Source organism: Dermochelys coriacea, chromosome 5 (genome assembly GCF_009764565.3).
Source record: "Dermochelys coriacea isolate rDerCor1 chromosome 5, rDerCor1.pri.v4, whole genome shotgun sequence".
NCBI classification, from domain to species: domain Eukaryota; kingdom Metazoa; phylum Chordata; order Testudines; family Dermochelyidae; genus Dermochelys; species Dermochelys coriacea.
In genome coordinates, this window is record NC_050072.1 from 126,324,425 (window position 1) to 126,468,211 (window position 143,787).

The 143,787-nt window shown below is 44.9% G+C and overlaps 4 protein-coding genes and 1 long non-coding RNA gene across 10 annotated transcripts in view; 3 read left to right on the forward strand and 2 right to left on the reverse strand.

Moving 5' to 3' along the window:
* Positions 1–433: 433 nt before the first annotated feature.
* FBXO10 (F-box protein 10) lies at positions 434–68,312 on the forward strand. 5 transcript variants are annotated; one of them, XM_038401505.2, is made up of 12 exons: positions 532–698; positions 14,136–14,726; positions 17,197–18,066; positions 32,484–32,633; positions 35,133–35,269; positions 47,238–47,308; positions 48,625–48,777; positions 55,866–56,141; positions 58,528–58,838; positions 63,070–63,251; positions 64,588–64,770; positions 68,098–68,312. In XM_038401505.2, the coding sequence occupies exons 2-11, from the start codon at positions 14,142–14,144 to the stop codon at positions 64,763–64,765; spliced, it is 2,913 nt and encodes a 970-aa protein (XP_038257433.1). In that variant the 5' UTR covers positions 532–698; positions 14,136–14,141; the 3' UTR covers positions 64,766–64,770; positions 68,098–68,312. The 5 variants fall into 5 exon arrangements, with proteins under 5 accessions (XP_043370360.1, XP_038257433.1, XP_038257434.1 ...); XM_038401506.2 differs by lacking the exon at positions 68,098–68,312 and having other exon boundaries at positions 17,197–18,051; positions 64,588–65,395; XM_043514423.1 differs by lacking the exons at positions 532–698; positions 68,098–68,312 and adding an exon at positions 13,581–13,691 and having other exon boundaries at positions 17,197–18,051; positions 64,588–65,395.
* A 5,667-nt stretch (positions 68,313–73,979) lies between these two features.
* POLR1E (RNA polymerase I subunit E) lies at positions 73,980–101,498 on the reverse strand. Its single transcript, XM_038401507.2, has 12 exons — positions 101,366–101,498; positions 99,283–99,386; positions 95,723–95,799; positions 92,196–92,281; positions 91,317–91,372; positions 88,641–88,785; positions 87,235–87,342; positions 86,486–86,582; positions 84,621–84,754; positions 80,904–80,985; positions 78,210–78,341; positions 73,980–74,374 (listed from the first exon to the last, which is right to left on the reverse strand). The coding sequence occupies exons 1-12, from the start codon at positions 101,418–101,420 to the stop codon at positions 74,215–74,217; spliced, it is 1,236 nt and encodes a 411-aa protein (XP_038257435.1). The 5' UTR covers positions 101,421–101,498; the 3' UTR covers positions 73,980–74,214.
* A 3,324-nt stretch (positions 101,499–104,822) lies between these two features.
* On the forward strand, positions 104,823–120,785 carry ZBTB5 (zinc finger and BTB domain containing 5). Its single transcript, XM_038403184.2, is given in 5 exon segments — positions 104,823–105,055; positions 118,591–119,287; positions 119,289–119,495; positions 119,497–119,555; positions 119,557–120,785. Coding segments are annotated over 4 exon segments (2,025 nt in total). The 5' UTR covers positions 104,823–105,055; positions 118,591–118,594; the 3' UTR covers positions 120,623–120,785.
* Positions 120,786–130,960: 10,175 nt separating this feature from the next.
* Positions 130,961–143,787, reverse strand: part of GRHPR (glyoxylate and hydroxypyruvate reductase) — a 14,812-nt gene continuing 1,985 nt past the window's right edge. Inside the window, exons 2-9 of one of the 2 annotated variants that reach the window (XM_038403566.2) lie at positions 141,465–141,595; positions 140,072–140,144; positions 139,348–139,464; positions 138,474–138,562; positions 136,988–137,092; positions 135,797–135,932; positions 134,544–134,674; positions 130,961–131,249 (exon numbers count right to left, since the gene is read on the reverse strand). In XM_038403566.2, the coding sequence (XP_038259494.1) occupies positions 131,128–131,249; positions 134,544–134,674; positions 135,797–135,932; positions 136,988–137,092; positions 138,474–138,562; positions 139,348–139,464; positions 140,072–140,144; positions 141,465–141,595 (904 nt within the window). In that variant the 3' untranslated portion in view covers positions 130,961–131,127. Of the gene's footprint in view, positions 131,733–134,543; positions 134,675–135,796; positions 135,933–136,987; positions 137,093–138,473; positions 138,563–139,347; positions 139,465–140,071; positions 140,145–141,464; positions 141,596–143,787 lie in introns of both variants that reach the window. The other variant, XM_043514962.1, reaches the window with a different exon arrangement.
* LOC122460316 overlaps positions 133,128–143,787 on the forward strand; it is a 14,439-nt gene continuing 3,779 nt past the window's right edge. Inside the window, exon 1 of the long non-coding RNA XR_006281561.1 lies at positions 133,128–133,260. This is a non-coding gene — a long non-coding RNA (uncharacterized LOC122460316). The remainder of the gene's footprint in view (positions 133,261–143,787) is intronic.

The following is a 143,787-nucleotide window of genomic DNA, read 5'->3' on the forward strand; positions in this document are numbered from 1 at the left end:
AAGTTGTGGCACCACCCACAGGCCCTAGGGTGACCGGATATCCCAATTTTATAGGGACAGTCTCGATATTTGGGGCTTTTTCTTATATATAGGCCTATTACCACCCCGCCACCTCCTGTCCCGATTTTGCTACCCGGTCCCCCTAGTGCAAGCCACCCTCCCGTGGCTTCAGAACTTGGGTTCCAGCCCGTCCACCCTGCTGTTTCTAAAGCCCCAGGCTGGGCGGTTGGCTGCGCGATGCCGGCTTGACGCCCCCTTCGCCCGCAGCCCGCCTTATGGGCAAAGCGCCGCCAGGGGCCCCCCCTGAAAAGCGCTGGAGGAGAGCTGGGCGTTATGATGATGCATCGGCCCGAGCTGCCTGGGAGGGGGCGGTCAGTGGCTCCCCCAGCGCCCCGCTCTCCGCTTGCACGGCCCTGCACGGGGCGCCAGGGAGCCTGCTGCAGGGCCCGGCGCGCGCGGAGCGCCCAGCGCCCGGGAAATGCCCGCGCGGCCCCCCCTCCGCCGTTGCCGCCCGGCTCCCAGCACGCGCCGCGAGCCCCGGGAGAGGCTCTCTCCCTCCCTCCCTCCCGGCTCTCTATGGTCGGGGCGCGGGGCGGGGCTCCCGTTTGTTCCTCCCGGCTCGGCTGGGCGAGCATCGCCCACCCCAGCCTCCCCCGCGGCCGCGGCCGGGATGTGGCGGCTCCCCCGCAGGATCTAAGGTACGGGGCGGGGGGCGAACTCTGCCCTTCCCTCCCCCCCCCCCCCCTTGCAGGGCTGCCGACTTGCCCGGTGCATTTCCCGGGCGGGGGGGGGGGGGATTGTTTAGCCATGGGCGCCCCTGCCCTGGCTTTTCTCCGCGTGCTCAGCCCGGGCTGCAGGCGCTCCGCCGCCCGGAGTTGTGCTTGCAGCGGGTCCCCTGCTGGGCACACTCGGCGTCGCGGTGTGCAGCTGTGCCGGTGAAGGCTGCGCTGAGGCTAGTTTCATAACCCTCGCCCGCGGCTGGGAAGGCAACGGGGAGCCAAAGCTTGCCGTCCCTGTGTCGGAAGGGAAGTAATGTGCGTGTGAACGCAGCCTCGAGGGGAGGCTGCTTTAAGGAGGGGGAAACCATCTGTAACTTGTACTAATGGCCCTGAAGGAAAGCGAATGCTGTTGAAACTCGTATTCCGAAAACCAGGGGATTTACACACACTTGTGAAAAGAAAAGGAGGACTTGTGGCACCTGAGAGACTAACACATTTATTAGAGCATAAGCTTTCGTGAGCGACAGCTCACTTCATCGGTTGCATGTGGTGGAAAAAACAGAGGGGAGATTGATGTACCCACACAGAGAACATGAAACAATGGGTTTATCATACACACTGTAAGGAGAAAAGGAGGACTTGTGGCACCTGAGAGACTAACACATTTATTAGAGCATAAGCTTTCGTGAGCTACAGCTCACTTCGTCGGATGCATTCAGTGGAAAATACAATGGGGAGAACACCCATTGTTTCATGTTCTCTATGTATATAAATCTCTCCTCTGTTTTTTCCACCGAATGCATCCGATGAAGTGAGCTGTAGCTCACGAAAGCTTATGCTCAAATAAATGTGTTAGTCTCTAAGGTGCCACAAGTCCTCCTTTTCTTTTTGCGAATACAGACTAACAGGGCTGCTACTCTGAAAACTGTAAGGAGAGTGATCACTTAAGATGAGCCATCACAAGCGGGGGGGGGGGGGGGGGGGGGGGAGGAGGAAAACCTTTCATGGTGACAAGCAAGGTAGACTATTTCCAGCAGTTAACAAGAATATCTGAGGAACGGTGGGGTGGGGGGAGAAATACCATGGGGAAATAGTTTTACTTTGTGTAATGACTCATCCATTCCCAGTCTCTATTCAAGCCTAAGTTAATTGTATCCAGTTTGCAAATTAATTCCAATTCAGCAGTCTCTCGTTGGAGTCTGTTTTTGAAGCTTTTTTGTTGAAGGATAGCCACTCTTAGGTCTGTAAGGTCTCACTTGTGAGAGGACTGGAGGTATGTAATATTAGTGCTGTGTGGCTTGTGAGGCGATAAGTGCTCTTCTACTACCGTGAGGCACCCATCAAGGAGTGTGTTCACAACCATTTTAAGGCACAGCGCGGGAAAGATAACCAATTTCTTTCAATGCTCACTTACAAGTTGTGTTTTGAAATAGTTGTGTTGTGTTTTGAAATAGTTTTATAGTAGACATATTAAATGTCTCCCCTTTGTTCTTTTGTTACGTGTATTTTCTATCACATTGTACTCTTTGCTGCATTCTGCAGTTTTTCTACCATTCGTTCAGATATTTGGCCACCAGAGCTCTGCTGTTGCTTTGAATATTGTTTTGACTTAATATATAGAACATTTGTTGAAGTCAATTATTTACCGTAGGGGAATCAGTTGTCTAACATGGGGTTTTAAAGTAATTTCAGTGCTTTCTCTAGTTACTGGGGTAATATTTTTTTAATAAGGGAATTGAGCGTTAGTGGAGGTAGGATCGGTCTCTAGAATTACTTGCAAGTATGCTGAGCTACATCTCTAACCCATTTTGTGATTGGAAGGGTGGCTTAAAATGAGTGGTGGGACTTTTTGTTTTCTTTCCTCGCTTGCAGTAGGATTTTGACATGAGGTGACCTCAGAGTAGGGTGTAGTTTCAAAACAGAGTGATCCATGGCAGAATGGAGAGGAGAGGGAATCATTCAATAGTCAGAACTTGGAACAATGCAGGATCTTGGAGATCTGCCAGTCTTTTGATCAAAACTACATGAAACCCCATTAGAATACAAGCAAAAGGGAAAGGTGGTGGTACCTTTCTAACATGGGCATCCAACGTGGTTTTCTGTCCTGTGGATTACTTGTTGTAACTGGCTGCATTGTGTACACCAGATTAATATATTTCCTTACGCTAAACCTGGAGTAGATCCTTTTTTGGAATGTTACCACAGGGGAATACAAAGATCCACTTTCATGAATATATTTCAGGTTGGGCAGGAGGGAGGGTATGCTGCCTGCCCACCAAGGCATTGTGCTTCTGAAACAGGATTCCTCTGGTCCCACCCTGGGGCAGTAATGGTACATTTAGTCCTGGGTACCGTGTGATTTTGAGGCACTGTCCCTAAGGCAGGTCTGTAGGGAGAAGTTGCTGAGGGAGGCTGGAGACGGGTCCGTGGGGAGAAGTGGGCGAGGGGGATAAGTGGGCAGAAGCAGCCCAGGGAGGTTGGAGGCGGGTCAGTGGGGAGAAGCGGCCGAGGGAGGTTGGAGGCGGGTTGGTGGGGAGAAGCGGGCCAGGGAGGTTGGAGGCGGGTCGGTGGGGAGAAGCGGGCCAGGGAGGTTGGAGGCGGGTCGGTGGGGAGAAGCGGCCCAGGGAGGTTGGAGATTTCAGACAGCTTCATGGACCTAGTTGTGTTGTGAGCTGTTCCTGACCCTTTGAGGAAATGCTGCTGTTCAGAAAGATCTCTCCGCTGCCATGGGGAGTCTTTGTGTTGGTCTCCCTTCCTGCTCCCACCATTTTCAATGGTTTTTTGCCATTCAGCTGCCCTACTGAACAGTCCTCAGTGCTGCAGCCTGTATATAATGACCCCACCTGTGAAACTCCAGACACCAACTGGCTGCTTTGTCCTCCTCTGCAAAGTCACCTGGTACCAGGGGTGGGGTCTAGGGAGCTGTCTTCTTCCCCAGACCAGTTAATAAAGCATGTCTGATCTCAGGTACTTTTCTGGACCCATCACCCTGGTATCTGAGCAGCTCACAGACTTTAATGCATTTATCCTCGCGATAACCTTGTGAGGGTGGGAGGTGTCATTGTTTCCCTTGTACAGATAGGGAACTGAGGCACAAGGAAGCCTATGGTGGATCAGGAATTGAACCCAGGTCTCTCACCCAGCACCATGATCAATGAGTCATTTTTCCTCTGCTCTCATCTATCTCGGCTCCCCCGGAGATGTACATTTGTAAACGGGTGGGTTGGCAGGCTCCTAAAAGACTTTCCAGTTGTACCTATTGTTTTTGCCCTTCTCCTGTCTCTGCACTCCTCATTCAAGCTGTTTTTTTCCAGTGCTCCCTTCCACACTGGGACGCCACTGTCTGATCTCTCCTGTTAGGGGAAGGCAGTTCCTGCTGTCAGGATGAATCCATTGTGAGGCGTGTTGTTGTTCCAGCCCCAGATGTATGTGGTTCTATGTAACCCCCGTGCCTGGTGTCATAGATAGGGCCGGTTATACAGTGTTTGCTACTTTGGAAAACATGAAATGTTTCCTGAGAAGTGACTCTACTCATTTGAGAGATTCCTGCCTACTTGCTGCTGGCTCAGAGGTCTCTGGTACGAATGGGGGGACCCCAGGATAGTGAGGTGGGGATCGGGACAGCAAGGGACCTGCAGGAGAAAAAGCCTGCATCTGCACAGTCAGAGTCTATCCCCGTCACCTTATGTGGCCTGTTGCTGTTCAGGGAGCAGCCCTCCCTACCCCCCCGAGGAACCCTTTGCTGTGACCCCATCACTGTGCCTGGACAGAGGAGAGTCCTGGAGGCTGAGGGCCCCGTCACTGCAGCGGACACAGAGGCAGGTTCTAGAGATGGGGGTGAAGAACAGATTGATGGGACAGGTTTCCGTGGGACTGTTTCTGACTGGACGAAGATTCCGGAGGCCCCTGAGCTGCTGGCAATGGCTGAGGATGGAGCTGTGTGCCCTGAGGAGGAGGATAGCGTTGTGCTGGGTGGCAGGTCTGTTGTCTGGAGCTCCCAATGGCCTTGCCTTCCCCTGGCATGGGGTCCTTGAGCCCCTGATCCTGCATGCTGTGGTGATGACGCTGGATCCCGGCTTGGGGCTGCACTGCCTGCCCCTCTTGGGACAATCGGTATGCGAGCTGCTCCCACTGAATCTCCCTCCTTTGGAAATGAGGAGACTGTTCCAGTAGCTACTCAATGTCCTTCTGGGCTGGTGGAGGCTGCAGGAGAAGCAGAGGACAATGAAGATCTCTGGGACTCCTCCCCGGTTCCGGACATCCCCGCCAGTCAGCAGATAGGAAGGGTGAAGGAGATCGGTGGCAGAGATCGAATAGGGTACAGGGTGAAGGAGATCTGTGGCTTTTTGGCTGGCAGTAAAGGGAGGCGTGCACTGTCCCACTGACCTTTGGAAGAATTGCTCCTGTGCATGTGGAGGCAGATTGTGACCCCAGAAGCTTGTGTCTGATCGTGATTAGGAGAAGCCAGATTAGTGCTGTTGTCAAAAGCATTTCTCTGGTGAGAGCTGGGAGGCTCCCATTGTGCAGTGGGAAGAGACAATGCATGTGTGGTGTCTAATGCCTTATACCCCAAAGTCCAGCTCCTCTAAAAGTCACTCACATCCCCTGATGATGGTGTATGCTGAGCAGTGCAGCTCCTGTTTATTCAAGCCATATTTTCTGCTGCTGATGGATTTCCATGACCAATGTCTGTGAAATCTTTTAGAAACCTGGGCTGGTATTATCTTCTGTCTCATTTTGGTGGATTCATCCCATGAATACCTCTAATTAACAGAGCTGTGAAAAGTAAATTGACCTTTACAAACCCCCTACACCTGCATCCACTGAAAAAATGAGTTTTCTAACTGAAGATTTCACAGGCAAAAGCAGATTTGGTATAATGAAGCAGAGCTTTAAAGCTGCCAGACAGACCCCTCCCCCCAGTTCCATTCATCTCATAGACCTTAAGCCAGAAGGGACCGTCCAGCAGTGGTGAGATGCACAAGGTGGTCCTTTTTACTGCATTTAGCACTGCAGCGTATTTGTGGTGATTTTGATTAATTTAGCTACAAGGACACCATCAATTTAAAAATCACATTTCTGCCTGACTGTTATTTTTATTTATGTATTTATTTATTTGCCTACAATCAGCAGCTCAGCTGACTGTAGCTTACAGAGAGCAAAGGGGGGGAAAGTCTGCTGTTGGTTTGTTTTTTAATTTGTTTGTTCACTGTGGCTTCCACAATGCTTTGTGTACAATCAGCATCATTGTTTTCCCCTCTGTAGTAAGTGTCCCCGTTGATGTGAGTCTTTCACAAAAGCAATCGGGGAAATAGAAAACGTTGACCAATTACTGTAAACCCCCATAAATGGACCAGGGACTCAGGGCAGGGTGAATATGACTTTTAACTTCATTTTTTAAACTGAGTTGATTATAAATTGGTGGTGCCCTCTTTAGTTCAAAAAACATGGCCCCGATTCAGGAAAGCATCTCTCTTCAAGAAAGCGTGGAAGTACCTGTTTTATCACCACGCACTTAAATAGAAATGGACTTATGCCCAAGTGTACGTGCTTTCCTGAATCAGCAGTAGCTGCGTATTATGGGCTTCAGATTGGCATATGCAGTGATCTCCATGTACTCTTTGATCACTCCAAAACATTTTGGTGAGGAAATTCTGGGTTCAAATACTGACTCTGCCACTCACTGACCAGGGCTCCCTGCCTCACTTCCCCAATCTGTTGGAGGCGGAAGATAATTGTTAGCACACTTCACAAGTCTGGGTGTAAGGATCAACTCGTGCTTGTACAGTAACTGGGACATATAAAGTGCTATACAAGTGCTTATAGGTGATCTTTGTTGTTATTGTTATGTAAATAATAATACTTATTATTAATATATCCTTACCGGGCTCCATCCATAATCCCCAGTCTAAACAGGCAAGCTGGACAATACAAAGAAGTAGGGTATTTGATTTTGCCACTATTACTTTATTCTCTGAGCTATGGGAAACTACTCTGTAACTAATGGATAGTAGCTGAATAGGAGGGAGCCCAAGACTAATAAGTTTCCCATATAAAGCCCTGGGTAGAACTCTGCTCCCTTAACTATTGTACTTCTGATAGCTATTTGATTGTGACGGCCATGATTAAGACTACGGGAGACAAAAGACTGTAAGACTTTCAGGGCCACATGGCCTTCAGTCATAAGTGAGGGCCTCAAAGATTTCTTCCTGAATGACCCCGGGGAATAGATTTCAGAACCTCCTGCTGCATATAAAGAAGTAATCATTAGTTTTGGTAATGTGTTAAAGCTTATTAGGTGACTTAGACCCAGAATTTCAATTTTGTGTAAGAAATAGAAAATAAAACATGATTCTAAGCTTTTTGTAAGCAGTTTCAATGCAAATTTGTGTTTGTTTTGCAACATGCCCTAGTACAGAGGTGGGCAAACTATGGCCTGGGGGCCACATCCGACCCCCCAGTCTGTTGAATCCGGCCCTTGAGTTCTCGCTGGGGAGCGGGGTCTGGGGCTTGCTCTGCTCCCGCGCTCCAGCCGGGGAGCGGGATCAGAGGCTGCTCCGCGCGCATATGTTTAGACTCCCGTAAACAGCAGCATGCCCCCTCTCCGCTGGCTCCTCCGTTTAGGGATAGTCAGGGGCCTCCGTACACAGCCCCCATCCCAATCACCACCCCCGCAGCTCTCATTGGCCAGGAACTGTGGCTAATGGGAACTCCAGGGGAGGTGTCTGCGGATGGGGTAGTGCTCCGAGCTGCCTGGCTGCACCTCCACGTAGGCGCTGGAGTGGGGACACGGCTTCCAAGAGCTGCTTGTGGTAAGCACTGCCCGGAGCCTGCACCCCGACCCCCTCCTGTGCCCCAACCCCCTGTCCCAGCCCAGAGCCCCCTTCCAAACCCTGAACTCCTCATTTCTGGCCCAACCCCAGAGCCCACACCCCCAGCCAGAGCCCTCACCCCCTCCTGCACCCCAACTTCAATTTTGTGAGCATTCATGGCCCACCATACCATTTCCATACTCAGATGTGGCCCTCGGGCCAAAAAGTTTGCCCATACCTGCCCTAGTAGAATTTGTGACCTTATTCGAACACCAGGAAATGAAACTGACTAGAAAGAAAAGTGAAATTTATTCAGCTTGGACAAAGACAATAATCAAATTTAGGATAGGAAATAACTAGGGCTGTCGATTAATCACAGTTAACTCATGTGATTAACTAAACAAAATTAATCGTGATTAATTGCAGTTTTAATCGCACTGTTAAGCAATAGAATACCAAGTCAAATATATTAAATATTTTTGGATGTTTTTCTACATTTTCAAATATATTGATTTCAATTACAACACAGAATAGAAAGTGTACAGTGCTCTCTTTATATTATTATTTTTATTACAAATATTTGCACTTTAAAAAAGATAAAAGAAATAGTATTTTTCAATTCATCTCATACAAGTCCTGCAGTGCAATCTCTGAATTGTGAAAGTGCAACTTACAAATGTAGATTTTTTTTGTTGTTACGTAACTGCACTCAAAACCAAAACAATGTAAAACTCTAGAGCCTACAAATCCACTCAGTCCTACTTCTTGTTCAGCCAATTGAAAAGACAAACAAGTTTGTTTACATTTACAGGACATAATGCTGCCTGCCTATTATTTACAATGTCATCTGAAAGTGAGAGCAGCTGTTCACATGGGACTTTTGTAGCCGGCATTGCAAGTCATTTCCATGCTAGATATGCTAAACATTCATATGCCCCTTCATGCTTCGGCCACCATTCCAGAGGACATGCTTCCATGCTGATCACACTTGTTAAAAAATAATGCATTCATTAAATTTGTGACTGAACTCTTTGGGGGAGATTCTGCCATATATTTCATGTCATAGGAGTCTCGGATGATGACCCAGCACGTGTTGTTTGTTTTAAGAACACTTTCACTGCAGATCTGACAAAAACGCAAAGAAGTAGCCAATATGAGATTTCTAAAGATAGCTGCGACACTTGACTCAAGATTTAAAAATCTGAAGTGCCTTCCAAAATCTGAGAGGGATGAGGTATGGAGCTTGCTTTCAGAAGTCTTAAAAGAGTAACACTCTGATGTGGAAACTACAGAACCCGAACCACCAAAAAAAGAAAATCAACCTTCTGCTGGTGGCATCTGACTCAGATGATGAAAATTAACATGCGTCGATCTGTACTGCTTTGGATCGTTAATTGAACAGAACCTGTCATCAGCATGAAGGCATGTCCTCTGGAATGGTTGTTGAATCATGAAGGGACATATGAATCTTTAGAGCATTTGGCTTGTAAATATCTTGTGATGCCAGCTACAAAAGTGCCATGAGAACGCCTGTTCTCACTTTCAGGAGGCATTGTAAATAAGAAGTGGGCAGCAGTATCTCCTGCAAATGTAAATAAACTTGTTTGAGTGATTGGCTGAAGTAGCTCTGAGTGGACTTGTAGGCTCTAAAGTTTTACATTGTTTTATTTTTGAATGCAGGTTTTTTTTACATAATTCTACATTTGTAAATTCAACTTTCTTGATAAAGAGATTGCACTAAAGGACTAGTAACGGGGGAATTGAAAAGTACTATTTATTTTGTTTTTTACAGTGCAAGTATTTGTAATAAAAATAAATATAAACTGAGCACAGTACACTTTGTATTTTGTGTTGTAAGTGAAATCAATATATTTGAAAATGTAGAAAACATCCAAAAATATTTAAATAAATGGTATTCTATTATTGTTTAACGGTGCGATTAGTGGTGATTAATTTTTTTAATCTCTTGACAGCCCTATAAATAACCAGTATAAATGGTGAAATGTAAATTAGATTTCCTAAATGTTATTTTGAATAATCTAGATTCCTAGTAATAGGGAAGTAATTTGAGTTTACTTTTTTTCTGATTCATACATCATCACAAGTCATAAAAATTCTGCAGCCAATTACTTTAGTCTAACTAAAGTCACTGGGCTCAACTTAGGGGTACCTGGATGCAATCTGATATCTTGTGATCCACAGAAAGATGAGCTAGTGGTTCTTTCTGACTTTAAACTTTATGAAACATAGCTTGATTTTTCAAGTAGCAAGTTGAGCTCATGACTCAGCTCGTAAGGGGTGATACAGTCAAATGAGTAAGTAATTGGGAAAGAGTAAATACGAAACCATATGATGTTGTGTTTAGAGCCACTGACCAGAACCACCACACTGTGTTTGAGGCTGTGTGGTCTGGTAGACTGAGCACTGGACTGGGCCTCAGGACATCTGGGTTTTGTGCCTGTTCAGTCAATGGCCTTCCCCTGGACATTGTGCAAACCACTTCTGCTTTCTCACCATGCCTACCTTTTGCTTGTCTTGTCTGCTTACATGGTAAGTTCTCTGGGGGCAAGTGCTGTCTTTTACTGTGTTTGTGCAGCTCCTCGTACATTGGGGGCTTGATCTCAGCTGAGGTTTCTAGACACTTCTGTAATATACATCATTAATTCAACACCATTGCTCTGCAATAAGGAGAGCCTGGGTGGAAGATTCAGGACCCTATTTTTCATTATAGATTTATTTCCTAGTCACCAGTAATGACATTTCCAGCCTCAGAGCTCATATTAACAGGACATTCTTTTTTAGCCATTTTCATGCTTGTTGAGAATAAATATTTGTGTATGTTGAGAGCTATCGATAGTATGGTGTTATGAAAATATTGTTGTGAGGATTGTGCTTGCAAGTCTCCAGTAGGAGAGAGATGTATTGTGGCTTGCAATGTAAAGTAGAAATCCAGGGTGAAATCCTGGTCCTGTTGAAATCAATGGGAGTTTTGCCACTGACTTGAGTGGAGTTAAGATTTCAGCCAGCCAGCTAGGTCTTGTGTTCCTTTTGCACCCGGCCCTCCCATTGGAGGAATGCAGGGTTGGGCCCATGGGAGGAGGAGGAGAACAATATTTAACAAATGTAACAATGAGCTAAAATAGAGAGAAATTATCTTAAATCTCTTGTGGAGACAGATTTGACATAATTCCTGGCCCCACTAATCCTTGAACACTGATCTAAGTTTTCAACAGTTAACTACTGTCCCGGTTTCATTGTGACATTTGTGGGCTGTAAAGAGAAACTTCTGTATGTGTTGTGGGCATGATCCAAACCCCAGTGAAATCACTGGAAAGGTGACTATGGGATGGTGCAAGATGTACTGGGCACATCATTATGGAAGAAATGTAATCCTCTGGGTTTGCTTCACATAGCTGCCTCTTTATCATAACAGAGAACCGGTGAGCATAGCTCAGCTGAGAATGCATCCCAAATCACGTTCCCCAGGGTTCTTCATGGCTAATCCCTCATCTATTGATCTGGATACAAATGTTCCATCATTTAGAAGTGCCTCTTTTACAGGCTTCTTACGTTAATTAAAGTCTGTTTCAGCTTAGAAGCTGGATTTCCCTTTCTCAGATCATGGAATCCAAACCAATGAAAGAAGAACTCATTTTCTGAAATATGAAGCACAGTTTTCAATTGTTTGAAGGACTGACTCCCTCCCCAGCCCCTCCCCTGAAAAAAATACTGAGCTGATGAAATCAGGCTGCAGAGAATCTCCAAGTGTTCCTCGTTAGACCTGTGTCCCAAATGAAGAATGAGAAGCAGAGGCAAGAGCTCCAGAACTTCATCAGCCATTGCTGGCCCCACTTCTCCTGAGCTTGGCTTAGGGGTATCTATCTGTACAGAGTCAGGAAGCTGGCTATGACTGTCCTGGCTTGGGTGGATTCCAAGTAAATCCAAAAGGTCATGATGGGTTCCCCAAAGGTAAGGCCTGAAGCTGTAGTTTGAGCGGCCAGGGGATCAGGCCCCCAAAAGGGAACATCAGTCTCATAAACCATAGTTCCTCATTTAATACAGTTGCCTGTTGGGAACCCTACCTCTGGCATACGCCTTGGCAAGTTCACCTTAGTGCACAGTTCTGCTGTGTCACGTGATTGGGGTTTGTTTGCGAGGTTCCCTGTTTATTTTGTGTCCATGATGCTAGCATCTTGCAAGCATATTATATTCTGAGGTCAGGCTAGGTCCTTTTCTCTTTGCTCTTCATCTCTAGTACTAAAGGCACTTGATAAAGGCCAGATGCTACCGTTGGTCAGGCCTGTACCCACTCTTGTTTTAAAAGCGGGCCCTTACTGCAGTGGTTCTCAACTGTGGCCCGTGAGCCACTTGCAGCCCAATGAGCACACACCTGTGGCCCATGTGACCTCCTCAGGGCTATACAGGTAGTATACATGTTGTTTGGATGCAGCCCACATAACACTTAGAGATTTCAGAGTAGCAGCCGTGTTAGTCTGTATTCGCAAAAAAGAAAAGGAGTACTTGTGGCACCTTAGAGACTAACAAATTTATTTGAGCATAAGCTTTCGTGAGCCACAGCTCACTTCATTGGATGCATTCGGTGGAAAATAATAAATAAATTATAATCTCCCCACTGTATTTTCCACTGAATGCATCCTATGAAGTGAGCTGTAGCTCATGAAAGCTTATGCTCAAATAAATTTGTTAGTCTCTAAGGTGCCACAAGTACTCCTTTTCTTTTTTGCGAACACTTAGAGAGCTGCATATGCGGCCCACAGTGGTAAATAGTTTGAGAACCACTGCCTTACTGGTACCAGCGCAGCACCCAATTCACTGATTAGAACTGAGTGATCCGTTTTGTGGATAATGCACAAGCTGGACTAGAATCTGGCTCACAGACCCATAGCTGCGTTAGGACCGTCAGACCTCAAAAAAGCAGCAAAAGCTTATTTATGTCACTGGAGCCAGTATGTCTGACTCTCAGTGCACACCAGAAGATCTGTTCAGCCAGATGGTGTCGTTTTACATCACCATTTTTCAGAGTGCAGCTGCACTGCATGCAAACGGTTCAATGTTCTCCTGGTAAATACACTCTCGTCAAGCCCTGGATTTCACTCCTTCCTTCAGTTGTCTACTGTGACCTTCTGCAGACAGCAACTTCCACACAGAGATTTTCCTGCTTCACTAAACCCAAACGCCTTTCATTTCTGAGTGTGAGGTACAATGCTACCTCTTCCACTGTTTGATTTATTTTACAGCACAGGGGATTATTGTGCTGGCGGGATCTATAAAGCCAGGTAATCCTTTTTATCCCCCACTCCCCTTTCCTGGGAGTCCTGAAGCTGCAGGATAGAAATGAAAAGCAATGCTTACCACCCTGGGCATCCTAGAGAGACCAAGGTGCATCTGAAGAATTTACAGAGTGTTACAGACTACAAGCCTAAAATTCAGCCTTGTTTGTGCTGAGATTCTAAGAGCTGCCTGGATGCAACAGGACAGAGTCACTCATCTCACACAACATCTCAAGAGATGTCAAGCCACAGGGCTGAATAGCAGAGCTTCCAGAACCCCTATGGGTCTCGGAGTAGCAGGGATTTATTTTTTAAATCTTGGGAGGGCTAAATGTCCAGCTCTGTAAGGATCTTGCTGCTCACGAAAGAGGCAGCTATATTCTATAGGGGAAAATCTACTGTCTTCCCATGCCTGACAGCTGAGTGCCCAAACTATGCCCTAGAGGAGCAGTCTTCAAAGCCCCACAGTCCTAAACACCAGTCAACTTAAAAAATTCAACCTTGTCCTTTGGCTAGCTGAGCAGCCAGCAGCATGGGTAGCACATGAGGATCAGGAGGATGCAACCCATGACCACCCTGATCCTCCTTTGGACCTATAAGGGCAGGTTCAGCCTTTGATATAGCTGTCCTAATTTGTGCCGCCTCCTGCCCACAGCCTGTAGGGGATTTGCAGCAGCCCCTGGTCTGTCTCCCGAAACACCCATCTGCTGAAGACACCCTGTGCCAGTGCTGTTCGGGTTGTTATACCTGTCCCTTTGCACTGATGTAGATGGTCATAGGGCAACACCGAATCTGGCCCAGAGAACAGGCGTACTTGATTGGCTCCTTGGTCTCCAGGTCACACGCTCCAGGGGCCCATCGGCTGCTAGGTATTGTTGTTGTTTTTTACATCAGTGACTGTGAAAGACCATCATTCTGGTTGGGTGGCACCGGGCTCTGCCTTGGCACTGGTGTAGTTGCCCACATGAGATGCCAGGCAGTGCTGAATGAGGCCCCTGATGTGCATTGAAGCCTTGACTTGGATTCTGCAGGGAGTGGGTTGTTGGTGCTCTGCACAGCCATCCAGGAAGGTTGGGTTCACTTTTCAGTCCTGGCCTCTCTCTCTGGGTCAGCTGGGGCCAGGAGAAGGGCAAAGGCAGCACAGCCAGCCCTTGAGGGGCAGGGCGGGGCGGAGCTAGTGGTTGCAGAACAAACCCATTGGACATATACAGGGAATGAAGTGAGACTGAGGCCACAGGAAGGAACTGTCACAGGTCTAACCAATGCCTGCCTTTGATTGTCTAACACCTGTCTTTGTGTCCCACTGTTGCTAGGTGACTATGGAGATCAGTGGTCTCCCGGTGGAGTTGTGGCGCCTGATTTTATCCTACTTGCGTCTGCCTGACCTTGGCCGCTGCAGTCTAGTTTGCCGAGCTTGGTACGAGCTGATCCTCAGTTTGGATAACACCCGATGGCGCCAGCTGTGCCTAGGCTGCATTGAATGCAGACACCCGAACTGGCCCAACCAGCCCCATGTGGAGCCCCAGTCCTGGCGGGAAGCCTTCAAACAGCACTACGTCGCCTCAAAAACCTGGACCAAAAACACCCAGGACTTTGAGTCCTCCCACTGCTTCTACTTGTTCCGAAGGAAGAAGGACCGTCGTGTCCTCCACGTGGGGCAGGGCTGCGAGTTCGATACCCTCCGAGCCGGCTTGGCCTCGGCCGACGTCTACGACCGGATTGTGCTGCTGCCGGGGGTATACGAAGAGCAGAGTGAGATCATCCTCAAGGTGCCAGTGGAGATCATGGGGCAGGGGAAGCTAGGAGATGTGGCCCTGCTGGTCAGCATTGATCAGCACTGCCCAACCACTCGCCTGTGCAACGTGGTCTTTATGCCAGCCTGGTTCACCCCCGTTGTGTACAAGGTGGGTCGGAAACTCTCACAATGGGTGTCTTTAGGGCGTTCGAGGTGGCCCTGGCTGGAGATGGGACGTGGGAGGGGCGGGGGGGTGGGACGATGCTCTGAGGCGGCAGTGAGCATTCTCTTCTTTGGCCAGCTGGTTCTTGCTCTCGTGCTCAGAGTCTAACTGGTTGCCGTATGTGGGGTTGGGAAGGAATTTCCTGCCGGGTCGGGACCCGGAAGGGTTTTTGCCTTCCTCTGCAGCTTGGAGTGTGGGGCATCTGGGTGTATCTCAGTAAATCAGTTCCCTGTCATTGCAGGGCTTTGAGTGCTGGTGCACCTCAGTCCCTCCTGTTCTCTGCCTGTGGTTCACAGTAGTTTAGTCTCCTGAGGGCTGTAATACTTTGGTCTAATTCTGATTGTTGGATTTAGTGTGCGGGTGCTGGGGGGTCTTTGTGGCCTGTGAGATGCAGGTCAGAGTGGTCCCTATGACATGTCTTCCTGGAGGATGCACACACATGATCTCATTCATGCTCTTTTTTAGTAGTGTTACCAAGGCTTAGAGAAGTCAGGACTCCTGAATTCTCTTTTTGGCATGGTAGCTATTTGATCTTGCCCATGTCACCTTGGGGCCTGGTCCAGACATTTGTACTCCATGAAGCCAATTGGGCTACTCGAGGCGCAGCCATGAGAGTAAAAGTTTGAAAATCTGACCTCTTGCCTCTAGAGCTTTGCCTCAGTTGAGCTGTCTGTAAAATGGAAACCTACCTTACAGGAGTAGTGGAACTCTGTTATTTTTAGAAATAATTTAATTATCTACTTCATTTAACTTAATTGTTTTTAAAATGCTCAGAGGAAAAGTGCTATACAAGTATTAAAAAGAAAAACTGTCAGGGTAAAAAAAAATCATATTTAATAAACAATAGATTTCCTGCTCTGTGTTTGTTTAGATTATTGAAACACAGATTAATTTACTCTTCACTGTTGCATGCTATTTAGTGATGTTGTCCATTTCTCTCAGCCTCCACAATGAAAGTAGATACATTTCCCTTCCCCATCAGTTTTGCTTTCTGGATCATAATCAGCTCAACGCTTCAGCATTTGGGTTGCAGACAGTGAATGGAGAATGTTTCCTTCCAAATAAGCCCATTTCCCATATTTTTATTTTAAAAAGAAGATGGAGCCATGAATTGGGCTTAGATTTTGCAAAAGCTTTTACAAAATAATTTGTTTAGCCTGAAATTGACTTGATACTGTCCCTTTTAAGTAGCTTAAAAAAAAGAGGAGGGGTAAAGATGTAGGTGTTAGATGCACGATCTAGCTGATCCCTCGCTAAAATACTGCAATGTTCTTCATTTGTTTATCTTAGCGCTTTGATTTGAAAGTCTGCTCCTTTACCCTGGGAATGTGCAATGTGTGGCTGACGAAGAAAAGGTCAGGTATAAAAATTGGAGAGTTGTGCAAAATGATTCCTGTGGCTTGGGAGCTCCTGTCCCCAGTCACTGATTGTATCTTCTTATTGAAATCTCCCACACTGTTTGGGAACCACTGTACCAGATCCCTGTGGGTCATGGCTCATGTACGTTGTCAGGGCAAGGTGGGGACACTGACACTGCCTGTCTCGTACTTGTTGTGAGGATAAGCAGAGAGCTTTGTAGCACCTCCTGTAGGAGAGTCCTGTCTTTTCTCACCACAAGGTACATAAAGATTACTGAGGCTGATCTCCAAGGCTTTCTGCACACAAGCTATGCTGGTTTGTGTCACAAAGCCCCCCAAGCCATGGAAGGGACAGCTGACGACATGACAGACGTCAGCAATCCAGCGCCACGTTCACGGGACAACAGTGAAGAGTGAATGAAGTTTCCAGTGCTAAAGCAATCTCCCTGCCTAACGCTGACCCATAGATGTGTGAGAGAAACATTTAACTTTCTTGCACAATGCTTGGGACCTGGCATACAACAGATGGAGCATGTGTGATAGTATGTAGAGCAGATGCTGTATATGCTCCTGGTACATTTATAAGTATTAAGGCAAGAAGAGGCCATTAGGATGTCTAGTCCAACCTCCTCTATATCACTGGCTTTTACATTTCACCCACTTACACCTGTAGTGAGCCCAACAACTTGTATAAAAAAGGCTGACAACTAAAACTGCCAGGGGTAGGGACCAACTCATAGTAGATGGATGCTGCTCAGTTCAATGGTCCCAACAGGTCATGTTGAGTCACCTAGTTGATGGGATGTGGCACCTGGAACATGCCACGCTATCTAGCATCATAAAGGTAACTGATTGAGATTGGGGCAGTTAAATGCATGGACTCTTGGTGCAGAAGCCAATGGGTGTCGGTTACCCATGACACACGCCAGTTCCATGTGCCACTAGATGTGTGTGTTTTGGAGGGGGAATGGTTTGAGAAGTGGAATGGGACATAATGGTATCCCCAGGAATGTGAGTTATTTTTGTATTTATTTTGTCTCATGATCGTTCTTCTCCAGACAACCTCTGGCCACGTCCAGTTTGACAACTGCAACTTTGAGAATGGGCAGCTGCAGATCCACGCCCCGGGGACATGCCAGGTGAAGTTCTGCACCTTCAATCAGTCCAGCATCCATTTCCACAGCGTGGCCCTTGGGGTCCTGGAAAACTGTGAGTTCACTGGCAGCGAAAATGCCTCTGTCACCATAGAGGGCATCCCTTCCTCTGAGAGGAACTGGGCCTGCAAACACCTAACCACACTGGCCAAGTCTCACTGCGTGTTACAGGCGTCAGACCCTGCGCTTTGCAACGCGTCGAAGTGGGGCGGCTGGGGCGGTCTGCCAACAAGGAACTTAAGGACCTGTGAGATCGTGGTGGGTGGGGACCAAAATAATTTACTTCCTGATTCCAAGACTCAGCTGGTGCTTGAAAAAGCAGGTGAGAAAGAGGCTGAAGTCAATGGCAAACTTTATATAGCAAAGGAGGGGGAAGCCATGACCCTGGAGACAGACTCTAGTGACGGTGAGCTGAGCACGAGCAGCGAGAATGAGGAAGACGACCGGTCAATGTACAAACTGTCCTATCGGGCCCATGGTCTGAGCCACATGCTGGCCCACATGATCCACAGCAGGCCGCAAACCGATGGACTCACCGCCCTGCAGAGGGACCTGGAGCTCAAAACTCTGCAGCAGGAGCTGCAGAGGGACAAGGAGGCCCAGTCTCTCGCCAGCTCTCTGCAAGGATGCCTCATTCGGAAGTGCCTATTCAGGGATGGGAAAGGTGGGGTCTTTGTCTGCTCGCAAGGGCGAGCCAAGCTGGAAGGGAGCGTCTTCAGGGAGCTGACCTATGCTGTGCGGTGCATACAGAACAGCAAGGTGCTGTACAGGCTGGTAATGAAACACTCCCACATGCCTGGGGATTCAGTTGGCAGAGCCTACAGGCCACGTTGTTAACCAGCCTCATGCTTTGCACCTGCACTTAAAGTGTGGGTGCAAATGAAAGCACTTGGATGTCTCCTTGATTGTATCTTCAGATCAAGTTGTTAGACATCCAAGTGCTGTCAGTTCTGGAGGCATCTGACACTCCCTGCAAAGTTAGAGGCTCGATGGAGACCCCTTTAAAAATGTGGTGCTATCTGTCAGCATTTCCAAGTACATCTATGAACATGCTGAACGTGCCAAGGAGCCACCCAGTTAGCAATGTAGGAACACAGGAATTGCCAGACTGCATCAGAGTGTGGTCCGTCTAGCCCAGTGTCCCACCGCTGACAACAGCCAGTACCACCTGCTTCAGAGGAACGTGCAAGAAACTCTGCAGTAGGTAGCAAGGAAGTAACCTGCTCAAAGAGACAGTTCCTTCCTAACCTCTGAAAGCTGGAGGCTGAAGCATAAAGGTTTATACCTCTTTATCAGCATAGATTTGTAAAGTGGCCCTGTGCTCTATGAATGCTAAAGAGTTCAGAATGTTGAAAAATTAATATCCCTTCAGAAAGGATGTAGGAAATGAAATTCACCAAAAAACCCTGACAAACCAATTCAGACTATCAGAAAAAACTTCTTGACAGTGAGCTCTTATGGAGGGATACTGATGTAAAGGAGTGAAGGATCAGGTCTTGGTTTAGTATACGGGGAGTATAAGATTTCTGATGCGCTTAACTATTCATGTCCTTGCTCTCAAGTGCCTGGTTCTGTGCCTGTTCTCACTTAGCAACCGTAACTGGTTTTCTCAAATGAAATGCGTTTGCCATGGTACCTGTGACTAGTTTTGGGTCCTAACTGTTCCACCGAAAGCTGACCTGAAGCTAAATGGTCAAGATGATTGTAGCGCTATAGACACCATGTGGAACAGGTGCTTATCCCTACAGCAGCACACAGGAGAGGTGAATGTCTGAGAGGTAGCCCTCAGCTCTTGGCAGTTCACAATTTTGGGCAGGTCTACCACACACTGGGGTGGTGACACCCATGTTGTCTAGGCTACATGCTTGGAAACATTTGTTTCTTAGCAATAAGAATGTGGAAAGGGCACATGAACCGTACATGAACTGAACCGTAACATTAAACACTCAGAGGAGGGCTACTGCAAGCTGATTGGCTGCACTAATGAGTGAGGCACTAGGTGGGAGATTACATTCATTATATAATGATGCTTCCCAGATGAAATGCTTTGCAATGGCACCCGGCAGTGTCCTCATCCTCCCTTCCAAGTCATTAACTCCACTCATCTGCTTATAGGGAAAGAGATTTTAGTTAGTTTTTTAGGCAACAGCTAGTTCTAACACCTACCCCCTTCACCACAAACACATCGTAATCCTGGTAGATCCTAAACAAATGATCTTATAAATTAAGAATGAGAAGGATCATTTATGTCGCTTAGAGCATTCTCCAGCCAGGACAGCAGCATATGCTCTAGTGCTGTGCCCAGCCATGTATTAAACGTCTTTCACGTTATCACTTCCATTACTTGAAGTCTGATAGATTAGTATCAAAACGAGGGAGATTTGCACAAGAAACAAATCTTTGTGTGCAAATGGAGAATGTTATCAGGGCCTTATCCAAAAGCAATTACTGCCTGTGAAGACTTTACAGAGACTTGAGAGGGCTTTGGATCGGGTCCTGGTGTAGTAACTTGGGCTCTAGTGAAGCAGACACTTACACAGCACATAACTGTGCTAATGCAAGTAGCCCCACTGGGGCAGGGAATGGAAACAGGAAGGATGGAAATACCTAGGCTGGAGGTGGAAATGTTCTGGTGAAAACTGGACAGAATTTAGCATTTGGGTTAACACCCCTTGTGACACTTTCTCGCAGTGCCCAGGACTGAGGGGCAGGTTCGCTGAGTTGGAAAATGAAGAGGAGAGGCAGGCAGTAACAGAAGGGAAGAGTGGCTAGTTCAGCAAGACAAGGGGAAGAGTCAATGGAGTTCAGAGCCCCAGGAAGACAGAGGATGACTCTCAGAAGTTTGCAAGTGAGAACAGAAGACAAGAGGACTTGCAGTCAGAAAAAACAGAAGGTGGAAGGCTGGAGAATTGCACCATCACCAGGAAGAGGCAGGTCCATGTGATTGCGGATTCCCTGCTAAGAAGAACAGACAGGCCTGTCCCCAGAGCTGATGCGGAGAACAGAAGGGTGCGCTTGTAACCCACACACCTTCTGGGCATGGTGCTCTGTCCCATCTAGTGGCACTGAGACCATTTAAAGAGAGAGATAGATAAGGCTGTAGAGCAGACTCATTTTAACAGCCAGTTGGCTTTTCGCTCATGCAGTAGAAGCCCGTGCACTAAGCTCCGGAGGCCCCGGGTTCAATCCCACCTGCCGACGACCAGGAAGCTAAGATATGGGATGTGGACCTGAGGCTGAAGAGGATCCTAATGGGAGCTGGAAAGAATCCACTGATTGTCCTTCATGCAGGAACAAATGATGCTGCAGTGCTTCAAGGGAGACTCTGCCAGGCTGGGGAAGATGCTTAAGAAATGGATGCTGAGATGATCTTCAGTGGAATTCTACCTGTCCCTGGAGGAGGAGAATGAAGGCGAGACAAGATAATGAAGATCAACAGATGGCTCAGGCAATGGTGCCATAGGGAGAGCTTTGGGATGTTTGACTGTTGGGAGGCATTCACGGGCAGGGGACTGTTCTCATGGGATGGACTCCCCCTGAGTAGGGAGGGAAATAGACTTCTAGGATGGAAGGTGGCACAACTGATTAAAAGAGCTTTAAACTAGGAATTCAGGGGAGATGGTTGGGAGATACTCCTCTCATTTCCATGCCTGAGTCTAATATTGAGCAGGAAGAAAATCAAGTGAAAGAAAGTACAGCGATGGAGAAAGTAACAGAGGTAGGAGAATGGACATCAGGAGGAAAGGTAGTGCCAGTACCACTGACAGTAACAGTCAGATAGGCGATACTGGCAGTAGGATTACTCTGTCTAATTGGGTGAGGAATCTGGGCAAAGCCAAGCACAAATAACTAAGATGTGTGTACACCAATGTGAGGGGTCTGGGTAACGAAATGCAGAAACTAGAACTACTGGTGCAAGAAGTGAAAGCAAATATAGAGATAACGTAAATATGGTGGAATAGTTGTCATGACTGGAGTACAGGTATTGAAGGGTATGTGCTGTTCAGGAAAGACAAAAATAAAAATAAAGGTGGTGGAGTAGCATTGTATATTAATGATGAGGTAGTTAGAAGTGATGGAATGGATAAAACTGAATCTGTTTGGGTCAGAATCACTTTGGGGAGGAAAGGTAACAGAGGCTCCTCTGGGAGAGTGCTTGAGGTCTGCTATAGACCCCCAGGATCTGATTTGGATATGGATAGAGACCTCTTTAAAATATTTGTAATGAAATAAGCACTAATGGGAATTATGTGGTTATGGGGGACTTTAATTTCCCAGATATAGATGGGAGGACAAGTGCTACTAAGCATGGTATGGCCCAGACTTTTTCAGTTATGATCGCTGAGCGATTTCTTCACCAAATAGTTGCCAACCAACAAGAGGTGATGCCATTTTAGAGTTTGTGTTGGTAAGTAGCTAGGACCTCATAGAAGAATTGGTTGTAGGGGACAACATTGGTTCGAGTGATTGAGTTAATTCAGTTTAAACTAAATGGAAGGATCAACAAAAATAGGTCTGCAACTAGGGTCCTTCATTTCAAAGGGAAAATTTTATAAAATTAGGGGAATTAGGGAAGTGGACTGGACTGATGAACTCAAGGATCTGAATGTGGAGGAGGCTTGGAATTAGTTTCTGCAGCTTTAACTTAAAGTATCTGAAGCCTGCATCCCAAGCAAGGGGAAAAAATCAGAGGGAAGGGTTGCAGACCAAACTGGATGAACAAGCATCAAAGACAGGTGATTAAGAGAAAGCAGAGTGCCTTCAAGGAATGGAAGATGGGTTGGATCAGCAAGGGAAGCTACCTCTGGGAGGTGAGACTGCGTAGGGAAAAAGTGAAAACTGCCAAAAGCCAAGTGGAATTGGACCTTGCAAAGGGAATTAAAACCAATAGTAGAAGGTTTTATAGCCATATAAATAAAAAGAAAATAAGGAAAGAGGAAGTGGGACTATTAAACCCAAGGATCAGGTGGAGATTAAAGATAATCTAGGCAAAGCTCAACACCTAACCAAATATTTTGCCTCAGTTTTTAATAAGGATAATGAGGTGCTTGTACAGTGGCTAATGGGACCAAGGATATGGAAATAGAAATTATTACATTTGAGGTGGAAGCCAAACTCAAGCAGTTTAATGGAACCAAATCAGGGACTCCAGAAAATCTCCATCCAAGACTATTAAAAGAATGGGCATATGAAATTGCAAGCCCATAACAAGGATTTTTAATGAATCTGTACTCTGATGACTGGGAAATTGCTAATATAGTACCTATATTTAAGAAATGAGGAGGGGGGAAGTGATCTGGAAAAGTTTGACTTCAATTGTATGCAAGGTCTTAGAACAAATTTTGAAAGAGAGAATAGTTAAGGACAGAGAGGTAAATGGTAATTGGGATAAAATACAATATGGTTTTATAAAAGGTAGTCGTGTTGGACCAATCTGATCTCGGTCTTTGAGACTATCCCAGTTTTTTAGACAAAGGAAATGCAGTAGCTTTAATCTACTGGGATGTCAGGAAAACATTTGATACAATTCCACCTGGGAAATTATTTAGTTGGAGAAGATGGGGGTTAATATGCAAATTGAAAGTTGGATAAGGAATTGGTTGAAGGGGAGATAACAGTGGGTCACACTGAAAGGTGAACTTCCAGGCTAGAGGGAGGTTACTAGTGGAGATCCTCAAGGATTGGTCTAGGGACCAATTTTAATTCTCATTTTCATTCATAACCTTGGCACAAAAAGTAGGAGTGTGCTAAGAAAATCTGCGGGTGATACAAAGTTAGGACATATTGCCAATATGGATGTCAGCTCCCTAATGCCTCCAGCCTTTCAGCCACTCAAGTTCTCTTTTGAGGGCTATGCCAGCCTCAGCTCTGCTTTGCCGGCTGTACCCCAGCCCCCAAACTCCTTCAAAGCCTCCAGTAGTGTCCAGTCCCTGTCACTGGACACTCACAGCAATTACCAGGGAAGGTGTCCCCAGAGAGATAACACCCCCTCAAGCTTATTTGATTCAGCTGAATATCAGCCCCAGTGTAACACCACAGCACTGCAATCTATTGATTGTGAAAACACATCTTGCCCTTTGTTACTAAGTATGTATTTTTAAGAGACAGTGAGCAAGGATAAGAACAGGTTACAAAGAAAACAAAAGGTATAACATGCTTCTTACAGTCTGAACTTAACTTTAACAGGCTAAAATCCTTGTCTCACCTAAAACACTAGCGTCCATGACTAGGATCCTGCTCTGAAGAATGAAAACAGCGCTGTCCTTTGTGTTGCCTCAGTGAAGGATGACAAAATGTCTTTTTGCTTCTCTGTACATTTCCAAACTCTGTGTCCACTCCCTCCACCTCTCCCCCAAAAGGCAGGATGACCCTTGTGGTTCCCTTCCTGGGGTGCTGGCTCCAAGGTGTCTTCCCCTCCTCCTGCACTAATTTGCTCTTGTGAATTTCTTCTCGGCCTGGCATCTGAGACCATTCACTTCCAGTTCATTTTCTGAGCTTGATTTGAATTGATTGCCTAATCCCCATTCAGTTTGCTGTGTCCTGTCACTTCTCTTGGAGAGAATGTGCGAGGCTAGAAATTAGCCTGTCTGGCTCCAGGGGGCTGGCTATTTGAAGTGGATGAAATCTTTTAACTTTAGAACTCGGAAGCTGTACAATAAAATCCCTACCCCGTTTCCTCTTATTACAGAGCTACAATGACATGATTCTTATCTAAAACAGCTTCCCTCTTATCCCCATTGGAGCAGCTGGGCCATGTTATTTGCAGCTGAGAGCGTTATATCACAGCTCCAGCAGGCCCCAGCCATACACACACAAAGAGGTATTAGTAACAATAAGGGCCTGATTTAAGGCAGGGGAACTCAGAGTTCAGAAAAAAGAAAAGGAGTACTTGTGGCACCTTAGAGACTAACAAATTTATTAGAGCATAAGCTTTCGTGAGCTACAGCTCACTTCATCGGATGCATTTGGTGGAAAAAACAGAGGGGAGATTGATACACCCGTGTATATCAATCTCCCCTCTGTTTTTTCCACCAAATGCATCCGATGAAGTGAGCTGTAGCTCACGAAAGCTTATGCTCTAATAAATTTGTTAGTCTCTAAGGTGCCACAAGTACTCCTTTTCTTTTTGCGAATACAGACTAACACGGCTGCTACTCTGAAACCTGTCAGAGTTCAGAGTTACAGTTTGTGCTTCATTCATGCCTCTGAAGGTTGCGGGGAGGAAACTGGCTGTGTATAGGGAGGGGACAATGGGCCTCGCCCTTGGTTCTCTGTTTGATGGTGTTTGCAAACCAGGGAACATGCCCTGTGGTACTGGGAGAATCTGGCCAGATTTGCTGCTGGAGCAAGTGGGTGCAGCTCCATTGTGCTCAGTGGAGTCTTCTCCCATTTCCAGTAGCAGAGAATTTACCCAGTGGATTGAGGCCTGGGAGAGTCACCCCAGTGCAAAGGGAGATCCTGTGGTGGGACAGTCACTCCTGTGCCACTCTCCTCTCTGTCATAACAGGTGTTGCTGGAGGAAAGGGGAGGCCAGCAACACTCCCCACTATCCCAGCTGCAGTTTTGACACTACAGACTGTTAGCGGCTGATGTAAATTAGAGCATCCTCTGAGTGAGAACCAGCTGTGCATCCAGCGGCCCCCGAATCAGGGGAGCACGGCACAGTGCCAGAGGAAAGCTATGGCAGGCAAGCCTCCTGACACAGGTGCAGGCTCAGAACTAGCTGAGCTCTTCTGGGGCACCTGGCACTAGACAGGGCTCTTTCTGATGCCAGAATGGAAACTGGATTAGCAGTTCTTACTGCGGGCTGTGCTTAGCATAAATTCCCCCCTGGCTCTTATTTGAAAGCAAAGACTCTCCAAGCTAAGGCTGCCCACTCTGTTATCACTGCACTTTACAGCATCTAGTTATTATACCATGCTGCATTGTAGGCAATACCAAAGTGCTAGGGTGGGGTGAGGAGCAAAGTATCATCCGTACCTTGTCCTTGTCCTTTGTTGGATTAATGATGATTTCTCTGCTGTCCATCACTATAGCATGGATGAACCAAGGGCGTGATCCAGTGGCCACCGGTGTCTGTGGGATCAGCTCCGCTGACTCTAATGGCCGTTGGATCAGAGCCCAGCCCAGCAAAGCCCTTGAACAAGATGCGCAACTTTCAGCAGTGCCCGTGCTTAGCTCATGGGATAAGTCTCCCTGTTACCACTGCTCTGCTGAGCAGGGCTTGGCATTCCACGGTGAACTTGCCCTCCCCACCAGGGCAGTGGGAAGTGACTAGTCTTGCCTGCCTAGCTCCACGTTTAATTAACAGATTGAATTAAGCACCTTTTTGGAACAAGCAAATAAAGGAAGTATAATTTAATTATCTTCTGATCCATGCTGTTTAATGAAGTGGGAATATGTGAAAGCAATTTGTAGATTATTTCTCTCTCGTAAACAGATATGGGGCTAGGGGTTCATTTGACTGGAAAGAATTAAATACCATAACTGCAGGAGTATTTAACTACTTGTTTGCTTAAATAAAACAATGCAGCGATTAAAAGGTAATCCGCCTTAATTTTGCTGGGCTGATTCTGCATCTAGATACCAGGTGTTCTGCCTTCTGTGTCCTCTTGTTTAGTAGCTGTACTTTCACAGCATGCAAATAGTGCATTTGCTGGGCCAAATTCAGGATGGGTGTAAACAGGCACTGCTCTATTAGTGGAGGGGTGCCCGCTTCTACCAAGTCTGGATTTGGGTCTCTAACTTCAGGGTAGCTCTAAATAGCAGGGAAGTGTGCAAGCACGTTGTAAGTTCTGCTTTGTAACCTGACTTCGGAATCACCTCACTCTGGGTGAGAAGCAGCTGATGAAAGCTCAGTGAGTGACTCCGTAGTTTGCTGAGCTGTGTTTGTCTGCGTCTCATGAGATCAGTTACCATAGTGTGGCTCTGCTGTAGCTAACAATATCCAACATGTGGTTAAAGTCTATGAAATGTAATCTGGAGCATTGAGCACACGCTAGAGGAAGGGCGCTGATGAGAAATACTAGTGAAAACATAGAGCACGTTGTATTCAAGGCTAGTCATCCCTGCTCTGGTTTGGCACGATGGAGGACTCTGACCCTAATGCTTCTCCCGCTGCATCAGGACCTCTCAGCCTTGAAGACGGGAGCCCCCATGAAGCCACCAGATGAATGGAGTCATGAAGCCGTCACAGGAGAGCCAAGGTTCCAACATCATGACCTTTGTGCAGTCACCTCGCCTTGATGCACCATCTCCAGGGAGACTTTGGTCAGGATTGCTTTGTGGCTCTGCGGTTCTGTTCAGCACTCGGTCTCTCTACTCTGGGTGCGGGGAGAGGGCATTTCTCCTCTCCACCCCTTCCCTGGCTGGGTGCTGCTTCCATTTGCTTGGCATTCTCCTCACAGCCTCACTTCCAGGGTCAGAGCTGTGCTGGTCTGGGGCCAGTGGCCTCCATCAGAGATACACATGTGGCACCCCATCACGTTGCCAGGTTTTCGGGGGGGAGGGTTCCATTCCCCCACCCCGAGCCTGGTGCACGCCCCTTGAGAATGATCCATTTACACAAGCATTGCAAGAGGTGGGTGAAGAGGGGCACAGGCCGGTAGGAAAGACCTTACCAGACTCCATTTGGCGAGAAACTCAATAATCGTACCCCACAGCGACCTAGCCCCTTTTATCCACTGCTCTGGATACAGTCTCCCAGCACCCTAGGTAGGCAGGGACGTGCTCCTACCCTGTCGTACAGGGGAACAGACTGAGGGGCAGAGAGAATGGGGTGAAATCACCCAGGGTGACACAGCAAGGTCCTATCACAAGAACAGGGGGATGTTCCGCCATATTAACAGGTGGCAAATTCAACACTGATTAAAAAGCACTACCTTTCCACACAAGGCTTCGACAGTAGAACTCACCGCTAGGGGAAGTGGCTGAAGCCAAGAACTTAGCTTGGGGATTGGACTTTTGTGTGGATAAAAAGAATATCCAGAGTTATAATTAACACTAAACATTTTGGAAAGGCTGTAAAACCTCTTGCTTCACTCTCACCAATCTCTAACTATTAGCACTCCAGCTGAGAGCTAATGTGGGGCAGATTATCTCACATCTGCTACTGTGGGGTTCTTACACCTTTGTCCGAAGCTTCTGGCACTGGCCGAGACGGATGCTGAACCAGATGGACCTTGGCAATTCCTGTGTTCCTGTGCCTTGCTAAAGGTGGGAATAGCTTTCAGAGTTCCTGAATGGGTACTCTAACCACTAAACCACACATCCTGCCTTTAAAATAAAGGGAGATCATGGACAATGTAAAAAAAATCCCTCCAAATGAGATCTGACTTGACTGTTTTGCAAACAAGCCAAAATCTAGTTCTGGGTTTCTGCATGTGGCAGAATTCTCTTGGCAATGTTTGTCATTCACATCCATCCTACTTTATTTTAAACACTGTTGTTGTTCCTGCGATGACTGTTTTGTGGGTGTTTGTTTGTTAACTCGTCTCCAGAATTGTGCATTGCATCTTGAGTAGAGAGGACCAGGTTTGCTGCTAATTTGCTCTGATGGCATAAAAAGGCCTTAAAGTGTGTGGAAAAGTCCCCCCATGGATGCAGCCTGTGCAGGGATTTCCCTGGTTGGCTTAAGGGCTCTATCTCTGCCCCACCCCCAGGCCCTGGCACAAAGAAATGACCTGGGGCATGACCAGAGGGCCCTGCAGTACGGCTTTTCTATGCCTCCCGGACTGATAGAGAGCCTTGGGGAGCAGTGCACAAGTTAGAGCAGCCCTGAGGCTTTGTGTCCTGCATGGCCACAGAATGTGGGAAGCACCAAGGTGGCTTGAAACCACCAGCCAAGCACAGGAGTGGAATAACTGAGGATCAGGCCCAGGATTTTCCAAAAAGAGTCTATTAAAATATTATTAGTGTGTGTGTGTGGATATTAATAACATCCAGCTCTTCTCACCAATACTTCTCAAAGCGCTTTGCAAAGGAGGTCAGTATCATCCCCACTTTACAGGTGGGAAAATAGGCAAAGGGCAGGAAAGTGACTTGCCAAAAGTCACCAGCAGAGCTGGGAATAGAACGCAGGTTTGCTGGGTCCCACACTAGTGCTCTACCCAGTGGGCCGCATTGACCATCTGTAGCCATTATGGAGCGTCTCAGTCCTGCAGGAAACTGACTGGCAGGGACTCTTAGTCAAACCCTAATCCTGCAGCTGTGGGATTTGTCTCAATGATATTGCAGTAGCTGCTGCAGTGAAGTAGGGAGCAGTTGACAGAAACAAGAGAGACAGAGAGAAATTCACGGTCAGGATCTTAAAGTCCTGGCATGACAGGAAATGTTTAGCTCAGGAATGATAACCCATAGTAGTAAACTGGTCTCTCTGCCATCAGAGCAGATATTGAGAGCTGCCCAAAGGAATCAGGTGCCCAAAGCATAGTGAAAATGAAGGCAGTGTTGTTACCTCTTGTGATTTTATTGAGTCTCTCACTTCGGTGTTTTTTCCTTAAAGCCTCACCTCCTGGAGTCCTGTGATTATGTGAGACTTGCTTTCATTTTAAAATATGAGTCTCTAATCCATGTAGTGATGGAGGTCTTGAAAATGTGATCTCCTAAAGGCTCTAAACACAGCAGGAAAAGCAAAAGGATCCAAAACAGATCATTTTAAATAGGGTGTGATTTTTAAGTCAATCTCCTGAGTTCTGAGGACCTCATGCTTTTTGAACTCGGGGTCGGCAGTGCTCTTTGTCGGCAGGAGGCTCCCAGTCCCAATAGCCCCCTGTGCAAATCCCAGCTCGCTTCTAGGCTAGGTGATTTCTTTCAAGGGGCATCTTGCTGTGCTAATATTTAATATTTATTAATAATAAATAATAGTATTTAGATACTAAAGGGGAAGTCCTTTGTTCTCGGAAAGCAATTAATTTGAAGACGTTCTGTTGGGTCTTGAGTGTGCTCGGAAGAAAAATAACGATAAACAATGTCTTCCAAATTCCTTGATGTCACAGCCTGTTTCGGGCAATGTTTTAAACCTTCCCCACTCTCTGAATGGGGAATTGGCTCTGCTTTCACATAGTGAAACAGGGCCTGCTCCAAAGAGATTACAGATCTAGTGGCCCTCTTCTGTGTAGGCTGCCAAGCCACGTATTATCTCTTGTGGCATTGGGCAGACGTCACTGGGGAAAGTGCTGCGACGCATACGTTCAGTCTGCAGAAACCTGAGCCAGGGATCCAGTGGTGAAACTGGAAGGGATTCAAGACAAAACTCGCCCCATGCGGAAGTCAGCCTCAGCCCCAGTCCCATGCATCAGATGATCCTACTTATCTCCTGTTGGAGGGAGTAAGTACCATTTAACTTTGCATGCAGCTTCCACTGGCTGTCTGCTGGGGGAATGTCCCCCGAATGAATGTGATACCGTCCTTCCCCCACACACAGCTGCACTTCTTGTATCGGAATGTAAAACATCTGCAGCCAAGTTTGTTCCTTCTAATATCAGGGCTTAGTGAGGTATGGGAAAAGATGGCTGTGTTTTATCATACTGAATGGATGAAGACCGTAGGCCCGATCCAGAAGCCTTCTCTGGATTTAGGCCCTGATCTTGCAAAGGGGTTCTTGCAGGTTCTGCCTCTTGTACCACAGAGGGGATGTGTCACTTTGGGAACACTAACTGCCATTGGTGAGCAGTCTCTCACGAGAGTGTGCCCACTGATGTCAGTGGGGCAAGGGGTGCGATTTACTGCTCACCAATGTGAACAAGGGGCTTGCAGTCGGGCCTGCCTCCTGTGAAGCATCAAGGAAAGAAGAAGTTGGACCACTAAACCCAGAGGATGGGGTGGAGATTAAAAATAATCCAGGCATGGCCCAACACCTAAACAAATGCTTTGCCTCAGTTTTTAATCAGGGTAATGAGGAGCTCAGGGGTAGTGGCAGGGCGGCTAATGGAAATGAGGATTTGGGAGTAGAACTTACCACATCCGAGGTGGAAGTCAAACTCAAGCAGCTTAGTGGGATCAAATCAGGGCGTCTGGATATCTCCATCCAAAAATATTAAAGGAACTGGCACATGAAATGGCAAGCCCAATAGCAAGGATTTTTAATGAATCCATAAACACAGGGGTTGTACCCTATGACTGGAGAATTGCTAAAATAGTTCCTATTTTTATGAAAGGGGGGGGGGAAAGTGCTTGAGGAAACTACAGGCCTGTTAGTTTGACCTCAGCTGTATGCAAGGTCTTGGAACAAATGTTGAAAGAGACAGTATTTAAGGACATAGAGGTAAACGGTAATTGGGATAAAATACAACATGATTTTACAAAAGGTAGATTGTGCCAGCTCAATCGGATCTCCTTCTTTCAAAAAATAACTTTTTAGACAAAGGAAATGCAGAGGATCTAATCTCCCTGGATTTCAGGAAGGCATTTGATACAGTTCCACATGGGAAATTATTAGTTAAATTGGAGAAGATGGGGATGAATATGAGAATCAAAAGGTGGATAAGTAACTGGTTAAAGGGGAGACTACAATGAGTCATCTTGAAAGGAAACTCTCTGGCTGGAGGGGGAGGTTACCAGTGGAGTTCCTATGGGGTCGGACTTGAGACCAGTCTTACTTAATGTTTTCGTTCACGAACAAAAAGTGGGAATGTGCTAATGAAATTTGCAGATAGAATCATAGAATCTTAGGGTTGGAAGGGACCTCAGGAGGTCATCTAATCCAACCCCCTGCTCAAAGCAGGACCAATCCCCAATTTTTTTTGCCCTAGATCCCTAAATGGCTCCCTCAAGGACTGAACTCACAACCCTGGGTTTAGCAGGCCAATGCTCAAACCACTGAGTTATCCCTCCCCCCAGTGACCATGAAAACTGAAGTAATGGAAATGGGATGAAATTTAGCAGTGCAAAGTGCAGGGTCATGTACTTAGGGGCTAACAACAAGAATTTTTGCTATAAGCTGGGGACATATCAGTTGGAAGCAACTGAGGAGAAGAAAGACCTGAGAATATTGGATGACAATGAGCTACCAATATGATGTGGCTGTGAAAAAGGCTAATGCAATCCTAGGATGCCTCAGGCAAGGTATTTCCAGTAGAGACAGGGAAGTGTTAGTACCATTGTACAAGGCACTGGTGAGACTTCATCTGGAATAGTGTGTGCAGTTCTGGTCTCCCATGTTTAAGAAAGATGAATGCAATTGGAACAGATGCAGAGAAAGGCTATTAGGATGATCTGAGGAATGGAGAACCTACCTCATGAGAGGAGACTCAAAGAGCTTGGCTCGTTTAGCCTAACCAAAAGAAGGCTGACAGGAGGTACGATTGTTCCCTATAAATACATCAGAGGGATAAACAACGATGGGTGGGGGGAGTTATTTAAGTTAAGTGCCTTGTTGACAAGAATTTATGGATATAAACTGGCCATCCAGAAGTTTAGGCTTGAAATTAGATGAAGATTTCTAACCATCAGAGGAGTGCAGTTCTGGAACAGCCTTCCAAGGGGAACAAAGGGTGTGGGGAGAACTGACTTCAAGACTCAGCTTGAGAAGATTCTGGAGGGGATGGTATGGTGAGACTGCCCACGATGGCATGTGGCCCGTTGGTGACTGCTAGCAGCAAATATCCCCAACAGCCAGTGATGGACACTAAGTGGGGAGGGCTCTGAGTTACTACCGAGAATTCTTTCCCAGGTGTCTGCCTGGTGGGTCTCACCAACATGTTTAGGGTTCAACTGATCACCACATTTGGGGTCAGGAAGGATTTTTTCCCTGGGTCAGACTGGCAGAGACCTTGGGGGGGTTTCACCTTCCTCTGCAGCATGGGGCAGGGATCACTTGCTAGTTTAAACTAGAGTAAATGGTGGATTCTTTGTAACCTGAAGTCTTTAAATGATGATTTGAGGAATTCAATAACTCAGCCAGAGGTCAGGGGTCTGTTACAGGAGCGGGTGGGTGAGGTTCTGTGGCCTGCGATGGAGGTCAGGAGGTCAGACTAGATAATCACGATGGTCCCTTCTGGCCTTCAAGTCTGAATCTAATGAACTTTTTGGCATCATAACACAGCACATGATACTGCTAGTAGTTGAAGGCAATAGGAGTTTTCCATGCACCAGGGACTCCTGAGGTGGCAGAAGGTTAAAGCTATACTTTTCCTACGAGGTTCCTTCTTCAGACACACACTGACTAAAATTGTTTTTCCTCTGCCCTGTAGATCATCATGCTGAAGAATGACATTCACCACTGCAGAGCATCAGGGATATTTCTGCGCTTGGCAGCTGGAGGTCTGATTGCAGACAATAACATCCATTCAAACTGCGAGGCGGGGGTGGATATCCGGAAGGGAGCCAACCCTTTGATACTGGTAGGTACATGATCTCAGCTTGGATCTGTCTGTAGCTCCTCCTTTTTGGGGCCAGACAGGCACCAAACATTCCTGTCTGAACTGCCCTGGAGAGTCACCTTGGGCTTTAAGAACTAAAGGATTTTGGCTTCTTGCCCCAAGTCTAACCCTTTTCAGTTCTTCATTAGTGAATTCTGCCTCAAAATAATCTGCTTGATTCAGAGAGGGCCTCCTATTGGACAAGTGTATTTCATTTGATATTGAAATGATGGCTCAAGGCAAACAGGCTATAGGACTATTTAAATAACCCCCAAACATCACCTACCTTGCAATTGCTATGCTTAGGGAAAGAACAGTTACCTACAGGGCATCAGGGCATTCTCCTCATTCTAAATATCCTATCAAATGGATATTGAAATATAGCAATGAAGTCACCTGTGCAGTCATGTGATAAATCATGCAATCATGTGATAAATTGCACCTTGCACTTTGTATCAGCTCACCTGCCTTCTGTCCACCGTTCCATCTGCCCTGGGGTTTAATTTCAAACTTCAAATCTCTGAGCAGCAGCCACTAATGGGGGAAAAAACCCCAACCAGCCCCAGTAATGCGTCTTCTTGTGCTTCTGATGTGGAATTTCCTCCCTACATTGCTGTGAGGCGAATTCTATAGTGTTGTTATTTATTAAACATTGTTATTACAGTCGCACCCAAGGTCTAAATCATGACTGGGACCCCAGTGTGCTGGGTGCTGTACAAACACTGCTTCCAATCTGAATTACCTCCCCAAGGCTGCGCTGGCCCAAGCCCCAGGATGGGTAATATTCAGCCATGCACCAGGGTCAGGTTTAAAGTCCAATATTTTGCAACTCTGCAGCGCTTGAAACAGGATCTTCCCATTGGGAAGAGCTGAGCAGCCAACAGCTCCCATTGCTCTCAGCTGGGGAGAGGGGAATCCCCATTGTTCTCAGCTCGGAAGAGGAGAATCCCCATTGTTCTCAGCGGGAGCTGTGGGGCACGGAGCATTTTTGAAACTCTGTCCCATAGCTCTTCTGTCCTTCCTCCCCTCACCCCGTCTGCCCCGGGATCAGCTTAGATTGGGCCCTTATCCTGTCTGTCAGCACGCTGTAACCACTCCCTTGGTTACAGGGAGCACTCAGATGACATAATGAGCTGAGTTGATGCAGGACCAAAGCAGGCTGACCTGGGCTGTGTTCCAGGCTGCCAAGAAGTATAACATTCTTGTGTAGAGCCCGGAGAGATCTTTATATGACAGACACTCACCGTCCTTGCTCTAAGCTTGCTCATCAAGCTCTGTTTACCCCTCTGTTTTTGTCCCCTGAAAGAGCCGGTTGCGGTAAAAGCAGCGTGTTGCCATTTGAGTGCACCTAGCAGGACATCTGCCTGTGTCGGGATTAAGTGGTGGCCCCATGTATGTGCGAGAGAAGCATGCATGTGTATCGCTCCACTCAAAGATCATGCCCTCCATGGACAAAACAAAATCCTTTGCATTTCAACTGTACAGGATTGCTCTCTCCAGCAGCAGGGAGGGCTCCTGATTGGTTCAGGAGATGTAGAGCTTTCACTTCCGTGGTGCTGCCAACAATTCATATTAGGGCTGACCAATGTTTTTTTCCCCTCCTCCGCTGGTTGTTTAGTGATGATCGACCTCTACCTGGTAGGCACATCACAGAGAGACACTGCCCAGCATGGCACCCTAGTTGGGTGTCCGCAGGCCTGCCGGGGATTGAATGGGCATGAAGACCCTCCGGCCCCAGGCCTATCCAGGGTCAGGACCCATTAGCAGGGCAGGGTGGAGATGGTTGCAGTGCTGCTGTAGCAGCGGGGTAGACTCCAGCTGGGTAGCAGCTGGGTAGAGGGGGGGACTCCAATCGTGCCAGAGTTATAGATCCAGCATCAGTTTAATAGGCAACAGGTTTAATACAAACAAGAGGAAGTGCTTTTTCACAAAATGCACAATTAACCTGTGGAACTCATTGCCAGGGGATGTTATGAAGGCCAGAAGTATAACTGGGCTCAAAAAAGGATTAAATATGTTCCTGGAGGATAGGTCCATCGAGTGCTATTAGCCAAGATGGTCAGGGATGTAACCGCATGCTCTGGGTGTCTGTAGCCTCTGATTGCCAGAAGCAGGGAGTGGGAGATGGGGTGCATCACTCAATGATTGCCTGTTCATTCCCTCTGGGGCACCTGGCATTGGCCACTGTGAGAGGCAGGATGCTGGGCTAGATGGACCATTGGTCTGACCCAGTGTGTCAGCTTTAAAGTTATTTCAGTGAGCACTAAATTCATGCAGGAAAATTAAAAGTGGAACAGGACTTTGGTCTACTAAAGGGGTTTCTGTTTTTCTGACTGCTCCTGGCAACTGGGTCCATTGTCCACATCCCTCTCCATACAAGCTGCCCATCTCTCTCCTGCAAGCTCCTGTCGTGTACTTGTCTCAGTGATCTCTCCCTGTTTTGCCTTTATTCTCTCCGCATGTGCATAAATGAAACTGCAGTGTAATAAGATACACAGTGGCCTTCGCTCAGGCATCGTTGTCCTTGGCAACGGAAAAGGCATCATCCGTAGCAATCAGATCTACAGGAATAAAGAAGCTGGCATTTATATTCTGTATAATGGCAACCCCATTGTGAGGTATGTTATTAAGCAATGACCTCTCTTGCTCCCACCTTTCATGTTTGTCTCCCTCACTGTATGTTTTTCATGTATTAACCTCCTTCCCCAGGTAAGGAGCAGAAATATCACTGTCATGGGGCTTTTCTGTGGCTGCCTCTGTCCCCCAGCAGCTCCCATGTGCAGTTCTCTAATGCTGATTTGATTTCAAAGGGAACCGGGCTTTGCCAATGCTGCATTGTTCAGAGAAGGTGGCTGCTGGACTCAGAGTCGGGGGGAGTGAAGCAATCGATCTTCAGACAAGTAATTGCCATTCTGGTTTGTCTTCCTGCTGAAAATCCTCCTAGCACCTTATTTCTTTTGGAGTTTGCTGACTACATCCGATCCATTTGAATAGGAGTGTCGGAGCCTGGCAGGTTTCCTTCAGACTAGCAGAATTCAGCTGACTTCATTCTTTGGCTGTGGTTCTTCATGAACTCTTCCTATATGCAGTACATAGCTCCTATTGAGGAGGGGGACAGCATGTGCTGTTTTCCAGGGTTTCTCCTGGCTCCATAGAGCAGAGATTGGATCATGTGCTAATCCGTGCTGGGACTGATCCAGACTCAGTGCAAAATCCCCCCCAAACATGTCATAGACTCCCCAAGACCAGAAGGAACTGCTGTGATCATCTTGTCTGACACTGATCATGTTCTAAAGCCTCTATGTGTCCATCCCCCTCTGCCCCCTCATGCACACCCTGCCAGGCAACCCTGCTGTGAAAGCACAGCAGATGGGTAGTTTGATTAGTCATTGATGCTGGAATTGAAAAGTGAGCTCTGGCCTCCCCCACCCCCGGAGAGTAATCTTTTTAGCCTTGATCAAATGAATGGGCCGTCTCCTTTGGGTCATATCCTGCCTTAGAATTGTGCATGCAACTCTGCTAGCATGGGAAGCAGAATGTTCCCCCTGAGGGTAGGGCATGGAGCCTGCAGGGCATTGCTGCCTGGACAGGTGGTTTCCTGGCATGGGAGTGAGAGAGTGCACAGCTCCTGGTGAAGGTGACGCACATTAACCAGAGCGGCCTCCCCCTTAAACTTGACCTTGCTGCTCTCCCTGATAAGAAGCATTTCAATGTCTGGTGCAGTCCAAGGTGGGGCGGGGGATGGATCTATATTCTGCGCCTGCCAGAGTCAGTAGGCACCAGGCAGAAAAAGGGCACGGCCTAATGGTACGTGCCAGCCGCCTCCTCCTGAGGGGAAACGGAAAGCCATGCAGCTCGCCAAGTCCTCTTCTCTTCAGAGGTTTGCCCTGATCATTTTGGTCAGAAATGGCCCTGTCCCTTGCTGTTGTGATAGTTGGTTGCTGCCCTCCCACCCCAGACATGGCTGCATTTAGTATTATTATTTATATTGCAGTAGAGCCTAGAGATCATAGAATCATAGAATATCAGGGTTGGCAGGGAATTCAGGAGGTCATCTAGTCCAACCCCCTGCTCAAATCAGGACCAATCCCCAACTAAATCATCCCAGCCATTCGGTCCAGTCAGGGCTTTGTCAAGCCTGACCTTAAAAACCTCAAAGGAAGGAGATTCCACCACCTCCCTAGGTAATGCATTCCAGTGCTTCACCACCCTCCTAGTGAAAAAGTTTTTCCTAATATCCAACCTAAACCTCCCACACTGCAACTTGAGACCATCACTCCTTGTTCTGTCATTTGCTACCACTGAAAACAGTCTAGATCCATCCTCTTTGGAACCCCCTTTCAGGTAGTTGAAAGCAGCTATCAAATCCCCCCTCATTCTTCTCTTCTGCAGACTAAACAATCCCAGTTCCCTCAGCCTCTCCTCGTAAGTCTTGTGTTCCCGTCCCCTAATCATTTTTGTTGCCCTCCACTGGACGCTTTCCAATTTTTCCACATCCTTCTTGTAGTGTGAGGCCTAAAACTGGACTCAGTACTCCAGATGATGCCTCACCAATGTCTAATAGAGGGGAATGATCACATCCCTTGATCTGCTGGCAGTGCCCCTACTTTTACAGCCCCAAATGCCGTTAGCCTTCCGGGCAACAAGGGCACACTGTTGACTCATATCCAGCTTCTCGTCCACTGTAACCCCTAAGTCCTTTTCTGCAGAACTGCTGCCTAGCCATTCGGACCTTAGTCTGTAGCAGTGCATGGGATTCTTGCGTTCTAAGTGTCTGTGTTGAACCTCATCAGATTTCTTTTGGCCCTAATTTGTCTAGGTCCCTCTGTATCCTATCCCTGCCCTCCAGCGTATCTACCACTCCTCCCAGTTTAGTGTCATCTGCAAACTTGCTGAGGGTGCAGTATGTGCCATCCTCCAGATCATTAATAAAGATATTGAACAAAACCAGCCCCAGGACTGACTCTTGGGGCACTCCGCTTGATACCGACTGCCAACTAGACATGGAGCCATTGATCACTACCCGTTGAGCCCAATAATCTAACCAGCTTTCTATCCACCTTATAGTCCATTCATCCAGCCCATACTACTTTAACTTGCTGGCAAGAATACTGTGGGAGACTGTATCAAAAGCTTTGCTAAAGTCAAGGAATAACACGTCCACCGCTTTCCCCTCATCCACTGAGCCAGTTATCTCGTCACAGAAGGCAATTAGATTAGTCAAGCATGACTTGCCCTTGGTGAATCCATGCTGACTGTTCCTGATCACTTTCCTCTCCTCTAAGTGCTTCAGAATTGATTCCTTGAGGAACTGCTCCATAATTTTTCCAGGGACTGAGGTGAGGCTGACTGGCCTGTAGTTCCCAGGATCCTCCTCCTTCCCTTTTTTTAAAGATGGGCACTACATTAGCCTTTTTCCAGTCATCCGGGACCTCCCCTGATCACTATGAGTTTTCAAAGATAAAGGCCAATGGCTCTGCAATCAGATCCGCCAACTCCTTTAGCACCCTCAGATACAGTGCATCCAGCCCCTTGGACTTGTGCTTGTCCAGCTTTATTAAATAATCCCGAACCACTTCTTTCTCCACAGTGGGCTGGTCACCTCCTCCCCATGCTGTGCTGCCCAGTGCAGTAGTCTGGGAGCTGACCTTGTTCATGAAGACAGAGGCAAAAAAAGCATTGAGTACATTAGTTTTTTCCACGTCCTCTGTCACACGAAAGCTGTAGCTCACAAAAGCTTATGCTCAAATACATTTGTTAGTCTCTAAGGTGCCAGAAGTACTCCTTGTGGCACCAACACGGTTGCTACACTGAAACCTGTCACTAGGTTGCCTCCCTCATCCTAACTGAGATCAGGGCCCCATTGTGTTAGACACCATGCACATCAAATGGGAGACAGTCCCTGCCCTGCGGCGCTTAGTCCACTTAAACGAAGGAAGAATGATCTTCCCAGGTGTAGAGGTCAGGAACGGAGGCTCAGGGAAACAAGTAACTTGTCCAGCCTCTTACACACACACATGCACACGGTCTGTAGCAGGATCAGGAAGTGAATGCAGCTCACTTGCATCTGAATCTATTGCCCTAATCTTCAGGGAGCCCTTTCTCTTATTCGGTTCATACATAGAGACCAGAGCTTGTAAAGCATGTTGAGGTGAAAACTGCTGTCTTAATATACAATATTAGAACACTTAACATTGTGAAATATTTCCTTCATTTGCCTTCTCTCCCTCCCACCCCTTAATGATGCTCCTTTGTTCGACTTTTAAGTAATTTGTTTTTTGTATTTTAAATTGTAATGCACTGTGGACTTAGATAAAGTGACTTTCTCCTGAAGGAGCCCAAATTGAATTAAAAAGTCTATTTAAACCATTTCAGCCACTGTTGAAATGCAGCCCCCTCTGGGGTGGAATTTAGGATGGAATCCAGCCAGCATGTAACCGCTCACAGCAACACTACACAACAGTATAGGCAAGGAGGGAAAAAAAATATTATATGGAATTGTAATTGCAAGGGATGTGTAGTAGGCAAAATGTGATTATTCATGCTAATAATTAAGCCCAAATCTTGCAGTCCTTATTTAAGTAAAACTCCCACTAACTTCTTCTCATTAGTCCACATTCTGTGCTGAGTGCAGAGCTGAAAGTATTCTTTTGAGCTACTTGTAAAAATGCTTAAGTATCAATTGCAGAACCACTTGTTCCAGGATGGGAGCTAGGGTTGGCAAGTGCAAGACAGATTTACTGTGCTGTAAAACACCAGGGTCAAGAGGGGATCTCTTTTATAAAGGATTATGGAAGTGCTCCATCAGACAAGTAGCAATTTATAAAAAGGACCGGTCTTTTTGTGATGATGTGGCTAATAAGTCTGGAGAAAGACAGGCTGGAGAGCAAGTGATTCATTATGTGGCTTTCATTTTCTCCCTAGTCACAGTGTCACTGGCAGGTTGCCAAAGCAGGTTATAATCAAGAGCAATCAAGATCAGTTGTTGATGTGAGAGAGGAGGAAAGGGAACGAAGAGGCAGGGATAATTTACTCTCGGGTTCCAGAAGGGGAAGAAATTTTATTCTGCACAAGACAGAATTGCTAGCCCAATCATTGCCTGAGCAGGCCATGGGAATTTAAAAGAACCCTTGCATTCGCTCCGTACCAGTCACCATGCTTGATTCCCTCCGCATTTGGAAGCACTCTTGTTCCTACCGACCACATCATTCTGTGCTGCTCGCACAACGCCGTGGGACAATGAGCCTTCCTTGGCTACTGCTGAAACCGAACCTGCTGCCCCAGCTATATCCCTGTTGTAACTCTAAATATGCAGAGAATAGGGATTTCCATGCCAATAATTGACTGAGTTAGCCTGTCTTCCAAACCCGTTAGCTGTCATGTCCGGCTGCCTGTAATTCAGACAGATGACTTCCAGATGTTAGGGTTGTAGCCAAAGCTCCTAGGCACTGAACTGCCATTGACTTTGATGCCCTTAGGCCCCTTAGCACTTTTTAAAGTCCCACTAGGTACTTGTGTGCATCTTTGATGTCTAAATACCTTTAAAAATCTGGCCCTTAGTGACTTTGGAGCCTATGTTCCATTTTGCAAAGCACTTAAGTCAGGACTTAGGCTCCAAAAGGCCCAATCCTCAAAGGTATCTAGGTGCTGGCCTGTTGATTTCAGTGGGAGTTAGGCACCAAAATGCCTCTGAGAATTAGGGTCTGAAATAATCAAGGGGCTTTTGAAAATAGGGCTGATGCTCCTAAATCACGTAGGTGCTTTTGAAGTTCTTACCGCAGTGGGGTAGCTCTGTTTCCCTTCTCAGGCACTGAATCGCATGTGGGCAATAGGACATGAATGTTGCGGTCCCAGGCTGCACCTTTAAAAATACCCTTGTGTATGAGCCTTGGATTTCGGCGTAGCAGGGAAATGTGACTGTTAGACAGCCAGAGGGTTACCCCTTTGGACATCTGAACGTCATTTGGATGCATCTCCTGGGCAAGATTTTGAAAATTCTTCTCAACAGTAACAATGACTCCCATGAAACGTCAAATGCCCAGCAAATGCGGGTACCATATCTTCAGCTTTTCAGTTCTTCTTGCGTTGCTCACTGTGTTTCTGTTGTAGTCATGGAACAAGGTTGGCTTCCTCCGGCTGTCAAAACTGAGCCGTGCTGATGAGGCATTAAGTGTAATTGAGCCTGGAGCGACTGCTTTGAATTCAAGCTGTGCAGTCGTGAGCACAGGAACTTCCCTGTGCACATGCAGAAAATGGGAGGTTGGTGCCCCAGGCAGTGCTGCTGTCAGGTGCCCAAGGGCAGGGAAAGCCCTTTGTTTCTGGTTGTCCTCGGTGCTTTGTCTGCACTTGGAGAAATACTGTTCTGTGAGTGCAATCTGATGCCCGCTTTTAGAGAAAATAGCCCTGGCCCCCTTGAGCCCCTGCATTCTGCCTCTAGGCAGGGATTCCAGTCGTTAGCCTGCTCAATGATGCAGCCCAGATGGAACAAAGCACGTTAAACATCTCCCTAGAGTCCCCAGTGGGTCATTCTCTGGTGAGTTTGTGTTTGTGGCTTGGATTTCTGTACCTGGGTCCAGTGCTGATTCTCATCACTCTCTTGCTGGGTGGGCACTGAGGCAGGTCCCGTGTGAGGTTCTCTAGTCAGTAGATAGATTTTCCTTTTTGTAAACTCTAGGCTAAATTGTACAGGTTGAGCACAGCCCCTTGTAAGGGATGCTGTACCAGCACAGTGCCCCTGAGAGTAACAGAGTGCTCTGTGTTTCCCAGAGTATCCCTTCTCTGCTAAGGAGGGGAATAGGTTTACTACAGCCCCTTCAATGGTGCAACCTACTCCTCACACAGACCCGCTCTGCTGGACATGGGGGTATGCAGAGTCCAGGCTATGCCTGCCCACTCTGACCTTCCCCTCTCCCTTCCCCATGAGCTCCCACCAGAGGAAGGCCCCACTGATTGCAGAAACCATGATTCTGGGCAGCCCTTGCTCATACTGCCCAAAGGAGGGAGTGGGGGTTTAAAAGAGTTCTAAAAAAGCTGGCTGAGGAGCTCACTGACCATGAGGTCCCAGTGCAACACTGTGGCCAAAGAAGCTTATGCATCCCAGGATTGCATTAGCTGGGGAATCTCGAGCAGGAACAGAGAGATTTTTACCTCTGTTTTTGGCACTGGTGCAACCACTGCTGGAATGCTCTGTCCAGTTCTGGTGCCCACACTTTAAGAAGGCTGTTGCTAAAGTGAAGAGGGTTCAGAGAAGAGTCATGAGAATGATTAAAAGATTAGAAAACCTGCCTTGTAGTGATAGACATAAGGAACCTGGTCTATTTAGTTTAACAGAAATAACGCTAAAGGGTGACTTGATGCAAGTACCTACATGGGGAACAAATATTTAATAATGGGCTCTCCAGTCTAGCAAAGAAAGGTGTAATGTGATCCAGTGGCTGGAAGTTGAAACTAGACAAATTCAGGTTGGAAATCAGGCATAATTTTTTTTTTTAACAGTGAGAGCGATTAACCATTGGAACAACTTACCAAGGGCTGTGGTGGATTCTCCATCCCTGACAATTTTTAACTTTGGTTTGGGTGTTTTTCCTAGGAGTCCTGCTCTAGGAATTATTGTGGGGCAGTTCTCTGGCCTGTGCTATGATGAGTATGATGGTCCCTTTTGGCCTCTGAGTCTATGAGGTGCACTCTGCTGCCTCCCGGGTGGCTGCAGAGGCGCTAGCTGCAATCTCAGGGCTTGTCTTCCCTGCAGAGTTAACCTGAGTTATAACTCGAGTGTTGCCCCTAACCTGAGTCCCATCCTCCCCCGCCCCGCCCTTGCCCCACTTCACTCAAGTGCGATGGTGCTTTTCCCTCAAGTTGGCTGGTCCGTCGGATACAGCTCGAGTTAGCACAACTCGTCAGCTGCTAACACGGCCACCCTGCAGCGTGGACGCAGGCTAGCTCCACCTGAGAGTTACAAGTCCGCCAGTGCCTTACCATAATTCCTCCAGTATGCCCAGACACAACAGACAAATTCTCCCACAGTTCACTGGGAAAGAGTGCCTAGAGCTGCTCAGCAGAGTGCCGCGCAAAAACCCATGGGGTGGGCTCCCAGAAATCTCAGCAGCATACTCGAGAGAGGAGCCAGCAGCCCCAGTGTTCTCTCGCGGTCAGGCCATTCTCAGACGAGCGAGGCTAACCGGAGAGGAGTCACTCGAGTGAGTCTAACTCACGCTAACTGCGGTGAAGACAGACCCTAAGGCGCTGGAGGGGTGACTATTAATACACCACTGTAAAGCTTGTAGCTTCTCACAGTAGATCATGTCATGTTGGAGATGAAGTAACCCTTTCCCATTCCACAGCATTGCCAAAGGCCTCACATATCTTCTCTGCCTGCAAGCGGAGGCTCTTTTCTTCCTTGATGATGACCCATCACGGCTAGGAGGCTACGAGATTTTGGCCCTGGTGGGGGACCCTTAATCACACTGATGTGCAGGTGCTCCAGGATGTCATGCCGCTGACATCAGTGAAACTGCTCCTTTGAGAATGCGGGTTCTCTATGTCACAGGGCAGGTTTCCCTCCCCCAGGACACCTCGTGGCAAACAGGCCTCACGCACTCCTGCGTAGGTCCAACGCCGTGTGCGTCATTCCCAGTGTGCTACACAAGTGCTTGTTCTCCGGAGCATAAGGCTTTTATCTTCTTCCTCGGCGCAGGGGGAAGAGATCTCATCGCTCGGAGATCCGGGGCATCTCTGGCCCTTCCTCCCAGCCTTCTTTGCTTCCCTGTCTTGCGTTTAACAAGCTGAATCTCCTGAGAGCTGTTTATCATCCGGTCCGTAACTGATCGTCTCCTCAGTTTGGCCCATGTGGGGATGCTTGGGAAGTGCAGTGACAAGTCAGCCTTAGGCGACTCACAACCTACCAGCCCCTTGTTGGGACTTACTGGTACAGCACCCAGGGGCCTTGGGTTTCCCAGAACGTTTCCCCTGGCTAGAGTGAAATGATCCCCACGGGAACAATTCTTTTTGCGTCACCTGCATTCAGTCTCCCTTCCTGAGCTGAGTTTGCTCTGCGGACTCGGAGGAGAAGGGGATATTGTATGCAGACTCTCGGTGTGGTACCAAAGCAGCGGTGGTGCACGCCGATGTGTTTGCTGATCAACGATGCGATATGGCACCTGTATATTTCAAAGCGCGATCCAGTAAGTTCATAACAACCCAGCGAGGGCAGCCCAGGTGGATGAAAGCAGCCTGTTGGCGGTGCAGTGCAGTTTGACAGGTACTGGGTTCTTGGCAAATGCTGCATGCACATCACAAGCTCCGAGTGCTGCTAATGATGTTCTACCTCCAGCTGTCGCACCACGAAGCCCACGTGCTGATCCTGTGTGCAAATGAGAATGGAAGGGCTCTGCTTTTGTCTCTGCCTCCCAGCTCCACTCCCCATCCCCTCTCCAACAGGGCTGAACCACCATCCCTGCAAACAGCCAGCCAGAAGCTCTTGGCTACCCCTGGATGGGGAACCTTATGCTCAGTTTAAACCCTGTTGCCATTGAATAACCCCAATCATTAGTACCTCCTTGCAGCCGAGAGTTCTGCAGATGTCCTCTCCCTCCCCTTCTCTTTGCTTGCCTATCTGTGTGCTCTTCCTACCAGAGAGGGCATTGTCTTGAGCTTTCTGGCAAGACGCAGAGATTTCCAGCCAATGACCATGCTGTGCCTCAGTTTCCCCATCTGTAAAATAGGAGTAATAGTCACCTCTGAAAATTTCATTGCAATCCTCTGAGAGTAGGCACTGTCAGTGCAAAGGGTAAGTAGTCAAACAGGAACCAGCCATCTGTTTTTATACAAACTCCCATTAACCCCAATGACTGTTGTTGTTTATTATATCTGTATTGTGGTAGCAGCTAGAGGATTGCCCCCGCCTCCCTTGTGCTAGACACTGTACAGACATTTACCAAAGAGACAATCTTTGCCCCACGGAGTTTGTAATCTAAGTGGAAGGCCAGAGACAACAGACAGCTCTGTACATGGAACAATGGCAGGCCATGGCACGTTAGTATAAAGACCCAAGGTAGCACTGTCGAGAGATTCCGCTGCCGGATCTTTGTCCATGGAGCCTGCACAGAGAGTTCGTTAATAAGCAGCAGCAATGGTTTTAAACAATACTATCATGCTGCGGAACAAAACATTCGGGCGTTGTTCGTTTCTCCATTGCATTTTGAAGTGAGCTATACTCGTGAATGAGCTGCTATCGTTCTAAATGTTTGCATCGCCTCACAGAAGATGCATTTTTGGAAAGACAACCGAATTAAATAGTTGGGTGGATGTGTGTGTGTGTATTTGTTTGTGGGCGGAGGTGTGGTACTTTCTCCTTTTGTTGTGTGGCAGCAGCTCTCTATATAAATAGCTCTCTAAATATTGCATCTTTTGTGAGCACTGCATTGTATTTCAGGGACAGAGAGATCCTAACGCATAATGCAGTAATACTATTATTGCCGTTTTCTCAACACACGCTATAATAGAGAAAATGTGGATGCTTCTCTGTATAGTACAAATACAATTGCAAATAGGAGTAAATAAACGCATGCTCTGAGCAAACTGAGACATTCAATTCAATATATAATGGCCAAATGCCCATATGATCATTCAGTGCCTCCTGTGGTCTTAGACTGTCCGTTATAAAACACTACCCATGTAGGGTGTAGAGCAGTGGTGGGCAAACTACCGCCTGGGGGGTCACAACTGGCCCTCCAGTCGTTTTAATCTGGCCCTCGAGCTCCCGCCAGGGAGCAGGGTTGGGGTCTTGCCGCACTGTGCACAGCTCCCGGAAGGAGGGGCATGTCCTATGCATAGGGGCAGCCAGGGGGCTCTGCACACTGCCCCTGCTCCAAGCACTGCCCCGCAGCTCCCATTGGCTGGGAACCATAGCCAGTGCGAGCTGTAAGGGTGGCACCTGTGGACAGGGCAGCGCACAGAGCTGCCTAACTGCGTGTCCACATAGGAACTGGAGGGGGGGCATGCTGCTGTTTCTGGGAGCTGCTTGAGGTAAGCGCCACCTGGAGCCTGACTCCCTGAACCCCTCCTGTACCCCAACCCCGTGCCCCAGCCCTGATCCGCCTCCTGCCCTCTGAACCCCTTGGTCCCAGCCCAGAGCACCCTCCTGCACCCTGAACCCCTCATCCCCAGCCCGACTCCAAAGCCCGCACCCCCAGCCTGAGCCCTCCCACCCTCCAACTCCCAATTTCATGAGCATTCATGGCCCGCCATACATTTCCATAACCAGATGTGGCCCTGCAAACTTCTTGAGGATCTGGGCCTTTGCACTCCCCATGTTACCTGTTGCTTGAGCACAGTCCACGAACGGAGACGGTGCAATGCACAGAGACGTATCCCAAACGTCAACAACTCATTTATTTACAGTGAGAATAGGGGAGCTAAAACTTCAGCACGTTGCCTTTTATGCCCAACGTTGTGAAGATGTGAGACGTAGGGCCCTTTATTCTCGTGAGTAATCCTCGCTCGTGCAAGGGGTCCTGTTGAAATTATTGGGACAGCGTGGGTAAGTGTCTGCGGGATCAGACTGTAATTGCCTTTCCAACAAACAGCTCCGTGGTTTTTATACTTTTGCTTGCCTCACTCCTCTTTATGACACAGCAAACTGAAAACAATTAAAGTGCAACTTACTGAGCCAAAATCCACCCTTACTTACACCCACGCAACACCACGGGAGTGTAAATGACAATAAGATTTGTCCCATGGTGCTTCTGAGCCAAAATATCTGACTTTTATTTTTGCTTTGAAATAAAATGTGCACGTTATGCTTTGATGGATCAGGCCAGCTTCTTTGCCAACTAGGACTAACCCATGTGGCTTCACTTGAATTGTTGTGAATTTGCATTGGAAAGCAGAATCTGGCCTATTTTTTTCCAGTTTACTTTGCCTTCCATTGACGTGTTGATGTGCATTATGGGGGTTCTCTCTGTATTGTGCTAATGGAGGATCATCCCATTTGATGCCCTTTACTGCAGTTTGCGGGTTACATTTATGAAGATCTGTGAGTTGAGAGCATTTTCAAACCTGTTGTTTCCTAATTTTGTGGCTTCTTTATGTTTTATAACAAGTATAATAGTGGGTCTTGCAATATCATGTAAACTTCCAACAATAGCTGTCTCTAATGATAGGGTTGCTTCTGGTGCTTTGTATTTCAGTGTGTTTTCCTCCATTTGATTGTCATTAAAATTCATATTTTGAACCACATGAAAGTTATCCAAACACCTGCAGCTCGGTTGTCTTATAAGTTCTGCATGTATCTTCTCCTCCTTCTATTTTTCCCTTGTTATACATGATCATTTTATTGTCACGACATAGCTTGATGCAGTCTCATTAAAGAAGAAAAGGAAATGAATTACGGCCTAGAGCCAATCAACCAGGCAGCATTTTGAACTGAAGCGCTCTCTGCTGGGTAATGTGTAAAGGATATAAGGGCTACCGCATCAGTTCATTTAACCCAGAAAGTCTAGTTAGGGCAAATCTGTGTGTGATTAATATATAATACAAAGAGCAACAACGTTGGTAGCTAACTTTTGTTTTCCTTTCTTTCTACTCTAGTGGGAACCATATATTCCAGGGGCTTGCAGCTGGTATAGCAGTGAATGAGAATGGAAGAGGCCAAATAATAGGTATATAATTTAAAACCAGCTTTGTTATGCATGATGGACAGTGTTTCCTAATGGGCATCAGGCTTCTAAGTCATACGTAGATGCATCTTTCTTGCAAAGTTATTTTTGTTTTAGACTCAGGAGCTGGGTGCAAACTCTATTGGAATCAACCTTAGACTTAGATCATCCGTCCATACTCCAATAAGGGAGGGTACAAGAGTGTCTTTTCTATATTGTTTCACTGGAATCATTGGTCTCTCCTTGGCACTGTTTGTTCATAGAGCTGTGCTATGGAAGCATCATTCCAGATTAACTGTATATTTACTCGTCCAGTATTTGGTTTTCATGGCGAGCTTGAGTCATCAACATTATTCTACTTCAGCGGCATCTTGTAGTTGTTTCCCCTAGCAACTGCTTAACATATACGTGTGAAGGAGGGACTCTAATTATGTAGAACTGGTAATACTCCTAAGATGCTGAATACACTGCTGTCCTCCGTTTGCAGTTACGGACCGTAATTGTACTTAATTGAATCTTTTCTGTTGTTCCATAGGGCAAGATTATAATTGTTGTCCTATTTTCCATCATAAAAAAGTAAATACAGACCCACCACTATGGACTTTTCTAAAAAAGTTAATATGTTTCTACAAAAGCCTGAATTGCTCCCAAGAGACAGTGCAGGATAAATACTCACTAGAACGCAGAAGATAGTAATAATGTGGCTCACGCTAAAATTAAATCTTTTTTCTTTTGTTTCAAAAGACAGAAGCAGTAATCTGCTTCTGTTGTAATCATTTTCCTGTCTCCAGCCATTGTTGCTCTTGCATCTCCTTTTCCTTTGCTGCTCAATTGAGCTGGGATCAGGCCCCTCTGTGATTGGGTAGAGAACGATGCTTATCCAGGCCCAATCCTGTGAATCCAGTTAACTTTGCCGAGAGCAAATTCAGGCCAGTTATATAGGATGATTTGCAAACAAAAAGAGGTGAAATTTGCTAAATAAATGGTTGGTAAAATCCTGGCTTCATTCTAGTCATTTTGCTTTTGACTTCACTGGGGTCAGGATATAATTCGATGTGTTTTGTGAATTTACTCAGTTAAGCTGTATGTGCATCATTTCCGCACTTCCCCAGTTGGGTTCTTCTGCCCCTGTTACAAACACGCACTTTGCTTTTCAGCTTCTTTGCTTTTCAAGACTTCCCAGCAATGTGTGTGACTGTCCGATGTATAATTGTTTAGCAGCTATGCCCCAGGGTTGGACTGTGCATAGGAACACACCACGGCCTCCGTTCTTTCAGTGGGATTCTCTGGTGATTTTTCTCTCTCCTGCTCTGTGTTAGAAAATGTCATTCGTGAGAACCAGTGGGGAGGGGCGGACATCCGGCGTGGGGGTGACCCTGTCCTTAGGAGCAACCTGATCTGCTGTGGCTACTCGGATGGAGTGGTAGTGGGAGAGAGAGGCAAGGGGCTCATCGAAGGAAACACCATATATGGTAAGAAACTAAAAATATGGAAAATGCCTTGGGCTCCTGCCCTCAGCTCTCCACGTCCTAATGTGTTGTCCTCCACCTTTTGCTTAATCAAGGGTCCTGTGCAGCTTTAGAGTTGGATTCCAAGCTGAGTAAGGGCAGGGTAGGTGGGCAGGAAGTCAGTTATGGCTCTCTGATTCTCTGCTCCAGCACAAGTAAGAGCAGCCTGGATGCTGCTCTAACTTGTGCCAGCAGGCTGTGGTTCTCAAGGGACAATACCCTAGCTGGGGATAGCCACTCCTTCTTCCCTCTCCCTGTCCCTAACACAACCCTTGTGCCAAGGGAGGGGTCCCTGGTGATGAGGGGAGCTGGCTGTTTGTCCACCGGACTCCTTTAAACTGGGGGAATCCATGATGGGGGACTTGCAGCCAATCTCCACTCCCTTTGTCCGGCCTTGGTCTGACATTTTGGGGACTACCCAGACCGGTAAGAGGTTCTCTCACCACCTTCCCTGTACCTTCAGGAGCTTTGGTGCTCTGAAAATTCCTTTTAGAGTAGCAGCCGTGTTAGTCTCTATCCAGAAAAAGCCCACAATCACAAGGTCTCACCCCGGCTCTCACCAGCCTAGCTACTCCTGGCAGGTTGTTGCCAACAGCCCTTCCGGTCCCGTCTCCTCAAACCCCGCCTCCCCAAGTTCTTAATTACCAGATGCTCGGCCCATTCCCCTCTGGTTCTTCATCTGTGCAGCCCTCCTGTTATCAGCTTGCTTCGGCACAGATACTCCATGCACAAGTACTTCTGTTCTGTTTCCATGCAGTTTGTGCAACAAAGACCTGATTGGAGTGAAAAACAGCAACTGGAGGGGTTCTGCCATTGCTGTAAGTTAATCCACCTCCCCGAGAGGTGGAGACTAGGTTGACGGAAGAATTCTTCTGTCCATCTAGTGCTGTCTACTTCAGGGGTTAGGTTGGCGTAGCTACATTTCTCGGGGAGTGGGTTTTTAACATCCCTGAGAGACGTAGGTAGGCCAATGTACTTTTCCAGTATAGACCAGCCCTTCGTTCCCGAACACTGGCGTTTTCTTTGCAGCTTTGAGCTGTTTCTGTTTGCTTGCATGGTTCCTCATTGCTTTTTCTCCTGGGCTGGACAATGGCTAAGTGCTTGGTGCCGCCCTCGTCTGGTTTTGAGGTGCTGCCAAAGTTGCACCACGTTTACAACTACAATTTTCCACATGCATTCATAACCGTAACCATAATGACTGTTCAGTTCAGTGTATTCCAAGCTTATGTAAAGATCTTACTTGCTATACGTTCACTGTATGATAACACAGCATGCAATCAGTTGGTTTAACTGCTTATTTTGGGGGGGGGTTAAACCTTTTGTTCTCCCCTTGGGGTGTCGAGACCCTGATTGTCATGCTTGGAGTGTGCCATCAGGGAGTGGATTGGACAGGGATCTGTCCCTTTACGCAGAATGATGTATCCATAGGGATAGATGTGTACTGCAGGGGCTGCAGAACAGCCGTTAATGGCCATCTCTCACCTCACACCAGTGCTGCTGTCTTGTCTCAAGCCTTTGGAAGACTTCTCTAGGAAAAGTCCCTTGCCACCCAAAGCTGAGAGCTGTGGTCCAGTTGGGCAACAATTAGCCTGTTTTGGGCTATAGGAGGTCCAGAAACGAGTGTTATCTGGGATCCATGGTGGGAATGATAGGAGGACATACAGATTAATAGGAGAAGAGGGGAATTCAAATGAGAACAGCAGGTTTCTTTAGGTGAAAGAAAAGGGGAGAGAGAGTAAATATGCGCTGGCTTGTTAGTTGCGTTTTTAAAATTAAATGCTCAGGTTGGAGCAATAAATAAATCCCAGTTTCACAGGATCAAAATGAAATGGCGGCACATGTGAAAAGCTGTTGGAACCCCCGGCATGGGCTCCTGTGCCTTGCACCAAGTATGTACAGCCTGACCCAAAACCCTTTGAAGTTCGTGGGAGTCATTGTGTTGACTTCAGTGTGCTTTGGATTGGTCCCTTAATGAGGAGGGAGGCAAGAGGTGGAGCAGGAATGAGGGCTAAAGAGACAGGAAAGGAGGAGCAAAGACAACAAGCCTCCAACTGGGTGCAGGGTGATAGTTTCCTATTTTTAGTAGGTTTATTATTTCAGTAATGCCCCTTGTGATATATGTGCATTATTAATAACAAGCTCTTATCTAGCACTTTTCATTAGCAGGTCTCAAAGCGCTTTACAAAGAAGGTGAGTATCATTATCCCCATTTTACAGCTAAGGAAACTGAGGCACTGCGAGGGGAAGAGACTTCCCCCAGGTCACCCAGCAGGCCATGGGCAGAGCTGGGGATAGAACCCAAGAGTCTTGAGTCCTAGTCCAGTGTCAAGATCATGCTGCCTCATTGACTATGTAAACCCACAGGGAGATTATTTGGCGAGCTATGTGGTAGAGGTGATTACAGTAGAAGTAAAGGGATGTGATTAGGAAAGAGAAAAACGAGGTTGACTCCTTGGGAAAACTCACCTCTGGAGGCTGTAGTATGATCTTGCAGGGGCAGTGGTGGAAGATGCTTTCCCTGAGACTTTGAAAACCTTACTAGAAAAGGAAATATCCATTCACCAGCAGGGGAAAGGCATGAAACTTAATAGGTCTTTCCCTGTTCTGGCTTCTCGGCTGCAAGATGATGAACGGTAAAGCAGCTGTTCCCATATGTATACTTGGTGCTGATGCCATGAGCTGGAATTAGAAGCCTCTATATGCTGCGGTGGGGTCAGAAAAGCAATAAGGAGAAAGGGAGGCTAGTTATCTGGTGTAGAAGGTCCTCTGCAAGCAGAACTTGGACCCATAGGCACTGACTTTTATTTTTCCCCAGGGGTGCTCCACCCCCACTCCACCCCAAAACCCTGCCCCACTCCACCCCTCCCTTGAGGCCCCGCCCTTGCTCCACCTCTTCCTGCCCCCACTCTGCCCTCTCCTCCGAGGCCCCATGCCAGCTGCCGAACAGCTGAATGACAGCCCAGCTGAACAGCTGCAGCTGGTGGGTGTTGACCACCATACTATTTTTTCCCATGGGTGCTTGAGCGCTGAAGCACCCACCGAGTCGGTGCCTATGCCTGATTCTCTCCTCACTTGTTGCAGTGTAAATCAGGAGCAACCCCAGTGAAATCAGTGAAGTTACGCTGGTATAAAATTAATGAACCACAGGTGGCTCACCAACCTGGGAAGCACTCTAATGAGTGGCGCTGTGGTTCACCAGCAGATAGAAACCCAATCTGACAAGCCAGAGAAGACACATCAGACTGGCAATGCCAGCCGGAGTCTGAAACACATTTCTTGAGTTGAAGAGGGTACTAAGCAGAGGTGAGTCTAGCTGGCATAGCTATCCTGACAAAGGTGCTGTAGTGTAAACAAGACCTGCATTAACCATGTTTTTGGGCAGTTAATTTCCCTTGATTTTTGGGGAAGAGGTATTAGTTAGGGGGCACGATTGGAGGGCACCTGTGGGAGGGGGATGATCTGCCACTTTACCTACCAGCTCTGCCCTCCTCTTGGCTCCACCATGCCCCCAGTTGGGCGGGAAGGGCCATAGGAAGAAAGGAGGATGGTAACTGATGGGCTGTGAGGAGCACATCCATCAGCTGGAGGCAGCAAGAGGAATAGCAGGGAGCCCCAGACTTCGTATCTACTTCAGGGAGCTAGTGTAAAGGAAGGGGCTCTGCACAGCCCTCTGCAGTACAGGAGAACTGTGGATGTGTGGAATGGCCCATTCACCTCAGTGGGGTGTGCTCTGATGAATTAGGATGCTCCAAAGACACAATAGCTCTGGGTGGTGTGAAATGACCCATTCATCTGAATGGGAGTTCACCTCTACCTCAGTTTCAGCTGTGGAATACCATTGTTCAAGGTAATCTCCCTGTGCAGTCCATTTTAGAGCTACTGGAATATTAACATTTTCCTCTTCTTGGGGAGGGGACAGTATCTGAGGAACGCCTGAACCAAATTATTCCAAACTTGCACCATTGGCTCTGTTGTGGCGTACCAATATCCTAGATAATCTCAAGTATCAGGAGGTAGCTGTGTTAGTCTGTATCCACAAAAACAACAAGGAGTCCATTGGCACCTTAAAGACTAACAGATTTATTTGAGCATAAGCTTTCGTGGATAAAAAGTGAGGTTTTTACCCACGAAAGCTTATGCTCAAATAAATATGTTAGTCTTTAAGGTGCCACCGGACTCCTTGTTGTTTTCTACATGATCTCATTATGCATGTGGATTTTAGAGTACTTTGAAAATTAAAAGAAGCTCATAATGCAGGGGGAGGACATGTATTGGGAACCTCTTGGTCAAATGATCTAAATTTGCACCATAAATTCTACCCCAGTCCCTGAATAGTTTTTTAATTATTGCTTCCCCAAAAGGGAAGTGGGTGGTGGAAATTACCCACGATTGATCCCAAGAGAGTAATATCAGTATCAAAGCCATAGCTTGAGCCCAAAGTATGTGTAAAAAAAATTATAAGATTTGGATGTTACATGTTTAGTTTAGTGGGACTGTATCTCACTTAAACAACCTCAAAAATCTTGACAGGTTTCAGAGTAGCAGCCGTGTTAGTCTGTATTCGCAAAAAGAAAAGGAGTACTTGTGGCACCTTAGAGACTAACAAATTTATTAGAGCATAAGCTTTCGTGAGCTACAGCTCACTTCATCGGATGCATTTGGTGGAAAAAACAGAGGAGAGATTTATATACACACACACAGAGAACATGAAACAATGGGTTTATCATACACACTGTAAGGAGAAAAAAGAAAAGGAGTACTTGTGGCACCTTAGAGACTAACAAATTTATTAGAGCATAAGCTTTCCTGTAAGGAGAGTGATCACTTAAGATAAGCCATCACCAGCAGCAGGGGGGGGAAAGGAGGAAAACCTTTCATGGTGACAAGCAGGTAGGCTAATTCCAGCAGTTAACAAGAATATCAGAGGAACAGTGGGGGGTGGGGTGGGAGGGAGAAATACCATGGGGAAATAGTTTTACTTTGTGTAATGACTCATCCATTCCCAGTCTCTAGTCAAGCCTAAGTTAATTGTATCCAGTTTGCAAATTAATTCCAATTCAGCAGTCTCTCGTTGGAGTCTGTTTTTGAAGCTTTTTTTGTTGAAGTATAGCCACTCTTAGGTCTGTGATCGAGTGACCAGAGAGATTGAAGTGTTCTCCAACTGGTTTTTGAATGTTATAATTCTTGACGTCTGATTTGTGTCCATTCATTCTTTTACGTAGAGACTGTCCAGTTTGGCCAATGTACATGGCAGAGGGGCATTGCTGGCACATGATGGCATATATAACATTGGTAGATGCGCAGGTGAACGAGCCTCTGATAGTGTGGCTGATGTGATTAGGTCCTATGATGGTATCCCCTGAATAGATATGTGGACAGAGTTGGCAACGGGCTTTGTTGCAAGGATAGGTTCCTGGGTTAGTGGTTCTGTTGTGTGGTGTGTGGTTGCTGGTGAGTATTTGCTTCAGATTGGGGGGCTGTCTGTAAGCAAGGACTGGTCTGTCTCCCAAGATCTGTGAGAGTGATGGGTCGTCCTTCAGGATAGGTTGTAGATCCTTGATGATGCGTTGGAGAGGTTTTAGTTGAGGGCTGAAGGTGATGGCTAATGGCGTTCTGTTGTTTTCTTTGTTGGGCCTGTCCTGTAGTAGGTGACTTCTGGGTACTCTTCTGGCTCTGTCAATCTGTTTCTTCACTTCAACAGGTGGGTATTGTAGTTGTAGGAATGCATGATAGAGATCTTGTAGGTGTTTGTCTCTGTCTGAGGGGTTGGAGCAAATGCGGTTATATCATAGAGCTTGGCTGTAGACAATGGATCGTGTGGTATGATCTGGATGAAAGCTAGAGGCATGTAGGTAGGAATAGCGGTCAGTAGGTTTCCGATATAGGGTGGTATTTATGTGACCATCGCTTATTAGCACCGTAGTGTCCAGGAAGTGGATCCCTTGTGTGGACTGGTCCAGGCTGAGGTTGATGGTGGGATGGAAATTGTTGAAATCCTGGTGGAATTCCTCAAGGGCTTCTTTTCCATGGGTCCAGATGATGAAGATGTCATCAATGTAGCGCAAGTAGAGTAGGGGCATTAGGGGACGAGAGCTGAGGAAGCGTTGTTCTAAGTCAGCCATAAAAATGTTGGCATACTGTGGGGCCATGCGGGTGCCCATCGCAGTGCCGCTGATTTGAAGGTATACATTGTCACCAAATGTGAAATAGCTATGGGTCAGGACAGTGTCACAAAGTTCAGCCACCAGGTTACCTTCAAATGTGAGAGACTGTTCCTGAAGCTGCAGTGTAATAGACACGACAGACAAAGGAAGTATTGGTATCCCCATTTTAGAGATGGGAAACCGAGCACAAGGTGATGATTTGTTCAAGATCATCCTGCAGGTAAGTGGCAGATCCAGGAATTAACCTAGCTTCCCGGGTCCCAGTCCAGTGGGTCTCGGTTCCCCATCTATAAACCAAGCACAATGATACTTGCTCTCTCTGTCTGGTCCATTTACACTGTAAGCTCTATGGGGCAGGGGCTGTCTCTCAGTAGCTGTCTGTAGTACAGCTGTGTGAATAACAGATTTTTCAGTTTGCTGGCAAGGCCAGTGGGGGAGAAAAAGGTTTCAGGTTTCAAAATTTTCAGCGAGTCAAAAAGTAGAACGGAAAATCATTTCAGGTGTAATGAAGTTTTGTCTCTTCTACATGGCATTTTTTTGTCTTGTTTCAATTTTGACCATTTTCATGTGGGTTTTTTTTTTTTTAATTTTTGTAAGTAAAACAAAAGGAAATGTCAAAACGCCAAGTTCTTTCAAAGTGAAAAATGGAAATGGTTTGATTTTTTTCATAATTTATTTTTAGGGGCTTTTTTCTGACTGAAACTATTTGGTGAAACTGAGACAAATTCCTGAAATGTTTTGGTGTCATCAAAGCTGCATGGTTTGCTGAAAAAAAGTTTTGCCTGAAAAATTGCACCCAGCTCTGGTCTGCACAGGGCCTAGGCCAGTGGGGCCGGCCCGTGGTTGGAGCCTGGCTGTTACTCTTTGGTCTATCTCTGCATGTTGCAGGTAACAAGGGCTGTGGCGTATGGATAATGTCATCCAGTCTCCCTCACATCACAAACAATCGAATTTGCCACAACAGCATCTACGGGGTGGCCGTGTTTTGCCGCAAAGATGATGCCAATGACTATCTCGCCAACCAAGGCGGCAACGAGAACTTCAACGACGAGGGTGAAGCCGCCAGCTGGGAGAACGATTTGGACAGTGAGGACGAGCGCTTCACCTCCCGACGGCCCATCAGCGTGGCACTGGTGGAGTCCAACAGCATCAATCACAATGGAGGTGAACGTGGTCCCAGTTGCTTGGGCCTGCCCCAAACATGCTGTCCAGGGACTGACTCCGTCCCCCCACTGAGTCCCCGGAGAGATGTGCTCGGGGTCTCCTGGGACTGAGGAGATCACAACCACAGTAACCGTGCAGCTCTGAGTATGATGGAGCCAGGCGAATGGAGGAGCAGACTGGAGAGGAGTGATGCCTAGCAGTGGTAGCACCTGGCACTGCCTTGCAGAGGACAAATTCTGTCTCTAGACCAGGGACTGGATTTTCTCCAGTGCTGGAGCCATTTTATATAGGCTACGAAGGGGGTGGAAACAACCATTGCAGGATTTCCATCACTGGGATTTTCCTCTCTGGGCATATCCCAGTAGAACCATGTTGCACCAGGCCCTTGCAGCCCCCAGGGTTGCAGGGTGGAAAGGAGTGTGTGGCTGGAGTGCATTGTACTCTGGCTGTATATGAGCCCCGCAGAGAGTCTTCAGAGGGCCATTACACGCTGGTGAGGCTTACAGCAGCCATTGGACTATTCTGGGTTGTGCTGAAGCCAGAGAGGGCACTGGTCTCAGCAACAATTCAGGAAGCACAAAAGTAGTTTAACGCCACTTTCTTCACCCCCTGCAGAAAAGGAGCATGTACTCAGGGAGCAAGAAGGCTGCAGGGCCTCTGTGTTCACCCCTTTCGAAGGGAGATGGAGAAAAAGCTTTCGCTTAGGGAGCAGTGTTGAGGAGCTCCAAAGCGAGCCCCACCTAGAATTCCTTGGATGGAAAGTTGATTCCTGCAAGAGGTTAATTGCTGGAGCTTGTCTGTGGGGGGCAAGAAAGTAGTAGTAGCACTACTGTAGCAAGTAGCAAGACAGTAGTACGAGTAGTAGCAGAAGATCAGGAAGACGTGGGAAACCACAGCTGGGGTATGTAAAATCCCTCTCTGTACAGCCCTGAATAAAGGATCAGCTTGAGTCTCAGGAAACCAGAGATGCTGCTACATTAATGAACCCTTGGGCAGCGTCTATATTACTCCTATGCCAATCGGTAGCTCTCAGTTTCTATCATAGCTGTCATTTCTGTGCTCAGTATTGTACAGTATTGTTGCCCTCTCCCATTCCGGAGTCTGACCAGTTCAGTGCTGACACCCTGGAGTTTGTCACGAGAGCCGTGCAAAATTTCTGTAGTTGTGAACTAGCCTGGTCTTGGGGTTGTGTTACAAATGTCAAACCCACTCTGCTTTGTCCAAAGACAGCCTGTCAAGGCTAATTCCCCACTCTGGCCCTTCAAGTGCAGAAGGTGAGGGCTCGCAAAGATTCTAAAAATTAATACTGGCCACTCCAGGCTTGTATTAAACTCCCAAGGTTACAGCTTTTGTCTGACCTTGGCTTGGTAAACGCTGCCACCACCCAAGTAAAAAACTGCCTCTTGCAAATCCTGGAAAAACTCACTTTGGAAGTTTTCCCTGAGGCCCCTCGGCTTTTCCACCCCTCCGTCAGGGAAGCCAAAAAAGAAAACAAACAAAAGGGAATCCCAGCTGTTGTCACCAGCTAATTGAATAACATATGCACTGACCTTTTAAGACACAAAACCAATTAGGTTTTTTTTAAAAAAGGCAAATTTTATTAAAAACAAAAAGAAAGAAAATACATCTGGAATTTAGGCTATTGCTAGATTTTAACAGAGCAATTGGAAAAATTAGGCACCTAAACTAGCTTTCTTGGGAGTTCAACTTAAAGGTTACAAGCAACAAAAGCATCTGGGGTTAGCACAGAGGAGTCCACAAGCCTTACAGATAATAAAAGAAATAAACCTGATTGCGTCTGTCTAAACATTCCCTGTCCCAATGAATCCTTCTAGGTATGGAAGATGATTTTTCATACCTGGTTCAAACTTTACACAGCATTCCTGCTGCCCCAGTCTCTTCAGCCCAGAGAGAACAACAGAGAGACAGAGGGAAAGCTTTTTTCCCATTTTAAAAAGCTCTAGCCTTCCCACTGGCTCTTTTGGTCAGGTGCCCACTCCTTTTCTTTTACCTGTGGGCTTGTTAATGCTTTACAGGTAAAGCAAGCAGAGAACAGACACCAAGAGGGACTTTATAGCTAACTGACTGGCTGGGTGTCCATAAAAGGGAGCTCCCCCGCCCTTTCACTTATCACATGGCCTCAGAGTCGAGGCTCACTGATGCTTAGAACAAACCTGAGTGCCGGTTAGCCTGAGTTTCTCTTGGCCTTTTGGGGTTTATTCCAGTCCAGAACTCGGGGTGTTGAACGGTTAAGCACATTCAGAGTTTCCCAATCACAGGCTGGTGGAAGACTTGTTTCTCGGCTGCCCAGCAGTTCCAGTTGCTTCGCCTGCCCTGTTTTATTCCCTCAGATGAGTTCACTGACTTCTTTCCCCCTCTTTTGCAGCCGCTGGCTTGTACGTCAAGAGCAGCGAAGCACTTAACATCATAGCCAACGCCATCCATGCCAACCACGACAGCGGGGTTGCTGTGTTACAGAGCAGCCAGCTCACACGAATCGCCAACAACAGCATCTCCTGCAACAGCCTCGGGGGGGTGCTGATCGAAAGCGAGGCCAGAGTAGAGCTACGTGGCAATGGCATTTATGACAACAGCAGCCACGGCATCACCTCCAAGGGCGACGGGGTCGTCATTGAGAACGACATCATAGGCAACCGGGGATGTGGCCTCCGGTTGTTACAGACTGCGGACATGAAGGTGGGTGTTCAAACAAATCCTAGATTCCAAGACCAGAAGGGACCACTGTGAGCATCTACTCAGACCTCCCGTGTAACACAGTCCTGTTTGTTCTCTACTAGAGCACATCTTAGAGGAAAACCATCCAATCTTGATTTAAAAATAGCCCATGATGGAGAATCTACCACCACCCTTGGTAAATTGGTCCCATGGTTAATTATTCTCACTGTTTAAAAATGCGCCCTTTATTTCCAGTCTGAATTTGTCTCTCCTGAATTCATTAAGCTGGATGGATTGGTGTACTAGGAAGAAACCAGACCTGGGTTCAGTGCTGGTGTCCGTTCCAGAAGAATGGTCAAAGTCCATAGGTCGTAGTTTCTATTCTTTGGATTTGTAGTGAAAGCTGCTAGTAATCAAAGGGAAACAGGAGCAGCGAGAATTCACCCTCCCTTCACGGGAGAGCAGAGCAGCACTGCTCATGTGCAGCAACTCTATTGCTTAACAAACATGCATATCGGAGAGGCTAGGAGATTGTGAACAAGAGAATTCCCATTGATGGAATACACTTGTAATGATAGTAATAGTACTTCACTCTTCTCATCAGCAGGTTGCAAAGCTCTTTACAAAGGAGGTCAGCATCATTATCCTCATTTTACAAGGGGGGAAACTGAGGCAGAGAGAGGGAAGCGACTTGCCAGAGTCACCCAGAATAGAGTCCAGCTCTCCAAAGTCCCTGTGCAGTGCTCAAAAAAAGGATCAGACCTGTGGTCCATCTAGCCCAGTATCCTGTCTTCCCACAGTGGCCAATGCCGGGTGCTTCAGAAAAAATGTACAGATCAAGGCAATTTTGAGTGATCCATCATCTGTCATCCAGTCCCAGTTTCTGGCAATCAGAGGCTAGAGACACCTAGAGCACAGGACTGCATCCATGACCATCTTGGCTAATAGCAATTGATGGACCTATCTTCCATGAACTTCTCTAATTCTTTTCTGAGCCCAGTTATACTTTTGGACTTTACAGCATCCCCTGGCAATGAGTTCCACAGATTCTTCACACAACGCACAGTCAAATACTTCCTTTTGCTTGTTTTAAACCTGCTGCCTATTAATTTCATCAGGTGACTCTGGGTATTTGTGTTATGTGAAGAGGCAAATAACACTTCCTTAGTCACTTTCTCCACACCAGTCGTGATTTTATAGACCTCAGTCATATCCCGCCTTAGTCATCTCAGAGCTGAACAGTCCCAGTCTCTCCTCATACAGAAGGCGTTCCATACCCCTAATCATTTTTGTTACCCTTTTCTGTACCTTTTTCTATTCTAATAGATCTTTTTTGGAGATGGGGTGACCAGAATTGCATGCAGTATTCAAGGTGTGGGCGTACCATGGATTTATATAGCAGCAATATGATATTTTCTATCCTATTATCTATCCCTTTCTTAATGATTCCCAACATTCTGTTAGCTTTTTTGACGGCCCCTGCACATCGAGTGGATGTTTTCAGAGAACTATCCACAATGACTCCAAGATCGCTTTCTTGAGTGGTAACAGTTAATTTAGACCCCGTCATTTTAGATGTACAGTTGGGATTATATTTTCCAATGTGCCTTAATTTGCACTGAATTTGATCTGCCATTTTGTTGCCCAGTCACCCAGTTTCGTGAGATCCCTTTGTAACTCTTCACAGTCTGCTTTGGACTTAGCTATCTTGAGTAGTTTTGTGTCATCTGCAAATTTTGCCACCTCATTGTTCACTCCCTTTTCCAGATCATTTATTAATATGTTGAATAGGACTGGTCCCAGTACAGAACTTGGGGGACCCCACTATTTACCTCTCTCCATTTTGAAACTGACCATTTATTCTTACCCCTTTGTTTCCTATCTGTTAACCAGTTACTGATCCATGAGAGGATCTTCCCTCCGATCCCATGACTTTTTACTTTGCTTAATAGCCTTTGGTGAGGGAACTTGTCAAAGGCTTTCTGAAAGTCCAAGTACAATGTATCCCCTGGATCACCCTTGTACAGAAGTTTGTTGACTCAGTTAAAAAATGTTAATAGATTGATGAGGCATGATTTCCCTTTATAAAAACCAAGTTGATTCTTCCTCTACAAATCATGTTCATCTGTTTGCTAGGCCACACTTCTGATTAATAGCACACTATTAATAGTCACTCCAGTGTTGATTTTTATTTTACTTTTCATACACTGTTGATCTGACTTTTCCCAGCGTAGATAGCTCTGTGATTATTCCTTGTATGTGGATAGACAATTGTCTTCCATGTGGAACCTATTTGCCATGAAAGAGAGCAACTGAGACAGTCAGAGACTGTGGTAGTCCCCTTGACTACAGTGGAGTGTCACTTTGCTTGTCTTTGGCACACTCTCTCTTTCTCCTCACCCACATGCTTTATTTAGTTAGTTGCTCCACTGCCCTTGTTGTAGCCAAAATCCCTCCCAAAAGCCAAATGCAGCCCAAGGAGTTCTGCAATATGGTCAACATTTGCTTTCATGTTTAGTGTATTGGTGTGGCTAATGGGGACTACAGATCCCAGCATGCATTGCTCCATGTCAGCCTGAACGTCCAAGCTGCTTGGAGCAAGAGGAAGCATTGCATGTTGAGATCTCCAGAAACTGCAGGCTGCACCACTGCATTAAAAGCAGGAGTTGCTGCAGTTTGCGCCGATGTTTGCAAACTAGATGCAGCAATCTCACTCCTAGCAAGTTGCCAGTATTACCCTAAGGGTTAAAGTCACCTTTGTTCTAGTCTTTGATGGGGTGAAGCCACAGTAAGGTGCAATACTAGTCTGTTGCAATAATCTTCACTGAAAAGGCCCTGGCAATGAACACGCAGAGAGCTCCGAGATTAGGCTAGAGAGATGAGTGCTCTCTCCTCCGTTCTGTTCACGAACCACAAACTCCTGAAAAACATTCTGATCAGGGAGCTGTTGTTGCCTGGGCCTTAGGCAAAACTAGATCTATGGAAACCCTAATCATACTGCTCCCCAGATGCAAGTACCCCTAAAGGATTGAGGGAGAATTCAAATTGTCACGGGCCCCAGGGGACATTGATTGAAGCCCGGGCTGCGCTAGTTGCTGTTGTTGTTTCTCATGAAGACTCTAGCAAGGATCTGTTACCTGTCCCGAGAGTCATGTGAGAAGAAGTAAACAGTTTGCACTGTCCCTGGTGGCTCTGCCAAGGATAACAAGGATGATGGAGTTTGGGACTGCTGCCCATGGGAGACGTTCAGCGGTGAGGGGATCCTAGTTCTAACTCAGAGTTTCCAAGGCCAGAAGGGATCATCTAGTCTGACCTCCTGCATAACACAGGCCAGGGAACTTCCCCACAATAATTGCCACCGCGGATCTTTTAGAAAAACATACACTCTTGATTTATAAATGATCGCTGATGGAGACTCCACCACAACCTTTGGTAAAGTTCTAGCAGTGAAAGGTTTAACACAATCCAATGGCTGAAAGTAGCAGCTAGACAAATTCAGACTAGAAATAAGGCTTAAATGTTTAACAGGAAGAGTAATTAACCATTGGAACAACCAAACCTCTGGGTCCCTGGACCTCTGGGTGTTTTAAGCCTCTGGAGCCTGAATGGAGTGTGGTCACTGCCCCAGTCTTAGGGTCTCACAGCACACTTCTTTCTGAGACGTGTAACCTGCAGTCCAGCTGCCTAGCCCCACTGGGCACAGCGCTGACCTTCAGACAACACCGTATTTAAACACACCATCTCCCAGAATTCCATCCCCAGGTGTGAGCCTTCTGGGTTACAAGGACACCTTAAAAAATAGAAATAACAGCCTTCTAAACATGACTCCTTCAAACTTCTGTGACCACATGAGAAACCATCCTGGAACTCTGTAACCTCCCCATTCCATCTCTCTCTGTTCTAGTCTGGCCTAAACATTGCCCCTTTGCTTAACTGCATTGGTCCTATTTGGACATTTAGCCCCCAGTTCATCAGTGCATTTAAGCCCTAAATCTGTGTCTAGTCAGCAAAGCACTTAGGTGTGTGGTTACCGCTCAGCATGAGCTTTGCTGAATAGGGATAGGTTGCTGAAGCAGGGCCCTACACTTTAAGATCTTTGAGGTTTTGTTTTGTACTGATGACAGGTTAATAGATATACTAAAGTACCATGTACAACTGCAGCTCTTTATTTGATTAGATCACAGAAAAGGCCACGTGGCCCAATATTCTTGCCAGGTTCTGGTTGTGCCATGTTGGGATATTTCCCCTGCAGGTAACCAAGAACAGGATCCAGTCCTTTTGGGATTATGGGATTGTTATGCTTGATCAAACCAAAGGCCTGGTGCAGGAGAACCTGATTTTTCAAGGGAGGACCAAGAAGACCATTTTGCAGCAGGTGTCGAATGCAGAAGATTGTATTGTGCAGAACAACAAACTCCTCACCTTCAAGAGCAAGTAAGCCCCTCACGCTGCTCTTTAATGAGCCCCTTGGCCTAGAACAGCCCTTCTCAAAATGTGGGCAGTGACCCTTAGGAGAGGCCACGAGCTGGGGATTCAGGCCATGAGCCTGCTCCGCTTTCCTCATCCTCTTCTTCCATTGGGGCAGATTTGCTCAGCTACTCCAGGCACCGGCTCCTGCAGTGCCGAGCTCTGTGAGGACCTGTACAAAGGAGCCTTGGCTTCTGGAGACGGAGGCTGGAATCATCTCACTCCTGACCATGGGAAAACCAGGCTTCCCCTGGGGAGAAGCGAGAAGCTTGATGCACCTGTTCTAATGTCGGCCCCACGAATGCTCTTCCATTGGCTCTCTCCTAGCAGGCTTGTTCTCAGATCTGGGTGTGGCCTCCTTTTCCCTGAACAGGGCCCATTGATTTCACCTGGCCTTTGAAGACAGGTTGGAAGAGAAAGGAACAGCCTGATGTACCTGAGCACACACCCCCGTTCCCCTGGTGGCGGGCGGCCCGTGAAACACTGATAGACAGACTAGTATTCCACTCTGAGCTGCTGTTTGTTAGAAGAGCTGATCTGAGTGGATTGTGCTTCTGAATTTGTTCCTGTAAAATCACCGACAGTGCCCTCAGAGCCTGGGGCTGTAGCTTCCCATTGTTCTCAGTCAAACGAAAATCAGTACCACTTGTTGGTGAACGGGAAGGCAGGCAATTCTTGTGCGGGTTGGGTGTATGTGTATAGTTCCAGGCCTGCACCCTTAGTGCATTCCTCTCTTGAGACCCAAATCAGCCATGACTACTGAATCCCCAACAGCTTTCATTTTATCCCCAAACAAACCTGTTTTTTCACGTAACCAGTTTAGCCAGGGTTTCTTTATACAGATTCCAGAAGTAAACTTTCCCTCCGCCACTGTCTTTCCCTGACCCACCACATCCCCAAGACCTGCACTGCGCTCACAGGGAGAAGGTGGTTGAAAAACAGGGAACAAAATCACACAAATGTGTTTGGATTCTCCCCCCCTTTTTTTTTCTCATCAAAATTTGACATTTCATTGAAATTCCAAAATTTAACACACATTGTCCTGCTTGAGAGTTGGAACAGAATGAGAGAGAGTAGTGGGGGGGGGAAGACTTTCATAAATGTAATCAATTTACTTTCCCATGTTTTCTTTTTCATTGAAATGCAGAATTCTGACAAAGATTTTCTTTGACGTTTCCCAATTCCAAAAACATCAATCAGCTCTCGAGTCAGGATAATAGTCATTCCGTTGGCTGAGAAGGAAGCTCCTCCCCCTCCCTGATTGCTAATGGGTGCTTGTGGGGTATTTTTTCTGTTTCTCCAGGTCTGACGTTGCCTGGACCCTGGAGAACCCTCCAGCACGACCTCACATCGAAGGATCCACCCGAGGAAACTCCTCGGCCACAAACAGTCATAAAGTTACCACCATGTCAACCAGGATAGCTGCACAGATGGACGGAGGCTGCCACAACAATGGGAGCATCTTCTGCACTATTCTTTGACTCGTGTGAGTTTCTTCACCTTTCTCTTAGGCTTGTGCCACTGCAGAGACCAAGCTGGGAAGGGTCTCTTGTGCCCATTCGTTGCAAGAAGCTTTCAGTGCGAGCTCTTCATTTTAACTCCTCCTTCTTTTATCACTTTGGGATATTGCCACTCACGAAACATGTTACACACTAAATCAACAGTGACAGGAGCACATTGCCATCGGCTTTTCGTTTCTCCTTCTTTGAGTCATTCTACCAATCTTATAGCAATTGCCAAGCAAATCAGTCACCTTGGATAGATCACAATAATGCCAGAGTCTAGCCACTTAGTGGCCTAGAAAAGGAACTTGGAATGAATTTTACTTTCCTGCCAGGAACTGGAACTGTTTCAGCCCAAAGGAAAGGCAGAGGCAAACTGAAAGGAGCATTGCAGTTGCATGAAGCCGTAGACTGACTTCAAGCCCTTCAACTGGCAGGGCAAAAAAATAAACAGCAACAAAAACACCACTCAAAGTTCAGTTACAAGCAGGCAGACTTGTGGCACCTTAGAGACTAACAAATTTATTAGAGCATAAGCTTTTGTGAGCTACAGCCCACTTCATCGGATGCATTTGGTGGGAAAAACAGAGGGGAGATTGATATACACACACAGAGAACATGAAACAATGGGTTTATCATACACACTGTAAGGAGAGTGATCACTTAAGATAAGCCATCACCAGCAGCGGGGGGGGGAGGGGGGGAGGAAAACCTTTCATGGTGACAAGCAAGGTAGGCTATTTCCAGTAGTTAACAAGAATATCTGAGGAACAGTGGGGGGTGGGGTGGGGTGGAGAAATAACATGGGGAAATAGTTTTACTTTGTGTAATGACTCATCCATTCCCAGTCTCTAGTCAAGCCTAAGTTAATTGTATCCAGTTTGCAAATTAATTCCAATTCAGCAGTCTCTCGTTGGAGTCTGTTTTTGAAGCTTTTTTGTTGAAGGATAGCCACTCTTAGGTCTGTAATCGAGTGACCAGAGAGACTGAAGTGTTCTCCAACTGGTTTTTGAATGTTATAATTCTTGACGTCTGATTTGTGTCCATTCCTTCTTTTACGTAGAGACTGTCCAGTTTGACCAATGTACATGGCAGAGGGGCATTGCTGGCACATGATGGCATATATCACATTGGTAGATGCGCAGGTGAACAAGCCTCTGATAGTGTGGCTGATGTGATTAGGCCCTATGATGGTGTCCCCTGAATAGATATGTGGACAGTGTTGGCAACGGGCTTTGTTGCAAGGATAGGTTCCTGGGTTAGTGGTTCTGTTGTGTGGTGTGTGGTTGCTGGTGAGTATTTGCTTAAGATTGGGGGGCTGTCTGTAAGCAAGGACTGGCCTGTCTCCCAAGATCTGTGAGAGTGATGGGTTGTCCTTCAGGATAGGTTGTAGATCCTTGATGATGCGTTGGAGAGGTTTTAGTTGGGGGCTGAAGGTGATGGCTAGTGGCGTTCTGTTATTTTCTTTGTTGGGCCTGTCCTGTAGTAGGTAACTTCTGGGTACTCTTCTGGCTCTGTCAATCTGTTTCTTCACTTCAGCAGGTGGGTATTGTAGTTGTAGGAATGCATGATAGAGATCTTGTAGGTGTTTGTGTCTGTCTGAGGGGTTGGAGCAAATGCGGTTATATCGTAGAGCTTGGCTGTAGACAATGGATCGTGTGGTATGATCTGGATGAAAGCTAGAGGCATGTAGGTAGGAATAGCGGTCAGTAGGTTTCCGATATAGGGTGGTATTTATGTGACCATCGCTTATTAGCACCGTAGTGTCCAGGAAGTGGATCCCTTGTGTGGACTGGTCCAGGCTGAGGTTGATGGTGGGATGGAAATTGTTGAAATCCTGGTGGAATTCCTCAAGGGCTTCTTTTCCATGGGTCCAGATGATGAAGATGTCATCAATGTAGTGCAAGTAGAGTAGGGGCATTAGGAGACGAGAGCTGAGGAAGCGTTGTTCTAAGTCAGCCATAAAAATGTTAGCATACTGTGGGGCCATGCGGGTACCCATCGCAGTGCCGCTGATTTGAAGGTATACATTGTCCCTAAATGTGAAATAGTTATGGGTGAGGACAAAGTCACAAAGTTCAGCCACCAGGTTAGCCATGACCATTGGTGATCTTCCTAAAAATACCATCCTAGCCCCTATGGATGTAGAAGCCTCTACACCAACATTCCACACAAAGATGGACTACAAGCCGTCAGGAACAGTATCCCCGATAATGTCACGGCTAACCTGGTTGAATGTTGGTGTAGAGGGCTTCTGCTACTCTGAAAGCAGGCAGAGTGTGTTGATGGCTTCTGTTTTTTAAAGAGTGCAAAAAATACTCCATAGTGGCTTGTTGGGAGCCACCTGCACAGGGAAAAGGATGTAAAGAGGCAGGGTTTTAGAAGCCGATAATATGTCCTGTGTAATCTGGTTTATCTCCAGGAAATAACTGCTCATAGCAATTCTGGCCTGCAGTGTAAGATTTGCTGCTGCATTTGTAATGCTCAAACATCCAGGCCTCCTCTAAGTCAATGGCCCAATCTGCAGTGGAGCTAAAATGGTATTGAACAATGAGGACCAAATACTAAAGTCAGGTTTCACACAGCACCTTTTTAAATGCTAGGAGTCCATCTACCCTCGCACATTCATCCTTCCCTGACAACAGTCATCAGTGGTTGGTCTTCCTGAACCAATGCTGTGACCAGGATGAGACACAAACATTTTCACTCCTGCCACTTAGAGTTTCTTGAAACTTCTTAAGCAGTGGGTCAGTGTCTTGCGTAGACAGACCCCAAAGTGCTTTTGCAAGGATGAACTGGGTACTGGGAGTTCAGCTGCACAGGCAAGTGTGAAAGTCACAATGTGCTGCACCACGTAGTGACTATAGCATGAGAAATCGGGATAACTCCAAAATGTTTTCTGCTGCTGAATCTTGGGAGGTGAGTAAGAAATATGCAAAGAGTTCTTCTTTGCCCCGATTCCTTGTGCAGACGGGGCTCGCCTGCGTGATATACAGTTGTCCCATCTGTGCTCTTGAGATACAGCATTGTGACTCCAGGCCCAGCAAGGCACCTATCTAGGGCTGTTACAGTTTGGCAATAATGGAAGCTGAAGCTTTTTCTGCCTTCTGCAGGATGCTGGAATTACAGGGCAAAGGAGGGTGTTGCTCTTTCACATTTCAGCCTCTCTCACTTTGGGACAGAGCCTCAGTTAATCTCGTTGACTTCAGTGGATTTATATCAGCTGGGGACCTCAATCCTTCTGTTCTTTTCAGGCAAGTTCTATGCTGGCTCTTCTTTATCCACTTCACACTTCTTTATTCACTTCACAGACACATCCTGGTCCAGACCCCTTGCTGGTATAAATTGACATGATTCCACTGAAGAACCATTGACTCCATTAAAGTGACCGGAGCGATGCTGATTTACACCAGCTGAGGATCTGGCCCCTATGTTTTTGGGGGTTTTTTAAGAAAAACAATTGTTTTATGTGAAAACTTTTGTAATTAAAAACTGTATATTACAACAATAAAGTGCTATATTTTAAGGGTTTTTTTTTTAAACTCTTTTATTTTGCAAACATGAGGCAAACACTAGAATTTACAGGTAGGCACTGGCATTTTCCAGACGTTAGTGAATAAGGGCCCAAATGTTTAAACGTGCCTTGTGATTTTGGGTGCCTGACCTGAGCTGCCTTAAAAGGGACCTGATTTTCAGAAAGTGCTGAGCATCTGTCCTTTGAAAATCACATCCCATTAAGGCATCTCAGGTTGGGCACCCAAAACCAATGTCCTGAAATCATTAGTCACTTTTGGAAATATAACCAGTGTTACTGATTCCAGAGGTTCTCAATACTTGTCCACATGCCACAAACAGAGGTACGTGACCTGTTTTTAAACAATAATATGAAAGTAGAGAAATGATTGACCAGAATCATTTAATACTTAACTTCCTCAGAGCAAGAGCTTGCATGCAAGGTCCCATCAGCCTGTACCTGTGTGGCAATGTTAATTTCACACAGATCAGGCTCTGAGGGGATTTTCTGAGCTGTAGTAACTTAGTCAGACTCTTCTTTAAACTTTTCTGATTTTTAACATCCTATTTAATTCTCAGGTTTAATTCACACTTGGGGCTAGATCCTCAACTGGTGTCAATGGGATTAGCACCCCTGGAGTGATCAACCAGTCAAATTAGTGCTTGTGATACTCAGGCATTGCAAGACTATGGGGCTAGATTTTCAAAGGTGTTTAGGAGCCTAAAGATCCCAGGGTGGGACTCTGACTCAGCATTGGAACACATAACGTCTAGGCACCCTGCTGCCTGGTGGAATCCACACCCCGAATGAGGCTCCCAGGTGCCCTGTACAAGGTCCGGGGAGAACCAGGCACTTGAGAATGAGATCCACAGAATCCAGCACACTAAGCCATCTAAACAAACCAGTTGGAAATAGGGAGGAGAGGGGTGTGCCTAGGCCCTGCCCCTCCAAGGGCCTTGGATGCCTAACTCTGGGCTAGAGGGAGAGCCCCCTTCAGTTCAGGATTCCCAGCCATGAACCCTCCTGGCATTTTTCTGATTTTTCAAGAAAAGCTGAGAAGGGGGGGAGGGGTTACAGCTGCCTCTGTTTCCCCACTAGCCCAATGAGGAGAAAGGCCTTGTCCTTAGCTCTCACAGCTGAGGGCCCTGACCATTGGCCTAGGGGGGTTATCTTTGGGGGGCAGCGTTATGTAAACACTTACACTCTGGCCTAATGAATATGTAGAGGGCTCTGTGATTAGGGCATTGACCTAGGACAGAGCAGGTGAGGCCTTAACCACTGGGATAATGGGGGGGGGGGGAAAGGAGGGTGTTCCTTACTCCTCCCCCACCCATGCATTGTATAGGGCACCTGGGCAATGCGTAACTCTGTTAGTGGCGCTAGCCCACTGTGAACAGGACCATTCAGAAGTGAAGCACACCTGTTGTCAGAAGGACTTGAAGAAAGGCTGCTGTCAATCCCCGTGCCAAGCAGGGCAAGAGCTTAATTAAATCAGCACAAAAAGCTGGATTGTTAGGCCTCTAGATGCTGAAGCCAGGCTAGCTTTCAGAGGCTCATTCAGTATAAATCCAGCAATACATTTCCCCACCAATTACCAAGAACAGCTGCTTGGGGTAGGCTGAGAATTGGGTCTGGCAGGTTGTAATTTACAGATAACTTCCACTTTCTAAATAACCAGGGCAAAACAGGCATGACTGATTTTGTAGGGGGCTGTCAGCCGGTGGAACAAAACACGGGTCAGCATTGAGCAGCTCAACTGAACACAGTTATTTTTGCCTGGACGTGGACAGACTCTGTAATGGGCAGGAGATGTCAGCGGCCACATTTGGGAGACCAGATTATTAAAGCAGTGGTGAAGCTTGGTCTTCTGAAGACATAGTCCCTGATAATCCCACACTAGAAACTGGGCCCCCAGCCCTAATGATTGCTTTTGTGGGGGGGAAACTTTGGCATGTTTGCTCTGGCAGTGGGCATCATGTTGCACAGAAGTGCTACAGTACATATTCTAGCAGGATGCAGAGATACATGCCTTGACCCCAATTCTCCTGCACTATGCTCTAGGGGCAGGGGGAGAGGGACAAACATGCTTTAATCCACCTTTGTGGCCCCATAGTCTGAGGCTGTGCAGGGCCCTGTCTGGCCCTTGGTGTCATTTAGAGACATTTCAGGGCTGCTCTAACTTACACACTGCTTCCCATGGTCCCTAGGCAGCAGTGAATGCTGACCCCTTCCCAGGCCTGGCTCACCCTCAGTGCCAGTAGCACGTGTAGGGCCAGTGTATAGCCAACTTTATGCTGGTGGAAAGGTCCCTGTTTCTGACCCCCTGCTGGCACCAGAGCAGCGTAACAGGGACATAGTACGAGTGGGCACCAAGCCCATGCTCTGTAATAGATATGTGATACGCTGCAGTGGCTCTAGGCGATGCATTGGCCTTCCCCAATCACCCGGACGGTGCTCCTCTCCTCGGCACCACAGCCCTGCCAACAGCAATAACGAAAAGGAAACCGAAATCCTTCCAGTTCGCAGCTCCTTTGATGGGGCTACACCCCATCCCAGGGTCCCACCCGGCTCTTCAGCCAAATTTTGCTCCTAGAAGGCTGCATTGAGAGTGACACGCGCAGAACTTCCCTTGGCTGGGCCAAGCTGCTGTAGTCCAGGGGGAGACAGTTCAGTTATTTTGTGCTGGGTTCCAAATAACTCCTGCTATTTAGTTCTTAAGTGTTGCTGTCTCATTAGCACAACATGCCGCAAGCAGGGTAGTTAAGGGTGGTTAATTAATCACAGCACCATCTTTAGACTAAAAACCTTCCAAATTTTCCCAAATAGATTTTCCAAAGAAGCATTTACAGGCCTTCAGTCAAAATCTCTGCCTTGATCAGCCCATCTGTAATCTCTGTGGCATTAATTAGCAGCCTCTACCCAGAAAGTTGAGTAGTTTTCTGTCACTTTTAATGACTGACTGCTCACGACACTTGCCAGAGTATGCAATAAAAGGCTACGTTGTATCCTGAGAGTGTTTCTGTGGGCGCTTCAGAGGCCCACGTCTCTCCCTGAAGCGAATGCACCACACAAAATAATAGGAATTTACTCTAGCTGTTAAACGCTTCCTGCTCCCTTCAGCTTACACTGGCTTTCCTCCTTGGAGATAAGCTGCAGCCTTTGCCAGGATCTCCCCTCCTTGTCGAATAGAACAGGCTAAGATTTTCCAAAATAAGTGTCTCCCGTAATTACCGAGTGCCTACCAAAGCTCCTAAGTTTGTTACGGTGCCTAAGGCCTGGTCTACAATCCATGAAAACCAGGGGGTGTCTCCTTTGACTCCAGTAGGCTTTGAATCAGGTCCTTAGTGAGTGCCCCATTGAATTGAAGAGGAGCTGATGGGGGCTCTGTGTTTTTGAACATAAGAATGGCCACACTGGGTCAGACCAAAGGTCCATCTAGCCCAGTATCCTGTCTGCCGACAGTGGCCAGGTGCCCTAGAGGGAATGAACAGAACAGGCTATCGTCAAGTGATCCATCCCCTTGCCCATTCCCAGCTTCTGCCAAACAGAGACTAGGGCCGCCATCCCTGCACAGCCTCGCTAAGAGTAATTGATGGACCTATCCTCCATGAACTTATCAAGTTCTTTTTTGAAACCTGTTTGGCCAGTGGTGGATAACCTGCGGCCTGCATACAGCCCATCAGGGTAATCTGATTGCAGGCCACGAGACATTTTGCTGATGTTGACAGTCCACAGGCACGCTCCCCGTCGCAGCAGCTGTGGTTCACTGATGGGCTACATGCGGTCTGCAGGTTGCCCACCACTGGTCTTGGCCTTCACAACATTCTCTGACAAGGAGTTCCACAGGTTGACTGTGCATTGTGTGAAAAAATACTTCCGGTTGTTTTAAACCTGCTGCCTATTAAGTTCTTTTGGTGATCCCTAGTTTTTGTGTTACAAGGAGTATTTAATCCTTATTTGCTTTCTCCACACATCATGATTTTATAGATCTCTATCATATCCTCCCTTAGTCATCTCTTTTCCAACCTGAAAAGTCAGTCTTATTAATTTCTCCTCATACGGAAGCCATTCCATACCCCTAATCATTATTGTTGCCCTTTTCTGAACCTTTTCCAATTCCAATACATCTTTTTTGAGATGGGGCAACCACATCTGCACCCAGTATTCAAGATGTGGGCATTCCATGGATTTATAGAGAGGTAATACGATATTTTCTGTCTCATTAGCCATCCCTTTCTTAATGATTCCCAACATTCTGTTTGCTAAATCAAGTCCTTCATGTAGGTACCCACCTGTGGACTCAGGAGCCTGTCTGTGGACACCATAAATAAGCACATGGGGGCAGAAATCCATGGAAAAGCTTTTTTTTTCTGTGCTCCTGCATCTTCTATTGTAGCTGAGGACTGAGTTGTGGTTCTAGCTTTCCCCTCACCTCCCTGCAGGAAATCTAGTCCTAAAACAGCACCTACAAACCAGCTCTTCATTCATCTGCATTCTGCTGTATGCATGGAACAGCCTTGGAAAGGAGAGAGCAATAAAAGCACGAGCTAAGCAGCCAGCCAGAAAAAGACTAATCCAATTCTTCTACTTACTTTATAATACGGTGTGCCAGCAATTAAACAGGCTCCAGGGAGAAATGGTGCCTCGTTCCTGTGGCTGGCCAGGAATCAATAAGCCAGTTTCTCCTGCTCTGGGCTGAGTTACATTGTGATTTTAGCTTATGGGATGGAACCAGGGCACAGGATGGGTACCAGGAGGTACAGCAGGGCAAGGTGAAGAAATGAGTATGTATACGTTTTGTTTTGATGCGCTCCCTGCTCAGCTTCCCTCCCACCCCACACTTTAACAGCATAGCTGGAGCCTCCACTGGGTTCTACTATTATGCTTAAAGGATTTCAGCAGAGCAGACAGCACTACAACTTTCTGGTTGGTTGACTGGGGTAGGTATGCTGATGATAACCAAGGGGCAGGCAGGACATCTTGCCCTGTACACACTTCATTCTCTTTTTGTCTGGTGTCCTCCATGAAAACTGTCTATGCTCTGCAACTCTGAAAATTTGACAGTGGGAGAATAGGATGGAGGAAAGCTGTAACATTTTTGCTAGGTGCTTTGGTGTAGAAGAATGAAATCAGCTCTATACTTAACTAGAAAAATGCTGAACTTCCACTGATTCCCTCTTATCACATTTAGCAATGATGGGAAACTGCAGAAGTTCAGAGAGCCAGAGGCATATGCAGGTTAGTAACAATATACTCCAGCCAAAAACAACTGAAATAACATCAGCTAATGCTGTTGCCAAAGGTCACAAAGCAAGTAAGGGCAGGAATCAAGATTAGGAAGAGTTCTCATTCCTGCACCTGACTAGTTACAGGGTGAGAACTTCCTTTAATATTAATTACAATACTCTCCCAGAGGCACAGACAGCAAGAGAGGAAGAGGAGCTGATCAGGTTAGAAAGTCTGGACTCCTCTTTTAGGATGCACAGCCATAAACCACATTTGTTCAGCAGACTGGGTTGGCCACAGAGCATTCATTCTCCTGCCTGCCTTCTTTCACAGACTTGATGTGCCCACAACTGATCCAGGGCTAATGGAAGTTTGTGAGGTCTGCATGGCCTCTCCTATCTTCTCCTCCCTTCTAGCCGCCCCCTATCCCCTAAAAGCATGGGTGTAGCTGTATAGAAAGCAGGAGAGGGTTTTGGTTTATTTTCAAAAAGGACCGATTACAGAGATGAACGTCAGCCAAACCCATTATTATCAGCCGTGTCCAGTTCCACTGTCTGGCAAAACAGCCCTTCTAGGAGCTCAGATTTCAAGTGGGATCAGGAAACCGGCATCAGCTTTGTTCTTGCAGAGGCTCCTGCCCTGTCCGTTCAGCCTGCGTTCTCCTCAGTGAGATGTGCACAGTATTCCTTTATTTCATCTTCTTGCGCTTCCGCTGGCTCCCTGATGGCTTGTACACAGGTAAGGGCAGAGAGAGGGTGGCTAACTTGTGGTCTTCATCGTCCGCGAGTCCTGACGGCCCCTTCCTTTTGGAGATCTTCAGCCTCATGGCTTTAGCGATCTCCAGTATTCTGACAAAAATAAAAAACACCCATATCAGTGAATACAAGAGTGTACATTCCTGTGTCAAATCACAAACACTCAGTAGCACAAGGAAGCCCCCTGGATCAGAGCAATTAGGCTTTCACCTTGGAGGAGCAAGAATCAGGTCAGACGCAAGCAATAACTTGGCTCTGTGGCTGTTCTCTGGAGCAGTGACTGGCAATAATCATCTTATTGTGTGATGGCAGATCTATTTCTAGAAAAACCCACTCTGGAAAAAGGAGGGTGATTTTGATCAGGAGCCAAGTTACAGCAACAGGACTTTGTGGGGAGGCTGGAAAGCCATTGGGCTTGGCCTTCCCAGCTTTGGGTATTGAGAATAGCCTGTTGCTTTATTTAGTGGCTCATAATCCCAAGTGTGTGAAACTTATTCAGTCCATTCCAGTTAGGGGAGAGATGAAATAAAAACAATCTACATTTTGTAACGGGCACAGCTCAGGTATTTATTTATTGATAGCACGGCACGCTGCCTGCAGGAGAGCCCAGCTGATTTCCAGACACTCAGGAGGAGAGAGAATGTCCTGTGGTGCTCAACTGCAAACTCTTTTGGCTGTCTAGGATGCAGCACTGATGGGTTCTAAGGGCTTGTCTATACTGCCCGCCGGACTGGCGGGCAGCGATCGATCCAGCGGGGGTCGATTTATCGCGTCTAATCTAGACGCGATAAATCGACGGCCGAGCGCTCTCCCGTCAACTCCGGTACTCCACCGGAGCGAGAGGCGTGGGAGCGGCAGCTGTTGACTCACCGCAGTGAAGACACCGCGGTGAGTAGATCTAAGTACGTCGACTTCTAGCTGAAGTTGTGTAACTTAGATTGATGCCCCCATCCACCCCGCAGTGTAGACCGGGCCTATGAGACCTCAGAGTAGAATTAAAGCAGTAACACGTCAGCAAGGAGAACATGGAGACCAGAACTGCACACAGTATTCTTGAGACCTCACCTAGAATACTGTGTGCAGTTCTGGTCTCCCATGTTTAAAAAGGATGAATTCAAACTGGAGCAGGTACAGAGAAGGGCTACTAGGATGATCCGAGGAATGGAAAACTTGTCTTATGAAAGGAGACTTAAGGAGCTTGGCTTGTTTAGCCTAACTAAAAGAAGGCTGAGGGGAGATATGATTGCTCTCTATAAATATATCAGAGGGATAAATATAGGAGAGGGAGAGGAATTATTTCAGCTCAGCACCAATGTGAACACAAGAACAAATGGGTATAAACTGGCCACCAGGAAGTTTAGACTTGAAATCAGACGAAGGTTTTTAACCATCAGAGGAGTGAAGTTTTGGAATAACCTTCCAAGGGAAGCAGTGGGGGCAAAAGATCTATCTGGTTTTAAGATTCTACTCGATAAGTTTATGGAGGAGATGGTATGATGGGATAATGGGATTTTGGTAAGTAATTTATCTTTAAATATTCAGGGTAAATAGGCCAAATCCCCTGAGATGGGATATTAGATGGATGGGATCTGAGTTACTATAGAAAATTCTTTCCTGGGTATCTGGCTGGTGAATCTTGCCCATGTGCTCAGGGTTTGGCTGATTGCCATGTTTGGGGTCGGGAGGGAGTTTTCCTCCAGGGCAGATTGGAGAGGCCCTGGAGGTTTTTTTGCCTTCCTCTGTAGCATGGGGCATGGTTGACTGGAGGGAGGCTTCTCTGCTCCTTGAAGTTTTGAACCATGATTTGAGGACTTCAATAGCTCAGACATGGGTGAGGTTTTTCATAGGAGTGGTGGGTGACATTCTGTGGCCTGCGCTGTGCAGGAGGTCGGACTAGATGATCAGAGTGGTCCCTTCTGACCTTAGTATCTATCTATGAATCTATGTAGAACTTTTTAATCAGGGATGCAAAATCCTTACTCAGAGAACTAAATCACTCCTGAATATAATGATCACAGCAATTTCTCATTCTTCCCATGGCACATGGAGCATCTGAATGTGATTAACAATGCTGCCTGTTCTAGTAAAAGTCCTAGATTCTGATTGATCCCCAATGCAAGCTTTGCATCTGTGTTTCAATGAACAATGCTGTTTGCAAGGAGATTAAAGAAGTGGCTTTTTTCCAGTTTGAGTCTCACTCTTTCATTTTTCAGATTTCTCTGCGCTCATTGTTTCAGGATCCTCAAAAAGACAGCTGTACAAGTCAAGAATCTATTGTACCTAATATGGCTCAGAAAAGGCAGCATGACCTTTCCAAAAGCCATTTACTTCATCTTTAAAAATGGGGTCTAATTGGCTTCAAACACTGCCATTAAAACCATTATTCTACATCAGTTCCAAACAGTAAAATTACGGGAATTAGCAATAGCATCCACTGCCACAACATGTACAAATGGAATCACCCTGTGAAAAGTCAGGCAACTAATAGATTGGATTACTTCCATTTACCATTGGAATTTAACCTTTCTAATCGAGAATCATTTCATTATTTTCTACAGGATTTTGTTATGGGGAATAATTTATTTCTTGTTGAAGTTGTTAATTCTGCAGGACACAGATCTCGAGATGGATTTTTCATTCCTTGCAATAGCATCTCTACAGATCTTGTCAGGGAAGGTTCATCCTTATGAACCAGGTCAAGCTACAAAGCAGGTCCTTGGAGTTGCTATTTCTCCCACTGAGGTGCAGCAAGCTAAGCATGGTTGAACTCAAATTGCTGACTGGGGGCCAATACATTTCAATTCCAGATGGTATTATGCAGCTGCTCTCTGCTAACAGCCAGTCTCCCCAGCCTGCAGGTCAAGGTTTCCCTAAGCGAGTCCATTAGATTAAATCAAGAAGTGATCATAATTGTATTCTCCAATAGCCTGAGTCACACCCCTTTGAAGTCAGTGGAAAGACCCCTCTGAGTTTTATGGACTCTGGATCAGGGCCTGATTGAGACCTGTTGATAAAGGCACACTATACACTTAATACTCAGTAAATATGGCACACACATATTTCTTGTCCCATGGGAAATTAAGTGCTAGGAATTAACTTCTCAATGAAGATACAGTAGCAAGCGTTCTTCATTAAGGACCTGATCCTGCCCGCACCACAGTTGTCCTTGCTAGTCCCAATTAGCCAAACCCTCATCTCCTAATGCCATGTGCAATTACTCTCCCCAAATTTCAGGAACACACGTCTCCTCTGCACCAGGCCCAGGCAAGGCATTTTGGGGAGGAGGGGGGAGATGACTGGATTGCTGGCTGTGCCAAGGGGGCATGTGCTCACAATTGGTTTTGTTTAAAAACCTGAGTTCCAACCTTTATAACAGAGACTGTTGCCTCCTGGCAATTAAACACGGATCAAGGACCCAGCGGGGAGTCAGAGCTCCGCTTCCCCCTTGTTGTGAGGAGGAGAAGAATAGACTGGAAAACAGAGACATTGTTACTCAGTGGACAGAACAGTGGATTGGACTCAGAGTTCTACTGGCTCTGTCACTGGCCTGCTGAATGACCTTGGGCAAGTCACTTTCCCTCCAGGCCTCAGTTTCCCCATCTGTAAAAGGGGACAAGGATGCCAACCTCCTCTGTAAAGTGCTTTGAGATCTACTGATGAAAAGTGTTCCATAAAAGCTCAGTATTATTAGTTATTTTAAAAATTACCCCATTACATCCCAATCCTGCACTGAGCACTGCCTGGGTGCACCCCACTGACAATAACGGGGGGAGCGTATATGGCACTCAGGGCAGCATCTGGATCAACCACCCAACTGCTCAATCGAGGAACTGAAACCTCCCAGTGCTGCCTTCCTCCCACTCCACCCCAAATTATTAAAAATGACTGAATGCTTCATGTTCTTATAATTAACAGAAACATCACTCACCTGTTCTCACGGAGTTTCATGTCCCTCTGTAGCACAGTCAAGTCTGTTTGGAAGTTGTTAATGTGCAAGGCTAAGGCTATGACGTAGGCTGTAATTTTAGCTTTCATCGAAGCAGAGATTAAATTCTGGATACTTGAGAATAAGAGGGTAGGGAAGAGACAAAATGTGACACTTTTTAACAAAGCCAAAAGTATAACCCTTTGGGATTGTGTCTGCCTACATCCGACGGCAAAACCTGAGATTATATTCCTAGTAAAAGGGATGGGGAATACTGGTGAAACAGCAGCATTATCTCCACTACTAGCCCTTTTGTGAATGACTGAAAAACTGAGTGTGTAAAACCTGCAAAAAGTTTTGGGTTGACCAAAACTGCAATTTTCATCAAATCTAGTGGGCTGAAAGATTTCACCCAGCTCTAGTTATAAATCAACACAGCTCTCACAGCAGACGGGTCTAGAGGATTGTTTTTCATGCTGACGTTGTACATTTATGTTCAGAACTCCTGGCTACTTCATAGTAACTGATAAAAAAAAGTATGAAGAGACAATGACTGTAAAGCAAAAAAGTTTGGCCCTTCTGCACACAGCCACCTTGGTGGCAGCCAACAAAATTCAATAAAACCACAAGCAGCTTCTTGGAAACGTTATTAAACTAAAACAGCTCCCCAGCTGACTGCCCCCTTGGCAGATGCTTATTTTAATTACTTTCCATGCGTCCATGTCCTTTGGACAGCCTTTCCTAACTCAAACCTCTGCATCTAAATGTGTGTATTCTGGCACCTCCGGCTGGCAGTCACTAAACTGCTGAAAGGCTGGTCTATGGCATGCAGGCAAAGAATTTAGTGCCCAAGAAGAGCAGAAGTCAGTGCCACAACTCTGACCAGTGTCCAGAACTTTTCTTTTAAAGCTGTAAACTGGAGAGACTGGTCAGAGGCAGGCACCTATCACGGGGAAGAGGTGAAGTCCTAAACGTGCTTTAGTTTAGTGTTCTGGGACCAGCCTGCACTGCGCAGGCACAGCAGGGGTTGGGGACCTGCCTTGACTCAGTGGTGGCACCAGAGGGTCCTGGCCTGGGAGGTACAATGGCAGCTGGAGCTCCCTGGCAGCATCTTAGGAGGGTACAGTGTGTGCTCTCCTGCTTTCCACTCTCAGAGGTGTTTTCTCTTGGCTAGCCCCCTCTATGGCACAAGCCAGAACTCCTGGGTTCTATTCCTAGCTTTACTGCTGCTGACACTACCACAATTCACTGCACCTCCACTTACTGGGCTAGTTTCTCTGCTCTGCAACATCATGCTCAGAGGACCGAGGAGACTGGAGGAGCATCACAGTCTGGCTACTCCTCCTGCCAGCCTGACATGCTCCCTGGGGTGGGGGTGAGGGAGAGGGAGAGGGAGGAGGCTGCGAGAGCATGCACAGGGGCTGTGCAACTCCCCAGCCAATGAGACATAACCAGTGTTTCCTTCCACAGTGCTGCCGGAGTGGAGCAGAGAGTCTGCCCTGCCAAGACAGCAATGATGGTGCGCTAAGGTCGCAGGCTGCTGGCAGGTTTTATTCACGGATGTCTATAAAATGCTTCAGAAAGAGAAGGCCCCAGGAAGACGTAGGCCTTGTCTACACACACACTCACTGGTTTCATTAAATGGGGTTAGTTAAACTGGCACAGGCCTCTATACGGGCACACCGAAGCCTAGTCTACACTGGAAAAGTTTTGCTGGCATTGCTACCCTGGCATCATTATACCAGCAAACCCTCCGAGTGTAGACACAGCTCATATCTGCATAAAAGAGCTTCTGCCATCTTAGCTAACACTGGTCCCCCAAAAGAGAGAAGCTACACTGGCAAGGCTCTGATTCCAGTATAACTGCATCCATGCTAGGGCTAGTTCCATCATAAAAGGTCACACCTGTAACCAACATAGCTATACCAGGACACGTTTTAAATTGGTTCCAAACTGGTTTTATCAGTTTAGCTTCCGCCTGAAATCCGACATAAGCCAGATTTAAACAGACTGAAGAGCTTCCGAGTGCAAAGTTGCCTCAGGGCAGGGCTACACTGGAAACTTCAAACGCTGTCATGGGAATGCTCCCGCGGCAGCACTTTGCAGTGCGAGTGTGGTCATGCCAGCGCTGGGAGAGAGCTCTCCCAGCGCTCCTGGTAATCCACCTCCACGAGCGCTCGGAGCCTGATTTTTCACCCCCCCGAGCCAGCAAGTTAGAGCACTATAAAATGTAAGTGTAGACAAGCCCTCAGTTTCAAATCACAACCTTAGTTAAACTGGTGCATAAACAGGTGTTGCATTTTCAGTAGTGCCCCAGTGACCTGGGAGCCCAAGCCCCCAGTGAGTTCAAAAGCACTTTAGCTCCTAAGTAGCATGATCTCTTACAAATGGGACTGGGTTCCTAAGTCACTCAGATGCTTGTGAGCATTTTACCCCCGGCCTTTGTACTATGTGAAATAAAATACCTCATTTTAAAATATAAGCCATCAGGTCAGAGTCTCCTCTCACACTGGTGTGACTCCACTGACCTCAACAGAGCCACTCCTGATTTACACTGGCATAAGGCTGAGGAGAATGAGAGCCAGAGTTTCCACACAATCACCTCCTGAAGTACCAATGATTGCTCAGCATGGTGACAGCCCCTTCCATTTTCTGTGTCACAAACATCAATTTCAAACAAAACAAACCATTTGCTACCTGCCATTGTTGTACGTCAGGGCTGTGAAGTTTTTCATGAGTTTGCTGTTAATGATGTGTGGACAGTCGGGGCCCATTGCATCTAGAAGAAAAAGCTTTTTGCAATAAAATGATAAACACGCATTCTGAACATAATGGGGCTTCAATAAAATTAACACTTAAGAACTATAACACCACTATGCTGGTTTTATACTGCTTCTATGACATCTTTAAGGGAACAACTTAAAAATACATAAAATCAGTATCTTGACAAACTACTTAGAGCTTCTAGGGTAAGGTTTTCAAACAGTGTCTAAATGATTTACAATCTTAAACCCCATTTTCAAAAGAGACTTAGGTGTTTACAAGCCAAAATCCCATGGACTTCAATCAGATTTAGGCTCCTAATGGCCTGTCACTTTTGAAAATGGGACTTGGAAGCTTTTGAAAATTTTACCCCTAGAATGTAGGACAAACTTCTGTACCATCTACGGACTGACATTTTGTTCTTTGTTTGTACAGTGCCTCGCACAGTGGAGTCCTGGTCCAGAATGAAGACCCCAGGCACTTTTTAAAAAAATGATTATTAATAATAAATTAAATTACAGTAAGTATTAATACAATATCATTCCTTCCTTATCTGTGTTTCCATTACCAGAAGGTTAACAACACTTAAATAGTTTTTCAGAAAAACTGAATTTCCTTTTCCCACTTAGGGATTGTCTACACTTGAAATGCTCCTGCTGCTGTAGTACTTCAGTGTAGACATTACCTGTGCTGAGAAGCAGGGTTCTCCCATCGGTATCGTTAATCCACCTCTCCAAGAGGTAATAGCTAGATCAGTGGAAGAATTCTTCCATCAACCTCACACTGTCTACACTAGGGGTTAGGTCAGCTTAACTACATCATGCAGGAGCGTGGATTTTTTCACACCCCTGACCGACGTAGATGTGTCAACTTCTCTTTTTTTGTGTAGATTGGGCCTTAGAATGGTGAGTTTCGCTTTTATTTCATACCACTTTGACTTTTGGACTCTCATGCATCAGGGTGGCTGGGTTCCCAATACAACAGAGGAATGTTTAAAAGAAAGTTTTTTCTACAGAAATCTAAAGCGGAGATTTTCAAACCTGCTCAGCGGATTGAGAAGCACAATTTCTGCAGAAGACAATGGGAATTATGCATCCAAATCCCCGTTGAAAATCTACACCTAAATGTTTTGTGTGGAGCTTTTAAGAGCTGTTGTTACTGCACCTTTAAAAGCAAGATCATTTTGGATGCAGAGTTCAAAAGAGCTTGTTAGCTGGAACCAATGGAGGGGAAGTTGGCTGGAGACTGAACGTACAAATAAAGTGAGGCTGAATAAACTTGTAAATAAAGGATACCCTCAGTTCTGCAAGCTCTCATCAAGTGTCTCATGATATTTGGTGTTTTTCTTAAATCTCCAGCTGCTGGAATCAGGAGATTGGATGAGAATCTCAGCTTTCATTTAAAAAAAAATTCCTAACCTTCTTGATTGTGGAGAAAACCTTGAAAACATAAAAGTGTGATCCTGAAAGCCCAGAAACTGGAAAGCAAAAAAAACCTGCCAAAAATTTATTAAAAAAAAATAAAATCTCATTGTTTTTAAACCACTCATTATTAAGAACATAAGAACAGCCACACTGGGTCAGACCAAAGGTCCATCTAGCCCAGTATCCTGTCTTCTGACAGTGGCCAATGTCAGGTGCTCCAGAGGGAATGAACAGAACAGGTAATCATCAAGTGATCCAACCCCTGTGGCCCACTCCCAGCTTCTGCCAAACAGAGGCTAGGGACACCATCCCTGCCCATCCTGGCTAATAGCCATTGATGGACCTATCCTCCATGAACTTATCTAGTTCTTTGTTGAATCCTGTTACAGTCTTGGCCTTCACAACATCCTCTGGCAAGGAGTTCCACAGGTTGACTGTGCATTGTGTGAAAAAATACTTCCTTTTGTTTGTTTTAAACCTGCTGCCTATTAATTTCATTTGGTGACCTCCTAGTTCTTGTGTTATGAGGAGTAAATAACACATCCTTATTCACTTTCTCCACACCAGTTATGATTTTTTTGAGATCTATCATATCCCCCCTTAGTCGTCTCTTTCCTAGCTGAAAAGTCCTAGTCTTATTAATCGTTCCTCATACAGAAGCTGTTCCATACCCCTAATCATTTTTGTTGTTGTTCTCTGAATCTTTTCCAATTCCAATATATCTTTTTTGAGATGGGGAGACCACATCTTCACACAGTATTCAAGGTGTGGGCGTACCATGGATTTATACAGAGACAATATGATATTTTCTGTCTTATTATCTATCCCTTTCCTAATGATTCCCAACATTCTGATCGCTTTTTTGATGGCCGCTGCACACTGAGTAGATGTTTTCAGAGAACTATCCACAAGGACTCCAAGATCTCTTTCTTGAGTGGTAACAGCTAATTTAGACCTAATAATTTTATATTTATTCTGGGGGGCCTGGCTCATGATTTTTGAATGGTTTGGGTTGGCAATGCTGTGCTAAGATGATGATTTTGACACCATTCTGAACAAATTAACAAAAAAAATCTGTTTTAAAAAAAAAAGACCTTCTTGATAACAGCATGAGAAAAAGCAACATATGAAAGAATATTTGGTTCAATGTCGATGCCTCAAGGGACTTCCCAGTGATCTGCTCAACATGCGGAGAAAGGGAAGATTGTATGATATCAGAAGGCTGGAGTAACTGTCATTAGAAGAGCCAGCTGGGTACTGGATGTTTAGATTGGTGGGAAATTCACAATTTCTAAATTATTTCTGTCCAGAAACAAAACCAAACAAAAAATTTCAAAATTTCCTACAAGAAATTTCCAATAAAAATTGTTTCAGGCTGAAACTTTTAGTTTGGATAAAACCCCCAAAAAATTATTCTGAATTTTTTACTTTTTAAAATGTTACATTATGGTTTATAAAGTGAAAAAAACTGAAATGAAAAGTCATTTCAAAATAGACAATCAAAATGTCCTGTTTTGAAAAATAAATTGGAACTTATTGGAATCCTCTGTTCCAATCCCCCCCCCCCCCAAATCTCATGGAAACAGACACGTTTCCGATGAACCGGCATTTTCTGATGGAAAAATATTCAGTTGGAGCATTTCTGACAGGAGTTACTCTGGTCTTCACAATACCCTGATCTAAAATGGCAAACTCCCTGATGAATTAAAACTGAGTTTACAATCTCGAATTATTGGGGCTTCTATAATTTCAAGACAACATACGTTTTAGTGATAAGAAAATGCCATTTCTACTTCATTTGTGACACTAACGTGTTGATTTGTTCTACACTCTGTTCACTGTTGAGGCATTAACTGCACAACACATATCACTACTCGCTTTCAAACTTGTGTCCCCCCCCTCATGCAGATTCAGCAACCGGCTCCGTGGGGAAAGAGAAAGGGTTCATTTTTCGTCAGCGTTTTTAGGTTGAGATTTTCACAGCATTCCAAAGGGCTTTGGGCACCAAATGTGTGCCTAACTGCCTTGGACTGCTTTCAAAATCTTAACCTTGGCCCAAAAGTGTACACGGGGATCAAACTGCTACCCATGTCTGTTAAAGCTCATCTGTCATCTTGGTGGAATTTTATTTCTTTTCTGGATTTAAGACTCCATTAGGTACAGTACAAACCACAGTCCACAGCTGAAAGGTAAGCAGGGCAGAGAGATGCTCCTGTTATTAACTCACGTTTCTTCTTAATCACTTTCTGGAAACTGAACTTGATGAGGACATCCAGAAACCACAGGCACCGTGCCTTATGGTCCGAGCTGTCCTCACTTGGAGGCATGGACTTCAGTTCTTCTAGAACGAAGGAGCAATGGCTAAAAGGAAGAGAGGGAACATCCCTTAGAGCCAAGGGCATAAAAAAAATGGGGTTATGGGTACAGCACACTAGGACAGGGGATGCCTGAGTGTAAGGAATACATAAATAAGGCCAAGTCCGCAGCTAATTTAAATTTACAGAGCTCCACTAACTTTGATATGGCAAAACCAATTTATGCCAGCAGAGGATCTGGGCTCGTGTGTATTCCTTTGTCAGAGCAACCACTAACCTATCGTGCTCTACCCAGAACCTTTAAATGCACTAATGCTTAATGATGAAAGGCAGGAGTAGTATTCTCTGACCAGACAGGAGAGTCATGAGAAGGACATTTCCACCTAGGGAAGATATTGCTCTGAAAAGAAGTGCAGATGATCCTACAGTATACTAATATGGCGGACAATATCTGTCCAACCTGTGGGCCTGTATACTCTAACCGCAAACTTCACCAGAGCACAACACTGTCTGCATCCATCCACGATCTACGTGGGCCTTTCATTTCTTCTTCATGGTTCCCCCTAGCCTAGACTCTCCAAACTTCAACGCATTCCCTGTTCGGCAGCTTGTCTAGAACAGTGCCCAGAATGGGGCCATCTGCCCACCATGCTCAGAATCACTATTTACTTCCTGTTCATTTTAATATCCTTGCTAGTCTTCAAACCCTGGAATTTCCCACCCAGCTCCCTCCTCTGGCCCCCAGCATTTTTCACATTTACCTATCCTACCTCATCTCTTCCTATTTGTTAGCAAGTTCCTTACACTTCTCTTATTCCCATTCCCCCAAACAATAGCCATCCTGGCTGCTCCTACACAAGCAGGCGGAGACTCTGCCTTTGGCTTCTGGCTGTTTCCTAGGTCTCCCAGGTCTCACTTTTATAAACTCTGCATACACAGATGCACCCCCCAAATTGCAATCATCCCTCAGCCTGCTTCCTAGATTTCAACTCCTCCCACTGGGGCAGAGTTCCCAGATCAGGTTATATTCCAGGTTCACAGTTCAGGTTATATCCCACCTTGTGATAAAGAGAACACAACAATGAAGGGGCTCATCTTATCCAGCGGAGGAACCACAACTTTGAAGTCAGTATTAAGAGGCTGTTATTACATCACTGAACATATTATTTTAAGAAAGAACTGAGTCTTTTTGGAACAAAGATAAATCTAACAGCCACGGTAGAAAATGTTAATAAGAACATAAGAACGGCCACACTGGGTCAGACCAATGGTCCGCCTAGCTCAGAATCCTGTCGGCCAATAGTGGCCAGTGCCAGATGCTTCAGAGGGAGTGAACAGAGCAGGGAAATTTATTGAGTGATCCTTCCTCTGTCTTTTAGTCTTGCTTCTGGCAGTCAGAGGCTCAGGGATATCCAGAGCATGGGGTTGCATCCCTGGCTATCTTGGACAATAGACACTGATGGACCTATCCTCCATGAATGTTAAATGTCTAATTCTTTCATCTAGTGATCTGGTTCCAGTTGGCTAACAGGGTTTTGAAATAGCACTGACCTTATGCATCTGCTGATTCCTGGGGCTACCGGTCCATCAGATGAAACAGAATAATTCAAATGAAATCTGTCTGGAAATTCCACCAGGTATATACAGCTTCCTACGTGTCAACTAGGTTCTACAGGTGGTTTCCTTCATGATAGAAGTTACTCATTTTTTCAACTCATTTCATTACAAGGAACTGACCACTATGTTTGCCCCATCAATAAGCCTAGAGCATCCTTACCTTTTCTCTTCTGTCTTCTTAAGGATCGCCTCAGGAGTAATGCTAACGAAAGCTGCAGCTGGAGTCTGCAGCGCTTCATATTCAGCAGGGGAGAGGACTGGAGAGATTTTAAGAAATCATAAAGAACACCGTGCTCTTTCCCACTGAGGATCTAGAAGCCCTTAACGAGCATTAAGTTTCACAACAACCCTGTACGGTAGGCATGTCATGTAGATTTACATTACACAAAGGGCTCACTTCATCCATTGCACAACTGCTCACAGCAACAACCACCACCAATATCTTAGAGCAGCGAAGAACAGTATGTCTGAGTAACGCAGCCCGGGGAGATGTACTGTAAGCAGGCACAACAATCACAGGGGCTGGAAGCCAGCCGGGATTAACGTCCCTGTACGTTCTGATTTCATGATGAAGCATCTCCTCTGGTACTTGGGTCCACAGTCCAAATTCTACCCTTCGCTCCCCATAATACCATTCATAACACTTACGGTTGACATCTACTTCACATTTGCACTGGGGAAGGCACCAAATCATCTCCTCTGGGAGAAGCCGCTCAAAAGGCAGGATATGTGACTTACAGGCCCAAAGCCTTAAGGCACTCTCAAATCTTCTGCCCCAGCGTTTTGGTCACGAACAGAAATTACTCCTCTCAAGTGACACACAACTCTGCTGCTCACCTGAGTCTGACCCTTTCCTTTAACTCAGTATTTTCAGCTGGGTAAAGCAGTGCTCTGCCCCATAAAGGATACTGTCCTCAAACCTGTAGATGTTCTCTGGTCTGTCAGCATCTTCCTGGCAGGGAGGTAGGAAGAGGGAGACATCTTGCATGTCATCCTGAGCGGCGTCACTGACTAAAGCTTTCAAAGCAAGCCAGAGATGAGAGAGTGCTTGAGCCAATGCTAACGTGAACACAACCGCAAAGCGAACTCTCGTGTTTAGTGTCAGTCTATGCCAAGGGAATTCTTGGTTAAAAACCGAGAACTCTTCTGGTTAGAGTTTTAAAATTCTAAATGCGGTATGGTGTGTGTGGGGGATACTGGAAGCTTTTGAAATGACTAATAAATCAAACTCATGACAATGATTCTACAAATTTCTATTGTTTTCCCCACTCCAAGTAGAGTTAGCTAAGGTACACAGAGCAGTCTTGTGTGTGCAGAACATAGGGCATTCTCCTATTGGGAGCTCTTTAGGATCATACAAATGGAGGCCTGGAAGGGACCTCAGGAGGTCACCTACTCCATGCCCCCACACTGAGGCAGCATTAAGTATACCAGACCATCTGACAGGTGTTTATGTAACCTGTTCTTAAAAAAACCTCCAAGTGACAGAGGGATGGGGACTGTCTTCTTATTGTCTGTTTGTACAGCGCCTAACACAGTGGGGCCCCAATCTCCATGCAATACTGAAATAATATTACTATAAGTAAAGAGCCTAATTCACCATTGTGGTTTGCCACAGTTTTATGCCACTGTCATCACTTCATTGCTCGCAACTCTGGGGACTTGCAAAACCCCATCTGGAGCATGAAAGAACATGGCGACACAATACTGTAGAACTGGAGCAAGAGCAGCCTTCGCTTCTGCTGCTCATCTGATCCGAAGCCCAGACTGGCAGGACTGACAGGGTGACTTAGCTTGTCTGTTTTAAAGCTTTGGGGTCAGCTGTCCTTTATGCCAGCCTGATGCAGTATCATTCTTTAAACAATAAAGTGTGACAGGTTCTGTAGACGAATGTTCTACATGAACAGCTCACAGAACAGATGGAGAGAATAACTTTCCAGGACCCTCTGCTCTGCTACCAGAGAGTTGAGCTGGGCAAGGAAAAGAATGTATGATTCACCAATTTATAAGCATCGTGATCAGAACGAGAAGACTGGATTTCAGTGTGCTTGTAGAGAGACGTCTGCACGACTCTCTCCCAGAATGGTCATTTGTTAGTTTCTAGTTGCTCAAATTTCTCCAATGCCACTACCATAGAGTTCACCACTCTGCTTCATTTAACACTCAAGGCAAAGCCGCCTCTCCCTCCCCTAGTCCTTGAGATGGGAGAATCCTCTGAATACATTAGAGGAGGGAACAGACACAATGAATTAGCAAGTCTCCAAAAACCCAATAGGGAGGCTTGCTGCTGCTCTTCTGCATCACTCGTTACTTACCAGCAACACCTTTTGTCTCTATGATGTTTTCTGCTGCTTTTGTCACAGCCACATTTAAAGTCTCACTGCCAACTTGGTGCATCCTTCGAGAGTTCAGGGCTCGCTTCTGCTTGTTGGTGCCGAAGGCTTCAATACACGAATCCACCTGCACAAGAAACCTATCCAAGTTACTGGACCTAGAGACAGAGGTATGCTCTTTGGAAGGTGGTGGAGGGAAGCATAAGATAATGCATCCTGAATAGGATGGGCTGCTATTGGATTTACCTTTCAAAGGAAAGGAAATACATTTCATAGATCTATAGGACCAAATTCGCTGCCCAGTTACAGCGGCGCTCCTCTACTGGTGTTAACCAGTATGAATGAAAGGAAAACTCAGCCTTTAGATTACAGTCCAGTCCAAGGCAGAGATGGCTTTAAATAAATAAAAAAAAAAAGGCAAAAACTAACAAGTACAGAATGAATGAGTCACTAAAAACAAAAAGAGGGGAGGCATGATTTTCAGAATGCCCCCACAGTGACCAAGTGCTAGTGAATCTGAACAATAAGCTGCAAACTAAGATCAAGATCCTGCAAATGGATCTCCGTGGGCAAATCTGTGGGAGTGCACTGGTTTCAGACCCCAAGCTGACAGTGGTGTCTGCCTCCCTGGATCTGACCACAAGACCATGGCCTAATGCCCATATGTAAGGGGACCATCATCTAATGGAACATTAGACAAGATCCATAAACAGAGATTCTATTCGATGTACAGTAACTAAATACAGAGGGTTGGGAAAGCTAGCTCTCCTTTATTAAAAATTGTAAATTTCACTTTTGCTTTGAGCGTCCAAAAGGGTGCAGGTTATAGCTACTAAGTGTAGGGTCTAAAAAGAAGTAACAATAGAGTTACATTGGAACAAAAAATGTATTTTTCCCCTCTCCGAGATAGTGATTAAGGCCCTGATTCTGCAAAGACTTATGCACATGCTTAACTTTACACATTGCAAGTAGTCTTCTTGTCTTCCATGAGAACACCCACCATGCATAAAATTAAGGACATGAGTAAGTCACTGCTGAACTGCCGTCTGTCTACGTTTAAGAGTTAGAATAATAGAACTGTGGGGCTGGAAGAGACCTCAATAAGTCATCAACTCCAGCCCCCAAACACTGAGGCAGGACCAAGTAAACCTAGACCATCCCTGGCAGGGGTTTGTCCAACCTGTTCTTAAAAACCGCCAGTGACGGGGATTCCACAACCTCCCTTGGAAGCCTGTTCCAGAGCTTAACTGCCCTTAGAGTTAGAAAGTTTTTCCTGCTACCTAACCTAAATCTCCCTTGCTGCAGATTAAGTTCATTATTTCTTGTTCTACCTACAGCAGACATGGAGAACAATGGATCCCCGTCCTCTCTGTAACCGCCCTTACCAGGATTTGAAGATTGTTATCAGGGCCCCCCCCAGTCTTCTTTTCTGAAGAACAAACAGGTTTTTAATCTTTCCTAAAAGTCAGGTTTCTAAATCTTTTATCATTTTTGTTGCTGTCCTCTGGACTCTCCACACTTTGTCCACATCTTTCCTAAAGCTTCCCCCCGTTCCCCAGAACTGGACCCAGGACTCCAGCAGAGGCCTCACCAGAGCAGAGCAGAGCAGAGCAGAGCAGGACAATGACCCTCCAGTCTCCTACACAGGACACTCCTTATACACTGCAGAGTAACAGGGTTTTTTGCAATGGCATCACACTGATGACTCATTCGGTTTGTGAGCCAGTACAGCACCCAGATCCTTCTCAGCAGTACCCCCACCTCGCCACCTATTCCCCACTTTGTAGTTGTGCAGTTGTTTCTTCCTTCCTAAGTGAAGTACTTTGCACTTATCTCTATTTCATGTCACGTTGCTGAATTCTGACCAATTCTCCAATTTGTCAAAGTCCTTTTGAAATCTAATCCTGTCCCCCAAAGTTCTTGCAACCCCTCCTCCAATCCCCCCAGTTTGGTGTCATCCACAGATTTTATAAGCATATTCTCCACTCCACTATCCAAGTCATTAATGGCAATATTGAATAGTACTGGATCCAAGAATGAACCATGTGAGACCCCACTAGATACAGCCTACCAGTCTGACAGCAAACCATTGATAACTACGCATTGAATATGATTTTTCAACCACCTAATGCACCCACCTAATAGTAACTTAATATATTCATTTCCCTAGTTTGCTTATAAGAACATCATGTGAGTCTGTGCCAAAACCCTTACTAAAAAGCAAGATATATCATGTCTACCGCCAGGGCCGTCCCTAGCTATCCTGGTGCCCTACTCAGCTGGGTACTTTGCGCGTCTACAGCTTCTCCCCACTAGGCCACTAACCCTGTCAAAGAACAATTAACATCAATTAACATTAAACTTGTTCTTTGTGAACATGCTCTAGGTAAAAACTTAAAATAAATCAGTGAATACACCCCAACATTTTGGTGGCCATTAATCTGTTTAATGTTTAGTCAGTTCACAGAACCATCACCAAAGCTGCAATAATGATAAAAATGCTGCTGTTACACCACTTAAAATCTATTGCTCAGCTTCAGAACATACTAAAAATATTGAACTACACCCATTAATGGCAAAAGTGAACAAACCATTTCTAGACTAGTATCATTTACTGAGGATAGCCCGGTGATTATGTTAGAAAAATGAAACTTTTACCTTTTCTCTGTAGGATTTATTCTGATAATCTGATGGGTTGTCATCTATTAAATCATCTACAAAAAGACCAAAAATGAGTACACGTAGGTATAACTGTGCTATTGGAGTCCATAATACGTACATCTTCATTCACACAGTGCCAGGACCCGGCATACAAGTTCTCAGACTCTCACACCTGATACTCGAGAATTTAAAAAAGGATAAACTGAAATGCTAGACAGCATCTGAGAGAGATTGGGCAGACGTGTTACTACAAAGAGCATTAATGCTTTGGTTTGATACATCACAAAAGGTGTGTCCTGGATTATACCAATATCAGGATCACCTAGTGCACCAAGGAAACAATTCATTGGGGATACTCAATATTTTCCTCTAGGCTTGCGGCAATAAAAGCAGCCCTGCTGAAGAACCGTGCTACCAGGGATTATTTTATTTCCCAGAAAGTGGTGATTCAGTCTCCGGGCCTGTTTAGTTCTAGCCTTTTCCTAAGCAGAAGACACAAAAGACAACAACACCAAAACACGACCTGAAACCATTGATTGGGATTAAGTTCAACATTTTCCACCTTCCACCCTGATTTACTCTAACTCCCACCACCACCACCACACACACACCCCCTAAATATCACCTCGTAGCTTGCAATACGGAAAACAGTAAAAGGGAGAATTGTAGCTAGCTTGTTAAAGCACCGGAAAAAAAGTGTATTGTGGGGACATTGTCCAATCGGCTTGCGCTCTTTCAATCCAGGAATCAATAAGAATATCTGTGACGTTGGACTGATGGAAACAGGAGCCAAACTATAGGCAGCAGACGGAGTGAAATGCACACGGAGTGCAGATGTACCGTGCCGTCGGTGGCAGAGTTCAGTCTTTTACTTACCTGACAACAATGGCTGCATGTTGAATAATTCAGCATTATAGACTTCCATTTGTCCAGCATCCTTATCTAACACACCGACAAAGTACCTATGGAGAGCACAGTGAGGGATGATTAACCAGAGATGATCGTAAGTGAAATACGTTAGCAATATTATATGGCCCAGTGCTCTTCATGTCCCTCCTTCTCCCTCCTGTCCCCAGCAGGGACCGATTTTTTTCCATCACAACAACTAGAATTTCACAGTAAAATGAGCTCCATGAAAGTCACATACGAGGCCTGATTTTTAACCCTGGAGTCTCAAATGAAGGCATCTAAATTAACCTCCAGGCACACAAAACGAGTGTTGAGGTGCTTAAGTGTCATCTTCTATTCTCTTTCTTGTGTGTATTTGCAGGGATTCTAACAGCTCCTCTAAGCAGGATCTCATTAGGTGCACTGTCTGGTTTCAGAAGCTTAAGAATGAAGTTTTTCTAGGGCTGCCTGGGCTCAGGATCTGTACTATCTGGAATTTAAAGGATAAAGATATTTCAAATGCTGACTTGGTTCTCAAGCAAATAATTAAAGATTGGATGCCTCTTTTTAAAGCTCAGATTCCACGTGGCTGTTCTTCGATTATTAATGACCCCTTGAACCTACGGTTTGGGCTACACTTAAAACTAACACCAGCATAGCTGCATTAGTCAGAGATGTGAAAAATCACACCCACAGCCAACATAGCTATCATGACAAAACCCCCAGTATAGACGCAGCTATGCCAACAGAAGAGTGCTTCTGTTTGGGGAGGCAGTGTTCCTACATTGAAAGAAAGACTCCTTCTGTTGGTGTAACCTGTATCTATGTTAGGAGGCTATGCCAGCATACACGCATGTCTACACAGCCTCCCCTAACCGACCCTCCATACAATTTCTGAAACCCGATGCGGCCCTCGGGCCAAAAAGTTTGCCTGCCCCTGAACTAGACAAAAAGAATGAGTCACACTAAGTTGAATGGAGGGGAAAGGAATAAAAAAAAAGGATGGGGTCTGAAGCCTCTAAACAAAGAAAAACCCACAGATAGAAAGAGCAACCTACTCAGACTAGCCAGGTGTCCTCACCTAGGTGCAGTGATCTTCATACCTAAGGAAGCTACGTTTCCACTCCTCCAGCTTCAAGAACTGGCCTCACATTAGCCAGGCACACATCTAGGTCTCTACAGCAGCTGTTCCAAGGATTGATTACATCATTAAAACTGTCTCTTAATCATGCCTAACGATATGAGTGTTCAGAGATGGAGTCCTACGTTGGTATAAAATTGCATATCATTGATATTTGTAGCATAGATGTTCATTAGACTAATTGGGTCTCAATTGAATTCTCCAGACACAAGCATAAAACCGTCCCTAGAGTCTTGTTGCAGTGACAGTATTGTAAATTAAGTTCTGTCAAAATTAAAGTCACAGCTCTCCTCATTTCATTTGAGACAGAGGAGAACAAAACCACATGACCAGCATGTAATCAATCTCTTTCATCTTTTAGACGATTTGAGTCCTGGATTTCCTGCTACAGCCATTCTTGGGCTGCGTAACAAAATGGTGAGTAGCAGAAAGAGACTTGCTTTTAATCGAATCCTTTAGAACCCAAGCAAATCAGGAAACTCAAGTTTAGAAGTCCCATGTCCCTGCTATACTCTCTCATGATCCAGAACAAACACAGAGCTGATTTGTTCTCCTCCCACCCAGCAATATGTAAATTGTTAGGAGGCACAGAATCAGCAAAAGTATGTCAACGCAGGTCTGTTACCAGTACAGACGTGACTAGGACTCAAACTTGACAGACATTTCTAAAGTCCACTCTTTTCACCCTCCACTGGTATATATTAAATTTAAGAGACACATCAAGTCAAATTTGACCCCAAAATGCAGGTTCTCTAGTAAAACATAATGGTCTCTAAATCTAAGACAAAACTAGCTGCAAAGTTCAAGTTGTGAGCACCACAGGCAAGTTGTGAGCACTCCACTGGTTTAGCTGCATCTGCCTGAAAATCAGTTTAGTTGGAGGAACGGAAACCCAGTTCTAGGGTCTTCTCCGCATTCCACATCTAAGGCAGGATTTTCACAGCTGCTTTAGGGATCTGGACATTCAATTACCAATGGATTTCAACAGGATTCCTCACAGATAAGCATATGAGTAAGTTTTTGCAGGATCGGGGCCTTATATGATTTTATTATCCAGTTCCTATGGCAACAAACCTTGTTGTACTGTTAGGACTATTGCCTGAAGTCATGTAAAAGCTTGTTTTGTTCTTTTTCTCTCACTAGTTATATACACAACAAAACCTAAATTTAGGCTCGAATTTGACCTGACAGTGTCTCTTTGGGATGCTCTTCCTTCTGACTGCGCACATATTAAACTTCCTTTGATATTAATGGGAATGTCAGTGTGCCTCAAGGGAAGAGCAGATACTCTTAACGGATCCAACAGGATTATTTGCTGTTGACGTTTTCTGGATCCACTAATTCCAAAGGTTTCTATCAAAACCAGAGGTTTCCTTACTTACAGTTTCTAGATCAAGCAAGACTTGACAAAACAACATTACTACTACTAACATTCACTTGGATGCACCAATATCTGTTATCTTTTTCTTATCCTTCCCAATGAAAATACCATCACTTCATATGTGTTTCCCTTTCTGATATAAGCAATGGTTCTCAACCAGGGGTACGCAGAGGTCTTCCAGGTGGTACATCAAGTCATCTAGATATTTGCCTAGTTTTACAACAGGAACATAAAAAGCACTAGTGAAGTCAGTACAAACTAAAATTTCATACAATGTCTTGTTCATACTACTCTATATACCGTACACTGAAGTACAATATTTATATCCAATTAATTTATTTTATAAACATATGGTAAAATGAGAAAGTAAGCAGTTTTTCAGTATTAGTGTGCTGTGATGCTTTTGTATTTTTGTGTCTGATTTTGTAAGCAAGTCGTTTTTAAGTGAGGTGAAACTTGGGGTATGCAAAACAAAATCAGACTCCTGAAAGGAGTACAGAAGTCTGGAAAGGTTGAGAACCATCAGTGTATGGAACGGTCAAGCAGATCATCAAGATTATCAAGCTGTTGCCCTGCAACTGCCCAGTGATCATGCAAGACCAAGGAATCCTCTGCATATGTCATGTACGGATTCTGCCAAATTTGAAGGGTGGGTTATTAAACTGGATTCTGCAACATCAATGTCTCTCCTCGGTGATGTTACTTACTGTTTTCTGGGGGGGTTTTAACCCAAATCTTCTTAACCTGATGTACATATATATTGCATGGCCACATTTATCAGCAGCACTCAGCACCTCTCATTGAGAGCAATAGGAGCTGCAAGGTGCTGAATGCTTGAAAATCTGCCCCTCTTTCTTTCCGATCCTCAGCAAAAGCTGAGCTCTTCTGAAAATCTGTCCCCGCATTTATAAACAGCACAAATGAAAAGGAGAAGAGAAGAATCAAGTAAACAGAACAACTGCTTTACCCTCCTCCTTTGCACACACCCCATACCTGCAGAGGGAGTTACATTTCAAGACTCCTGAGCCGAAGTTTTTTCCCACATAAGAAAGCCTGTCTGTCTCCAAAGTCTAAAATACAAAGAAAAATAACTTTAGTGGTGGGGTACTTGTGACACAAATTCTCCATGTGCACTGAACTTTCTAACCAAGCTATTAAGTTCTTTTTTCCTGGGTATCAGATACCAATTCTCTGAACAAAAGACATTTTTAACTTGTCTACTTTTAGGGAAATTTTCTCATCAATTCTATTAAAAACAACACACCAATATTTCCCAAATAAAGTCTTAAAAGAAACAACATTTCTTATGACTGAAAGAACCCAACCTTGTAAATAATGCTACCTTCACATTCACCTATAGCAGTGGTTCCCAAACTCGTTCCACTGCTTGTGCAGGGAAAGCCCCCGGCGGGCCAGGTTGATTTGTTTACCTGCCGCGTCCACAGGTTCGGCCGATGGCGGCTCCCAGCGGCCACAGTTCACTGCTCCAGGCCAATGGGAGCTGCTGGAAGTGGTGCGGGCCGAGGGACGTACTGGCCATCCTTCCCGCAGCCCCCATTGGCCTGGAGCAGTGAACCGCGGCCACTGGGAGCTGTGATCGGCCGAACCTGCGGACGCGGCAGATAAACAAACCGGCCCGGCCCGCCAGGGGCTTTCCCTGCACAAGCGGCAGAACGAGTTTGGGAACTAATGACCTAAAGGAAGGTAAGAACACTTTACATGGAAGTTATTGCCTTCACAATGCTAATAGTATTTTTGGTTAACTTCTGAGCATGCTTAGCATTGTCGTGAACTCTGGAATTTAAAAACACAGCTAGAACATCTTGTCCACAATAGCTAAACCTAAAAGTGATGGTTTGTAATAGAAATGCTGTAACTAGTTAGGGCTAAAAATGTATAGAAATTAACCATCTTTGCTATTAAATTTAAGGTGTTATTTCAGATGCTTTAGTTAAAGTTACATCCAGCCTTCTATTATAACTGTTGCTCATAACTTCCTGAAAATTAATTCTCCTCCTGGATTGAAAATTGCTGTGTTTTGTCTCAGTTCCAAGGTTATTCCTGGGGGAGTGGTAGTGCAAGTAAACTTAATTCAGTAATTTTTTTAAATGTAATTTTAATACACTCAAACACACACTATCATTATATAGGCACACACACTTTTGAAAAACTGGACTTGTTTATGTGCCCTTGGACTCAAAAAAAATAACTGAACTTTAAAACTTCATTGCATCGTCAGTTTACCTCCCCAGTCCTGACAGCTGAGTGCGAGTCAGCCACTCACAGGAGAGTTCCCAGGATCAGGGCCTACATTTCAAAATGATTTAAATAAAGAACTTTGGTACATCTGCAGTACAAAATCTGTATCTAGTTTGTGCTTGAACATGTGTATACTGTTCAGTAGTATTAACTGCGTAACTCCACAATAACTCAGGTAAGGTTTTTCCTTTTCTGGCCTTTGGCTTGTTTCTCTTTCCACTAAAGCCAATGCAAGCAAAACTTTCACACAAGAGAATTCAATCATAACAAAAACTACAGCAATGCAAATGTTAAGGTTAGAAATGTACACATGAAAGAAATCAGAAAATGCAACATGGTTTTTGCAGTCATCTTAGCCTGCCAACTCTGCAAATAATAGCTTTACTTTTTTATTAGGTATGCTGTTAACCATATAGCCTAATATATACAGTATGTGCAACATGGGAAAGTCAATATTACTTTCAGAATCCATGGCTTTGTGTGTTTAATTTGGTAACCTTAACTATATTAGTGCAATGATATTTTGCATTTAACATATGAGCCAGAGCAATTCAAACTTGCAGTGTACTGCATTATTGAACTGTTACCATCCCTTTATATAATTGGTATTAATATACTTGAAGTACATTGTTTGGTAAGCTATATGGTGTTAGGTTCATTCTGTGTCTGATCATGAATTGCTTTGACAAAATAAAATTATGCTTTCATCCCTGTCAACACACTAATAATACTCAGTACTACTTCCTAAGGTTACACTGACATCTTGTGGTTTTGTAGACTAAAGACTCCAGAATACATGCTTTTTAGAGACTTGATGAGCTCCAGGTATCAGTTCACAGACTATTCCTCATATTAACATGGCACACAGCTGGCTAACTCAAAGCTACAGGCAAAAGCTTCTACCCCCATCTCCCCCGATGCCATTGTTCCAAGCAGCAGCTTTTTCCATTTAAGCTTCTGCTACCACTTTCCCTCGATCCAGTCTGATTTCTGCTTCTAAGAACAGTCTCTCTGCCATGCAAGCTGAAATAAGGGTCTGGACATATCCAGAATCTCATAAAATACCTTAAAGTGGAATGGTTTAATTTTGGGGTTTGTGTTTTGTTTTTAATTCACATGGAGGGTTCATCAACAAAAGGTTGTTACAAGGAGGAGGGAGAAAAATTGTTCTTCTTAACCTCTGAGGACAATGGGCTTAAATTGCAGCAAGGGAGGTTTAGGTTGGACATTAGGAAAAGCTTCCTGTCAAGGTGGTTAAGTACTGGAATAAATTGCCTAGGGAGGTTGTGGAATCTCCATCATTGGGGATTTTTAAGAGCAGGTTGGACAAACACTTGTCAGGGATGGCTTAGATAATATTTAGTCCTGCCATGAGTGCTGGGGACTAGACTAGACTACCTTGTCCCTTCCAGTTCTATGATTCTATGACTGGCTACTTTCTCTTCCAAGGGGCACCATCAATTGGAAATCTAGACAATTTTTTTTTTTAAGTTAGTTAAAAACTGCTTTAGTTACTACACCTGGTTAAATCCCCCTCCTAATTTATGACGCTTTACAATCACATTTGTCTTAATGTTTTCCTCTCCACTGCTGGGGCGGGTAGGGGTGGAGACCCACAAAACAACAGCCCAAATAAAGCCCTGCTCCTACAATCAGATCCATGCCAGCGGACCCACAGACAACCCTACTGTGAACAATGAGGCGCCATGCAGATCTAATGTCAGGATTGGGGCCTATCTCCTTACACAAGAGGACCAGTGAAAATGACTGTACATAAAGAGGATGTCAAATTCACAAAGAAAACAAAAACCAGATATAAAACAGAGATTTTCCTTCACCATGGGAATTCACAGACTGGATCAGATGCAAAATTCATCTGTCCAATATCTGTCTCCAGATGTGGGCAGTTCCAAATACTTCAGAGGAAGGTACAAGAACTCCAAAATAGCAGATGAGGGATAATCTGCCACCACATTAGAGCTCATCTTGATGTCTAATCACTTAAAATCTGAAGCAAAAAGTTAACAATCGTTCAAAATGTGTTAGCCACTATAATGCTACATATTTTATATCCATACAATATCTTTCATTTCTTGTAATCTTAGGTGTTATACTTGTAACAGTAGCAGATTACAAAAATATACAAAAGTGAGATTTTTTATTTCAGTGTCCCTTTACATATTTTTCAATACTTGTTGGCAAAAATATCCTGATTGAGAAAGACAAAAACCTGGTAATAAACAGGGATCTGATGTTTCACTACAGAACTCTTGTACAATGACAAACAAACTTACCAAGATTCTTTGGTGTTTCTTTCTGGGATTAGTCGTGTCTTTGCTTTTGTATAAAGTAAAATCCATGTTTTCAGAATTCTGCAGTTTTCCATTTGAAAATTGAACTGCAATAAATTTGTAAGGAGAAAGCATTTGAAACAGTACAGATAAAGGTAAACCTATGTTTAATATAAAAATGCTTATAACAATGCCAGGAAAGAGGTTGTTCTTAACGAGAATTTTGGGCAGCTTGAGTTATATCAGAGTTAATTTCAGAATACAAGTGGTTTTGTCCCCCCCCCCCCCCCCCGAATAATTACTCCATTTTGGAAGCCAACTCATTATTCTGGAATAAAGTGACTTTTTTTATGGCACAGTATCCATGCAGGAAGTTAGTCTGGAATATCTACTGCAGAACAGTTTACTCTGCAATGGTTATTCCACTCAATTTCTGAGCATAAACAGGACCTTATTATTGTGCTACGGGTATAGAGCAAACAGAGGGTCACTTTTCAGAGTAGCAGCCGTGTTAGTCTGTATTCGCAAAAAAGAAAAGGAGGACTTGTGGCACCTTAGAGACTAACAAATTTATTTGAGCATAAGCTTTTGTGAGCTACAGCTCACTTCATCGGATGCCCTACAGCTGAGACGTCAGTAATTTGTACCGAGTTAGATGCCATAGATTCTCCCTGGCAAGGCTAGACCAAGCTTGACACTGAAGAAGGATGTCATCAGACAATGATTTGAAAAATTCTGCAATTTGGCCCAACTGAGATAAGGGCCCACTGTCCTAGGAGCTGTACAAACACAGTCAGAAACAGACCCGGAAGAGGGTACAATTCCTCCATCACTGACAATTTTGAAATCAAGATGGGATGTTTTTTCAAAAAGATCTGCTCTAGGAATTATTGTGGGACAGGTCTTTGGCCTGTGTTATGCAGGTCGGACTAGATGATCACAATGGTCCCTTCTGGCCTTGGAATCTAGGAATTTAAACAATCTTTTGGATGTAGACTGCTCCCTGAATTTAACTTCAACAGTTGGAGACTATTCATATAATGTTCCATGCATATTTATGTTCATGAATCTATGTTGACTGCAGACTTGAAAGGAACCATGCACACGCATTCACTCATTTGCTTTCTTGGAGCAGGGCCTGAATGCAGCACAGTGACGGCGATGCAAAAAAAAACGCACCGTAATAAAAAGGCTGGTGTCCAGACACAGCAAAGGAGCAGCTTAGAGACAAGCAGCCTTCCCTCCAGAAAACTGCCTTCTAGCTTTATTTGTCTTTCACTGACTTTCATTTAGGGTTGTTTCTCTTTCCACTAAAGCCAATGCAAGCGAAACTTTCACACAAGAGAATTCTTACTTTTAAGAATGTATTTAATAGCTAAAATTCTGCATTTTTGTTTTCTTGAAATCCCACAGGTTAACATTTTGTCAGGCCTGCAAAAGCTGAGTTCAGTTGCACGGGGGTGCACGCCAGGCCAGCGTAGCACCTCAATCCTCCTAGACATCAGATCATCCGATGAAGTGAGCTGTAGCTGACGAAAGCTTATGCTCTAATAAATGTGTTAGTCTCTAAGGTGCCACGGGTACTCTTTTTCTTTTTGCGAATACAGACTAACACGGCTGCTACTCTGAAACATCAGATACAGAGGCCTGCTGTGGCCAGAACAACTCCAGGGAGAGGGCCTCACCCTGCAGCCCTCAGGTCAGCAGAGGCTTCCCTTCCCGGGCAAGGAGGAGGAAGGAGCAGCCAGCAGAAAGGACTAATCCCACCAAGGTGGGGTCTGCAGCCTGCCTAGGGAAAGAGCCCCCCAGCACCGTTCAGGAGGACCCAGGGGAGAGCCCACAGGCCAGCTGGGAAGGATGAAACTCACCAAGCCAGCAAATGTCTCTGAGACGAAGCCCAGACCCCGGGCAGCCCCCAGCTCCACGCCCGCCGCCGGCCCAGCGGACACCCCCGGCGAGACCCGCGCAGGGCAGAGAGGGGGGCTGCCGCTGCGGGGGGGGGGGGGCTGGGACAGCAGCCACGGCCCGGGGGCGCACGCGGGAGAGCGGCGCTGGCTCCAGCCCGCCTCGGGGGCGCGACTCTTACCGAGCGGGGCGCTCTGGGGCTCCCCCCGGTAGCACCAGCGGGCGGCAGCGGCCATGGCGCGGCTCCTCGCGGCCGGCTGGAGACCCCGCCCCGGCCGCGATCGCCGCCTACCGCCGGCCGGCGCACGGAGCGGGCGACGCCCCCAGCCAGGCGCCGCGCTGCGCGGGGCAGAGCGGCCCTGCCGCCGGGTCGGTGCGCTGGTCCCCGGGCCGCTCTGCTCCGGTCTCCCCCTGCCTCGGGCTCGCGAGGGAAGGGGGTCTGGGGCCGCCTCTGCATCTTCTGCCGACAGTGATACTTGGAAAAGGAAAAGGAGGACTTGTGGCACCTTAGGGACCAACACATTTATTAGAGCCTAAGCTTTCGTCAGCTACAGCTCACTTCATCGGATGCATTTTCTGCTACTCTGAAACCAGTGATACTTGTGGCACCTTAGAGACTAACACATTTATTAGAGCCTAAGCTTTCGTGAGCTACAGCTCACTTCATCGGATGCATTTTCTGCTACTCTGAAACCAGTGATACTTGTGGCACCTTAGGGACCAACACATTTATTAGAGCATAAGCTTTCGTCAGCTACAGCTCACTTCATCGGATGCATTTTCTGCTACTCTGAAACCAGTGATGCTTGTGGCACCTTAGGGACCAACACATTTATTAGAGCATAAGCTTTCGTGAGCTACAGCTCACTTCATCGGATGCATTTTCTGCTACTCTGAAACCAGTGATGCTTGTGGCACCTTAGGGACCAACACATTTATTAGAGCATAAGCTTTCGTCAGCTACAGCTCACTTCATCGGATGCATTTTCTGCTACTCTGAAACCAGTGATACTTGTGGCACCTTAGAGACTAACACATTTATTAGAGCATAAGCTTTCGTGAGCTACAGCTCACTCCTAGATTCATAGATACTAAGGTCAGAAGGGCCCATTCTGATCATCTAGTCCGACCTCCTGCACAGCGCAGGCTACAGAATCTCACCCACCCACTCCTACGAAAAACCTCACCCATGCCGGATGCACAGCATTAAATACAGAAACCAGTGATATTTTTGTAACCTGTTTTATGCCTTGCCGTGAGTCAACCCTAAGAGGACAAGAAGAATTGCAAGCAGTGCAGTTTTCAGAGTAGCAGCCGTGTTAGTCTGTGTTCACAAAAAGAAAAGGAGGACTTGTGGCACCTCAGAGACTAACAAATTTATTAGAGCATAAGCTTTCGTGAGCTACAGCTCACTTCATCGGATGCACAGCATTAAATACAGCAGGGTTGGAGCAAGCTCCTGAAGAGCTTCGAAGGAATTACATCTACTTACCACTACATGGCAAATGTAGGGAGGCTATTACAATCAAACATAACACACTGACCGAATAGATTGCTTGGCAATAGACCTACCACCATCTGCTTCCTTTGGTCAATAACACTTTTGCAAAGAGACCCAGTCTGCTGTTTATTGCTGTTTAATTTCAGTCAGAGTTTTGCCTGGTTTACTAAGAGTTTCAGGAGTTGCCCCATTATATTTATTATTTGAAGGGCTGAACTTTATGAGTGTGACCCACAATTTAAAACTGTCCATCTTAAGCAAGAGCTGAGGTGACTCTCTCAGGAAGAAAGGCAGAGTGTGTGTGTGTTTGTGTGTGCACGCGGGGCGGGGGTGCGTTTGAGAGAAAGGAGACCCTGTTTCACCAGAGCTTATTTGAACTCTTGTTTCAAAAGCCTCTTTTATCATTTGCGGCTGCACCATAGTTTAGTCTGGTCCAGAATAGTTATTTCCTTTTTTGCCATCTGTTCTTTTGCGAAACCACATCCCTATTTGACAACTAATGATTGTTTCTGTTCCCAAATGTACATAAATAATTGTCGATATTACCCTTAAGCTCTCTGCTTCCAGTTTTAGAGTAGCAGCCGTGTTAGTCTGTATTCGCAAAAAGAAAAGGAGTACTTGTAGCACCTTAGAGACTAACAAATTTATTAGAGCATAAGCTTTCGTGAGCTACAGCTCACTTCTTCCAGTTGAGGTCAACTCACACATATATACCCCCCTTTCTCTAGGGAGAGTTGTTGGTCTACTTACAACTATCACTTGGCTAACGGTCAACTTTAAACATTCTTCAAAGAACATTGTTGTGGCCAGTCTTCGGGTACATGTTAACTGGAGTGTGTGTCCCCCCAGACCAGCTTTCTAGATGAAGCATCCGATGAAGTGAGCTGTAGCTCACGAAAGCTTATGCTCAAATAAAGTTGTTAGTCTCTAAGGTGCCACAAGTACTCCTTTTCTTTTTTGCGAATACAGACTAACACGGCTGCTACTCTGAAACCTGTTATTAAATGTATTAACCTTAATTTGGGATATTGCAGATTATATACAGTATGTTTTTGTTTTATATTTTACTTTTAAACTAAACTTTGTACTTTTATATAATTTAAGCATTATACTCAGATATATAGAAACTGTTTTCTTAACATGTGTATTAGATAATTTTAACATTACCTTTAATAAAAATTTTAAATCTATTTGTTTTCTCGTGTGGTTTGTCCCAATCAGTACAGTCAGGCCCGAGAATTTTCTCCTGTTTGTAGAATGGGTTGAATTATGCTTCTGGAAGACTTTAACAATCATTTATGGATAGATTTTTACTTATTGAAGTGAAGTGTTGCCAACTCTTGTGATTTTTATCATGCATCTCACAATATTTGATGTTTCACTTCCAGCCCCAGCTCCTGCAGGCACAGAATTATGTGAAAATCTCTGCTTTCATTTTTATTAAAAAGCAAATTTGTGGCCTTCACAAGTGCAGATAAAAGCTTGGGAACATGACTCAAGTGCACCCTAAAGGCTCAAAAACCAGAATGCAAAGGAAAATAACCTAATGTTAATTTGTTAAAAGAGTTTCATGATTTCGAATACAGATTCATGCTTTTTGGAGCCTGACTGATGATTTTTGAACATCTGGGATTGGCAACAGTTCTGCTTTTACAGCCGGCTGGAAAACACCCTGGAGCATGGCTTTCCAAGCCCAGGTACCTAGGCCTTAGATGAGGGTGAGTGCAGAGTTTCCATCCTGCTTTAACAGGCTCTGGGCTCCGATGTGGGCTCGGGCTGGGCCTGCAGGATGGTGGGTGCATAGGGATCCAGCTCAGGATGGCCAGGGTGGGATGCCAGGCCAATGAACGTGGGATAGGGGAGAAGGGGGGAAGCCCTAAAGCGGGCGGGCGCTGAGGCTCTTGGGAGGCTGCAGTTCTGGTTGGGAGAGAAGGGGGCGCTCCTGAGCCTCAGCCTCCAGTGAAATCACGTTCTGATTGGTTTATGGAGGACATGTCCAATCAGCGAGCAGTTTATTGATAAACCCCCCGGAGCACCGTGGTGTTATCAGCAAACCGGTGGCTGATTGGCTAAGGCTACGCCTCGGAGCGCTAAGGGCTGCGAATGGCGCCCTGGGATTGGCTAGGAGTTTCGCATCCCGGGAGGCTCCGGAGCCTTTTTTCTTTTCGTCCCCGCCCACCCCGCTGATTGGCTGCCATACGATGGCGTCACTTCCTGCTGCCGGCGAGGCCGTTGCCGTGTCCGGAGTGGAGGGGGGAGGAGACCGGAGCGAGCTGGAGAGCAACCCGCCGGGTCCGAGAACGACGGCTCCCCTCCCCCCCCCGCCCGAAGACACAGAGCCGCGGGAGGGGAGGGGACTGCACGGCGCAGGTGAGGCAGGCCCGAGGCGGCGGGCGGGGGAGGCTGCGCGCGCTGCACCGGGGGCGCGCGCGCGATGGGGCGGGCGGGCGCGCGCGCGGGGTGGTTTGTTCTCTTGTCAGCGCTTGTCTCGCCGATGCGGGGGGGGGAAGTGAGGAGGGGACCGGGGTCCTGCGCATGCGCCGGGGCCTGGGAGACAGCTTAGTGTCACCGACACTAGATTGTCTGAGCGGGAGGGGCGGGGTCTCGGCCGGCTGGTGAGTGACAGGGCTGGGGGCGGGGGGGGAGGCGGCTCTGGCCAAGGCTCAGGCTGGCACCGAGCCCCCCCATACACGCCCCTGCAGGCTGCCCCCCCCGTCCCCCCCCCGCAGGGACAGACAGACCCTAGCCCCGCCCTCACCTACCCATCCCTGGCCCCCCTGCAGGGACAGACACCCCAGCCTCGCCGCCCCCCCCCCTTAGGCTGCCCTCATTTGCCCACCCCACCCCCGCCGGCTTCCCTCGTCTCCCTGCCCTCGGCCCCCTGCCGTGACAGATCTGTCTGGGGGCCCCACCCACTGCATCCTTCCCTCCTCTGTCCACCCTGAGCCTTCCCGTCAGGCTCCTATGATCTCCAGACCCTGCCCCCGTCCCCACTCCATGCAGGTTCCCCTCATGTCCCGTTAGCTCTTGGTTACTTGTTGGGGAAAATTGAGTCCCAAAATTCTCCAAGACTGGAGGTGGGGAGAGCTGTAGTGACGTTCCCCCAGGTTGGGTAGCCCTGAACAAGTGTACACATGGGGATGGGGGGGGTGTCTGTCGTGAAAACCACCAGTTCTGAGGATCTGTCTTGAGCTCGTGGGTGGAATTCATATGGGGAGTGGGTTGGCAGTCATACCGGCAACCTCTAACCATTTGTGCTGGAAATTCTACCCAAGTCCTCGCATTTGTGCAGCTTTGTAACAGATGTTACAATCTGGAGGTTGTAGTAGACGCATTGAAAAATAATTTTAGGGCCAGGTCCGGTCATTCTGAAGTGAGCAAAGTCTTGCTGACTTCACTGTGGTGGTTACCTGTGTGAGTGAAGGACTGCAACATGGAACCCTTAGTCATTGGTTAGTGCTACTGAACCAATTGTGGTTGCATAAGAATACTTAAGTAGATGATAAAAATGTGTGTGTGTAATATTAAAAACACAGCTACCGGTTAATGTGTAATTTGCAGAAAATCAACGGGAGCTTTTTAATACTTATATCTGCCTTTATACTCATGTTGCAGTATAGATTTTCTCTTGGCAATTCAAATTTTTGTCAACTCACACAAATCTTTCACTTTCAAGACATCATTCATGCCACTGAGACTTCTAAGCCAGAAGGGAATGAGGTCTTCCAAAACAGCATTTGACATACTACAGAATCTAGTGAAATGAAGTTGGCATTTGATCTATGCTGCAAGACTCTATGAAACACTTTTTTAAAAATGTGTGATTCTAAGCAAATCAAGTGTTACAAAATCATGTGACCAAGTATGTGAAGCAGAGTTTTCAAAAAAGAACCTTTTGCAGATTTTTTTTTTAAACTTGGATAGTGAATGATCAAAAGTGTGAAATGTAAGGATAGTGTGGAAACCATTCTAAATCTGTACTACTATGAGTGACTTGCTGTTCAAGTAGGTGTGAAACAAGTTTTGGCATAACTTAGTTCTTTAGTTTGGCACCAGGTTACCTTTCTAGTGTACCCACACACTTCTAACAACTATTGCTCCTCCCTGTTCCCCTTCTCCTACACCTCCCCCACTCCTGGTTTGATTATTTGGAATTTTCAGAGAATAAAAATAATTGTAGGTGACTGTTTTAGAACTACTATTGGCATGCATTTATAACATTGAACTAGTTCTAGCAAATGTAATGGAAGGTACAACAAATGGTGTAATGTGTTTCAAAACAAACTGCCAAAGTACAAAAAGATAGTTGTCTGTAGACTGTATGGAGGTCATTTGGCAGCTGCATTTTGTAATGACCTGTTCTGTTCATTCCCTCTGGGGAACCTGGCTTGGCCACTGTCAGAAGACTGGATTCTGGGCTAGATGGACCTCTGGTCTGACCCAGTATGGCCATTCTTATGTTCTTTTATTTATATGTTTAGGATCTACATTTTTTTTTTTTTACACAATCGTACCATCAAAGACAAATTCGGCAAAGGTCAAACTAGTAACCATGTGTCTACTGTTACACTTTGATATAAAATTGAAATATGTAACACAGCAAAGGGAACGTATATATTGCTGTGTTCTAAATTTAGGCAGCCTCTTAGTTGCTACTTTTTTCTATTAACTTTGTTGTGTCGCTGTTTAAATTATTCAGTGATGTAACAGTTCATTTCTAGTTCATTATTTCCCATAACTAAAAGTAATTAGTTTAGACATATGATAAATAAATTTCTTTTTAAAAAACAAACTCGTGGCTGAGGTTTTTAGAAGAGTTAAAATTACAAAATTATGGTTACTTCAGCCAAAAATATTTGTATTAATTAGTACATGCTAAAATGTCTGGAATCCTATTATGGATTTGTATAAAAGATTGTACAACACAGACTTTCTGTTGATAGTGGTTAAAATTACACTGCCATGAGAAGACATATTCTTGAAATAATTTTAATGTTAATGGGTTTAGGGAGGCCAGAAGCAGGAGAGTATATCAAATCTCAGTTAAAATACAGTATTGATTTGCTGGAGACATGCCTAATTTATAGATAAAATAATCTGCTTTGGAAGTTAAAATCACAAAGAAAATTGATTCAGCCTATGTATTATCACAGTGGAGAAGGCACAGATGATATTTGTCACTTTGGCCTGCTTTAAATTTTTTCTGGTAAAAATGTGTTTTTCCATTCTGAGTTAAACTAAATCATCATTGGTTAGATGACTAGAATTAAAAAACAGCATGCAGAGATTTGTAGATTCCACAGCCAACAGAAACCACTATGATTATTTATTCTGACTTCCTGTTTAACACAGGTCATAGAACTTCCCCAAAATATTTCCTAAAGCAGATCTTTTAGAAGAAACATCCAGTCTTGCTTAAAAAATTGTCAGTGATTGAGAATCCACCACAGTAAATTATCCATTGATTAATTACTCTCACTGTTAAAAACTTATGCCTTGTTTCCAGACTGCTTCAAAATTAGCAAGAGTTGAGAGAAGTCCTTGAATTTCTAGTAAATGGTAAAGTGAGGTTGATGCATTAGATTTAGAAGTTTAATGTCCTATTGGGCAAGATGGTATCATGCTCGGGTATCTGTGGCTGCTTTTTCTCCTGGGATACTTGAATGCAGCTCTCTTTGGCTCCATATGGTATTTGAGGTTTGATTCATGGCAGAGGATTGCTTTTAAATGGGAAAGATGGAAACTGAATTTTCTTTTTAAAGTTGGGGCCTCCATTTGAGAGGCAGGTGGTAGATGGCAGAGAGGCCATCCTATGGATCTGTTCAGCTTTTACCGATCAAGATGGAGATTGGGAATACAAGTGTCATGTTATGATGCAGCGATAGCAAGGTTATAAGTAAAGTTACAGGAAAAATTTCATTTCTATGAGTGTTAAAGCTTCATTTTTCAGAAATGCTGTAAAACTGACAAAACATAGAAATTAAAACTGACATCGTATCTGAAGTTTTCATGGTGGTTTGGTGCTGGTCAGGCAGATACAAATGGAACAATAAAACAATCATAGAAATGTAGACATGTATATTTCTCTAGAAAGAGGCCACCTAGTCCTGCTGCTTCTCCTCCCCCCACCCCCCCATACACACTGACGTAGAGTTAAATATATCTAGACTGTCCCTGAGAGCCTTTTGGCTATCCTGTTTTTAAAAACCTCCATTGATGGGAATTCCACAACCTCCCTACGTAACTTGTTCCAGTGCTTAACTGTCCTTTATAGTTTTGTTATTAGGAAAAACTTTCTATCTAAATATCCTTTGCTGCAAACTAAGCTGATGATTTCTTGTCCTACCCTTGATGAGCTTGGAGAACAATTGATCACTGTCCTCTTTAAAACAACCTTTTACTTATTTGAAAACCATCTCTTTTCTAGACTAAGCATGGAAAGAGTGAAAGAATTGGAAATTTTTTCCAAACATCTAATTATTTTTGTTGATCTGATCTTGACTCTTTGCAGTTTGTTCTTATCTTTCCTTAAAAAGTGATGCCCAGAACTGGACGCAGTACTCTAGCTGAGGCCTCACCAGTGACAAGTAGAGCTGAACAACTATCTCCTGTGTCTTATATATGACACTGCTGTTAATGTGTCCCAGAATGATCACTTTTGAATGTGGCATCCCCCTTTTTTATCCCTTTAGACAAGTGTATAAACTCCTTGGATCTGATTTTTTGCATCATATGTTATCCCACATCTGCGGAGTAGGTATTTGTTTCTATTCTTCTTACATAATTTTCACCAGTTTCAGTTTTTATATATACCAACATGAAGTGAACATATGGAGCACTTTTGAAAGTGAGTTGCCTATATGGAACTTAATACGAGATAATGTTTCTGCCATCCCCCAGATTGTTCTGTAGCAGTTAGAGGAAGAGAGAGTGTGCCACTATACTGGTAGTTCAGAGAACAGTTCCCTGAGCTGAGAACCAGAGAACATGAGTTCAGATCTTACACAGTTTATAGTTCCATGCCCTTTACCACCTTTATTATCAACCAAGGCCATGACCCCAACCCTACAAGTCAGTCAAGTATAAGTTGCCACCTGTACCTTACCTTCACACTTTCCCTTTAACAAATAGATGTTAAAAAAGGTCATTTCAGATGCACTAAGACCAGGTCTACACTTAGAACATAGACTCCTAGCTAAATTGCTCAGAGCTGTAAAAAATTTCACATCCTGGGTGAAGTGATTAAGTTGACCTAACCCCCACTGCAGACACAGCTAGGTAGGTGGAAGAATTCTTCCATTGACCTAGTTACTGCCTCTCGATGGAACAACTCCTGGCAACATAGAAAGCGTCTATGCTACAGTAGCACAGTTGCAGCGCTGTAGCTGCTGTAATGTAGAACCCAGGTCTCTAGTATCAAAACCCAAAATTATCCACTCAGCCATGATGTCTTTCAGAATGTTTGTTCTTTGCGTTTTTTCTTATCATATCTCTTAGTATACCACATTGCTGCCATGAAGTCAGGGATAGAATCCAGAACCCTGGTTTCCAATTTTCTATCACTATTTAGCAAACCCACTGGAGGAAAAGTGTGTGTCAAGTCCCCCTTCTAGTGAGTGTCAAGTCCCCCTTCTACAGCAATTACACCTGTAAGCCCAGGTGATAAAGGTCTTGGCTAGGAATTTGCAGTGCTAGGATTCAAATTGACAACCCAATCATGATGATATGGATCCACTGAGAAAATCTTTTAAAGATAATTTAATTTTCTTAGTGAAAAAACAATTTTTTTACTTAAACCATTAGAATCTGTAAACTTTGTTGTGATGAGCCAAAATACAAGTGATTCACATTTTAATCATTTGTCATGCTTTGCTTTCAACTGTCAGATATTGCAGGTTTGAAAGCTAAGAGATACTCTTCACACGGGGACAGGACAAGGGACATAGAAAACAGAGGAACACACTATGTAGCCCTGGTGCCAGAGTGCTGGCTCGCACACACTCTACTGCTACAGTTGCTTTTGGTTGTGTCAACCTCCAGAAGTGTATGAGAGGCTATGTTGTGTTTCAGGAAGCAAGTGATGATTCTTACTCCTTCGACTGATAAGATATGCATTGCTGTTAATTACAGTAGATTGCGTTTGGACTCTACTTTCAGTAACTTTTAAATGGTGGTAAAATATTAGGGACAAAAGCTCTCCTGAGCCATATCTCAGCCTTTTCTGGAGGGTCAAGGTGGCAGGAGCAGCTTTGGCAGTGCAGCTTAGCCCTGTGATTGCCAAGCAACTGCAGCTCACCCTCACTGATATTGGGGAGTTAACCAGTGAGCAACACCAACTACCTACCCTGAATTTAAAAAAACCCAAACCACAAAATCCGAGGAAGCTCCCACAAACTTCATTTAGTAATAAGGTTGTCAGTTCCATTATGTTTGGGTACATATTGCTTCTCTATCTGTTGGAGGTGGAAGTGAAAACCTGATGGAGTGTGCTACTGACAGTGTTCTTGGCAGTGTGAAGGTGACTGAGAACACAGTAGATGATTCTCTTATCTTATTTCCATGCTTTTAAGGTGTTTGGATGAACGGGGTATGTTCAGACGCAACCTTAGCTGTCACTAAATTAAGATTTTTGCGTGTGTTTAACCAGAATATAACTTTAGAACTAATGACCTGTTTAGCTCTTTGTTCAAAGAGTTAATTCACTGAAAATGTCAACTTCTTTGAGATTTTTCTCCATGGCTTATTAAATAAAATAAAAATCCAATCGTTGATGGACGAAAAGGAGAAAAAGGCATTCTTGATTTTCACTATTTAAGTACCTGGACTTAAGTGTCTATTACGGTCTCCAAAGGAGTTTTCTATGGTTTTTGATACTTTCTGGCACAACAGTTGAGCACAATACAAACACATTGTAATGTTGGTGAAATGCAACCTTTTTGCTTAAGTTCTTTAACGTAACTTGGGCCTCTTTTCATGTATTAATTGTGTGCTAGGAATCCTTACAGATTTGGTGTCTGACACAACAAATATATTTTAAATATTGAAGGTTTAAGGAGATGGGGAGGGGGTGACTCCAAGTAGTAAACTGCGAGCTGTTGGCTAGCAAGCAAGAAGCAACCCAGTTATAATACTGATAATGATTTAGAGTGATGTTACCTGTGTGCCAAGCTCCCTCTGATATTCAGTTTAACTATAGCCTATCTGAGACGCAAAAATAAAAGGAGTACTTGTGGCACCTTAGAGACTAACAGCTTATGCTCAAATAAATGTGTTAGTCTCTAAGGTGCCACAAGTACTCCTTTTCTTTTTGCGAATACAGACTAACACGACTGCTACTCTGAAACATATCTGAGACAGTTGACACTAGGCCATGTCTACGCTACTTCGTATGTCGGCAAAACGTATGTCGCTCAGAGGTGTGAAAAAAACACCCCAAGAGACATAAGTTTTGTGGGCATAAGCGCTCGTGTGCACAGCATTATGTCGGCAGGAGACGCTCTCCCTTCAACATAGCTACTGCTGCTCATTTAGGTGGTGGTTTTATTATGTCGATGGGGGAAGCTCTCTCCAATCAGCATAGAGCAGCTACACAAGCAATCTTGCAGTGGCACAGCTCTATCGGTACAGCTGTGCCCTATAAGCTTGCTAGTGTAGACATGGCCTCCCCTCTTATGATGCAAAAACCTAGACCATCACACCATAAATGCCTTCTTTAACCAGTGTCACATTTTGGTGGGGGGGGGGAACTTTAGGTTCCGTTTGTAATCTTTCTTTGGACCAGTGCTTTTAGTTATGATCAGATACATCAAAAAGGATAGTTGGCGTAATAACTTTGAATGTCTTTTTAATTCTCACATGGGCTTTGGGCAGAGCAATAAAGGAAATAGACTAATTAAAACCTATTAGTTAGGTTTTCAGCTTTTGGAAGACGCTATGCTTCTAAGTTAACGTTTGTCATTCTTATAAAAAACAAGCCTAGATATATTCAAATGGAAAAAGTCATGTTTTTATGTGGAGGGTTTTAATTTGGCACTGAAACAAGTATTCATCCATTGGGAATCTTTCAGACTAGCTTTTTCTTTTTTTTTTAAACTTCAGGCTTGTCTAATGAAGTTAAATTCCTTTTACCCATTTTTGGTTTAGAAGTGAAGTCTGTACAGTTCATAATTGGTATTTATTGCCTATATCAAAATAAATTGCTTTGTCTCATTTATATCGGGATACATGTATCTGGAATTCTGTACACGCATAATGCACTTAATGCATGACTATATGCATATGAGAATATTCAGGTATGTGGTTTGAGTCTTACGTGACGTTTTGAAGTAAATGCATGGAATTGTAAGCCAGTGTAAACATTAACTCTTTAAATTAGGAGACTGTCTCTTATATCTTGGGAAAGGAGTCAAAATTATGTTTCTGTGATTTGCCAGTCCTGTCTTAGCTGTTCCTATAGGGTCTGGTAGTCTCTGTCATCTAATATGCTTCAATATTACTATTGGTCTGTTTGTTTAAAAAAACCCTCCTGTAGTCTTCTTAATCAGGAAGGTACAGATAGTGAAAAATGCCTTTTTTTAGGCAAGGGTCAATCTATAACACACTGAGATATTGTTTAACTTTACAATTGTATAAATGGAAACTTAAAACCCCAAACCTTAACCACGATTCTGTTGTTGAACAGTGTTCATGTTGCTAAGCATACAACAGAGTTTGGGTCCTGAGCTAGCAGGACCAGAAAGATCAGTGGAAAAATTATTTACATAGAAGATAGGATCTTGCTCTTAAGGTTTGCTAAATGTTTTTCTCCTAGATCATACTACCATTTGTTTTTTCTTTTTTAACTGGAGAAAGCGGAGTGCATATTGTCCACTTCTGGCTCCAGTATGTCACTAGACATACAGCACAGGTGAAAAATTTATTGGACACTTGCTAGCTAGAGGCTCATGTGAGTTGGGGGAATTCCCGGGCTAATACTGTAGTGAAAAGCCCACTGTCCAGCATCACTGCTGAGATGGCTGATGACACTGGGATTTCTATCCCTATAGTCTGATTCATAGACTCCAAAGCCAGAAGGAACTAGGGATGTAAAATATTAACTGGTTAACCGGTAAGCATTAGTCTTACTATTACCCCACCCTAACTGTTAATCCCCAGCCCTTGGCCGGAGCAGCTGCGCCGGCTGGCCGATCCCGGCCCCAGCTAGAGCTCCCCAGCTGCGCTGGCTGGCCAGAACAACCCTGGACGGAATGGCCCCGGGCCGGCCAGAGTGGCCTCAGCCCCTCTCCCTTTAATCAGTTAAATGATTAAACAATATAATTTTAATCTGTTAACCAGTTAAATTTTTAAACGATATCTACATCCCTAGAAGGGACCATTGTGATCATCTAATCTCACCTCCTGTATAGTACAGGCCATTAAACTTCCTCTGAATAATTCCTAGAGCATATCTTTTCGAAAAACAAGATTGGGGCCTCCATTTTCAGTATCAATTTCTGGATACTAGATGTGCGCCAGATGTAAACATGACCCAGCCTCCAGCTGCTGCAAGAGGGGAGCATTCTTTTCCACCAAGTGTTTGATGCTCTACCTTTCCTTCAGCCTCCTTTTTTGGTGGGGTCATGTTCTCCTTCAAGCAATTCTGGTATCTGCCTCTTCTGCTTGGGAAAACTGTAGCAGTAGCAAAAGGAATAAGGTATGATTTCACTTGTGCCTACAAAGTTCTGAATAACGACTGCAAATCTCATGAGTCTTAACTTTGAGCTGCTGCTGCTGATTGGAAAAGCAATATACAGCAGTCTCAAACACTAGAACAGTCTGTAGATGAACAAAGACAGCATTATATTTGTTTGTTTGGAAGATTATTTCTCATCCTTAAGGGCTAGCTATTGAAATGAAAACTTGCATGTTGAAGAAAGTAGTAGCTTAGTAGCCATGTTTGAGAGCTTCCTGCTGGCTAGTAGACTTCTTTTAATCCTTGTCAAAGTAAATAGATCTCGGTCAAAGTAACTTGATACCTTGATTTGAAGAGATTTGATATCTTGAATTGAAGAGACAAGTTTGTTTGTTTTTGTATTATAGTGCTTAGGAGCCCTAGTCATAGACAGATCACTTAGAATGTTAGTGCCCAGAGGTCCCAAATGGGATCAAGGCTCCTTGTGTATGTACATACATAGTAGGCAAGACACTCTGCCTTGAATGGTTTACCATCTAAATAAGCAAGACAGACAGCATAGGCAAAAGGAACTATTATCCCAATTTTACAGATTGAAAATTGGGGCATGGGGTTAAGTGAGTTGTTTCCTGTGTGATCTTGGTCCTGTGGCAGAGTTGGGTGTTGACCCCAGATCTCCTGAGTCACTATTCAGTGCCTTAATCACATGACCATCCTTCCTCTTCCTCTGTTTTTTAACTTGGGTATTGTAGGTGAATTTCCTTGTCCTGTTTGATATAAATATATATTTGTGAGAAGGTTAAGGTTGCAAAGACAAGCACACAGTGTGTATGCATTGATAACCTTTGATTACTTAATCACATATTGTCCCCTCCTCGCTCCCTTCCTCCCCCCCAATGCCCCTGCCTTCTTCACTGGATGGGTAGTTATGCAGTATTTCTTTTATCTTCCACATTCAGTGTAACATAATTAATGCCAATTAACATGGCATTCATGATATTGCAGACAAAATAGATCTTGTCAAAGTAACTTGATATGTTGATTTGAAGAGATGACAAATTTGTTTGTTTTTATATTATAGTGCTTAGGAGCCCTAGTCATAGACCCCATTGTGATAGGCACTGTACAAACACATGTAACAGACTTCTGTAAGGTATTGGACTTTGCACCATGTGATCTTTTGATTGAAGAACTAGACTTATACAAAATATTGAACATGTACCATGTTCAATAAATTAAAAACTGGCTAATAGGTTGGGATTGGTTCTCAGCCTTATGGTGTTTAATATTTTTAGGAATGACCTGGAAGTAAACATAAAATCATGACAGTTAAAGTTTGAAGATGACCCAAAGATTGAGGGAGTGGTAAATAACGGAGAGGAGATTGAAACAGAGCAATAGAGATCGCTCGGTCATCTGCGTGTAAGCAAATGATGTTTCAGTATGGTCAAATGTTCAGATCACACATCTTGGAACAAAGGTATCCTGTGAAGCAGTGACTCTGAAAAATATTTGGGGGTTATGATGGATAATCATCCGAATGTGAGCCTCCAGATCGACTCTGGACAAAAGGGTTAATGTGATTGTAGGATATATAAACAAGAGTATCAAGTAGGAGTAGGGAGGGTTTTGTTACCTCTGTATTTGGCTCGGGTGCAACTGCTACTGGAATACTCTGTGCAGTTCTGATGTCTACAGTTCAAGAAGGATGTTAATAAATTGGAGAGGGTTCAGGGAAGAACCACAAGAATGATTAAAAGATGGGAAAATTATGCCTTAGATTAAAGTGAAATATTCAAGGAACTCAATTTATTTTGTGCTCCTAAGAGAAGGTCAAAGGGTGACTTAACCACGATTAATAAGTACCCTACATGAGGAGCAGAAATTTGATGGTAAAGGGCTCTTCAGTCAACAGACCTGATATAACAAGATCTAGTGACTGGAAGTGGGAGCTAGACAAACTTAGGCTAGAATAAAGGAACACACTTTTAACGGTAAGGGTAATTAACCACTGGAATAGCTTACCAAGGGTTGTGGTGAATTCTCCATTGTTGGCAATTTTTAAATCAAGATTGGGTGTTGTTCCTAAAAGAGATGCTATCATTCAAACAAGAATTAATTTAGGGAAGTCTTATGGCCTGAGTTATGGAGGAGGTTATAATCTATTAATGTGTGGTCCTAGTCTTCATTTAACAAACCCTGTACTTAATACAAAATTATCAGTTTCCTTGTGTGCATTTCTATGGTGCTCTCCATAACATCTGTGAACTTCACAAGCATTAATATGTCTTCATAACACCCCTATGAGATAAAGGCCAAAATAATCAAGTGTCCATTATTTTTGGGTGCCCAGCTTGAAACCATAGAGCTTCAGAGTATTCAGCATTTTTATTGCACTTTATATGTTCAGAGCACAGCTCCAGTTGACTATAGTTGCAGTTGTGAATGCTCACCAAATCTGGTGGCAAAAGTTTTGTTTTGGGCATTCAGAAAATGAGGAACCCACAATTAGAAGACAGCTGTGAATATTTTGACTTGCATGACTTGTCCAGCATCACACAAGAACTCTGTGGCAGAGGCAGGGATAGAATTCAATTCTCTAGAGCGGCTTTTAGCATCCTTAACCATTAGAATATCCTTTCTCTTCCTACAGTCCCCTGCCACATTCACTGAGCACCTTCTAACTTCTGCAACAAATGAAGCATGTGCCCTACAGGCAATAGCCTAATTCACTATGCAACCCTGATTCATTCCCAGAGCACTGTCCATCCAATCTGTGCACTGAATGAGATAGGGTCCTGGTGTAGAAGTATAGTATGTAATCATGTAATTAAAAACTCTAATAATGCATACACACAAAGGAGCTGAATTGTGCAACCTTGATTTGAGCATTTCCTAATTTTTTGAGTACTTGACTGCAACCTTTACATTTTTCTAATGTGGATCTTATGTGACTTCCAATTGTTTTTAATTTGTTCCACATGATACAAATTAAATACTCACATACAGTGACTGTCAAATTAGGTCAGTAATAGGGTTTGGACCTTTATATCCACAGCACAGTCCTCTACCACTTGAGCTAATGGAGTAACCGGTAGTGGTAGTATGCTGTTATCTTTGCTGATAGCAGAATGCAGAGACTGAAAACTCCTGGGTTAAATCCAGGTTTTGTAGGAGAGTGTTACCTAGTAGTTATAGATTCTTCTGTCTCTTCCCCCCCCCCCCCATCTGCTCCTCCCTCTCTTCTATCCGATCCACCTGGCTCTTGCTCCCACCATGCACTCCTACCACCTTTCTGCCTTCTGATTTGTGCAACACCCCTCCTTATTCCTCACCCCTCTGCATTTTTGGCAGGCAGCTTCCTCCTCCATGCTGCCTGGGTGCCAGTAGAGGGGCCATTGAGAACACAGGCAAGACAGGCTTCCTGCTCTCCGTACTCTTGGCTGCTGGGAGGAGCAATTTCAAGGAAAGACCTGGGCTGGATAATGCTCAGTGAAGATGGAATCTTCAGAGAATTTAACTGCCACATTCTTAACAAGTCTGTATTGACCATGTGCTGACTGAGATTTTGTAGAGCATGACCATGCTTGGGTGAATTTTTACTTGGGCTGCAAAAAGGACATCTCTAACCTCCTTGTCCTCCCACACCCACCTCAAACTTCACACCCTTTCTTCAAAGTATGGAGGTGCTAGAGCTTTTCAGTGAATGGTTGCAATACTTTCTTTTTATTTTATTTTATTTTTAGCATGAGGAAACAACATATTTTCTCCTAATCTTGTTCTCAAACTGCTGAACTGTTTTAGCTAATACTTTCCAGCAAAATTTAGCCTAAGGGAGAGATGAGGCTTGGGAATTTCAGCCTGAAGGGTTAAAGTTTGGTGAAGTTATAAGCAACTGAAAGTAGGGTCTTTCTAATGGAAGATATTAGACACCTTTAACTATAGGTTGTGTTACCAGCTCTGCTTATAATATGTTTGATACTTAGGTGGGAAGTACAGTAGAGAAAATCCTGAAAAAAGAATGAGTCTAGCAGAAGCTGCAGTTTTTCTATGCTCCTTCACAAGGTTGCCAGCATAAGTATTATAGTAATATGGTGGTGGTAAGTACAAGATCAGTTATTGATAGTTTGCCTCTGAGCTACCTGCATTCAAATTTTAAACCCTGGTTCATTGTGATAGAACTAGAACTTCAACCATTTTTGTCTTACATTTTCCTCTTTTTTTTATTTTGTAGGATCATGGATTTTCCAGGACATTTTGAGCAAATCTTTCAACAGCTAAACTACCAGCGACTTCATGGTCAACTTTGTGACTGTGTCATTGTGGTGGGGAACAGGCATTTCAAAGCCCATCGCTCTGTTTTGGCAGCATGCAGCACGCATTTTCGAGCTCTCTTTACTGTGGCAGAGGGAGACCAGACCATGAACATGATCCAGCTGGACAGTGAGGTAGTGACAGCTGAGGCCTTTGCTGCTCTGATTGATATGATGTACACCTCCACACTCATGCTTGGAGAGAGCAATGTTATGGATGTCTTGCTGGCAGCTTCTCACTTACATTTGAACTCTGTTGTTAAAGCATGTAAACACTACCTTACTACAAGGACACTGCCAATGTCACCACCGAGCGATAGAGTTCAAGAACAAAATGCACGCATGCAAAGATCTTTCATGCTTCAGCAGCTTGGACTGAGTATAGTGAGCTCTGCATTAAATTCCACCCAGAACGCAGAAGAACAACAAAATACTATGAGCTCATCAATGAGAAGTAACATAGAACAGCGCACTACTTTTCCTATTCGGCGTCTCCACAAACGTAAACAGTCTTCTGAAGACCGGGCCAGACAGCGAATCAGGCCTACCATAGACGAGTCCATCATTTCAGATGTTGCCCCAGAGAGTGGGCAGTCAGTAGTTCATTCACGGGAAGAATTTTTTTTCACCAGATTCACTGAAGATTGTGGACAATTCTAAAGCTGATGTTGTGACCAATAATCAGGAGGATAACACCATTATGTTTGATCAGTCTTTTGGTGCCCAAGAAGATGCCCAAGTGCCCAGTCAGTCTGACAACAGTGGAGGAAATATTTCGCAAATGTCCATGGCATCTCAAGCAACACAAGTGGAAACTAGCTTTGACCCAAGAAGCTACTTCTGAGAAAAACAACTTTCAGTGTGAAAATCCAGAGATCAGTCTAATGAAAAGAACACATGAGGGTTGTGGTTAAATCTGAGCCCTTGAGTTCCCCAGAGCCTCAAGATGAAGTGAGTGATGTCACTTCCCAAGCAGAAGGCAGTGAGTCTGTTGAAGTGGAAGGAGGAGTAGTGAGTGCAGAAAAGATAGAACTGAGTCCTGAAAGTAGTGATCGTAGCTTTTCTGACCCACAGTCTAGTACTGATCGGGTTGGTGACATCCATATTTTGGAGGTGTCAAATAACCTGGAACATAAGTCTACTTTCAGTATCTCAAATTTTCTGAATAAGAGCCGAGGTGGCAATTTTGGTGCTAATCAAAATGATGACAATATTCCAAATACAACCAGTGACTGCAGAATGGATGGAGATGCCTCTTATTTAATGAGTCCAGAGTCTGGGCCTACTAATGGCCATTCCTCTGCTACTGTCTCTCATGTGGAAAATCCATTTAATGAATCTACAGATTCTCACTTTGTTAGACCTATGCAGGATGTAATGGGTCTTCCATGTGTACAGACTTCTGGATACCGGGCAGCAGAACAGTTTGGGATGGACTTTCCAAGGTCTGGCTTGGGACTACACTCTTTATCAAGGGCAATGATGGGTTCTCCAAGAGGTGGAGCTAGTAACTTTCCCGGCTACCGTCGCATAGCCCCCAAAATGCCTGTTGTGACCTCTGTTAGGAGCTCCCAAATGCAAGATAGTGCATCTAATTCCCAGTTGATGATGAATGGGACCAGTTCCTCTTTCGAAAATGGGCATCCTTCCCAGCCTGGTCCACCACAGTTGACCCGGGCATCTGCTGATGTTCTTTCAAAATGTAAGAAGGCTTTATCTGAGCACAATGTCTTGGTTGTAGAAGGTGCTCGCAAATATGCCTGTAAAATCTGCTGCAAGACTTTCCTGACCTTAACAGACTGTAAGAAGCACATCCGTGTGCACACAGGAGAAAAGCCTTATGCCTGTTTAAAGTGTGGCAAACGGTTCAGCCAGTCCAGCCATTTGTATAAACATTCCAAAACTACCTGCCTGCGGTGGCAGAGCAGCAACCTACCCAGCACTTTGCTTTAATCCTTCCCCCCAAGCCCATACAAATAATGCCAATACAAATTGTAGGAACATGAACTCAACTGTGTCTGGAATATTAACACTATTTTGTTCAAGACTGCAGGTTAAGAAGCTGCTTTGTAGTAAACACTTAAGTGTGAGTGTGGTGCGCTTCCCCCCCCCCCCCCAACAACAAAGTCTTGGTCCTGTAAAATGGGGATAATACCATAACTACCTCACAGGGGTGTTGTGAGGCTTAAACAACTGTTTGGAAGCGCTTTGAGATGCTCTGAAGGAGGCACTATAGACGTATTATTATTATTATTATGTAAACGCAGGTCTTGGGCTCATGGGGATGCAATCCCTAAAACCAAGTAGTTCCTTTGCTGGTGGGGGAGGTGGGAGGGAAGAAATAGGTAGGAGGGAATGATTGAAAATGTAGCCAGCTCCTAATTATGTTAAAGTAGTACGTTTCAAGGATGAGAAACTGAAGTGCAAATTTTTTTTAGGAATTTTGTAAAATTGTGAAAGTGTTTAAATAAATAACTTGTAAAATAAGTTGATACATTATGTGTATGAACAAAAATGCAAAGAGCTCTTTACTGTTACTAATGCAGATTGCATATCCTTAAAGAAAAACAATCTTGGATACACCTGTCTACCACAAAATGCTTTAAATTGTTAATTAGGAAAATAGTTGTAGGGGTTCTGAATGTATTTTTGGCTGTTTTCCTGTAATGGACACTGTAATGAAGGTGCTTACCCTGAGTCCAAGACAAGTAACGTTTGGACTGTTAGATGTGTGTATATATAGTTTGAATACAGCAAGATCTCCTAGGTGTTTCACCATTTTTTTTCTGTAAAAACTTGTAATGAGTGATAAGTGATGTACTGTTTCTGTATGTGCTATTCTTAGCAGTATTTTAACCAACTTGTATTTCATATGTTAAAACTCCATATACATAGATGTCTGAAAAGAGCTTGTTATTGTCTACTTTATTTTAAATGGAAGATATGATTTGTGGTGACTTCTTTTATTGTATAAGATGGTCTCTTACCCTTTCCAGATGCTGACAGTCAATCTGATCCAAGTTATTGTGTAAGCAGACTATCCTTTTCTGATGCTCTTATCTTAAGGCTTTTTAATTTCCTTCTCCATATACTTATTGTCCTCCCAACCATGGATTACTTTGATCTGAGGAACAGTCAGGAATAAGAGCCTGTCTTGCCATATTCATATGCCTCTCTGTATAAAATGTAGCAGTTGACTCTAATTCTTCAATTTAGAGAAGTATCATAAATGTACTTTCCCACAAGTAAAAATCCAACACAAATTTAATTTAAAAAATAGCACTGTACGCCTTGTAAAACAAGTTCAGTAATCTCTGTTTCCTGTGAATCTCACAGATCTTATTTTAATTTCCTCTTCTTTGATACCATTGTAACTAAAAAAAGGAAAGGAGTACTTGTGGTACTTTAGAGACTAACAGTGGGTTTGTTTTAAGATGCACATGAACTAACTTCCGGAGTTCAACAAACCGGGTTTCTATTAACATTTTAGAGCATTTCTGCTGACCAGTGTTACTCTGTTTATGCAGAATCTGGGTTAGTGCTTCAGCACATCTGTCATATCCAGAAGAGACAGATCATGAGCATCTAATATAGCTAATCCTCAGAAGCAGCAGTTGGGGCTTTTTTTAATACAAAAAAAGCATTTGCAAACTTTCCAACCTCCTCATCTTCAGTCTGTTATGTAGCAAACTCATTCTGTGTCTGACTTTGATTAAACCTGTGCTATTTTTTAATAGGGATGTTGGCCTCCAGAAAAATCTTGGATTTATTTGAATGGAAGCTGAAAATTGAATCCTTATTCCTCAGTTCTGTAGCTAGTTTAGTCTTGAGTGACTGAGACAGTTGAAACATTGGAACTAAACAATCATGATCAGTACTATAGAAACACGGGACTCGTATGAAACAATATCTGGCTGAGAGAGAAATAAAATATACTCTTCTCTCCCGCTTTGTGGTGAGAAAACTGCCTAAGGGTTTTCAAATGTTAACATTTGATTTGCAATTTAAGCTTCTAAGGTAAACAGGAACTTGGAACTATTATGAATGGCATGATTCAATTTTTTTAAAACCTCACAGTCCCATGACTGTTTGTTTTTTATTGGTTACACTTCTGGCTTTTATTTTTTTTAAGGCACCGAGGAAATGTGCCAAGTTCATGAATAACATTAGAAAATGCTGCATTTTATGTGGTAGTCAAGGGACTAACAGTATTGTACTACGTCAGTCTCGCTGCATCTCCATTAAAACTAGATCACTACAATGCAGTGTTTTCTAATTTAATCTTGTGTTGATGTGTTGCCTTATTGCTAATCTCGTCTTTTTTTCCAGTTTTGTTCCAAAAACTATTTTTTTTCTATTTTTCCAGCTGTTTTATCTAGCATCTGTCTCTAAAACTCTCCCACTCACAGGAAGAAAGCAGAGATGGGGGTGGGGCAATTAATGCACTTAATTTTAAGAATGAATATGAATATGAACATGTAAATGAAACCTATATTTAACTGTACTTCTGGATCAGTTTTTATAATAAAACGTTTGCAGTTATGTGAAAGGCCATAGGTGGTAGGGAGGGCTGCTCTCTTCAGAAACAACAACAAAGAAAAAAAAATTAAAATAAATCTTGAGAATCTTTTAGATGTAACAAACTTAATTTTCAGCATATCAAATTATATTGTTTCTATAAGGACATATTACAGCTTCAGTAACCCATGTCTGACTGCTGTTGCTCTTGGTCTTCCTATGTGAAGCAATATCTCAGAATAAACGCTCACTACTGAACTGACCCATTTTGTAAAATGAGCAATATCTAATCTCCAAACCTGACAATTACAAAAATAACCTCACCCTGCTTGTGTTCAGACTTAATAGCCGAGCACTATAGTGCAATCTCACATGAAGCTATCAGTATGTTTATAGTGTTACGAGATACATCTGAAAATAAACACTACATTTTTGTGCTGATGTGTCTGATTTGATTTAATTATTCACTTAATCCGGACTGGAACACTGATAGCCTGCAGTGGGTCTACCAGTCGGCATGTTGGTCTTGGTGGAGTTGGTTCTCACCTACAAAGCACTAAATAACCTGGGACTGCCTTACCTGAGGGCTTGTCTCTCTCCCTGTACCATACTGCCACAGCTGCCATTTGCAGGAATGCTTGAGCTGGAACCTTCTTGTAATAAAGCAAAGTGGGTGGCTGGCAGGGCATTCGGTGTGTGGGCTTGAGGACTCTGAACTGTCCAAATTTGGTGACCTTCCAGGTATGCTGTAAAACACCTGTTTAGGTATTTTTGGAGAAGGTTGGAGGTATGATTCCTAGAAAATTAAGTGTCTGAAAGGAGGGTGTGTAGCTGCCTGAGTTCCTGTTCAATTGATTATTTTAATTGTATTGCTAATGCTATGCTAGGGTACTGAGATCCTTGCAGAGGTGTCTCTTGATTATTTAAATCCAAATAAAAAACAAATACAATCCTGTAATATTACCAACACGATCTTATTTGTCTTGAAAAACAATGCCCCTTGTTGCCAACTCTTCCTCTCTTAGGCAGCATGCTATATGGAAGTAAATAGCTGCAAGTGTTTGCTGAGGCACCTATAGTGGAAGACAGATTTTGAATCAGTTGTGACGTTCCTTTGGGTGCAACGTGAATTGCTGGTCTGTTATGTCCCCTTAACTCTCCAGCCTGGATTCCCTTTTACACTGCCTTACAGTCAGAACAGCAACCTTTCCAGGCTCTGTTCGCTCACAGCCCCCAGCATGTAAAGTCATTCCTAGTTGAACGCGAGTGCTGTGCCCAGCCAGCCATGAACAGATACAAGGTGACACCAGCATATCCCTTAGTCCTAGCCTTGCCCCCCAAAAAGTCTTGTACTGTTCAGTGGCTCACTGGAATGCATTAGCTCATAATTAGTTTGTCATTCCAACAGTGGATAATGAATATGCACCAGCCTTGTCCCAAGTGTGGGTTTCCCAGACACTTCAAACAAACACACTGGTTTAGATAAAACAGTAAATCATGTTTAACTAGAGAGAGATTAAGTGATTTACAGGTGATAAGGCATAAAAGTCAGATTTAGTTACAAAAGAAAAAGATAAAACCACAATCTAATTTCAAGACTTTACCTAGGCTAACTCTAAAAATAACATTAGTTATCTCCCAATTAGATGCAATATAGTCCACAGGCTGCTGCTGCTTTTTCCAGCCTGGAACCACTCCCCTTCGTTCAGTGTTCTTCAGATATTTAGTGATGTCATGGGAGAGAAGAGGTGGCCAGAGGCTTTCTCCCTCCCACTTCTTATACTTAGACTTTTGCAGTACAAAAGGTTATTGTGGGGTCATGGGGTCAGCAGTTCCATTGTGAGCTTGTTCTGCAAGCTGTCCTGCAGCACTGTAAATAATTTGTTTATAGCTTCCCCATTAAGAATCTCCCATTAAGCAGGCATATTTCAGTAACAATCACATAGTAAAATCTCATAGCTCCATGTACAATCTTGATACGTTAATAGGACAGTGTTGTTCTGTAGCTTGAGTTTTCAAATGATACAAGGCATACTTCAAACAAAATATATCATGACCATACAAAAGTGGTGAAGATGGGATGCAGGGTGTCACATGGGGTACAGTATATTCCACCAATTTAAAAAGTCCCTTGGTGTAAGCTGTATGTGAATTTTTCTCCTATGTAAAACAAATTTTGCAAGCAAATTTGCTTTTCTAAGGATCTGAACTTGCTCCTGTTACAATAGTTTTTTAAACTTGCTCTCCTCTGTCATGGAAAAAGGTCTTGGAACAACAGATGCTAGGTTAGCTACTGGAAAAGTTTGACAAGTTAGAACACATTTGCTGAGTTCTTTGTCTAAACATACATAACACCATTGTTTGTTACTTGGTTTATCTGCCTGTAGCTTCTCTACAGCAATACCAAGAAAAAGTCTAACATTTAGATCCATCTGCCAGTGTCAATGGCTTATACGGCAAACTTGGCTTAAGCGCAACACAAACAAGCCAATGGTGTCTCTATGCACTCGACACCAGGGTTATGGTGGTTTAAACACCAAGAAATCCTTGGACATTTAATGGCAATGGCTGTGATACTCCCACTTGTTATTTGATCAGGTGCCCCTGAGATGACCAGATACCTATGGATTTGTCTACACTACAAAATTAGGTCAATTTTATAGAAGCGATTATATACAGTTGATTGTGTGTGTCCCCACTAAGCACATTAAGTTGGCGGAGTTCATCCACAATACCATGGCTAGCATCAACTTTCAGAGCACTGCACTGTGAGTAGCTAGCCCGCAGTCTCCGCTGCCTATTGAAATTCTGGGTTGAACTCCCAATGCCCGATGGGGCAAAAACGTTGTCCCAGGTGGTTTTGGGTACATGTCATCAGTTGCTCCTCCCTCCCTCTGTGAATGCAATGGCAGACAATCATTTTGTGGCTTTTTTCCTGGGTTCACTGTGCAGATGCCATAGCACAGCTAGCCGTCCTCATCAATGGTGTTTTGCTCGCTCCACCACTTCCGCTGCAACTCTGCTATCCTGATCTCCTGCGAGCTGGAGGCTTCTGCCTCAGGTTGCTCTCTCAGCTGGCAGCACCACACGGTCACACCTACCCCAGCCTACTCTTTGCTCCCATGGCTCATGAAGCCTGGACAGTAGTAAGGAACAGTTCAACTATAGGCTGAGCAAGTGCAGAATGGTGGTAGAATGTGCCTTTGGACATTTAAAAGCTCAGCGCTGTTTGTCAGACCTCAGTGCAACCAACATTCCCGTTGTTAATGCGGCTTGCTGTGTGCTACATAATATCTGTGAGAGTAAGGGGGGAGATGTTTATGGTGGGGTGGGAGGTTGAGGCAAATCGCCTGGCATCCAATTTTGAGCAGCCAGACACCGATTCAAAGAGCACAGCAAGGCACGCTGCGCATCACAGAGACTTTGAAAACCAGTTTCAAAGGCTACAGCATGACAGTTGTGTGTGTTTCTTTCTCCTTGATGCAAACCCACCCCCTTTGTTGATTTTAATTCCCTGTAAGCCAACCCCCCTTTCCCCTTCAAAATAAAGTAACTATTGTTTTGAAACCATGCATTCTTTCTTTATAAATTAAAAAAAATTGAGATAACAGACAAGGTAGCGGCTGGTGTTTTTGGGTACATGTCATCAGTGACCACTCCCTCTGTCCATGAAAGCAACGGCAGACAATTGTTTCTTGCCCTTTTTCCTAGATTGCCTGCGCATATGCCATAGCACTGCAAGCAGGAGCCCACTCAGATCACCACTGCAATTGTGAGCATTGTAAACACCTCGCATTTGCCCTTGGAGATTTTGGCATATATATTGGCATTACATCTTTTGGAATGGAGTTCTGATAGCACAGATTCATCTGCCCCTACCGCAATCAGATCCAGTTCCTCCTGTTTGGTCCATGCTGGAGCTCTTTTGCGATTCTGAGACTGCGTAATCACCTGCACGGATGAGCTCGCCACGCTGGCCAAACAGGAAATGAAATTCAAAAGCGCTCGGGGCTTTTCCTGTGTACCTGACTAGTGCATCTGAGTTGAAAGTGCTGTCCAGAGCAGTCATAATGGAGTACTCTGGGATAGCTTCCGGAGGCCAATACCATCAAATTGCGTCCACAGTACCCCAAATTCGACCCAGCGATGTCAATTTTAGCTCTAATCCCCTTGTTCGGGAGGAGTACAAAAACCGATTTTAAGAGCCTTTAAGTCAACCAAAATTGCTTCATCATGTGGATGGGTGCAGGATTAAATCGACCTAATGCTGCTAAATTCGACCTAAACTCGTAGTGTAGACCAGGGTTATGATCTAATTAAAGCAGTGAGATTTGCCAACTGCTGAGTGTGTTTCAACCCGGAGCTGAGGCTAGCAGAGCATAAAAATATCAGATTCCCTTAGAGTTAATCCATGGCTCTACTTATCCCGCACCACTGGTTCCTTGATATGTGGCAATTTTAAGTGTGCTTATAGATTACTGTTTGAGGTTCCAAACCCTTTCTGATGGACTCAATTTCTCAGACTTGTTGCCTAGCAAACAGGAGCAAGAGATGGAGGGACTATTCCACTTCCTCTTCCATTTTCAGGGTGAGAGAAAGCCCCTGGCACAAAAGGCTGTAAAAAAAGAGCAGGAAGACAAAGAGATCAAGAAAGGACTCTTTAGTTTCTCATTCCTGGGAAGGGCAATTTTCTAAATCTGAGCTAAAGCCCCCCCATGAGGAACCTCAAAACAAGTTGTTTCAAGAGGAGTGTTTTGTTTCCATCCTGGCAAGTAGTGTCAGGCACTGAACCACCACTGGAAGAACCTCAAAAGGAGGAGGCATCAAAAGAGGAGATGAACACATAGAATAGATCTAGACAGAAAAGAGAGTGAAACCACTCAAATACTTTCTCTCAGTTCAACATCTCAAACCTATCTCTCTCTACGTGCAACACTGGAAGATGTAATTAGGGCTGAATGCAAAACCCACCAAGAGCTCAGAGGCCGGCCACGATGCAGAATCATGTTCATAGATCCAATCCAGACCTACTTACTCTACCAAATGTGGATGCAGTCCTGTCATCCCTTGTAAAAAACAGGATGATCCCAGTTAAGGGTCATTTCTTCCCCAAGGACCAGACAGAGAGGAAAACAGATTGCTTGAGAAGGAATTCTGAAGCTTCCTCTGACACCCTCTGGGTATCCACAGCCTCCATCTCTTCTACTTGAGCCATCCTGGCATGGACCGATTCTCTTTCAAGATCAGAAAATACTTCTGTGTGGGAGCCATTCTGAGAGAGCTTGCATAGCAGCAGCCTCTGTAGCAGGAACCTTTGTGACAGCCTCAGATTCACTGTGAGGACAACAGGATGTGACTCTGCCTCATGTAATCACTTATGGCTAAGGTCATGGAAAAGGCTGATGCTCATGGCAGACAGATGCTGGCCAAGGCTATTCAGTGAGCCTGTTGAAAAATCCACATCAGGATCCTCTAAATAAATCAAAGATGACTTTCCTGACATCCAGGTCCTCGAAAAGAGAATGTAGGCGTTATTTATTACAGATCACATTACTCTTTTTGTTCCTACTCTGCTAATTATCTGTGGAGGGACACCCCACCAGCCCTTTGCAGATGGAACAGGTCCAGGGGCACAAGGGGCAGTCGTGATCATTCTGGAAAACCCCAATTTTTAATCAAGCATGACCTGGAGCTGACCCCATGACATGGTCACTCAGACAGGGAGCAGGCAACAAGAATCTGAAGCTGGTTGCATCCACACCATGTCAGACAAACGAGTCCTGGATGGAGTCTGCCTGGGTTATGAATTAGAGTCAAAGGCGAGTCCCAAACCTAGGTTCTTGATCTCCTGAGCTTCCCCCAACTAGATGAAACACAGCTGCACGAAGATGGCTATAGATTACCTTGCAACCACCCCCAGATAATTTACCCAGGTGCTAGTTACCCCCAGCCTCTCAGAGAGGAGGGTACATGCATATCACTTCCTGCATGGTCTTCTGATCACGTCCCACTCCTTGGAATGAGTACAAGAGACAATTCTCTGCAGAGCCGAAGTTCTAGAGCAGCATGGCTTCATTATCCACCGTACAGACAGCCAATTGAGTCCAGGATAGCCCAAGTTACACTTGGAAGTCATGAGAGATACTGAGCTACACCAAGTTTTTCTAACAGACAGGATATGCAGGATGATAGATACTATCCTCCAAGTCAGCGATCACTGAACTTTATTACAAGGCTTCTAATATCATCCCTCGATATGATGGTATCCTGTACAGATGTCCTGCAATAGTTCCTGATTTCTCTGGATCCAGAGGACCCATCAACTCTATCTACCTTAATCTCATTGCCCAAAGCAGTATTGAAATCTCTATTCTGGTGGCTGCAAATTAGCTACGCGGCAGACCACACGGTGGCAGAGCCGGAGAGAACCGTGGTGACAACCAATGCCGGTCTCAGAGCATGGGGAACCCATGCAGGGACCAAATCCATCTAAGGATCATGACAAGGAGCTTCAACACAGTATCAAATGGCCTCAAACAATCAGGAATGCCTTTAAATAGTGCTAACCACGGAGTTGAACAACTGAGATGTTCTAGTGATGTCCAACACCACAGCGGCAGTGGCTTCTGTCAGCAAACGAGGATGCACCAGATTCACAGCCATCCTACAGGAATCCAACTTCCTACTTCATGGGCAGAAAACAACCTTCTGTCCCTTTCAGCTCCCTACATTAATGTGGAGTCGAACACCCAGGCAGATTGGCTGGGGAGACAGAAGATAGAGACGGGGGAATGGAATCTTCACCCAGTCCTTTGACTCAATAGTCAGAGCCCTGGGTCACCCATCATGAGACCTAGTTCCAGTTTCTTCTCTAGAAGGGATCTCTGAGCCATAGCCAGGGATGCACTTTCCCCCACAGTGATCAGGACCTGCCTTTCCACTTTTTGCAACACTCTCCAAGGTAAATCAGAGCATCAGAGTCTAAATACTCAATTGTATAAAGTTAATTATATTATACCCTCCCTGCCTACACGCTTCTATTTGACATCTCACTGTAAGGGATATGCAGACCTTCTCTGGGCAGAATAAAAAAAAATCATATCTTACCAAAAACCTGCAGATCCCATCCCATCCCATGCGCAGAAAGTCATTCCTGGGAGACTAATTTTCCCTCTCACAACTATTCTGCCCACATGGGTTAAGGCAGAATAGTTGCTGCATAGTAGGAAATGTTCATATTGGAAATTCTGAATTTCACTCTGTTCAGCCACCTGGTAGTTAATCCAGAGCTTTAAATGTCTGAGTAGCCCCCCTATGGAGGCGTTTGACATATGCTGATGGGACACCTGCCATCTAGGCTGACAACCTGGAGACTGAACTGGGGACCCTCACTGCTAAAATCATGAGTTGCTACAATTTGAGCTACAGAGCTTTGCTCTCAAGTTGAGATCGATAACAGACCCATATCCTCTGTAGATCAGGCATGGAGGGGGGTCATGTAACATGCCAGCCATTGGGTCACATCTGACATTAAGTATGTTTAAATCTTTTGCTTTATCAGAGCCATAAAGAATAAAGCCACCCATCTGATTATGATTGTTGCCTTCTTGTGAAAATAGGACAAATTGATCCAGGAAAGGGAGTGAATTTCTTTGATTTCTGAGTTTCCATCCACGTACAGTTATGTGCTCTCCAGAGTCCCACAAGCATTCAGTTTTTCCCTTGAAATAGCACAATATACATACTGCTTCCACATAACCACCACACAGCTGTGTTACTCAAGCATGGTTTAATAAGTTCTACTTGCAGAATGAGAGAGGCACATACACCAACTTTACAGCAGGAACAAGTCAGGATCTGTTCTGCTTCTCTGGGCTAAGAGACAATGGTCATTTCTAAGGTATGACCTGGCCTAGCCAGCGATGTTCTTGAGATTCTCTTCACAGCTGGAGTTCACTTGGCATACTTTCCTCCTTCAAGCCAGCCAGAAGGTTGTTAGCAGCCAGCACAGACATGGCGCTTCTGGTAGCATAGGTAGCACTTCCAATGTGAGGCAAAATCACTATACGGGGGAGAGAAGACATATTTCAGAGATTGGTCTGTGCACCAAAGCAGTATGCTTGTTACTCTAGCATGTACACTTTCCTTTTGCGGTGTCACTCTTGTGCCACGTCTCTGTATCTAGTCTCCATGTGGGATGGATCTGAAGTTTAGTTGGGTTAATGCACCAGCCATGGAGTAACATGGGAGAAGAGTTTGGTGGCGCTATCCTAGTCACCGTGAGTGAAATCCTGGCCCCACTAATGCCAATGGCAGTTTTCACCCTGACTTCAATGGGGCCAGGATTTCACCCCAGGTTTCCAGAATTACATCATCTCCACAAACCATAGTCTGTTAGCAGTGCTGGCTATAGCTTCACCCGTGAACAGAAGAGCAAGGTGTTTCTGGTCAAGAGAGAGAATGAAAGTGAAAGCCAACTCCAGAACGTCCTTTCTTTTATTGGTGTCATGGCTACATGCCAGATGGGTTTGGTATTTGAGCAGCTCTGTCAATTAAATTAATAATACATTTTAAGCTTAATGCTTTTATAGGGGAGATGAAAAGCATTTGTGATCTTGTACCCTTTATGTAGCATAAAAGCTACCTCTTTAAAACTAAATATTAGAAAGCGTAAAGTCATGACCTCTTGTTCTTAACACAGAATCACAGAACTGGAAGGGACCTCGACGGGCTATCTAGTCCAGTCCCCTGCACTCAAGACAGGACTAAATATTATCTAAACCATCCCTGACAAGTGTTTGTCCAACCTGCTCTTAAAAATCCCCAATGATGGAGATTCCACAACCTCCCTCGGCAATTTATTCCAGTACTTAACCACCCTGACAGTTAGGAAGTTTTTCCTACCATCCAACCTAAACCACCCTTGCTGCAATTTAAGCCCATTGCTTCTTCTCCTATCCTTAGAGATAAAGGAGAACAGTTTTTGTCCCTCCTACTTGTAACAACCTTTTATGTACTTGAAAACTTATGTTCCCTTTCAGTTTTCTCTTCTCCAGACTAAACAAATCCAATCTAACATCTCACTGTTTGACAAGAACATAGGACTGGAAGGGTCTTCATGGCTCAGTAATTCAAGTCCCCTGCTATCCCATTCCTGAATTTAGGGAGGGTTGTTTTTATATAATATAAAGGAACAAATTATAACCATAAATTGTTTTAATTAGGGCTGTCAAGTGATTAAAAAAATTAAACTGTTTATTAATAAAATAATAATAATAATAGAATAGGTTTCAGAGTAGCAGCCGTACAATTTATTTAAATATTTTTCGATGTTTCCTACATTTTCAAATATATTGATTTGAATTACAACACAGAATACAAAGTGTACAGTGCTCACTTTATATTTAGTTTTGATTACAAGTACTTGCACCGTAAAAAAAAAAAATAGTATTTTTCAATTCATCTAATGCAAGTACTGTAATGCAATCTCTATCAAGAAAGTTGAACTTACAAATACAGAATTATATACAAAAAAACCCAACTGCATTCAAAAACAAAACAAAGTAAAGCTTTAGAGCCTGCAAGTCCTCTCAGACCTACTTCAGCCAATCGATCAGATAAAGAAGTTTAGTTACAATTTGCAGGAGATAATGCTGCCCGCTTCTTGTTTACAATGTCACCACCTGAAAGCGAGAGCAGGCGTTCTCATGGCACTGTTGTAGCCAGCGTCATAAGGTATTTACATGCCAGAGGCACTAAAGATTCTTATGTCCCTTCATGCTTCAACCACCATTCCAGGGGACATGTGTCCAAGCTGATGACGGGTTCTGCTCGATAATGATCCAAAGCAGAGCAGACCGAGGCATGTTCATTTTCATCATCTGAGTCAGATGCTACCAGCAGAAGACTGATTTTCTTTTTTGGTGGTTCAGATTCTGTAGTTGCTCTTTTAAGACTTCCGAAAGCATGCTCCACACCTCGTCCCTCTCAGATTTTGGACGTCTCTTCAGATTCTTACATCTTGAGTCGAGAACTGTAGCTATTTTTAGAAATCTCACATTGGTACCTTCTTTGTCAAATCTGTAGTGACAGTGTTTGTAAATCAAACAACGTGCTGGGTCATCATCCGAGACTGCTATAACATGAAATATATGGCAAAATGCGGGTAAAACAGAACAGGAGATATACAATTCTCCTCAAAGGAGTTCAGTCACAAATTTAATTAACGCATTATTTTTTAAACGAACATCACCAGCACAGAAGCCTATCCTCTGGAATGGTGGCCGAAGCATGAAGGGACATATGAACGTTTAGCATATCTGGCACGTAAATACCTTGCAATGCTGGTTACAAAAGTGGCATGTGAACGCCTGTTCTCACTTTCAGGTGACATTGTAAATAAGCAGACAGCAATATCTCCTGTCAATGTAAACAAACTTGGCTGAAAAAGAAGTAGGCCTGAGTGGACTTGTAGGCTCTAAAGTTATACATTGTTTTGTTTCAGTGCAGTTATGTTAAAAAAAAAATCAAAAAAAAATCTACCTTTGTAAGTTACACTTTCATGATAAAGAGATTGCACTATAGTACTTGTATTAGGTGAATTGATAAATACTATTTATTTTGTTTTTTTACGGTGCAAATATTTGTAATAAATAAATAAAAGTGAGCACTGTATACTTTGTATTCTGTGTTGTAACTGAAATCAATATATTTGAAAATGTAGAAAATATCCAAAAATATTTAAATAATGGTATTCTATTATTGTTTAATAGCACAATTAATTTTTCTAATCACACGATTAATTTTTTTTATTGGCTTGACAGCCCTACTTATAACACGCTCATCACCTCGGTATCTGAGCACTAAGGTCCCAATCCATTGATGTTAATGAGACTATTCGTGCTCAAAGATAGACAATGTGCTTAAGTCCCTTGCTGAAATGGGGTCTAAGTTCTCTGATGGAATACCGAGATCAGTCAGCGAGATGTTTGCAAATGAGCAAATACATTTTAATTAACACACACAGCTGACAAGGTTTTCCCTCCTCAATGCCCCTCATATCACATTGCCTTGCTATGGCTCAATGCTATGAGCAGCTTGCTTAAGGACACATGGTTTGACTTTCCCTTGCCTGTGATTAATTAGCCCCTCATATTAAACCCTTGCTAGACATGAACCATGCCAAGCTCACCAGGACTGAAATTCCTTGTCAGGTCAGTGTGGAAAACAGAATAGCAAGTACTACATGAGCCCCCTCCTCTAGCCACTAGAAGCCACTGCCTCCCCATTAGAAGTTCAGGAAGTAGAATGTAAGAGCAGGTGTAAACAGCTGCTGTTTGCAAAGACGGTGGCTTACCACAATTCTTCAGGGAAAGGAGAGGGTGGTCAGTAGGCAGCGGCTCCGGGGTTGTGACATCCAGACCAGCAGCTGCAATCTGGCCACTAACCAAAGCCTGGTACAGGTCTTCCTGATTCACCACTGCTCCCCTAAGAAACACAGTTTAAGCTATACAAGAGCTAGGTATTGTTACTAGTAAGCCAGACAAGCATGGGATACAAACACTGCCATGTGCTTAACTTTACACACTTGAGTCATCCCACCAGCTTCAGTGGAACAACTCACCTGCCTGAGCGTTTGCCCCATCCGGGCCTTAGGCACGAATAATCAGCTCTGTATGTCACTCTGTGCCCGTTGTTCCACACCACTAACCATCAGGTTCTGCTTAACTGTTCTCTCCATACTCTGCACCAGATTATCGTAACAGTCACTGTACTCAGGTACAAACCTGGCTGTAGTCCAGGTGTTCTCAAACTGGGGCTCAGGACCCCTCAGGAGGGGTCACAAAGTTATTATATGGGGGGGTCATGAGCTGTCAGCCTCTACCCCAAACCCCGCTCTGCCTCCAGCATTTATAATGGTGTTAAATATATAAAAAAGTGTTTTTAATTTGTAAGGGGGGGGTTGCACTCAGAGGTTTGCTTTGTGAAAGGGGTCACCAGTACAAAAGTTTGAGAACCACTGCCGTAGTCGCCCATTGCATTCTAATCCCATTTGGACACACATAATTTGAACTGTGTTTAAGTACTGTTTTAACCCTCAGCTGTAACATCCATGTAGATGGGACCGTAGCATCTGGCCAATCCCCAGGCGGCTCCTCTCTTCCATGGTGACAGCCCGCATACCCATTCCTGGGAGAAAGGCTGTTTGAGTATCACCACCAACACAAACAAAGCTTTTCCACCCTGGAGAACAGCCACAGCCACTTCCTCCCATTAAGGAGAGGATCTAAGATGGCACCCACTTTGCAGCTTTTAGAGCGGCAATAATCCCATGATGTTCGCTGAACTCCACCCTAATGGGGAGAAAAGTTACTTTCTTGTGTACATTAATATATAATATCCATTTAAAAGATAGTCGCAGCAGGCCAAGCTAGCAAGCACAAGCTCAGAGTTGGTGCCACAAGCCAATACTTGCCCCCCATGGCTATGGCAATTTCAGCATAATCCTTGACATCCACAACACCCGTATATCAGTTACCTGAATATCACCCGCTTTTCCTTTTTCACCCACAATCTAGTCTTGTTTAAGATGACAGTGAAGACTTTCACCTGCTTGTGTTGATAAACACAGACGTTTTCTTCATTCGGCTGAAGAAATCCTTGTTGCACACTCCTTTAGTGTCAGGAGTTAAGGAACAGGTAACAACAACAAAGTCTGACTCCTTTGCTAGCTTGGCAAGTGGGACTGGGGGGGAAAACCCAAAAAAAAAAAAAAAAACACATGTAATGAGTTTCCTGGGGGGTTGGGGGAGAAGGTCTTGTTTATTTTCACTAGTTTGGGAACTACCCAATGTCCATTAAATAGTCATCAGTGAGGGACTATTGCTTCAGGAAGACCTTGCTAACCTCACCCCATGACAGGGTTGCCAAACCCAAACAAAAACAACATATAAACAAGGTGCCATATTTTAAAGGACCTTTTTAAAAAAAAAAAAAAAAAAAAAAAAAAAAAAAAAGAGACCGATTTTCATCAACCCAAAGAGGAAATTTACCTATGCTTAGCAAGTCAGTCTTCCATCCCAGAGGTGGCTGCATTGTGCATTTTAGGGGTGGTACAGATTAGTTAGCAAAATATTACCATAATATTTTAAACAAACATTTAGAAGTTCTGCAAGGCCTGAAGACAGATTTGACAACTCTTTCAGCTTTCACCAAGGAAGGGAGGAGAGAAATAGGTAGAGTTCACTGGATTTACAAACCAAAAGATTGACCCCAACAGAAACTGATTTTTTCGGAACCGTTTATTTTTCAAACACAAGTCACAGCTGGGCAACAGCTTAGGACTCTGCAGGACAAAGTCTATCAATGAATTTGAACATGCAGAAAGGCACAGTACAGAGAATGTGCATTATTATAGGTAGGAAAACAAATACTTGATATAAACGTGACTATATCTGAAGAGAGTCTCATTTGGGAATTGCCAGTTATTTCGAAGAGGTCTGGAATGAAATCTTGGCCCCACTGAAGTCAGTGGGGTCCAGATTTCACTCATGACATCGTCACAACTTTCAATCAACAACATATGAAATATGGTTGTGCTCTACACTCAAACACCAGCCACTCTTTGGGGCCTTAATAATAATTCTACACTGCGCTTCAGAAATCCTTTAAGTTTCCAATCATCACACCAAAGGACAAGATCTTCCCTGCATCAACTCATTTGTACGCTTTGTTATTCTGCACTTACAAAGAAAGTTTTGTTTTCAGAGCTGTCTTTCCAGCTTCATTTATGTCTCTTACCAAACTCAGCTTGAAACTCCATGGCGTTCTCCGGTTTTGGGCGACTTCCCGTATACAAAAATTTCTTGACCCCAAACGGCTTTAGACGGTGCGCCACTGCCTGTCCTAAAAACAAGACGAGGTCACATCTCTGCACACTGAGATTATGCGCTGCAGGAGGTATATAACTAACCTGCAATCTGACAGCCCAAAACCGAGTGTATTGCTCCTGCATCTTTCGGCAAGGCCGCAGAACGCATCCACTATTCATTCAACTGCAATGAAACCTGCCACTTTCATTAAGAGATTACTCTAACTGCCCCAGCTAGGATTGTCACTGAGGTTTCCCATTCATTTTGGAGGCAACATGCTCTCATTCACTCCGTGGGAAATGAATGAATTTTTGATTGGTAGGGTGGCTGCAGGAAAGGGAATGATGGGACATTAAATGTGAAGTGACATTTTGGAGAGAAAATTTAAGGGAGATTTTAAAAAAAAAAAAAAAACGAACATTGACCAACTTCACTAGCTAACAGACAAGCCAGCATTCCCATACACCATGGACTTTGTCTGGGATATTTGTTTAACTGAAATAAAGCAAGAGAAAGTCCAGTTTGCTTTAGGAGTCTGATAAGGTGGAAATATGTACATGTTTTACAAATTAAGGTCTAAGCCTGATTGCAATCGCATGCTGACTGGTAGGATGGATGGTAGCGATGGATTCCTGCTTAGTCAGCCTCAGGCTCCTGGGGGAGTGGGGGGGGGGCAGGTGAATGGGGGAGTGTCCCATCAGCCACTGGTTTGAATGTCCTCAGAATCTTTTGTCCTTTACAGTTCTCTTTATTTATTTTGCAGTTTCTGTGAATGTGCCCAGCACCGCTACCACGGGGCAAAGTTAAACACAAAATTGTTAGCATAACCAAAGAATTAAGTAACTTGTGAACTCCCCACCTAACGGGTGAGAGCATAAATGTCAGCTCAGCAAAAGCCTGTGTGAACACAGGGGCTGAAAGTTACACCCAGGATTCATTGGATTCTATGACTAACAAGAAAGAGAACACTTGAGACATGGGTTGTTCCCTGCAGGAAAGGGGGCTGGACCCAAGTTCACATGCACACAAAAAACAGAGGTAGAGAGAACATTTCTGGCAGTGATAAAATTGAGTAAAATATTAAAGCTACAGACAGTACACACTGGAGATCTAAACATCTTCTTACTGATCACTGAGTTCGTTATTTTAATCAAACATTCTATTGTATACAGGTAGTTGTACTGTGCTCATCACCACAGTATCTGAGTGCCTTCCACTAATGCATTAAGTAACGACAGCTGGCCGGTATCTGTTCTCTCATCCTCTCCCCAGAGGGAGAAGTGTGTGCAGTGAAGTGTCTTCTTTTGGAAATTTATATCTTACATACACACACACGCGTTGCTATGTCAGTCAACAGTGCTCCCATTATTGGGAGATAAATACTAGTATATATCCATACAAAAGAATACACTCACCTATTCTTCCCAGCCCTATGATTCCTACAGTGCTACCGGACAGCCCGTATCCACACATCCACAGAGGCTTCCATGTTGTCCAACCACCACTACAAAAGGAAGTGAAATACAAACAGATGTTAGACCGATTCCATTTTCCAGGTTGGCTTGGAGTCTGGATATGGACCCAACAAATTATAAATGGCACAAATACTTCACAACCCATGTGTCACATACTGGTAGAAATGATTTAACACCCTAGAAACAGGTATGAATGGTGCTAACATGCAGCAACGGGCTCTATAATGTTTCTGCTTTAAGTCACCTTAGCGTTAATTAGAGCAGCCTCGAGACTGATCTAACTTTTGTTCCACTCCCCACAACCCCTGGGTACAGCCTTTGTGCAGTGAACTCTGGCCATACCCACAACATCCTTCCCACACTGGGAGCATGGCCAGTGCAGGGCCCTTCTAGCTGCTCTCTTCTGGCCGGGGAGGCCCCATGCACGATCTAGGGGGCTCTTCAGGGGGCCATTTTCACCTCCTTTAAGGCCCTTTTATATTGCTACACACACTCTAGCTGGATCACTGCCCAAGCACACAGAGTTATGCCTTAGATTTAGGACTTAAAACTGCCTCTTTGTTAAGGTGCAAGATAATTGCATTTAGCTCACTGGACTCATAGAACGATGTTGATCTCAGCTAGTCCAGTGCAAATCCAGAGTAACTGTAACTGAATCCATGCACTGTAACATTTAAACTTCTCAAGGCAGGGTCTGCCTTTACTTTGGTGTATTTGGGTCCAGAATTGATCAAGCACACAGTCTATGGAGTTACTCCAGACTTACACTGACGTTACATAGCTCAGAAGCCAGTCCTAAATTGTAAATACTCACTTTTTCACTTCCTCCACTGACTCCGGCAGCCTGCGACACGCAGCTAAGAGCAAAGCTACCGAGAGCTCGGCCGTGGCATCTGTCAGGATGTCCGGGGTGTATCCCACACGGATTCCACTGCAATTTAAACACAGCATTTCGGTCCTCAAGTGTTAACACATGAAATGCTCGTTTGTTTACATTTGGATGAAATCCTGTTTGTATTACACTTTATTCTGCTGGGCATTTTTTCTACATGGGTTCTTATATCACCATCTTTTCAGAGCATCAACCAAACAATAATTAATCAATCACTGACCCTCACAACTCCGCTGGGAGCTCAGGCAGTACAGATGGGGAACCGAGGCTCAGAGAGACTGAGGGTCACTATCTAGGTGCGTAAGGATGTAGACAGGTGCCAAATGGGATCCTTTAAAAATCTGGTCCTTGTGCTCAGATCCTCAAAGGTATTAGGTTCCACTGAAATCAATGGGAGTTAGGAACATATATACTTTCAAGGATTTGGCCCTAAGTGGCTTTCCCAAAGCTGGGAGCTGAACCAACATTTCCCGAGTCCCAGTGCAATGCCTTACCCCCAAGCCGACCCATCTTCTGTTCCAACTGGTTTCTCTCAATTAACAGTTCTCCATTTCTTTCACCCAAGAGAATGGCAGGGGACACAGAAAATAGTGGAAAAAAATGCATTCCATGGTTACGAGTTAGCACACAAAGGAACAAACAATACCGCTTTTTAATTTCTTCTAGAGCCAGATGGTCAACACCCACAGACAGCGTGCTGATTATTTTAAGGTTGGACCCTGCAAAACATGAAGACAGAACCCTCAAAACCTACAGAGCTTAAAAAGAACGAAACACAACAACAGAACAAGGGAAAAATTAAAGGATAAAAATGTGTTACAATTACTGGTTTGTAATTGTCTGAATCTTCGGAATCTACTCTAATGACCAGAAACACCTAACAGGACTGAAACTGAAGGAAGTCAGCAAAACTGAAATACTACTTTTTCAGGCAGCTGATGCTGGACATTTGACAGTGCTTTGTGTATAGTCAGTTTAATTGTTTCCCCCTCACAGCTGGTCAGTTTTCTCCTTCACTGGGATTCACAGAGTTACGCCAGAGTGACCATTATGGCCATCTGATCTGATTTCCTGTTAACACAGGCCAGGGAATGTCACCCAGTTATTTCTGCATCAAGCTCATAACTTCTGTTGGACAAGAACAGATTTTTTACAAGACACCTTGTAAACATCAACTGGGAAGGGAAGCAGAAAATCCTTTTAAAGGAATTGAAACCAAAATCAGGAAGATTTGCCAGAAATAGGATTTTTTTAAATGCCAAAAATATCGAAGAAAGTTGACAGTGTTCCTTTATAATGACAGGTTTCAGAGTAGCAGCCAAGTTAGTCTGTATTCGCAAAAAGAAAAGGAGTACATGTGGCACCTTAGAGACTAACAAATTTATTTGAGCATAAGCTTTCGTGAGCTACAGCTCACTTCATCGGATGCACACTGTATTTTCCACCAAATGCATCTGATGAAGTGAGCTGTAGCTCACGAAAGCTTATGCTCAAATAAATTTGTTAGTCTCTAATGTACCACAAGTACTCCTTTTCTTTTAATGTTCCTTTAGCTAAGGAAAAGTCTCTTTAAAGATGCTGTATCTCTATTCCTAGCGTCTTCTCCTTGGCTGGGATGGGAACAAGTCATTGTTTAGTGGTCATTTTCTGGGGAACTCTACGCTAGGCAGAGAAGTTTCTTCTCGCAGGGAAAAAACACACACCCAAAAGGGACTGACAGTGAATTCTGGCTAGTGAGGTTCACTGGACCCTGAATTTCTGGCCAGCGGACACCAGGGAGCTAGACCCATCTCTTCATGTCTTACAACTCTGTGCCGCTGTGATGGAGGGACACAGTGTGAGGTGGAACTGAAGTGGAAGATTCATATTAATGCACGGCAGCCAAGGAAGGCTCAGCCAATCCGTTTCTCAGGGCTGTGAGGGCGAGACACCAGGACCGAGATCTGGGCAGCACGGATACAATTCTGTATGTCCTCTCTTTCTTCGATGACAAAGGATCAGCTAGAGCCATTCACAAGAAAGCCACCGCACATACCCACCTGCTGCATCGAGGACCTCTTTGTCTATCTGGTCAGACAAGACACAGAGCAGTCCATGCTTCCCAGCCACCCCTGCCAGCAATTCTGACCGTGGGATAGGTTCGTCCGAATCCCATTGCTGGATGCTGCAGCTACAAGGATACAGGAAAGTCACAATCACATTAAAGCAAGAGAAAGAGGCCCCCTTCAAGCCAGCACTGTGTACTGCCCCAAGTGTTTGCCAAAGGAAATCAACAAAATGGAGTGAGAAACACACTCTTATTTTAAATGCATCCGATGAAGTGATCTGTAGCTCACAAAGCTTATGCTCAAATAAATTTGTTAGTCTCTAAGGTGCCACAAGTACTCCTGTTCTTTTTGCGAATACAGACTAACACGGCTGCTACTCTGAAACAACTCTTATTTTAGGCAGGAAGTTTAGGATTCCCTCTTTTCCTCCCTTGTGAATTGCCCTTTCACATCCAGGATGGTGGCACACAGTTACTAAAATACAGCCACATGGTGCCCTGTGTAGCACACGCAAGCCACCTGTGAACTGGCACATGAAAGAAGGTGCTGGACCTTTCAATAACTGCAGCAGCGGGAGGAGGAAGAATAGCGGCAGGATCTCTTCAGAGGTAGAGCAAAAAACATTAGTCTTGCAATGATCTGACAACACATGCTCACTGGGAACACCTTCTGAGCTCTGGCATCACTTTCAGCGTGTTCAAACCTTGCCTCCTGCCCGCATCAGCTGGGATCACTGCACACTGGTCTGGTGTTCTTTACATGGGCTGTCTAATGTGGCAAACTTGGTTTTTAAAGCTCCAAATGGTACAGACATTAGGGCAGGTGAAGAACTTCCCTTTGAGCCTCAGCCTGGATGGTATCTGTGCTCAGAAGTGACCCGTCTTTCAGGGATCCCCCCAGCTGGACTGCATCAGCAGCCCTTACTGTGGAGAGTCCTGGGGTACAGAACTAGCTTTTTCTTAACCTTTGCCCCAGTTCATCCTTCCAGTTTTAAATAGCAAATGAAACTTTTCCTGGGTGGCACTTGCCTCTCTAGGTTCTTATATGGCTCTCCCATCACTGGAATATCTGAGCACCTTCTAATCAACAATGAATTTATCTCCACAGCACCCCCATGAGGCAGGGAAGTATTATCGTTGCCATTTTACAGATGGGAAAACTGAGGCACGGACAGACTAAGTAATTTTTCCAAGATCACACAGGGCATTCTGCATCACTAGCCAGCCCCTTAATTACACAAACCTAACTGCCCACTCCTTTCTGAAGGCCTTGTTTTGGATGTTGGTCGATTTGCTCTTTTCATTTTACTGCCCTCGGGCAGCCCACGGTGCCCCAACAGTGCTCTGTGAACACATTTCTGCAAATCAATGTGGGGGCCTACAACTTTACAGAAGGCCTAGAATGCTGCAGGCAATTTAAATGAAGACACCACTCACTGCCCATGCACTAGCGTGGGGGGGGGGGCGGCGCGCAGGGGTCACTGCATTTCCGTAACCCCAGTAACGGATATTTTGTCATATGTGAAAGTTGCTTATTTTCTTAAAGAACGAACAGGCACAAAACACAACGTAACTCATTTTAGCACATTCAATGCATGAAACGACGCTGAGCTGTCGGAATCTATGCGCCAGGAGAAGCGTAATCCAATTGCAGCCACAGCAGAGCTTGGGGGGGGGGGGTTAATTATTTTAAGGCACTGTTTGCCCTTTGGCTTTGCATAGACAAAATAACGAGGGGGTCGGGGGGAGGGAGTCAGATGTAGTTAGAAAAACAACTTTCAATACAAAACACAGGTTTTGTTTCTGAATGTTTTGCCTGGGAAGTACTGGAAGGTCGGAGATAGTTAAAAAACTGGTGATCTGAGGATAAGGTGCAATGTCAAACTAAGGTTAAAACATTCAGGTAACCCATAGCCGGAGAGAGGGAGGGAGGACACATAACAGGCCTCTTTCTGCTCTCATTGAAGTCAGTGGCAAAACTCCCATTGATTTCCCTGCTGCAAAACATAGGCCCTGATCCTACCAACACCTAGGCATGGCCTTAATTTTATACATGAGTAATTCCACTGATGTCAACTGGATTAACCAGGTGCATAAAATTAAGGATATACACAAGTGTTTACACAATTGGAATTGGGACCTTAGCACAGCATAGTTATTGAAGTGAGCTGTAGCTCACGAAAGCTTATGCTCTAATAAATTTGTTAGTCTCTAAGGTGCCACAAGTACTCCTTTTCTTTTAGCATAGTTATTGTTGTTATTTTAATTTTTTGCTTCTTGGAATCAAAGGCACCGACCAGCATCGGAGATCAATT

Coding starts and splice junctions, on each gene's coding strand:
- FBXO10 (XM_038401505.2), top strand. CDS start 14,142: ATGGAGATCAGTGGTCTCCCGGTGGAGTTGTGGCGCCTGATTTTATCC. Junction 32,634..35,132: donor GAGCCAACCCTTTGATACTG/GTAGGTACATGA, acceptor ATGAAACTGCAG/TGTAATAAGATACACAGTGG. Junction 47,309..48,624: donor TGGAAGAGGCCAAATAATAG/GTATATAATTTA, acceptor GCTCTGTGTTAG/AAAATGTCATTCGTGAGAAC.
- POLR1E (XM_038401507.2), bottom strand. CDS start 101,420: ATGGCCGCTGCCGCCCGCTGGTGCTACCGGGGGGAGCCCCAGAGCGCC. Junction 99,387..101,365: donor GCCCCAGAGCGCCCCGCTCG/GTAAGAGTCGCG, acceptor AATTTATTGCAG/TTCAATTTTCAAATGGAAAA. Junction 91,373..92,195: donor CATGCAGCCATTGTTGTCAG/GTAAGTAAAAGA, acceptor GTCTTTTTGTAG/ATGATTTAATAGATGACAAC.